The sequence below is a fragment of the Silene latifolia genome, unplaced genomic scaffold (genome assembly GCF_048544455.1).
Source record: "Silene latifolia isolate original U9 population unplaced genomic scaffold, ASM4854445v1 scaffold_79, whole genome shotgun sequence".
Taxonomy (NCBI): domain Eukaryota; kingdom Viridiplantae; phylum Streptophyta; class Magnoliopsida; order Caryophyllales; family Caryophyllaceae; genus Silene; species Silene latifolia.
In genome coordinates, this window is record NW_027413701.1 from 1,724,280 (window position 1) to 1,868,458 (window position 144,179).

General features: G+C 40.4%; 3 protein-coding genes and 2 non-coding genes across 5 annotated transcripts; 2 read left to right on the forward strand and 3 right to left on the reverse strand.

Annotated features, from left to right (window-relative positions):
- Positions 1-55,124: 55,124 nt before the first annotated feature.
- Positions 55,125-55,231, forward strand: LOC141640465 (small nucleolar RNA R71). The gene has a single exon (XR_012542997.1). It is a non-coding gene; the product is annotated as a small nucleolar RNA R71 (small nucleolar RNA).
- Positions 55,232-61,139: 5,908 nt separating this feature from the next.
- LOC141640455 (F-box/LRR-repeat protein At4g14103-like) lies at positions 61,140-63,917 on the reverse strand. The gene is made up of 4 exons (XM_074449260.1): positions 63,739-63,917; positions 62,145-63,168; positions 61,851-62,000; positions 61,140-61,761 (listed from the first exon to the last, which is right to left on the reverse strand). The coding sequence occupies exons 1-4, from the start codon at positions 63,807-63,809 to the stop codon at positions 61,486-61,488; spliced, it is 1,521 nt and encodes a 506-aa protein (XP_074305361.1). The 5' UTR covers positions 63,810-63,917; the 3' UTR covers positions 61,140-61,485.
- Positions 63,918-79,522: 15,605 nt separating this feature from the next.
- On the reverse strand, positions 79,523-79,629 carry LOC141640460 (small nucleolar RNA R71). The gene has a single exon (XR_012542992.1). It is a non-coding gene; the product is annotated as a small nucleolar RNA R71 (small nucleolar RNA).
- A 4,499-nt stretch (positions 79,630-84,128) lies between these two features.
- Positions 84,129-85,331, reverse strand: LOC141640419 (uncharacterized). Its single transcript, XM_074449223.1, has one exon. It carries the CDS (start codon positions 85,329-85,331, stop codon positions 84,129-84,131), a length of 1,203 nt encoding a protein of 400 aa, XP_074305324.1.
- Positions 85,332-85,342: 11 nt separating this feature from the next.
- LOC141640420 (uncharacterized) lies at positions 85,343-86,005 on the forward strand. The gene has a single exon (XM_074449224.1). It carries the CDS (start codon positions 85,343-85,345, stop codon positions 86,003-86,005), a length of 663 nt encoding a protein of 220 aa, XP_074305325.1.
- The last annotated feature ends 58,174 nt before the right edge of the window (positions 86,006-144,179 follow it).

Below are 144,179 nucleotides of genomic sequence, written 5' to 3' on the forward strand. Positions count from 1 at the left end.
CATTCGTTCTTGAGCTAGAAAATACATTAGGATGATCATCCATGACTTCAAAATAGAAGCCCTCCAATAAGTAGCACCCAAGACTATCCCAAAATAGCACAAAATAATATGTACTACATATTTGTGATGTGGTTTACCTTAAAATCGGTTACTAATACTCATATACTACTACTAGTATTATTAGTGATTGATTTGTACAAATTAGATTCATAAAAATGATTTTTATGAAGAACAAGAGAGAGAGAGAGAGAGAGAGAGAGAGAGAGAGAGAGAGAGAGAGAGAGAGAGAGAGAGAGAGAGAGAGAGAGAGAGAGATGTTTTTCATAAAACATAAGAGAATGAATAATTGAGGAAAAATATCTCAATGGTTCTCACCCAAAAACCGGTGGGTCTATGTGGTTTTAGGACCATTTTTATTTTTCATTTTTGTCTTCACAAGACAAACTAGTGTAAGGCTTTGTCATGGTTAAGTCACTATCAAGTGTTATAAACAAATGAATAAGACAAAACATCTAAAATTTGCCCACCAATTTCGGTCACCATGTGTAATATGGAGTCCATTTTATTTTTGTCAATTGTACAATTGTATGTCATGTGACATGTGACATGTCTTATGTCATGTTTTAATTTAAAATGCATATTTAACAAATTAAATATCATTTACAAATTAAATAAATCACATTTAACAAATTGACTAGTAATTCAAAATTACTTTCACATAAAATGGTCATTTAAATACTAGTTAGTATAATTCACAACATCTTGTAATTATAACTAACTTATCATTCTCATCTCGCGTGTTTCGCAAACACCGATTAATTTTAGTAATATAACTTCTTAAATTACTAAATAAAATCTTATTTAGTCACATTACAATAAGATGTCATTTTCTCTCTTATGATAATAATTTGTTCAATTTTAAGGAATTAATTAATCTATATCGACATACAATTGATTAACCTTTTTCAATTAAGAGAATCGTCCTTTAGGTGTGACCTCAAGGGATCAACTGATCGCCACCGTCGCACGACAGTAATGTCAAACTCTAGCCAGCCAATCATTACCGATATGTGTGGACCAGTTGACTATATATGTAATATATCATCCCTTTCGTATTCTTGATATGAGATTTAAATATGTGATCAATATGATCGACAATTGCGATCGCATTATTGTCGGGGACACTTACTCCAACAATCTCCCACTTGTCCTCGACAAGTGTGCGTCACCAATTCTCTTGTCTTATTACTATCTTCCACTCAATGCAAGGTGTCTTTCAGGTCATACTTGCAAGTGATCATATCGAGAGTGGTTTCCTCGATCTGGAGAATAACTGATTTGACCGGAATTATCTACCATAGATACCTTCCGAGCGTGGCCACGCATTTCCAGTTCATTACTCCTCGAGTGGCCCTGAGATATTGTTTTAATCCTGACAAGGGGGTGGACAATTCCTATCGCACTATTCCCTTCGACTAGCCACAACCATCATGCCCATTTGACCCCATTTACGAAGGTCGTAGTAACATAAATCAAAGCTAATCTGAAACTGTGCCATCTTAGGCGAACAGTCTTTAGTCAAAAGAATCGACTCATTAGAATACTATAGTAGCTCTTGTCATGACCAGGCTATATAAATTTGCCAGAACTCTATAAGCGGTCACTGCCCGACAAAATGTTCCTAACAGTCTGCCTATGTGATCGACTAGTCATCTCACATGACTGTATGGCACTGAACTTGCCATCAATCGCATCGCACTCTAGTCACTTCGAGACGTCACCTCATACAAGTGACTATGGGCGAATAATATGTTAATCCGGGTTCACTTTAACGGGGTTCAACATTGTCATACAACCCGTTTGGATGTAACAAAGTACAAGAAAAGAGTTTTTAAAGTAAAAACTCGAACGACAAATGCGATTATCACATATGAATAGTCAATGCCTGATTACTATTTCATATTCTATAATCTAATTTGATCTTGTATGTAGTTGTTCATTTCAATTCAATTGAAATGACATGACTCATCATGTTTAGCCTATGATTAGGCCTTGCTTAGTAGGTTTTAGCAACTCCCTGCTCAACCTTGCTACATACTTGTTTTCCTTTCGTAATGTATACATTTGCATTACAAAGCTTCCTGAGTACGTGTCTAGATCCAATCTAGACATAGGCTTTCTAGCCTTAGAATAGCTCCCACTGTTTTCACAGTGTGCGGGATCCATCCTCTTGCACATCTCATGATTGCAAGTGTACTCAATTTCCGTTGTAAATATTTCTCATTATTCTTTATTGCCTAGAACGATTCTAGAAAATCTATTTCTTAAATATCATAGCCACAATGGTATCTTAACCATCCTAATGTGTTTTGATTATGGTTTTGTCGGAAACCATGCGCAATCTCAATTGTCAATTGTCATTTGTGTAACACCCTTACACAAGATTGCATCAAAAACACTTTGCTTTACATCCTTAATGCTTCTGCAAGCACTTAAGGGTAATCTTTATGGCTTACTTGGTAACTATTACTTAAATTCGATTTGAAACAACTCATCATACTCAAAGTATATGAAGTATTATACATCATTTCCTATTTAATTGATTCGGCAGCAGAAGCAAATGGAATCAATTAAATATGTTCAATTCGATTGAACTAGTCATGAATCTTATCAACATAAGACTTCTTATTTGACGCTAATATCATGTGGATTTATCTCCATAAATCTGGATATTAAAGATGTATTATATATCTCCAAGTCTTAAATCATTCCCAATGATCAATATGTCATCCACATATTAGACTAATTAAAATTTCCGTAACTCCCACTAAACTCCATGTATGAACACAACTTCTCGTCTTATCGAGAAAAGTTTTATAACATGATCAAAAACATTGATTCCAACTCATTGATGTCCTATTTAAGACCCTCTCTTAAGTTTCACATTATCTTAGGATTGCAAGAATTTACAAAAATCAAGGCATGTATTGAATAAATTCCTTCTAATTGAAAAAGTGGGTTTTAGATTCACTTGCTATATGTATATCATCATAATGAAACACAATCCCTAAGAAGATCCAAATAGACTTAAGCATTTCAACTAGTACAAAACCCTTTGCCACCAATCAAGCTTTGATATGTCTCAATTCACTTGGAATTTATTCGGATTTTCATGGCTCTAAGCCTTGTATTGAGTTGTGACTTAAACACTTTCATGTAAGTCATATGTTCATTACTTTCCAGAAGTAATCAACTTGAATCAAACAATTTCTTTGTAAGTTGCAAGCTCTTTACTTTAAGCTCTTTACTTTCTTAAAAGTAACACTAATTCATCATCTTCAACAAGTGATGGCTTTAACCTCCTAGGTTTTGAAGAAACAACGTCTTACACAAAACGTCTCATGTAGCCAAGAAAGACCAGTTTCTTGCGACATAACATTCTTTGTGGCTCTTGAATAATTTCTCCCACTCTGTCTTCTAGAAATAAACTTGTATTCTAGAAAGACAGCTTCACGAGCCACAAACCCGTTGTACTCGTGATTATAGTAAGGAAAAATGAGCATTTGTTTCTTTTGAAAACTTACAAACATGGTACCCTACCATTTCATATCTCATATGATTCGTTTTAGATTTAGTGGAAAAATTATTTAGACAAAATGATAAAATTCCCAAAAGGATCAAGTAACTCAAACTAACTTGATTGAAGTCCAAACCATATCGAATAGCGTTCGATTTCTTTATCCAACCACACATTATTCCATAATGCGTGCTAAAAGAGATTAATTTGTGATACTATATCATATTTACTTTGGCTTATATCAAAGTCTTCACTTTGATAATCCCATCACGACTTGATCGTGATTCATGGAACTCTTTGAACTCCTTCAAAGATTTCTCTATTTACCTTATTAATTGAACACATTAGCGTCAACTTAAATCGTTGGTAAAATAAAATGATCAACCTATTTTGGATCAATGATTTACAACCTCGATCTCCTTTTCAACCAAAAGTACGAGACATCTTGCTTTGAATACAAGATACGCATATACCATAAGATCTAATGGTTTCAAGAGTACTCGATAACTCTTTCCGTTCATCATTCCTGAATCTAAGGTTCAATCGTGGGTTACCAATTTGAGTCTTGCATCATCTACATGATATATCATTCTAGTTTGGTTTAGAATATAATCACCTTGATAATGGGCTAGCCATACATCAAATCATGGTGTATAGGGTCACAAAAGTGAAACCTCTTTTGTATCTTAACAAAATTATATTCTTATCTAGAGTTTATTCACTTAATAGTCATAATTAAGGTAGAAAAATAAACCCAAAACTAGATTGAGTACACAATGACTCTATCTCTCAACATCATTGTTGCTAGTCGCTATATTCTAATCATCTTATGTATCGAATACAATGATGAAAACCTCCACTGGTTTCTAATATTGACGAAGTAGTACTAGCAAAATTTATGTTTAATCAAATAAACATTTAAAGAAGAAGGTCCCATTAGATGTCCCACAACTAACTTGTTGATTCTTCAATAATTTGGGGTAGTTTCCTTTATAGTGCCCAACACTTCTAAAAGGAAACTTTATCGATTGGAATTGATAGGTTTAGTCTTTACTTTTACCTTTGTCTTGTCAATTCCATTCTAATCTTTACTTCTTGAACCTCGTCCTTTTCTTAACGGTTTAAGAGAATGCTCCCACTCATTTCAAAGAATATTTACTTAGAGAAGCAAAGTTGAATCTTATGAAGACTACTCTTCAATTCAATCGTTTAGTCTTAAAACTTTCATTGAAGTGGTTGCGGTATTTTGGTTAATTTTGAATTCCAACAAATCTAGTTACCAAAATATTTAACGTTTCAAAGTACTTAACTCAATTAAGCATATGAGAAACAATTTATTGTAAGTAGATATGTTAGTTAAGAATCAAAAACTCTTTTGATCACGAATAACTCTTATCTATACTCTTCACAAGAGATCCTTACAATGGATAATACGAGGTTTTTAGAAGAAAATTTAAATTTGTCTTTAGTTACGATGTTTTAATGGAGATTTGAATCAAAAATCGAAATGATATCGTATATGAATTGTGGTAAAGAAATAGAACAATATAGGCGACCATTCCATTTCTCTTACTGTTTTATCCTTTTATTTAATTCCAATCATGCCTTAACGAGACGCTTTGGATACAAGGAACTCCTAGATTAGAACCTTTTTTTCTGGTGAACGGATGTAGTACTTGACTACAAGTACATATGTTCATAGATGGAATAAAGAGGGTTTAGCAAAAAAACTCGACCGAAAAAACAATTACTTTATTACGATCTTTTATTCTTATCATCCGCCGCGCTTATAGCCTTGCCAAGTTCCTTATTCTTGTCTTTTTCCCTTCGGAATATCAACCACCCTAGGCTGTAGTCACACTCCATCGCATCAGTAACCCTAAATTTGTGGTATTTCATTATATTTTATTGTTTCAATTATCCTTTATAAACAACCCAAACATACCATGTCGTACACATATTTTACCAATTTAATATCTCAAGTGAGACATTTTCTGACAGTTTATCACTATCTTTGTCAATCAAATGATTTTTCAACCTTAGACAACTACATATCTCATCAAGGACAGAATTGAAACGAATGGATTCACATATGATAACACAAAGGAAATAAAAAACTTCGCTAGTTGCTGATCCCAGAGTTGTCTAGTACAATGTGTGTAGAGCATTTCTAAAAAAAGAAAAGCCAAAATTTGCGGGCAAGGGGTTGTAGCCCAAGTGAAAAGGGAGTTTGTCAACATTATCTGGCAACAGAAATTTTGTGACATCTTTAAAATCACTAACAACACACCACTTGTTCTTACCTTTTGCATAATCCCTACACAATAGACGTTGGGCTTGGATATTAGTAAACTAACCTTAACTATGCGATCAAATTTTAAACAAACAACCATAAACAGATTTATACACTTGTTAGGTCCGGGACAAAAATACTTGGAGTTTGCCGGAGGAGTCGTCCAGCCAATTGGTCCGTGCTCGGCGTTATTTGGACAAAACTTTAATATTAAACCAGTATGATTTCTTATTCCATAATAAAACGCATAAAACTTAAGACAATATTCAGACAGTCCATCCTCAAGTCAAATGTAAACACATTATCGGATGAAATTTCATCAAGAAACCTATCTATTTTGTTTTTACCTCTATATCTCAACTTGGGCGCCGTATACAGAAGGGCTTGCAGACAAACCAATGAAAAACTATCGGAAACAAGAAAACGACAAAATAACAAAAAAACTTAAAGAACATAACAAATATTGTATGGCGCAAGACAATTTTTCCCGTGGAAAAAAGTCACTTGCGCCATGATTTAGGTTACAGCCATGTCCAATAATCATTCTTGTCATAAACTATGACATACTCGTGGCGAAATTATATTTAGCCACATATTATTCCGTGGTAATTATTTTTTTTAGCCACGACTTTACGTCTTGTCCATGGCAACATAGTTGTTTAACCACGAAGCTAGCAACAAACAGCCGTGGTGAAAATCTTTTTAGACTTAAAGAAAGACATGTTTATGTTAAGGCAAGCGTAAAAATTACTATTTTTTTTTGAAAAAATAAATACAAAATTTGAATGAAACTTAACTAAAATTAGATAATATGAAAATAATTTCAAATTAAAAATTAATAAAATATTTTGAACTATTTAAAAAATATTTGGTAATCTTTTATTTAGTTTAGTAAGAAATTTTAAACTTTTATAAAATAATACACAATCAAAGAAAATTATTATCATCTAAATTTTTGATTTTTTTTTTACAAATCATAATTTTGTTTGTGGTTTATTCCTAACAACGATAATTTAATAAATGAATCTGAATATATAATTCTATTTTTTAAAGTCGTGAATTTCTTTTAATTTGCTTTAATTTTTTTTGTTAAAAATTTATAATCTTGAATAACATTCTTAAAAGACCGAATCACATTTAAAGGCATAGTATATCAAATTAAATAAATAACTTATTTTTCACCAATCATTGAGAAGCTTAAAACTAATATATTGTTAAACTGTTTCATTAAAAAAATGATTTATAAATTGATTTACAAAATATATATATATATATATATATATATATATATATATATATATATATATATATATATATATATATATATATGTATATATATATATATATATATATATATCACGTTTTAAGTGAACTAAAGCGGTGAACTACGATAATTCTAATTGACACGATCGATAAACTCGATAAAATAAAGATGCATGTTTGATTATGGCGATTTAGCGATGCATGTGACATAAAATAAAATGCAAGCATAAAGATAAATAAATCCTAGTATGGCCTTTCCTAAAATAGAAAAACTATTTAACTATTACATATTCGGAAACCAACTCCATTGGTCCCTTGAACTTCGGTTGTGGCACGCATCTCGAGGTAACACCGTCTTTATGTATCGCCATTCTTGAAGAAATCCGTCTTTTGGAACTCCGGAATGAATAAAAATTACATAACAAATTACATAATTTCCTATAATACATTTGTAACTAAAATAAAATAAATCTATTAAATTACAAAACGGTGATACGAGATCACAATAAATTACAACCGAATCGATATTCCCATACATTTCGGGAAATACCAATTAAAATCTAAGGCCATACTAAGTAAAATTACATAATTCAAAATTACATAAATTAAAATTATGACAATCATAAAGGAAAAATGCAGCATTATAATATGTATGAACATGCCCAATTTTATGCTAAATCGCCTTTAATTAGCCAATATCGTATATTACTCGGTTTTTACGGATTTGCGTGATTTCAACATTTTATAATCACAAAAATACATAAACTCATATTTATGCGTAAGTTAATTACCCTAACCTCTTAGGACTCAAAATTTAGTCTTCACTAATAATTTGACCATAATTAACCCATATTTTATAAAATTGTTCATAAATGGACCAAAAATTACAAAAATAAGCTATTAAACTTCAAATAAATCACAAAATTTGAAATAAATTCAAAATTTGAAATTTAAACTCATGAACATTCTGGAAAAATTCCATGACACTCATAATATTCAAAATCATAGGTTAATAATTTCGAAAATTTTCCGGAAAAACAATGTTGCGGTTTATCGATTTTTAATAAAATAATCATAAAAACATGGAAAAATTATTTTCACTAACTTATCAATTTTAGATCTGAAAAAGATAATAAAATGCAACATTAGACGTTTTTCTTAAGTCATAGATTATGTTTTATTAATTTTCCACTAATAATGTCACTATTTATGCTATTTTTCTTCAAAAATCCATAAATCATGCAAAAAGACTTCTTTATAGCCAATTATTTTACACACATCTTGTAAAATTGCATGTGACAACATATTAATTTTCTATGACCAGATTCGGAATTTAACTCATATTAACCTATTTTTCACCTAAATCCGAATTTAATAATGAAAAATTCATTTTCGAGCATAACAAGTCCAAATATTATGAAAATTTACAGGTTATCTCAAAATAATATATGTGACAGCATATCCAAAAATCAACTTAAAATTCGAAGTATAGCTAATTTTAGACCAAAAATGACATTTTTACTCATAAAATCATATTTAAATGCCATTATTGTAAAATATGAACAATAAAAATCCGTAAAATTAACCAAAATATCCTAAAACATTTTAGGACCAGAAATATTATCATGCATGGATTAATTTCGTGATATATCATAATAACACAAATTTTACAAGTTTTATTTGTTATTCTTATAACTCGGAAAAACTTTTAACCGATTTGCATGCAAACAACCGTGGCTCTTGATACCGATTGAAGGAAAAGTAGATTCACATACATATTAACATACTCATATATGTTGAAATTAATTTGTCATAAAAATTAAAACTGGATTTTATGCATGCAAACAAGATAAAAATAGAGGAGAAATCATGTCCTTACATTGATGATTTCGGTTTAATGGGCACAAGAGAGATCACCTTTCTCTTTTGTTCTTGAGCTTTCCCTTATGGAAGAACAAAGATCCAAGTATAGGATCTCTCCTTAGGATTAATACCCAAAGCTTTCTCTTAATTTAATTAATATTACAAGAACTAGTATAATATTAATTAGTAGAAAAATGACCCAAAATTATTATAAACACTTAACAATTTCGGTTTGATGGAGAAGAATAAGGGAGCTTTTTATCTCTCTAGAAATCTTAAATTTTGGATAATAGTTTGAATGAATGATACACTAACTAAAACTAAGTAGTGTATATTAGAAAATATAAGACAAAACCCTTCCCTTTCTCTCTTGGAAAACCGGGTGGGTGGAGGTCTTTTAGGGGAGCCAATACATGCCCATATTTGTCTTCACAAGGTTAATAGGGTTGCATGGCTACTCTTGCTTTTTAATCATTATGTTTACCACTAAATAAAACAATTAATTAGCTTAAACCTCTCTTATTATTTCGGTCCATTTGATAATATGGAATCCATATTATTTTTGTCAATTGTCAATATGTCACATGTCACATGTCACATAAATTTGTTATGTATTTTTAACATATTAAAAATCAACGTATTATCAAAAATACGTCACATACAAAAATCGACTTAGTAATATCATAATTACTTGTACCAAAAATTTTACCAATTTATAAATCACAACAGTTTGTATTTATAACAATTCATTCAATTTCAATTGTTTCTTTAAACAATAATTTCATCCGAGTAATCATACAATTTGATTACTCAGACCGTATCTCATTTAATCACATTTCAATTTGATACGTAAATTTTACTTCCAAAATCGTCCGTCAATTTTCAAGTAATTTAATTAACTCGTAACATTATACGATTAATTAAATAATCAATTAAGAGTGTTGCCCTACAGGTATGACCTAGGGGTCAATCGATCACCACCGTCGCACGACAGTAATGTCAAACTCTAGTCAGCCAATCATTACCGATATATGTTGACCAGTTGACAGTAACAATATTACTTCCCAATTGTATTCTTTATAATGAGATTTAAACATGTGATCATCATGATCAACAGTCGTGATCGCATTATTGTCGGAGGACACATATTCCAACAGAAATGAGCGACTAGAAGTGAGTATTTTTTATGTAAAAAATAAAGTGGAGAATCTTTAATTTACTATAATATATATTTTCCTATACTATATTCAAGAGATGTTTCTAATTATTGTATAACAACTTTTACATTTCATTTGGCAGAAAAACATCCTTAAAAAAAATATGAAAATAATATAATTAGATTTGTGGTAAAAAAAAAATGCTACCATTAGAGTAAAAGACACTACTAATAAAGGGAAGAGGGAAATAAGAAATACAATAAAATAAATACAAGGAAATATAGTACCAGCTGTGTAACAAAAGCTCCCCCAAACCAGCTGGAAAGTGAGGGATGTAGTGACCAGCTGTCACTATTGCGTTTCTCCATCATCATTATCATTGCCACCATAGGTGACCTCATCATACCCATCAATCTCTGCAAATATGGCATCCAACTCAGGATCAGGAGCACGGCCACCACGACCTCTAGCACGGCCACCTCTAGGAACAGCTGCTGCAGCAGAAGAAGAAGCTGCAAACTGGCCAAATGACCCTCTCTGAGAAAGAGGGTCACCAACATCCTCAAGAAACACACTGGTAGGCTGGTGAGGCCGAATAGGAGTGTAGAATGGTCGACCCAAAGCACCATACTCCCTACTAAACTGCTTGTACTCCGCAGGAGTAACACCGTAGAGATGGAAAACACGACTATCATCACCAGGTGTAGTGTAAAAGCTCGGAGTAGTATCAATATACTGATCTCCCCCATAAATAGTAGTGGCCTCAATCTGCTCCCATAAACGCCTCTGTGTCAAGGCGGTGTTGATACCCTCGTGAACCTTCACTTCCCTCTCAATAGCTGGAGCGAAATGGTAACCATAGTGGGAAGAAGAGGCAACAGAAGAAGCAGAAGGTTGAGGCTGGTAAGAACCAGGCAAGTGGGGAGGAGGTCTACGGCGTTGTCTACGGCGCCCTCCAGTGGTAGCTGTAGTGCTAGAACCAAGTAGAGTGACCAAAAGCTCATCCGGAATCAAATAGGTAATGGGTCCAGGTCTCTGCTGAGACTCCTTCTCCTCTAGAGGTGAGATAGCTGGAAATTGAGGATGAGGCAATAACAAGTAAAAGTGATCTCTCACCTTCCAGTAGTGGTCTTTACCACCAATAATGTCAATATAGGAGATGCTATAACGTATAGATAGCCGTCATCTACCAAAGGCTCAGGATCCTCCATAGGCTCATAAGGAGCATCTCCCTCAAAATCACACAAACGGCGTACAATCCTAGTAATAATAGCTCCACAATCTAAATCTGCATACTTTCCAGTCATGCGGTCTAAGGCTTGGCAAACAAGGGCTGGTGGCCAAACTGGAAGGGCTCATCTAGATAGTGGTTCAAGTAACTAGCCAAAATCAACACTTCTAAGGACTGAGCCTTAGACCTATCATGCCTCCTAAATAATAAATAACTCAAGTACCTCAAAAAGAGCCTAAGGCAGACTTGCTGAACATCAAGCAAAGTCATAGAGCTAACATCTGCATCCGCAAAACCAGTAAACAAAGGAAAGTATCGAACAGCAGATAAACCAGCAGCATTATATAAATCCCCATCAAAATGCTTATCTATGCCTAGGATCTCAGAAAGCCGATCAAATGTCAAAGACCGTTCAACATTTAACAATATAAATTGAATCAAGTGTTCCATTGGGAGCTAGACATACGAGCTAAGAAACTCAAGAGTCAAAGCACGATAAGAGAGTTCATGCATAAGAAATAGACCTTCCAACCCAAGCTCAAAGAACATATCATACATGGCCGTGTCAATTTTGAAAGTACGCAAAATCTTTCGGTCCACACACCTAGTTGGAGGCATTGTTTTTGTAGTCATCAATTCCACAAATTTATCCCGTTGCTCCTTATTGCTAAATTCAACAAAAGGAAACTCGTCTATTGGTAGAAGCTCTTCCTCTTCCTCCTCGCAAGTCTCTACTAGCACCGGCTGACGAATGGGAGCGCGCCTCTCCCGTGGCCTCTTGCTACCTTGTCCACTAGATGACATATCTGTAAAAAGACAAGTATTTAATCACAAACCAATTTAATTGCTAAAACAGTCCATATTTTTAAGACCACATGAGTTGGAAAATTCAATTTTGAGGTCTAAAATCACACATAAACCATGTAAAAGGCAAGGGAATTGCAATTATATAACAAAAAGAAAAGATTCCAAGCAAATAAACACAATTTCTAACCAATTTAATGCAAAATATCAACATGAATTCATGAGCCCTAATTCCCAAATTTTTGAAATTAGGCTTTTAGTTAATCAATTATAGGGCTAAAAACAAGGAAATAGCAATTGTATATAAACAATGGAAGATTCAAGGCAATAAACACAAGATTTAAGCAAGAAAAGTGCAAATTTTCGGACCATAAGAGCAAGAAATCGGGTCTTATTTGTTGGAATATGAGCAATGAAATACACAAATAAGCAAAAAGGAATGATTTAATCCACTAGCAAACAATTTAGCACAAAGTAGAATGAAGATTTGATGATGATATGAAGATGTAGAGATGAAGAGTTGAATATGAATGAGAGAATGAATGAGTAATGGGGCGGAAATAACAATCAAAGCAAGTAATAAGATGAGAAAAGAAGGAAGAAATAGCCGGTCTAAAACGCGGAACCCGGTGCAGACTAAATCCTCGATCGAGCCTGACCATCCTTGATCGAGGCACCAAATTCCATACTACCCAACTTTCGACATTGGACAATTTAATTAATTTTCTAGGTTCCTCGATCGAGCCCTGCAATCAGTTGATTGAGCAACCAAAATCCTCGATCGAGCCTCGTCCCACTCGATCGAGGCACCAACTGCATCCGTTTTCTCGCAATTACGTTAACTTGCAAGTTTGAAATCCGTCCTAGATACAAAAATATTTTGCAATACGTTAAATTCTCTCCCTCACATCACTCAAAATAATAAAACAACTTAATGGAAATACGATTAATGAAATTTAAATTCCTAAATTACAAATTATTACAATGGAAACTCCGAGCTGCCTCGGTGGCGCTGGTTTAAGCTGTCCCGCACGACCGAAATACCTCATCAGTAAGAGGAATCAATGGCGAAGAGGTCAACGACCTCTATCACTCCAATATGGGCACCTTCATAGTAGATTTTCAATGGTTGCCCATTCACTTTAAAAGTCTCACCTTTGTCAGTTTGCAGTGTAACTGACCCAAATTTGTTCACCTCAACAACGTTGAATGGTCCAGACCATCTACTCCTTAGCTTACCTAGGAACAAACGCAAACAAAAATTAAATATCAATATCTTTTCACCAACATGGAATTCTCTTTTCATGATATGCTTGTCATGCCACTTCTTTGTTCGTTCCGTGTTTACTTGAGCACTATCATAGGCATGCAGTCGAAACTCAAAAAGCTCATTCAACTGCATTAATCTCTTCTCACCCTCTAGTGAGGGATCCATATTTAGCTATTTTATGGCCCACATAGCCTTGTACTCAAGCTCCACAGGTAAATGACAAGATTTGTCATAAACTAATCGGTAAGGTGATGCTTCAATCAGTGTCTTTTATGCAGTACGATAAGCCCATAAAGTATAATCAAGCTTCCGCCTCCAATCTTTTCTATTCTTGCTCACTACCTTCTCCAAGATTTGTTTCAATTCTCTGTTGGAAACCTCCACTTGTCCATTAGTTTAAGGATGATATGTCAATCCTCTACGGTGTGTCACGCCATATTTCTTCAATAAAGAATTAAGATGACGTTCATTGAAGTACTTGCCTCCATCACTAATCATTGCACGAGGCACTCCAAATCGTGGAAATATGATTTTCTGAAACAACTTAACAACAGATTTAGCATCACAAGTGGGGGTGGCAATTGCCTCTACCCATTTAGAAACATAATCTACAGCTACTAAAATATATTGATTCCCATGACAAGTAGGGAATGGCCCTTGGTAGTCAATACCCCAAACATCAAAAATCTCCACCTCTGAGATTCCAGTTTGAGGAATCTCGTGCCTTTGTGAAATATTACCTGTTCTTTGACACATATCACAAGAACGGGCAAAAGTAGTAGCATCTTTCAAGATAGTTGGTCAAAAGAAATCTGATTGCATTACCTTAGCAAAAGTCCTAGAAGGACCATGATGACCACCATAAGAAGAAGAGTGACAATGAGAGAGAATGTCATGTACCTCACCCTCTGGAATACACCGTCTATAAATACCGTCTTCGCACTCCCGGAACAAGTATGGATCATCCCACAAATACCGCTTCACATCATGTATAAATCTCTTCTTCTGTTGATAAGACAAGTCAGGAGGAAGAATACCTCCAACGAAGTAATTAGCATAATCCACAAACAGGGAGTGCTCACAACAATAACTAGAAATGATCATCTGGAAAAGAATCATCAATAGGCAAAATCTATCTTCCTGCAAATCTCAAATGAGACAAATGATCTGCAACAACATTCTTAACACAGACTTATCACGAATGTCTAAATCAAATTCTTGAAATAATAAAAACCATCTAATAAGTCATGGTTTAGCTTCTTGTTTAGTTAAAAGATACTTTAATGATGCATGGTTAGTATGAACAATAACTTTAGAACAACCAAGATAAGCTCTAAATTTGTCTAAAGCATAGATAACAGCAAGAAGCTCCTTTTCTATAGTAGAATAGTTGATCTACGCATCATCAAGAGTCTTACTTGCATAGTAAATAGTATGCAACACCTTATCTTTTCTCTGCCCCAAAACAGCTCCAACTGTATTGTCACTGGCATCACACATAATCTCAAAAGGTAGACTCCAATCCGGAGATCGGATTATAGGAGCTGAGATAAGACCTTGTTTAATCCTGTCAAAAGACTTAACACGCTCATGAAGAAACGCAAAAGGTGGATTTTTAAGAAGCGTATGGGTTAGAGGTCGAGCAATTTTTGAAAAATCCTTAATAAAGCGAAGATAGAACCCTGCATGACCAAGAAAACTACGTACACTCTTAACATTAACCGGGTACGGGAGTTGCTCAATTAACTCAACCTTAGCTTTATCCACTTGGATACCTTTACCTGACACCAAATGACCAAGTACCACCCCTTCAGTAACCATGAAGTGGCACTTCTCCCAATTAAGCAAAAGATTGCTCTCCTCACAGCGCTGCAAAACCTTAGTTAAGTTTCTCAAGCAAACATCAAAATAAGTACCATAAACACTGAAATCATCCATAAAAACTTTCATAATAGACTCTATGTAATCAGAAAATATGGCCACCATATAACGCTGAAAGGTAGCTGGGGCATTACATAAACCAAAAGGCGTCCTCCTATAAGCAAATACACCATATGGACATGTGAAAGTAGTCTTTTCCTGATCGTCGGGATGAATGGGTATCTAAAAGAAACCGGAGTAGCCATCTAGGTAACAAAAATAACTATGACATGCTAGTCTTTCTAACATTTGATCAATATAAGGAAGTGGGAACTTCCTATAATCAATACACATCCTCCAACCTGTAACAAGTCTAGTAGCAATTCATTCATTCTTATCATTCTTCACTACTATAGTATCGCCCTTCTTATGTACAACTTCGACAGGACTAACCCACTTAGAATCAGATATAGAGAAAATAATACCAGCATCAAGTAATTTCTATAACTCTTTCCTTACCATCTCATGCATTGAAGGATTTAGTCGTCTCTGACCCTGTGCACTAGGCTTGTGGCCTTCTTCCAAGTTAATATGATGCATACAAAAGTCAAGACTAATACCTTGTAAATCATCAATGCTATACCCAATGGCCTTTTTATGAGTTTTCAAAACAGTCAACAAAGAAAAAAGTTGGCCTTCAGTTAGGCTAGCATTGGCAATTACTCGGTTCATTTCACAGTCATCCAAAAAATCATACTTAAGATGAGAGGGAAGGGGTTTAAGTTCAGGTTTCTTTACCTCAGTAGCTTTAGATGGGCTACCTAAGCTGTATACCACTACGCCAAATAAGACATCCAATAACGGTCAAATAATGCAATTACCGTTATTAAATAAAAACATGGAACCGTTATTGCAATGACTGTTGTTAAATATATACAACAGTTGTATACAAACACGCGACCGTTATCTAAAATCAATAACGGATCTATAACACCGTTATCACAACTCAAGAACCGTTATAAAACTGTTTTTAAATATGTTTATGGCAACGGGTATACTTTTAAGAAACAGTTATTAAATATTAATAACAGTTTCATACCCGTTGTCATAGTTTACTCTTGACAACGGTTTAGTGGTTCCAAAACCATTGTTAAATATTATATATGATAATGGTTCATTTTGTTATCTTATTTAATTAAAAGTCAAAATTTAACAACGGTTTTATTGCGTGCTAAACCGTTGTTATATTTATCAGTTGATGAAACTTTGACAACGGTTCCTCTTAGATAAACCGTTTTGAACTCGACAACGGTTATCGTTCGTTATCTTATATTTTTGGCGGTTTGAATGGGAGGGAAAAGATGTCAACGGTTATTTATCTAAATAAAACCGTTGTCAAATAATTTTTTGCAACAGGTTGTTTATAACCGTTATCGTTTTTAATTTTTTTTTTTTAAAAAATGATTTTAGCTTGTTCTAGCAACTGCTGAAATGCTATTTTTTCAGCAGCGTTTGTAGTAGCATTCCAGCAGTTGTGCACTGCAAAAATTCAATCCTGCATCAAAATATTACACCTCGTAATCAATTAAACATAGTTTCAAAACAATACAAACAGGATGATCAAAAGCCATAAAACACAACTTCCTCAAAAAAACAAAAGAAGCCAATACACAAAAGCTCTATATATATACACACACATATATATATATATATATATATATATATATATATATATATATATATATATATATATATAAACACACACACACACACACACACACACACACACACACACACACACACACACACACACACGTACATAAAGCATGAGCAAACTATTGAGACTCCGCTAATGAAACAACATAACTGGCCCACATATTTCTCATCTGATTGATGTCCTCTGGCGAATATTCTGGGGCTTTGTTGAGTATTTGTGGAAACTACAATTCAAAATATATATAATCAAAATAGATATAATACATGGAAGTATACAGAATTGAACTCAATTTACGTCTGAAATAGTTTTAAATCACACTAACCCATATCGGAATGGTATAAAGTTTTCCGTCGATAACCTTCCACATGGACTGACAAACGTAAAAGGCACATTGTTTTTCGTCTGGTGCTTTAGGAGAGTATTATATAAATCACACACAAATCAGTTGAATTAGATAATCAACCGCTCGCATAAACATTAATTAAATGATACGAGTAATTATTAAGAATATACTTACTATTGGCATGATAAAATTGGGATCAATGTTGCTTTCATATTTCCCAAGTAGACATAATCGTTTTTTTGCTTCAAAAACACTAATTCATAAATATACACACATGCCATTGTTATTTGCATATATATGGCTCAAGTCATACAATAACAAATGACATTATTGAAGGTTGTAAACTTTCTCAGTTATCATCCTTATACAACTGTCAGAGGGTTTGCCTTCGCGAGAGTCAATCCAGTACACTATTTTTGTTTCTACTTGGATTTACCAGTAGCACCCAATGCTTCCTATTCATTTTGAGACATAGAACTGTTAGTTCATTTATACGCATTTAAGCATGTTAATAATAAATTTATAGAACCGTGATTCATTAAAATAATCACGTACTATACATACATATTCTCATTGTAAGGGGCAAGCCATAGTTTTTTGGATGACATCAACCGACGAACGATACTATTGATTTGTTCTTTGTATGAAATTCTGTGCACAGAGAACGCCTTAGAACTCAAGAATCCGTAGGCGTGAATTGGGACCTTCCACTCAGCGAACTTATTATTGAGGTACCTATTACGCCACATGGAACGAAGATTGTTATTGTAATTGATAATTTAAACAAACATCATTATTCGTAAATTGAAATGACTAAATAGTTTTATTAATAAAACTTACTGAATCCAAATCAAAATGTGAACAGCATTTAAATTGTCAAGGTCGACAAATTCCATCAGTTGCTCCGGGTCCAGTATGGCTATATTAGTTGTGCCCATGACTTCCTTTTTAGTGCTAATCATGACTACATCCCCTGTAGGTGCCCTCTTTACAGCCAGGTTGTGCAAAGCCTTCAGTGAAGCAGTTTTCATCTTTTTCTTATATTCACACGATTCATAATAAGAATCATAAGCAGGCTTGACTGCAATAACCTTCGTTAATGTAGTAGTAATTGCTTTAGCTGCCATCAAGGCTTTGCTTCAGTTATGCAAATGTAAAGATTAAAGTACTGATGATATGTTAATATTCGTACCCTAATCCATTTAAAGAACAAGTAATAATAAACGTCTACATATAGGTACCTCGGGGATGACAACATTGATGAGGTTGGCAGGCCATTGCACATAAGAACTTAAGGATTCTTTCAAATAAGTGACCTCCTCATTAGGAAATGGTACTTTTACTTCCCCATACTCGTCTTTATATAATTGGGACACTTCCACTTTCCTGCATTTGTCACGAAGGGGTATACCATGAACCTTAACTTGATGAAGCCGGTCGTAATTGAACACGTATCCCATGGCAACAACAGCTGTCTGTTTCCCTTGTAAATAGGACAGACGACAAGCCACCTTGCAATCGTCTTTCACGTCAGCTTTAATCAATTAGTACACATACATTCACTACCTTTAATAAATTTCATAAGTAAAAAACGTGTATGATATGAATAATTATAAACTAGCAGCTATTATATTTTTCGGTGTTGAGAAGAACATCTGATCATCAACTACCCTCACTTTATCCTGTGTCACGGCCTTCCTGGCATCCTCTTCCTCTTCAACTGCCTGATATCGATCCTCAGCTCCTACTTCAGTCTCCTTTCCCATTTCCTTCTCCCTTGTCATGTCATCATCGGCTTCTTTCTGTACATTAACACTTGTCCTCATAACACGTACTGATTTTCCAAATCATATAACACATTGTGTATATATAAGACATAAATATTATTACCTCTTTTTCCTCCTCCTCCTCCTCCTCCTCCTCCTCCTCCTCTTTCTTCTCCTCTTGCTGCTTCTCCTCCTGCTCCTGCTGCTCCTCCTCCTCCTCCTCCTCCTCCTCCTCCTTCTCCTCCTCCTCCTCCTTTATGACTACTTGAACCATATCCAACTCATTTTCTGATGGCTTTTCCCCAGTTTCCAACATTCTCACCATCAACCTGGCTATTTTCTGTAGCTATGTAGTAGAAATTAATGTCAGCATATATAGTAATAAATTAATTAGTTGGTTCAAATACAGTATTTATAGATTACCTTCTTGGAATCATCACCACGTCGAGTAGTTTTCCCAAAATAATTAGTGATACCAACATGCGTTCCTACCCCTCTCACACGACCTCGATGCTCTGCTTTTCCGATTGCCCTAGCAAGAATTTCATCACGTCCTTCAAGCTTCCATTTTCCTTCCTGTACTTCCTTCTCACAGATCCTATACATACACATAAAACCATTAAGCAACTCACAATTATATAACTCCGACTACCAGTGGTAGGAATGACATATTTATTCAAACTTAAAATATTCTCTTTGATGTCCTTATCATATTCAATTTCCATCTTTCCATTCTTAGGAGTGTGACCTTCCACCCAAGCGTCGTGGCGACTGAATTTTCCAAGCTTTGCCTACAATTCATTCATCACATTGATATCCTCTCAAAATATGTATGATTACTATGAACATATATAACATTCATCACCTAATAGTCTAATACTATAAGAATTATGTACTTATAAGTTTCTTCTTAATCAATCTATAACCACCTCAAGAGCCATAAAAGACGGTCTTTTTCTTTGAAATGTTCGCCTTGTTCCTCTCACTTATAGCCTTCGTCAAATAAAAATTGTATCAAGAAACGTAAGCATGACCAAACACTAAACTAAGTATACTTCTTTACTTATTATTATTATTATTAAGTTACCTTAAACTTGTCAGACTACCTATAAGCGATATAGTTATCCCAATGGTCCTGACTGACATACGAATACTTCTTTTTTAGTGGGTTCTTGTTCATCTCCCCGGTTTCCTTGTTGAACAAGTGGTTCTCAGCAATCTTTAACTTCAAAGATCTGAGGGCTTCCCCTGTCGTTTTTGAAAGAGTATGAGCTGCAGGTGACAAAAAAGTCCGATTTCCTTTTGTTTTAGCTGCTAGCTCGGGCCTAATACCCGTCTCAACCATATCATCTCTAGCTGCCTTGTTGTCTTTTGTCCTACCCGGAACATTCAGCAGAGTATTAATTATATATCACAAACGTTCTTTTCAATGTGCATAAAATCTAGGTAATGTCTAACCGGGAGGTCACACCAGTACGGAAGTTTGGTAAAAAATATGGTTTTTTTTATAACCACGAGTAGACAACTTAGGTCCCTTATTCCCATACGTTATCTCAATATCTTTCACTTTCCCATACACTTCATGACCATTCAAAATCTGAGGACTCCCATGTTGCTCAGGACACCCATTAAACGCCTTGTGAAGCTTACGATAATGATGATCAGGGCATAACCATCGACGATTTCCCATGTACACATGCTTGAGAGAATGCTTCAAATAATCTGATTCAACATCCCCCCCGACACAATGGGAAAGCCTCTTTCCCATGTACAGTATGTCCAGAAAGATTGTCGTACGTCGTAAAGTCAGTTATTGTACACAATTACATAGCTCTCAGATTGAAACTTTCCTTCTTATAACCATCAAACACTGGTATCCCTCTTTCCCACAGAATCTTCAGACCATCTAGAAGTGGTTCCAAATACACACCTATGTCATTTCCAGGTTGTCGAGGGCCAGATATCAATAAAGACAATATCAGATACTTCCGTTTCATGCAAACCCATGGGGGCAAATTATAGATGGCCAACACAACTGGCCAAATACTGTGTTGGGTACTCATGTTTTCATGAGGGTTCATTCCATCTGTGGACAGCGCTAGACGCAAGTTCCTTGCTTCTTTGGCGAAGTCAGGATATTTAGCGTCAAACTCTTTCCACTGTTGACCATCCGCTGGGTGTCTTAACTTTCCATCTTCAATCCTTCCATTATTATGCCAAGTCAACATTCTTGCATCTTTTTCATTCAAATAAATCCTTATGAACCTTGGTATTATTGGAAAATACCACAACACCTTATCTGGGATCCCTTCCTTAGTCTTATAACGCCATACAGAGCAGCGCATACAATATGATAATTTCTCATAATCTTTACGATACAATATGCAGTCATTGGGACAAGCATGTATTTTCTCATATTCCATGCCCAATTCTCTTAATCATTTTTTTAGCCTCATATGTCCGACTCGGAAGAACATTACTGTCAGGAAGCATGTCACATACCAAAGCTAAAAAAAACGTAAAACTCTTATCATTCCACCCATTTCCCCCCTTCAAGTTATATAACTTTACCACCGCGGACAATTTGGTATACTTCTTACAATCAGTAAATAAAGGCATTTCAGATTGACTCAACTTCTCAATTAAATCATCAGCATTTATTTCCCCATCACCGGTAGCTTCAAAATCATCGAATCCATCATTTTCAGCAAACTTCTCACCTAAAACAACTTCAGGTGTAGGTGAACGATTGTTTACACACACATCATATGCCCCATCCCCTATATCTAAACAAGCAGCTTCAGGTGTATGATTATTTACCTCTACATCAGATTCCCCATCCTCATCCTCTAATTCTCCATGAAAAATCCAACGCCTATAATCTCTACTGAAACTATTCTTTTCTAAGTGTATTTTGACATCTGGGATAGGCCAAACCCTAATATTACCACATCTATTACAAGGGCAGGGGATTGATGAGTGGAGATGAAAATTTTCACTAACGAAATTGTAAAATTCAGCAATTCCATCATTATAAATGGGATCACCAATTTCACCATCAATCATCCAAGTACGACCCATATATAAGCCAGTAGCTATGAAAATGAGATTACCTTTTTTAAGCTATAAAGATTAATGACGGCGACGACGGCAAAGATGACTTGTTCACCATCAGTCATTCTATTATTAATACCTTTGAAATTTTATTTATTTTTAGAGTTGCATAATCTAAGACGGTTCTTATAAGTACCATTGTAATTCTAAAAGCATGCATGAGGTGAATAATGGTCAAACAACCAATAATAATAGGGGGTGCCATTTGTAAACTAAAATCACAAACTTTTTAGTTTTCACAGTGGATCTGTTTTTACAACGGTTATAAGAAACACCGTTGTTAATTGTTGTAATATGACAGCGGCTTTAAAATAACCGTTGTTGATATATGTAATATGATAACGGCTTAACAAAGAACCGTTATCATTTTGTCTAATTATTATTATAACGGTTCCAATTCTTATTATCTTATTATGTCGTTTCCATTCTTTTTTATTATTATAAGTAGAATGCTAGTCATTATAATATTTTATTTGGTGGATTGCATTTGAGTCTAAGGACTTAATTAAAACGTAGTAACAAATAACATAAATAATTAAACTTTAATTCAAATAACCACCATAATCAAAAAACAACTGATAATGTCAGATAATAATTAAAGACTTAATTAGAATCTGATGAAGAATTAGGAGTCTTCATGCCAAATTTCGACATAGATCAAGTCGTAGATCGACTGTTCATCATCAGCGGGTAGCGCAGCTGGTGGAATGGCCTCTTTCTCCCATGACATAGGCACGTTGACAAGAATGTGATGCCTCCTGTAATGTGTCAGTAGACGATGATCAACATGGGTCGCAACCTATAGATAAGGGCCCTTTTGTTTAGCATCTGAATGAAAGTCCTATTTCCCCGCATCTTTCTCCGCAAATCTAGCCCCTAATGTTCTTGCCTGGCGAAAACTGTCATGGCAGTTGGCTTCGTCAAACTAGATAAAAGCGAAGCCTATAAAACCTTGCTTGTTTGTAGACACATGATACACTTTTTTAACCGCGGTGAAACCAGAGTCATGAAGCATTTGCCTCAACCACCAAAAATTAGGGTTTAAACCATTTCCATTTCCATCATATCGAACAGGGAGATTATAGAGAATGCAAGTAAAAGGCTGTGCGTAACGATTACGTGATTGTAGCTTTGATACACCAGCCATATTTTTTTTAGAGAGAAATTTAGAGAGAAATTAAAGAGTAAATGTTTGATAATTTAGATTTTGACCTAAAAGACATATTTATAGAATTATTTTGGTCAAATTGAATATTATTGGTCAAACTGAATATTTATTAAAGTTCTGATAAAGTTTTGCATGCAGTGGTCAAACTGAGAAATCTAATCAAATAATGACAACACTTGAATTGAAAAACCGTTCTTTCATAATTAAAAATGATAACGGTTACAAGAAACTCGTATCTATAACATAACAACTGGTACCACAAACCGTTGTTGGTGCTAATTTAGTAACGGTTTTCGAAACGCCATTTTCTTAAACTGGTAACGGTTGTCTAACAACCGTTGATAAGTGCGATTTTATAACGAGCTTTTGGAAACCGTAAAACGTTTTTGTTAACGGTTTGTTAAGTAGCCGTTGTCAAATTATAATAACAACCGTTTTCGTGGGAAATCGTTATTCGTATTATCGCGGTCTAGGTTTCCGCCAAAATTGGAAAACGGTAATCTAAGTGTCGTTATTAAATGCACTAAACCGTTATGATATGCTCCTTATTGATTGCCAGATTTGGCGTAGTGTACCTTTTGCTTTTGGTATTCCTCTCCAGTAAGCAACCTCTCAATCTCATATACTTCTTGACTTCATGAACCCGTCTCAGCAGCTGGCTCAGATACCAAGGCAATCTCCAGAGGATCCCTGCTTCAACACATAGGAAGACACTCATCAATAGTAAAATCAACAACATCAATACTATGACAAGTTTCTTCTATCATGGGATGTTTTAAAGCTTTTTCTAAGTTAAAAACAATTGTATCATCCCCCACAGCTAAAGTCAGTCTCCCTTGCCTAACATTTATACCGCCCCCGCTGTGTGAAGGAATGGTCTACCCAAGATGATAGGAATTTGGTTGTCCTAAGCTATATCTAAGACAACAAAATCAATGGAAATGAAGAATTTCCCAACTCGAATGGGAACATCCTCCAAAACACCCAATGGGTGTTTAATAGATCGGCCAGCCATCTGCAATGTCATATTAGTAACAGTCATTTGACCCCTGTTTAACTTCTTACAAATATAACAAGGCATGACACTAACGCTAGCTCCTAAATCACAAAGAGCTTTAATAATAACAAGATGACCGATATGACAAGGAATAGAAAAACTCCATGGATCCTTAAGCTTAGGTGGTGAATTAGCTTGCAATACGGCGCTGTACTTTTGAGTAAAAGCAACGGTCTCCACTTCATCAAAGGACCTCTTCCTTGTCAATATCTTCATCATAAACTTCATAAAACCAGGCACTTGAGTGATCAATTCAGTAAAACGAACACTTACCTGCAAGTTCTTCACTACCTCCATAAACCTTCCAAACTGCTTGTCCAGCTTAGACTTTTATTCACGATGCGGAAAAGGTAGTGTAATAGTAATCAACTCGGCTTCCTTTGCTTTAAAATTGATTTTTAAAACACTGTCATCAATCAGAGGGGTGAGTCGATCGAGCCTGGATGTCACTCGATCGAGCACCGAACTTCCTCGATCGAGCCCGGAGCTATTCGATCAAGGAACCAACATTGTTCCATCTTTTTTCTTTTTCTCGCTTTTATTCTCGTCTCGTGTTTCAGTTTCGCCGACTTCTTTTTCATTGTCACTTAGCTCCAAATTACCCAATCCTTTAGGATGCATGCAGGGTACCTCATCTTCATTAGTGGGCAATAATTCTTCATTACTTGGCAATTCTGTATTTTGATATATGGTACCACTCCTCAATTGAATGACATTAGCTTGCTCATGAGCTTTCTTACCTTGAGGAGCAAGATTTCCGGGCTCTTTTGAAGAATTATGAACTGCCATCTGAGCCACTTGGGTATCCAACATGTTATTATGGCAATCTTTGACACCCTCACATACCAAGGTGTCTTACCGAGACAACCCTAGCATGAGAGACATCACCATCTCGGTTGCTCGAGGTTAGTATATAAAAGTTACCAATCCAAAACAACATTTATTAAAGTCTAATAGTTAATGATTACATGTTCCAATACCAAAACCAAAGTAAAAGATTACTAATGTTCAACAACTACAACTGAAAGGTAAATCTCATGACAGCGGAAGCTATACTTGAGTGATGACTCCCCATCTCGTCCCCATAGCTAGTACTCATCATCACCTGTCACAATCTTCTCACAATCCCCGAATGGATCACCAAATATTAATAAAACAACAACGGGGTCAGTTTACTGTATAATCAACATAAGACAAGTACGATAAGATAAACAGCTGATCATCATCCACCTCCACACCCAATCACAACATGTAACTGGCTACACACTAACGTGTGTAGCCCTGCAAGTGGGGGACCGCAGCCGTACCCACCTAAGCCCCGCTCATAAACGAGCGATAACCCTGTCCATTAATGTGCACATCCCCTCCCGTGGCGGGTTCCACAGAGGGCAAAACTAGGGCGTGAAGCCATTCCCACAACTGACTCCACTCAACCGGGGACACACCTCACGAACATCACCATAAACCATCACAACTCCAACACCCAACTCCAATCCAATAACAGCAAATAATCACAATATCAATCGTACAACAATCACAATACAATCTTAAATCAATTAACAGTGAACCGAGTAGGGAAACCCTACCTTAGCACAAACTGCAATGAGATACACAAGCAAGCTAGGAAGGCTCCTCTACGAAGTCTTCACCTAACCACAATCACATAATACCAATTACCATATGCCAAAACCCCTTTTCCCCAAATCACAAATTAGGGCAAACTCTAAAAGATAAATCAATGGAACCTATGAAATAACTGGCTTGCCGACACAATCAACGCAACGAAAGATGAACTAGTCTCACGAACGATCCGCACACTTGAGAGAGAGATTTGGAGAGGATTATAGTTACGTTGTTTGCTTAGGTTTTGTTAAAATGATTACAAACTGTAAATCGCGTTTTAAATAACTCTAATCCTTTCTCAATCAAACCGCGAAAATAATACCCGTCAGACCGGATACTCGGTCGAGTATAGAGTATACTCGACCGATTATCCTCTACTTGGTCGAGTATTCCCATACTTGGCCGTGTATTACTGGGTAGTAAGCTGTCCAGAAACACACAACACACTTACTCGGCTGAGTAACAGACTTAGAAAACCGTGGTATTACCGTCTTCCCTCCTTAAAAAGAACTTTGTCCCTGAAGTTCACACTATAATACACACAAAACCAGACCAACAACTACAACACAATTTCCCAACAACTACTAACAGAACCAACAACTCCCACTACATACAAAAAAACACCCAACATAACTGACAAGATGACACAAACATAGCTAAACCAACTCAAACTAACTCAAAACAAGCATGCGACCATCTCCTACCCCTCTAAAAAGACAACGGTTACGTCCACGTAACCAAACATACCTGATCAAAAAGGTGGGGAAAACGCGCTCTCATAGCCTCCTCTGGTTCCCATGTAGCCTCTTCCACATTATGGTTAGACCAAAGCACCTTAAGTAAGACGGGCTCTACATTCCTTTTCTTGCGAACTGTGCGGTCTAAGATCTCTTTAGGAAACTCCGCATAATATAAAGACTCATCAAGCTCTATGTTCTCAACCTCAAGCACATGTGTGTGGACAGCGGGCCGCCCACGGGGGCGCTTGGGAGGAAAAGAGGAACAAGCGTTTGCATTTTTGTATGGAGTCGCCACCAATTTTTATGGGAAATTGGAACCGTTCGAATACCTCGTGTCATGTCAAGACACAAAGTAGAGACATGAACACTAAGCAATCGTTACCCTTAGCATTTTATGTCTAGAATGACTCTCGTGGATGCCAATGAACACGGGTGTTCACAGATATCTGGAGTAAGGGGTGAGGGTACGTATTAGGAAGCTCTTTTGATCGAACACCTAATCCCGCCCGCCTCGATAGCGGCCTCTACTAATGATTAGGGAAGTTATTCATACTTGATATATCGTCGGCTATATGCATGCAATGCAACATCCAAGTTTTAATCCTAACATGTGAGAATTAGACTAAGTCGATTGACACGTAATTAGCATACAATTGGGTCGAAGTAGGAATTTAATTCTCATTTACATATGAAAACATACAAACAATAAAAGAAATATAATAATTATGAATTACAATAATTACATTGGAATAGGCGATTTATGTTGAAAATACCTTTAAAACGGATAATTTAAGAAAAAGGAATAAAAGAACAAAATTAACGAACAGGAATTAGCGTGATATTACGGATAATAGTTAGTTAATATGTAGACTAATTAAAGTAGGTCAAGGCAGAAACGGAGTTCAGAGACAGAACTCAGCCAGGAACAGGCGCAGCAGAGCTGCGTCCCTTGGAATAGGCGCAGCAGACGCTGCGTCTGTTCCGTGGCTCAGTTCTGGCTGTGAAGCCGTAATTGCAAGCCGTTAATGTTAATTGGTGATTTAATGATTAATTAAATTATTTACTCGGATGAAAGTGATTAATAGGTTATTTAACATATGAATGGGTCATGAAAGCAGTAAAACATGTGTGAGACGGATGCAAACGAATTAATACAAGATGGAATAATGACAGAAGTGAAAAATATTAATGAGTCCAACAAATTAATTCAATTGATTAGGTTAGATACGATGGATTAGTGACGAATATGCGACGATCATGTGAATAAATAGATGAAAACTATATCAAAGACGAATTCCAGAAACTCAATATGAACAAATTGAATCTCCATAACCCGGAATTGAATTTAATGACGAAAACCCGCAAATATTGGATTATTAGGGATTTAAGTCGGATTTGTGATGAATTAAACATGTTAATGATGATGATAAATATACATGTGAATTATATACTATTATGACGAATAAAACGAAACAATCAAAAGGATTTTGACGAAGAACAGAGGACAAACGAAGAAAAAAGGAAGCAGGAACTGCGGCAGCCTCACGAAGAGGCGCAGCAAGAACTGCGCTCCTTCGAAGAGAGGCGCAGCGATTCTTTGCGTCCTTTCTCGACGGTTTATGGAAATCCGTAAAAAGAGGTTTTAAAACATGGTTTTAGAAATCGGTTTTAATGGTATTTTCGACGTAAACCTTACAATGATGATACAATAATTAAAATACAATAAATAAAAGAGATTATACACCCTCAGACTTACATGTTGACGAAACGAGAAGGACTAAGATATCGATTAGTGATGCTCGACGCGAATGCAAAGAAAGTGCCCTCGTAAGAGGAAAACGATTAATTAATTAAGTTGATTATTGTGTAGTTGGTCAAATTGGTCGGTCATGCAAACGGGGAGGCTGGTAATCAGAAAGATCCGAGCTTACGTGGTCGAAAGTTCAAGCATGTAGACGCCAAAAAGTAAGAACAAAGTCTAGAATGCAAAGGGAGAAGAGAAGGGCGGACACTCGCGTGAGAAATATGAGGAGCGAAGGCTCCTATTTATACTAATCACGTGAAGGAATTAGGGTTTCGGAGACTCTTTGGAAGTGAATCTCGGAAAGATATGAAAAAGATACGAGAAACATGCGAGAAAGGGCACGGGAAGAGGCGCGGCGCCATGCGTCTCTTGGAAGAGGCGCAGCACCTGCTGCGTCTATTCCCAAGTGGTTTCCTCCTGCAGAAGAAAGATCTCCGTGTTTGAGTTATGGTAGGACGGAAATAATTCGGTTTTCCTTAATATCTTATGTGAATATTACGGGAAATTGCTTACTAAAAGATAAAATTTATGAAATATGGAATAGAAATATCCGGAACATTCGAACATTCGACTCGGGATTTAACGGTTATCAGAAAATGGAGATGGTTTTAGGCCCGGACTCCGAATGTACTCTAATTACTGTCAAAACGACCGTATCGGGACGTAGATGACAACTAAGAGGTAGACATTAATATTTGAGCAATCACTTGACGATAATCTTACGAATTGTCACAAATCGTTCCGCGTATCAAACATGCGGCCCAATCATCACCGGGTGGTTTGCGGGAGGTGCAGAAATGAGGTATCTACAGAGCCCCCACTTTGACTGAGGCTTGGACAAGGCGAAAGTCAAAGTATAGCCATCAGGTCAATCGAAGATTATAACCTGACAACTATGGCGACGCAAGGCGGCTCAAGGGGTCTGAGCCAAGGACCTGTCGTCGGGAACATTTTAGAGTCTGTCGACTATCGGGGAGGGTCTTTTAAAGTCCATTAGACTATGTAAGGAGGCTCGCCAGCCATAAGAAGAGACCATACCTGAGACTTCTTCTCGAGATGCTTCCGGGGTTGCGTAGGAGCAAAGGTTAAGACCTAAGAGCTAAGGATGAGACCTAAAAGATAAGTAAGGATTGGTACTAGGGTGTGGGACCCTAAAGGAAAGCATTGACGGGAAGGAGGCCTAAAGTAAGTTCAACTTAAGGGCAACTAAAGCTTGGGTATAGGAACTCTATTGGTTTAGGAACTTCTGAAGAACGACACCTTTGTCGCACTCCGCGGGGAAACAAGAAATATTGTGAGTAGCAGGACACAGGCGGGAACTGCTGAGGAAAAAACTGTTTGGGTAGTCTTCGACAAATAATTGCGAATAGCAGGACACAGGCGGGAACTGCTGAGGGGAAATCTACTTAGGTAGATGTCAATCCTCGTGTCTTGAGAGAGATAGTACGTCCGCTTACTCTCGCTAGAGACACGATTGGGAATTATTTTTCTTGTCGTGAGAGGGAAAGTATATCCGCTTACTCTCGCTGGAGGCATAACGAAGGTGTGTCGAATTCTGTGAAGGAATGAAAAAGGTCTTGGACGGGATAAATAATACGCAACAGCCTACTGCGGGCTTGGAAACGCGGGCCGGAACGAAAGAAAATCGCCAAACGGACCAAAAGAATGAAGTAGCATCGGGGAAGAGGCGCACCAAAGATAGGCCCACAATTAACGAATTCATAACGAATTTTTGAAAATCCGTATGGAGGGAACAAAAGAAAGAGGCGCAGCAAGAGCTGCGTCTCTTGGAAGAGGCGCAGCGCCTGCTGCGTCTATTCCCCAAATTGATTTTCCTGCGTAAAAACGCGAAAATCAGGAGGCTTTGTATTCATTTGCTCGAAACATAAATCACTCATTTCTCTCTCAAATCTTCACCATTTCCACCAAGGTTCGATCCAAAAGCTTGCATTAATCATGACTAATCGAGGTATGTGTCTTAATCTTGCATTAATCGTCTACATTTGTCCAATTTTGAGCCGAAAAAATTAGGGTTTATGACCCATTTAATCGAAAATTTGGGGCTTTTCCCCCAAACGCATTTGCCTTGTCAAATTGACATTAGAAATGGATAGTAGGTAATATTAGGAACATAACCATGTATTTGTTTCGAATTTTCATCAAGTTTTGAGCCTTCGAGTGAATTTTGAGACGGTTTTACAGCTAAACCGTAAATTGCTTCAAAAATAGCCTTAGGATTGCCCATTTGCGATGAAACTTGATATTTGGGATCCTTGAATGATGGGTAAACTTTCTACCATTTCGGAACTTTGGTTTTTGACAGCTTTTTCAAGGCACTTTTCTAGGGCATAATCGCCATTATAGCGAAATGCTGCCGAAATTTCGACTCGAGCTCGGAACTAGACTTCAAACTAGACTTAACTTGACCCTAATTACCACATGAGTGATCGGGTCGGTGGGGATATGGCCATAGATGGCGAGAAAAGAGCGGTTTCAGGGCTTTGAAGGCTCGAAAATCTCTTAACCAAGGCTCGTCGTCACGTGACGCGGCCTAAATTTGCTTTAATATTACAGGTGATGAGGCTTCTACTTCTGGGAGAGCTCCCATGGAGATCGACGCTGCCACTGTCGAGGATCCTTTAGAGCAGGCCTTCACTGCTGCGGTGATGGCTGCTGGAGACGAGTTTCACGAGGAGGAGGCCGTTGAGGAGGAGGAGACCCCGAGATGGGCCAGTCGGACTAGGAGGTTGTCAGCTGAGAGGGGCTCCCGCGTGGGCTGAGACTTGGGAGAGCAGGCACCTGGTGTGGGCTGCAGAGGGTCACCTGTCCTACAGGACGGTGAAGAGTCTGGTAGATAGGAATTCACTACTCATTACCCATCCTCTTTCATTCTTTTATTCAAATTTCTTTCAAACTTCATTCAAAACTAAAGATAACTTTGTTTTAAATCATAATAGGAGGCCGGGAACATCAGGTCGTTCTCGGGTTACACGACAGCGATAGAGCACTACGAGCGGCTGTCGGCGGAGGAGAGGGCCATGATCGAGCGTGGAGCGTTTGGTCCTTTGGTTCAGGTTTGGAGGGATATCGCGAAGAGGAAGTTGCGGGCTAACCTTAGCCTGGTCCGCGCTTTCTTGGACCGATTCTAGGATACGACTTCCACGTTTCACATGCCTTTTGGTGAGGTGGGAGTCACTTTGGAGGACTACGGCATGATTTCTGGTCTGCCGTGTGGGACCGAGGAGGTGGTGTGGCCGGAGACTGCCATGAGGGCGGATTCGGGCGAGGCGAGGAGAGTGATCGGTTGGAACTTGTCGCCGAAGGCTGTTACAGTACCGGGTTTGATACCCAGTTCTTACGTTCGAGACTACTTTGCGGGGAAGACCCTGGCGCTGGTGACGATTGACGGGAGGGAGACGGCTCCTCCTCCCTGTACACCTGAGCAGAGGACTCGTCTGTGGCTTTGGTGGTTTCTGTCTTCGATTTACCTCGGAGACAAGGGCGAGAGGCTGTCGACGAAGCTTCTTCCCTTCCTTTCTGACCTGAGTTCCCTAGGACGTTGGGACTAGGTCACTGCTGGTTTTGCGGTCCTCATCCGCTTTATGAGGGCCATGGTTCGTCCGGAGTTGATGGAGAATGGGACTTCTCCTGGTGCTGTCGGACCTGGACTACTGCTGGGGGTATGAACCTACCTTTAGACCAAAGTAAATTCCTTTATTTATCAAATCACGAAAGATCATCATTGATTATTCTATTTTACAGGCGTGGGTGTACTCCTACTTCCCGAGCCTCACGCCCAAGAGGACAGACCCGCTGGAGAGGGCCTATCCCGTCATGAGGGATTGGGTGATGTGCCGAACGAAGAGCAAGCGTTCTTCTCACAACGTCTACTGGCGGGACGTGAACGCTCTTCAGCTGAGTAGCGTGAGTATCTCATTTATATTCACTTGCTTCTTATATTCGCTTTTAGTTGATCATAGGAATGATCCTTGTTTTATCTTGTCACAGTGAGTGCCCAGACCTTGGGCGGAGTACGCTGGAGCGCCTCCTTTCCTGGCTGAGGTCCTTCGACCTAGGAGCTCGAGCCGACTGCTGTTGAGGACGTCGATGGGTCCTGTATGGTACCTGGGCGAGCGTTTGGCTCGTCAGTGCTCACGGGACGTGTTGACGGTTCCCGTCGATCCTCCCGGGACGATGTTTAGGGAGCCTTATGAGGCTGAGAGGGAGGCGGACTTGGCTGGTGCCAGTGGTGACGACCTTCTTCTCCTTGGCGAGGACTACTCGACGTTCCTTTACGGGAGGTTGGCGTACTGGCCGGTAGTGGTGAGTATCTTTTATTTTGATTTGATTTTTGAGAATCATGATGAAAGATCATCGATTGTTGAGAACCATTTGTCTTTGTAGGAGGTCGAGGCGGCGGGCATCGAGCCCCCAGAGTACCCCGAGACCCTCGAGTACACTGACGCGACCGGGAGGACGACGATCTCCGAGCGCGTGACTTCGACGTAGAGCCGTGACGGATCTTGGCTGGATGATTGGCAGCATCTGATTCGGAGGGTGAGCCTCTAACTTGTGTAACCTTTGTGTAAGAACACATTTGATTGAGTTTGTTCAATTGTTGAGAACTTCTTTTTGAAAATGCAGGTTGCGCCGTCTCGGTTCGTGGCGTTGTGGAGGGTGGCCAACCGGCTGCGAGTTCTCGCCGTCGAGGCACTTTGTCGTGGTCGAGGTCGTCGGTATGAACCTTACGCCTATTTCGTTTTTGATTTTTGACTTTTCTAATTTTGCTCGAAACGATTGACATGAGCCAATTTATTGTTTACAGGGTGACCACGAGTCGGAGCGAGAGTTGGCCCAGTCCCGGGAGGAGACGTCTCGCTTGTTGAGGGAGCTCGAGGTTCGGGATGCCGAGATCGCCGTTCTTGTGGCGAGAGTTGCAGAGTTGGAGGGCGCCCAGCAGTAGTTTTGTGTAGCTTTTGTCGTATTTTGCACATTTGTACATTGATTTTGAACATTTTTGGACTTTGTTTGGGGCTCGAGCCCCCAGCTTGTTGTACATTTCCTTCATTTGGTATATATACGATGGCCTGAGCGCCTTTGCTATTGGATTGTGTTGCTTGTACCTGCAGGTTAGTTTCGAACTGGTTTGGTAGATGACGGTTTACGCCGTCATGCTGCCGAAAATTACATAGAAAACATGCAAAACATACATTTGTATATACATATGGCCTTGATTAGCGCAAAATGAGAGACTCGAGAGACTGCAAAAAATGCAAAAAATTTGCCGAAAATGACCGGACGGTAGGGAGGGTTACCCCCTAAAAAAAAGAAAAAAGGAAATTTATAAGTTAGAAATGTAGAAATGAAATTAAGGAATTAATATGTACATGTTTGAAATTTATAATGAAAGTTATTTCCTGAAAAAGAAAATGAAATTTATTTCCTAAAAATGAAAATGTGCACATGTGGTAAAATGGCGAAATGTCGATGTCGTCTCGAAATGCGTGCCCGCTGAATTAGGAAACTTGAAACATGGTAATCTTCCCGTATTTACCAAAATAATAACCCGTAGGAATAGGAAATTATTCGCCATGGAATTAGGAAAGATCCAACGCGGAAAATCACGAAGTGGCGAGGAAGAGGCGCAGCATGAGTGCGTCCCTTTGAAGAGGCGCGGCAGTCTGCGCTTTGTTCCCAAGCTGTCATGTTCTGACGGATTTTTGGAAACAGCAATTAGTATAAATAGAAACGTCGATAGAGCTTTTATTCACACAAATCTTCCGTCTCTTCTTCGTCTATTTACATAAAATTCTCAAAATAATTTCTTCATCATGAATACTTTGGAGATCCGCTTGAAGGAATGGACCAATGAATTTTCAAATATGGAGAAGCATGATATGGGCTCTTATAATTTTAGGTCGTTGTTGAGTTTGAAACTCATCAAGGTTGTGAAACCGTTCTTGGATGCTTGCCTTGACTACTGGGACCCAAACTATCATGTTTTTGCGTTCCCTGGGGGTGATATTTGTCCCTTTCCTGAAGAAATTGCTGCTATTAGTGGATGGGACCCCGAACATTTGCCTGCTATTCCTTCTACTTCTCAAGGGTACAAAAGCAAATTTAGAGATTTGCTCGGATTGACTAGGCTTGAAGTGGACCGTCTAGTTACCTCAAAAGGTGTGAGAATGTTGGACTTCATAGATCGATTCATCAACAGGGCTGACCCCACCGTTTCTCATGTTGCTAGGCGGAGGGCATTTGGCTTTTGCTTGTTGCATGTATATGTCTTTCAAGGGCATGTTGATGAAGACTTGAGAGGTGATCCCCGTCTTCTGGGCCTTGTTGAGCAGATGGAGCTGCGTAGGAGCCCAGCTTGCTTATGCTTAGGAGAGATTATTTTGGGCTTGGATAATAGGAAATCAAACCGTGATCTGCCATTCTTGGGGAGTCCCGTCATTCTGCAGGTAGAAGACATCTTTTTTCTTCTTCTTTATTTTTTTTCGTTTTTTTCTTCTTCTTTTTTTCGTTTTTTTTTTTTATTTTTCGTTTTTTTTTATTTTTTTTTTTTCGATGTCTAATACCTGCTTTTGGTAGGTTTCGCTTATGGAACGGCTCCGATTGATCGAGCCCCCAGTTCATGCGCATTCCTATCATGCTCGTTCGATTGCGATGAGGACGCGATTGTACATGGTGGACTTCACCCGGGTCTGTGATTATTGGAAGAACAAGCTGAAGAGTGATGATGGCCCGTTGATCAGGTGGGTCGTGCCGTGGTGGCACCTTAAGTCCGTCACTAGAGTGTCTTCTTTGGATCCCACTAGGTCCGTGCGCATTCCTGGATTGGAGTTTATGGTGTGCATCTTCCCGGAAAGGCTAATGAGGCAAGTTGGGTTGAAACAGACTATCCCGAGGCTTGATACCGTCCCGCAGACTGTTATGGCACTTACTACAGAAAGCCGAAGAGAATGGGCTATTAAATGGGCCCAAAGAAACATGTGGTTCTTGAATTTCTCCGCCAATGCTTTATGGGTGTCGGATTCTCATCTGAGATGGAGAAAGGCTACCACTCCGGAAGAGCGCGTGAAATTGAGGAAGCGCGAGCCCATCGACTACAAGGTGCGCGAGGGAGAGAAAGAGAAAGAGAAGCATCTGACAGAGGGAGAAGAAGAAACCGGGTTTCAAGTCATTCATCCTTCGAAGAAACCAAAGACTATTCCTGTCGCGGAAATGGTGATTGGCAAGAATAGAAAAGCTAGACCTCGAGAAAGACCGTTGGTGATTAGGTCTGAAGTGGCGCAAGAGCGTCCGGCTCGAGGTCGTGACAAGAAGTATGACAAGAATGACAAGGGCAAGGGGAAGATGGGGGAATAGCCCGAGTCTTTATTTATTATTTGATTATTATTATTATTGTTGTAATAAAAAAAAAGGTGGGGTTTTTAGAATCCTAGCCTATTCTATTTTTATTATGTAGCGTACTATTATTATTAGAAAATGAATGAAATAAAAAGGTTAAATGGTTATGAAACCGTTGTGATTTTCTTTTTTATTATTCTTGTCGAATTTCAAATGCAATGCAAATGTCCTTCTATTTACATTTTAGATATGATGGGTTGAATCCTGTGAAGGATTGCCTACGTATTCACTTTAAAAAGCGAAATCAAACCCTTGCGCGTAGTTCGAGTAAATGTAAAAGAATAATTGTTCTAAGCAAGAGCTTGTAATGAACTTAGAAAAGAAGCATGAGCTTTTGCTTACTCTGAAGGTGCGAATTTAGTTTATTTGATGATACGACGATGACGAATTTGTCAAAATGCAAGAGCATAGTGACATTAGCTTATTTCAGCTTGGCCAGGGGCCGTTTATTTAGTGCCACAGGAGCGACACGTGGGGTTACGCCAGACGCGTTGTTTTGTTCCTATTCTAGGCATAGTATCGTTTCAGTTGGTCAAGGTTTGTTGGGTTTGAAAACCCATTCCCGTCTAGGTCTGTGATTCTTACCGCACCCCCTGGGAGTATGGATTTGACTAGAAATGGTCCGGCCCAATTAGGTTTGAATTTTCCCCGTGGGTCAACTGGTAAAAGTGCTCTAACCGATTTGAGCACTAAGTCTCCTTCTTTGATGTTCCTTGGCCTAACCTTTTTGTTGAAAGCCCGTTTGATACGTTCTTGATATGTTTGGACATTATGCAAGGCGCGCAGCCTACGTTCATCCAGGAGGATGAGTTCTTCATATCTATCCCTTTTCCAATCGGCTTCCGGGATTTGACTTTCGTGTAAAATACGCAAGGATGGTATTTCTAGCTCGACTGGTTGTACAGCTTCCATGCCGTAGGTCAAATAGAAAGGAGTAGCCCCAGTAGGCGTCCTGAAAGATGTACGATACCCCCATAAAGCAAAGGGTATCTTGCTTGGCCAATCTCTATAGTTGTCGATCATTTTCTTGAGGATCGTGACAACATTCTTGTTTGCCGCCTCTACCGCGCCATTAGTCTGTGGTCTATAGGGCGAAGAGTGGTGATGCTTAATCTTGTATTTGGCTAGCAATTGCTCGGTCTCAGCTTGGAAATGTGATCCATTATCGCTAATGATCTCATGTGGGCATCCATACCGACAGATGATGTTGTTTTGTATGAACTTTGCCACATTTTTAGCTGTAAGACCAGTGTAGGAAGCCACTTCTACCCATTTGGTAAAATAGTCGATTGCTACTAGAATGAAACAGTGACCTCCTGTTGCGGCTGGGGTTATCTTCCCGATTATGTCAATTCCCCATGCAGAAAACCGCCAAGGAGATGTCATTGTATAGAGCAATGAAGGAGGGACATGTTGCACATTCCCGAAGATTTGGCAATTGTGGCAATGTCTTACGTATTTGATGCAATCGGATTCCATTGTGGTCCAATAATATCCCAAACGTGTGATTTTCTTTGCCATCATGGGCCCGCTCATATGAGGACCGCATTCTCCGTCGTGGACTTCTTCCATCACCTTTCGTGCCTGTGAATGATCGAGGCAACGTAGGACTACACCAAGAGGTGTTCTTTTGTATAATTCTCCTTGCATGAGAACGTATTGGGAAGCTAGTAGGCGTATAGCACGTTGTCCCCTCTTGTCCATATCTGGTGGATAGGTACCATTAAGCTTAAAATTCAGGATCGGTTGGAACCATGGTTCCTGTGCGATTTCCTCTTCATCGGTGATTTGGTGGACATAAGCCGGCTCTGACCGTCGTTCGATGCACAAAGGCATTTCCACCATGTGATCTGGCATATTAATCAAAGATGCAAGTTTCGCAAGAGCGTCTGCAAATTGATTTTCTTCCCGAGGTAGGTGTAGGTAGGTTACGTGATCAAAGAATTGGGCGAATTGGTCTATTATAGCCTGATAAGGTGCTAGGCTTTCGCTTCGGATTTTCCAAGATCCTGTAACTTGGTTGATGATCAGTGATGAATCCCCATGTACTCGGAGGTTTTTAATGCCTAAACTTACTGCCGCTTGTAGTCCAATGAGACAAGCTTCGTATTCTGCGGCATTGTTTGTCACCTCGAAGTCGAGTTTGACAGCAATTGGTGTATGCTCGCCTTCAGGAGAAATGAGCAACACTCCTATTCCAAATCCTCTTAAATTCGATGCTCCATCAAAGTACAGGTCCCAGGAGTCTACCTCAGTTTGGAGTATATCCTCGTCTAGAAATGACCAAGTATCTATTGTTTGTGCGTCATTGATAGGATTTTCTGCGAAGAATTCGGCGACGGCGCGACCTTTTATAACTTTCAGTGGCACGTATTTGAGGTCGAATTCTGAGAGCATCAGGGTCCATCTTGCTAGACGTCCATTGAGGACGGGTTTCTCGAAGAGGTATTTGACTGGATCCATTTTTAAAAATATATCTTGACGGAGTAGCTAAGCATGTAATGGCGTAGCTTCTTCGTTGTCCACACAAGAGCGAGGCATGTCTTTTCGAGTTGTGAGTATTTGCACTCGTACTCCAAGAACTTCTTACTAAGGTAGTAGATAGCTCTTTCTTCACTTCCTGATTTGAGCCGCATGGCACCCATGGCTGTTTCGGTTACTGTGAGATATAAACCAAGAGGTTGATCTCGTTGTGGTGGCATGAGCACTGGTGGTTTAGCCAATATCTCCTTGATTCGATCGAATGCCTTTTGACAATCGTCATCCCACATGGTGTGGTCTGTTTTCTTGAGTTTCTTGAAGATAGGCTCACAAATCATCGTAAGTTTCGATATGAATCGACTTATGTACTACACTTTTCCCAGGAATCCTCTGACTTCTTTTTCTGTTTGAGGTTGTGGCATTTCGATCAGAGCTTTGATTTTGGAAGGATCTATTTCTATACCTCGTTGGCTAACGACGTATCCCAGGAGTTTGCTAGATGTTACCCCGAATGTGCATTTCTGAGGATTGAGTCTCATGTTTTACTTTCGTAGCCTTGTGAAGAACTTGCGAAGGTTCGCAATATGCCCTTCTCTTTCCTTGGATTTGACAATCATGTCGTCTACATATACCTCAACTTCTTTGTGCATCATGTCATGTAAGAGTGTAGTTGCGGTGCGTTGATATGTAGCTCCGGCGTTGATCAATCCGAACGGCATTACCGTATAGCAGTAGGTTCCCCATTGGGTGACAAATGCGGTCTTATGCATATCTTCCAAGGCCATTTTGATCTGGTTATAACCCGCATACCCATCCATGAAGGATAGTAATGCGTGGTCTGCAGTATTGTCCACCAATATGTCGATGTGAGGTAGAGGGAAGTCGTCTTTTGGACTTGCTTTGTTTAAGTCCCTAAAGTCAACGCAAACGCGGATTCTCCCATCCTTTTTGGGTACGGGTACTATGTTAGCTACCCAGTCAGAATACTCGGAAACTTTGATGAACCCGGCTTTGAATTGCTTGTCAACTTCTTCCTTAATCTTTAGAGCCCACTCCGTTCTCATTCGTCGAAGCTTCTGTTTCACAGGTTTGAAACCCGGCTTAATCGGAATCCTATGTTCAGCGATATCCCTGTCGATTCCTGGCATATCCTTGTAGGACCAAGCGAAAACGTCTTTGAATTCATTTAGGAGATCTATGAAATCGGCCCTTTCGGTAGAGCTCAAGGTAGTCCCTATCCTAAGTTCCTGGGGTTCTAGTTCGGTTCCTACATTGATGGGTTCGGTGTCTTCTATTACTGGTCCCCCTTCCCCTTCCTGCATTATTTCTTTGGCTACGTAGGAAGGTATTTCGATCGAGTCTGGGTCTTGGTCATCCTCAGTATCATCGTAAACAGAATTGCACTCAAGATAACACAAAGAGTAAGCAGAACCTGATTTATTCATATTAAAATTTGAGTAAAGTTGGAACAAAGAATCCAACTGATCCATGGTCAGTGGCGGCAAAGGGACAGTGGTTGGGGCATTTCCCGAACTATTGTGACTACTCGAGGCTAAGCTAGGAGAAACGAAGGGAGAGGGGATGACGACAGGAGTAGACTCTCTAATGACTTCTCTAGACTCCGACTCTGACTCCGACTCCGACTCGAGCTCATCGTCTTCTGGTTCTACTTTGAACATCTCTCCTTCTCCAGTGGTGAGCTTGAAGAGTCTTCCTTGATTGTTGGTCCATTTGATAGATTTTATCCATCCTTTCTGCTGTTTTGTGTCGGTTTCTGTGATCAACGCGGTGGGGTTGAAGCGATCGTCTTGAAGTATCATGGTAATGATCTCATCCTGCGCGGCCCTAACGAATCGATCCTCTCCAACCAATAGGCTAACAGCTTGTTCGTCTAAGCAAGGTGCTTGACGGGTTTTGACGGTAGGAACCGTTTCTGGAGGGATGAAGTAGCAATCGTGAAAGATCTCGATTCCGGCTAACTTCCTCTCGAGATAATGCCAAGGTTCGGGAAATCCGTGAAAGAGTTCTAGACTTCCTTCTTGAACAAAGTACCCATTTAAAGTAGGGAGATAGGGCCTCATTTGGACTCCTACGTGCTTGCGGTTTTGGACTTGGGCGAGCATTTCGAGAACCTCCTCTTTTGTGGGTTTGTACCCTAGTCCAAGTGGTATCCTTGTTGAGTTGCCTTCCTTGTATGGTGCGAAGGTATTCTTCCGAATAGGGTTCAAGGGCATTTCAGGGAAGTATCCCTGGGATTTGAGTATGTGGTTGACCACCAAGTTAGAGTAGGGATTGTAGTATAAGGGTGCCAACTCACTTTCTATGACACTTACACTTTGGAAGCCCCCAATTTCGTATACGGGATCCGCAAGGACTTGATTGTTCGATTGTTTTTCGATTATTGCCTTGATGGGTGACGAAGTGATCGTCACTACTTTGCCATTTAGTGGGATCTTGATCTTTTGATGAAGGGTGGATGTTACCGCTTTGGAAGCGTGAATCCATGGCCTTCCCAGAAGTATGTTGAATGAAGCTTCAATGTCCACTATTTGGAAGTTAACCTTTCGTTCGATTGGCCCTGTGGCTATGGTTAGGTTAGCAAGTCCTACTACTTTTCGTCGTGTACCGTCATATGCACGTACACCTTGATTGGTAGGGGTCCAATCCGACTCTTTCATGCCTAGCTTGTATGCCGTTTTGAGGGGTATGACGTTGACCGCGGAGCCATCATCCACCAAGGTCATTGGCACATTCTTCTTTAGACAAACGACAGTGATGTATAGAGCAAGGTTGTGACTAGCGCCAAAAGGTGGCAAATCTTCGTCCGAGAAAGTAATAGGATTACTTAGCTTCGGTGATTCTTGGAAGACCAAGTTGACTACATCTTCAGGAGTGGAGTTATGTGCTACATTTAGCTTGGTCAGAGCTTGTAGTAAAGCTTGGCGATGTGGGAATGAGCTTGCTATTAATTGCCAGACTGAAAGATCAGCCTTTGTTTTCTGTAATTGCTTGAGCAAATGATCAGTGGAGTCATCTTCGTTGTCATTTGGTGTGATGACGTTGGTTGGACCATTTTGAGTAGTGCTTTGATATGGGCGACCCGAACGAGTTAGGTGATCCACATCTTGGTCTTCACCTTTTTGGATTATTTCTTTGACTAGGGAGTTTTCAATGAGATACTCGTCCTCATCATCATCGGCCCAAACCCCATTGATTGCAGCTAGTTCCCTCATTCTCATGATGTCATCTTCTAGTCGTATGATTTGATCGACTAGTTTATCAACCACGATAATTACTTCTTGCATAGTGGTATTTTGAGAGAAGATTAGTGGCACATGTTCTTCGGGTATTGCGTTGGGATCTCGTAGAGTTGTCACCACATTTTCTAATTCCCAAACTTGTCTATCTACACTCCTTGCCCATGTGATGAAGTCGGAAATGGTAGGGGAGATAGTAGAGTAGAGCCCTTCATTCTCAATTGCATGAATTTCATTTTCGATGGGAGAAATGAGGTGTGAGCAATCTAAGATAGATTAATCACTTATGATCACTAGAACTCCAAGAGGATTCTGAGTGTTGTTGGGCTTACCCCCCGGCGGTATTGGCAATCGACCATCTTCAATCATGTCTTGAAGCACGTTTTTCAACTTGTAACATTTTTCTGTGTCGTGCCCTTTGCCCCTATGGTATTCACAGTACGAATTCTCGTCCCAAAACTTGGACTTCCTCTCGGGTTCGGGAGTAGGTCCAATGGGTTGGAGTTTACCTTGCTTCATTAACCTTTTTAGAGCGTTAGAGTAAGTGTCCCCAAGGTTTGTAAATTTACTTGATGGGGTAGTTTTCTTGGATGGCTCGAGAAGGTTAACTTCATCGGTCTTGCTAGTAGAGCCGTATGAACGACTTGTGGACCCTTGATATCCTCGACCTACCGTTTTGGACAAGAGTCCTTTACGGATGTCATCTTCAATCCTTGTTCCTAGTACGGTCAAGTCCTTGAAAGTCTTGATGTTTTGGTATCTCAAATGATTGGCATAGATGGGCTTGAGATTATCCACAAACTTCTCCACAAGAGTAGCCTCATCCGGGCGTTCAACTAGTTGAGTGCTAGTCTTCCTCCACCTACTTAGGAAGTCGGTGAATCCTTCTTTGTCATTTTGGGTAAGAACCTCTAGAGTACGCATGTTGACTTGGATCTCAGCATTATCCGCATATTGCTTAGAGAACTCGATTGCGGCATCTTCCCAAGTAGCAACCTTCTTGTGATCTAAAGAGTAGAACCATTGTCTCGGGATGGTATCAAGAGATGAAGGAAAGATCCTTAAGAACATCTCGGGTTTGATGCCTTTGATAGACATGTAATCCTTGAAGGCACGGATGTGGTTCAAAGGGTTCTCGTGTCCCTTGAACTTAGGGATATCCGTCATACTAAAGTTAGTTGGCAATTTGGAATTGACGGCCTCATACTTGCAATTGTTTTCCCTATAAATGTCATCACCCTTAAGGTACATCAATTGCTCCTCTAGGTATTGGAGTCTTTTCTCAGCAACAGTCATCCCTATGGGAGGATTCTCATCCCTAGACTCATCATCGGAGTTACGTAGTACTTCATCTTCAAGAGGAGGCAACCTTCCCTCTACGGCATTGATACGGCCTTCGATGAGCTCAAGGCGGTCATAGGTTTGTTCTTGGGTAGCTTGCATTTGGGCTAGCGCGGCTAGGATTCGATCATTACCATTTTAAAGTTGGTTGAAGTTCGTTTCATCACTTGATCCGGGCATCTTGAAAACTGGATAAGAGACCGGCGACGAATCAAAACACGATCGACCATTCTAACACACTTGCTAAAAGAAGAAATGCTTTGACTCGTGAAGTGGGTGTGTGCCACTTGTGTTGAGTGAGTTTTGAAGAAAGACAGGGTCTTTGAAAATGTGTGTCCTAGTCAACTATAGTGTAGTTGTAGGAGTGGACTCGAAGTGAGGTTTTGAAATGGGCTTGTGACCCGAATTTTGACACGACAAACGGACAGAGTTTTGACCGGATTTTGCGCTAATTAAAAGCCTTGTTCGAAATTTTTGTTTAAAAAGAAGGGTTTTGATTTTTTGAAAAATCGTCATGGTTTCGTTTAGAAATGGTGATCACGTAAGGTATACATATTTATACAAGCATTATAACGGGATACTGAGTGCATTTAAAAGGGATTTGGTTTAAAAGGTGGGTTGCCATACCGAACCATCAAACCCGAAGTCTGTGGAGAGGCTCGTACCAAACAAGAGTAAGGTCGATTCCTAGTCCATTTCCTCAAGTAGTGAAGGCCCTTGATACAAACAAGAGTAAGCATCATGGTACGGATGACGTCAATCGCTATCCATCCTTAGGCCCAAATAAGAATTAGGACCGTTTAGACGGGACGATTGGTCGAAAGGGTTGGGTTGGGCCTAAGAAGGCCGAATAAAACGGTCTAGGACGACCGAGTTATGAAAACCGACAATTGTCTTGTACAAATTATTCCCTAACCTTGTTCAAGTTTCACCCTTGCTACACGTAAGTGTATTATCCCCAGCGGAGTCGCCAAACTGTGGACAGCGGGCCGCCCACGGGGGCGCTTGGGTAGGAAAAGCGGAACAAGCGTTTGCATTTTTGTATGGAGTCGCCACCAATTTTTATGGGAAATTGGAACCGTTCGAATACCTCGTGTCATGTCAAGACACAAAGTAGAGACATGAACACTAAGCAATCGTTACCCTTAGCATTCTATGTCTAGAATGACTCTCGTGGATGCCAATGAACACGGGTGTTCACAGATATCTGGAGTAAGGGGTGAGGGTACGTATTAGGAAGCTCTTTTGATCGAACACCTAATCCCGCCCGCCTCGATAGCGGCCTCTACTAATGATTAGGGAAGTTATTCATACTTGATATATCGTCGGCTATATGCATGCAATGCAACATCCAAGTTTTAATCCTAACATGTGAGAATTAGACTAAGTCGATTGACACGTAATTAGCATACAATTGGGTCGAAGTAGGAATTTAATGCTCATTTACATATGAAAACATACAAACAATAAAAGAAATACAATAATTATGAATTACAATAATTACATTGGAATAGGCGATTTATGTCGAAAATGCCTTTAAAACGGATAATTTAAGAAAAAGGAATAAAAGAACAAAATTAACGAACAGGAATTAGCGTGATATTACGGATAATAGTTAGTTAATATGTAGACTAATTAAACTAGGTCAAGGCAGAAACGGAGTTCAGAGACAGAACTCGGCCAGAACAAAGCAGCAGAGCCGTCCTGGGAATAGCGCAGCAGACGCTGCGTCATTCCGTGGCTCGATTCCGTCGTGAAGCCGTAATTGCAAGCCGTTAATGTTAATTGGTGATTTAATGATTAATTAAATTATTTACTCGGATGAAAGTGATTAATAGGTTATTTAACATATGAATGGGTCATGAAAGCAGTAAAACATGAGTGAGACGGATGCAAACGAATTAATACAAGATGGAATAATGACAGAAGTGAAAAATATTAATGAGTCCAACAAATTAATTCAATTGATTAGGTTAGATGCGATGGATTAGTGACGAATATGCGACGATCATGTGAATAAACAGATGAAAACTATATCAAAGACGAATTCCAGAAACTCAATATGAACAAATTGAATCTCCATAACCCGGAATTGAATTTAATGACAAAAACCCGCAAATATTGGATTATTAGGGATTTAAGTCGGATTTGTGATGAATTAAACATGTTAATGATGATGATAAATATACATGTGAATTATATACTATTATGACGAAGAAAACGAAACAATCAAAAGGATTTTGACGAAGAACAGAGGACAAACGAAGAATAAAGGAAGCAGGAACTGCGGCAGCCTCACGAAGAGGCGCAGCAGGAACTGCGCTCCTTCGAAGAGGCGCAGCAGTTGCTGCGTCCTTTCTCGACGGTTATCTACTGGAAATCCGTAAAAAGAGGTTCTAAAACATGGTTTTAGAAATCGGTTTTAATGGTACTTTCGACGTAAACCTTACAATGATGATACAATAATTAAAATACAATAAATAAAAGAGATTATACACCCTCAGACTTACATGTTGACGAAACGAGAAGGACTAAGATATCGATTAGTGATGCTCGACGCGAATGCAAAGAAAGTGCCCTCGTAAGAGGAAAACGATTAATTAATTAAGTTGATTATTGTGTAGTTGGTCAAATTGGTCGGTCATGCAAACGGGAGGTGGTACTCGGAAGATCCGAGCTTACGTGGTCGAAAGTTCAAGCACGTAGACGCCAAAAAGTAAGAACAAAGTCTAGAATGCAAAGGGAGAAGAGAAGGGCGGACACTCGCGTGAGAAATATGAGGAGCGAAGGCTCCTATTTTTACTAATCACGTGAAGGAATTAGGGTTTCGGAGACTCTTTGGAAGTGAACCTCGGAAAGATATGAAAAAGATACGAGAAACATGCAGAAAAGGGCCTGGGAAGAGGCGCAGCAGCCACTGCGTCTCTTGGAAGAGGCGCGGCACCTGCTGCGTCTATTCCCAAGTGGTTTCCTCCTGCAGAAGAAAGATCTCCGTGTTTGAGTTATGGTAGGACGGAAATAACTCGGTTTTCCTTAATATCTTATGTGAATATTACGGGAAATTGCTTACTAAAAGATAAAATTTATGAAATATGGAATAGAAATATCCGGAACATTCCAGAACATTCTGACTCGGGATTTAACGGTTATCAGAAAATGGAGACGGTTTTAGGCCCGGACTCCGAATGTACTCTAATTACTGTCAAAACGACCGTATCGGGACGTAGATGACAACTAAGAGGTAGACATTAATATTTGAGCAATCACTTGATTATAATCTTACGAATTGTCACAAATCGTTCCGCGTATCAAACATGCGGCCCAATCATCACCGGGTGGTTTGCGGGAGGTGCAGAAATGAGGTATCTACAATGTGATGGATCACTCACATTCTTACGAAGCTGTGAAACATGAAACACATTGTGGACTCGATCTAAAGCTGGTGGTACAGCTAACCTGTAGGCCACCTCACCTATACAATCCAAGATATCATACGGACCGATAAATTTCTCGCTTAACTTACCCTTCTTTCCAAACCTCATCACCCCTCGCATCGATGAAACTTTCAAAAGGACTTTGTCACCCACTGTGAACTCGATGTCCCTGCGGTGCAAATCTGCATAACTCTTTTGGCGATCCTGAGCTGCTTTCATCTTTTGACGAATCAATCGAACTTTCTCAATCATATCTTGCACCATCTGTGGTCCTAAAACCACTGCCTCTGCACTGTCATCCTAACAAACTGGACTTCGGCACTTCTTGTCATACAAATCCTTGAACGGTGCCATTCTTATACTGGTGTGATAGCTGTTGTTGTAAGAAAACTCAATCAAATCCAGCCTATCTTCCCAGCTTCCACCAAAGTCCATGGCACAAGCCCTCAACCTATCCTCGAAGGTCTTGATAGTCCTCTTAGTCTGACCATCTGTGGCAGAATGAAAAGACGTACTCATCTTTAAGGTCGTACCCATCAAATTTACAACTCCTGCCAAAACCGCGATATAAACCGCGCATCTTGATCCGACACTATATCCTTAGGCACACCATGTAACCGAACCACATGCTTTCTGGAACCCAAAGCTAGCTGTATCTTGGTCCAAGTATCCTTCATCGGAATGAAGTGAGCTGCCTTAGTTAAACGATCGATGGTCACCCAAATCATATTGTTACCTTGCTAGGTCCTTGGTAACCCCACAATAAAGTCCATAGAGATCGACTCACACTTCCACTCGGGTACCTCAAGTGACTGAATCTTACCTTGTGGTCTTTACTGCTCACCCTTTACCCTCTGGCATGTCAGACACTTAGTCACGAACTCGGCCACATCCCTCTTCATGTTAGGCAACCAAAACGTTTTCTTGAGGTCCTTATAAAGCTTGTCACCTCCTGGGTGAACTGAATAAGGAGTGCAATGAGCCTCTGTCATGATTACTCTACTTAACTCTGCATCATTAGGGACACACCATCTCTCATCAAAACGAACACTCCCATCTGTGTGGATAGAAAACCTGGAAACTGTGCCACTCTCCACTCTTGACTTCCATTCTTGGATCTTTGGATCAAGCTCTTGTCAAATCCCCTGACGGTATCCCCTTTCCGAACTATATAGACCCATCTTGGACATCTCATCCCTTAGCTTCAGCAAAGACATAGTTGTACACAACGAATGAACACTCTTCCTACTCAAAGCATCTGCAACAACATTAGCGTTACCCTCGTGATAGATGATCTACATGTCGTAGTCCCCAATCAGCTTCATCCATCGTCTTTGTCGCATGTTAAGCTCCTTCTGAGTGTATATATACTTCAGACTCTTATGATCTGAGAACACCTTAAAAGTTGCCCATAAAAAACAACGGCACCCAGCTCTAAATCATGAATAGGATAGTTCTCCTCATACGGCTTCAACTGCCTCGAAGCATAAGCTATAACTTTCCCATTTTGCATCAAAACACATCTCAAACCATTCTTTGAAGCATCGGTGTATACTTCAAAGTTCTCACAACCCTCAGGTAAAGCTAGGATAGGAGTTGTGGTCAAACGCTCCTTTAGGGTCTGGAACGCCGTCTCACAACTCACATACACCGAAAACTAGTCTCTTTCCTCATCAAAGCTGTCATAGGCCTCGCGATTGTAGAAACGTCTTTCACGAACCTCCTGTAGTAACCAGCTAAACCCAAGAAACTCCGAATCTCAGAAACATTCTTCGGTGATTCCCACTTGGTCACTGCCTTAATCTTGCTAGGATCCACCGACACACCCTCTTTAGATATCACATGACCCAGAAAAGCCATTTCCTCTAGCCAAAACTCCACTTGGATAGCTTGGCATATAGCTGATTGTCTCGCAAAGTCTGCAAAACTAATCTCAGATGCTCCTCATGCTCCTTATTAGTCTTAGAGTAGACTAAGATGTCATCAATGAAGACAACCACAAACTTGTCCAAGAACGGACTAAAAACCTGGTTCATAAGATCCATGAAAGTTGTTGGTGCATTCGTCAAACCAAAAGACATCACTATATACTCATAGTGACCATAACGCGACCAGAAGGCTGTCTTAGGAATATCCTCATCTGCTATCCTCAACTGGTGATAACCCGGCCTCAAATAAATCTTAGAGAACACCCATGCGCCACTCAGCTGGTCAAAAAGATCATCAATCATTGGCAAAGGATATGTTCTTCACCGTGCCATGATTCAGCTCTCTGTAGTCGATGCATAGCCTCATGCTCCCATCTTTGTTTTTCACAAACAGCACGGTGCTCCCTGATAAGTCCATTTTATATGCACTTTAACCCCATATTTTAGCTTTATTTTACATTCTAATGTGCACTAATATTAGTGTTATCGAGATAATATTGCATTCTAGTTGTATTTGCATGGTTTGTCATATTTTGTAGGTATTTGAGCTTTAGGAGCATAATTCTACATATTTTGCAAACACTAGAAGCATGGCTAAATAGAAGAGCATGATGGACCAACCAAGAGATGTTGAATGGATTTGCATGGTAAAAGTTGTGGATTAAAGTGAAGAAATGCAAGACAAAGCCAAGTAAAAGTTAAGCCCAAAATGTAAAGTCCACAAATGCTACTTAGGATTCTCAACTTAGGATGCTCTTTGGAAGGTCTTAAGGTGCCAATTAACACATTCAACCGGAGATTAAAGAGGCATTAAGGAGTTGCATTGAGATTCTTAGAGCATTTAATCAAGGAATTAAGAAGACAAACCCGGATAACCACGCCCCCGGTCGGGGCTGGCAACCCCGATCGGGGTTGACCCTCTTTTGGACTTTTACTTTATGCCCCTATTTTCTTATAAATAGGGGCCTTAATCCGTCATTTGGGATATCTTTTTCTCACGTCTTATATTCTCTATAATAGCCTTAAGCAATATTTTCTCTCATTAGTTTTCACATTTTGTTTTCAATATTGTTAAGCATTTAGTCATCAAACATTTGGTTATTTATATATTCAAGCATTTGGTTCTACTTTGTTCTTCCTTACAAGTTCATTTCCATTATGGTATTCCTATTTCTAGTTTACTATTTTACATTTCTATTTAGTTATCGCATAGTTTATCATTTGAACTTTTATTATATCATATTATTATTATTCTTATTATATGTTTCATCATTTAGTTTACATCATTTCTACAATTATGTCTAGCATTTTATTCAACAAATTTTGTAGTTTATATTTTAATATGAGTAGCTAAATTCCTTACTCTAGGGGCTAGGAAAGCCATGCAAAATCAAATATTTAAAATGGTAAATTAGGTTGATATAATATTGTCTAATTATTTTTATCACATGTTTCCATCGCCATGTTTAATCTTTGTTTAAAGGCCTTATTCATTGATTAAGTTTGTTCATTCGTTCTAAAAGTCGAGAGGCATGGAATTGAATTAGACTAAGCATGTGTAGTAGGACGACCTAGTTATAAACGAGAGTTTCTCTAGGACCCGGTCTATGGTTGACACTAATATCGTAAGGTGGGTGTCTCTAAGCCTGAACAATTGACAATGTTATTATTACCGAGTTTATCATGATCATATGTTTACCTTTGCATATGTGACCCGACTCCCCTAGACTCCCTTTTATCATATAGTTTACATCTTAATTTTTCTTAGTCATCAAACCAACAACAAACAAACAAAACTAAATCGACCTTGATAAAAATTTTTCCATAGCATTTCACATCCGTCTCCTGGTGTTCGACCCCTATTGCTACATTAATGTGTGTCTAGGGTAATTATCTTTGCATATGTACACGATAAGCCTAACACTCCCCACGGTGACACACTAGGCCGGATATACCCCTTGTCTAACATATCATGTAGCTGTTTCTTCAACTCTTCCAGTTTTTTGGGTGTCATACGGTACGGTGCTTTAGATATAGGACATGTCCTCGATTTATGCTCCACATTGAAGTCGATATCTCTCTTAGGTGGTAACCCCGGTATCTCATCTGGAAAGACATCACTAAACTCTCCAACCACATGTATATCAGATGCTGTCAGCTGCTCCGCTCGCCGATCTCTTACTTGGCAAGGAATCAAGGGACACCTCTTCCTCAAACATGACTTTAAGGTCATTACAGCGATGAACTTACACTTTGGCCTCACAACAAACCCCTTATATGACACTATAACACCCTTGGGACCCTTCAAGGACACTTTCTTTTGTCGGCAATCTATCTTATCATCATACTTACCCAATTAATCCATCCCGACAATGACCTCGAATCCATCCATAGGAAACTCTAACCAGTTGACTGCTAAATATATCTCCCCTACCAACATGGAAACATTTCTATACAACTTAACACAAGACACCGACTCTCCCAAAGGTATAAACACACTATCATTTACAAACTCATACTCCCTCAAACCCATAGATAAGGCATGACCCTTAGACACAAAGGAATGGGTTGCCCCAAAGTCAAACAAAACGAAAGATTGTATATTATGAACAAGAGAGGTACCAGTAAGCACATGAGCATCGTTCTCAACTTCCTGTTTTCCCATCATAAAGAGCTTCCCGCTTTTTTTATGCCCTCCTCCTTGGACCGAGGTGTTTGAAGTAGTCGCCTTAGCTGTCGAGTTCTGAGTCACACTGTTGTTTGGGCACTGATAGGATCCTCCACTGTTGCGGTTGAAACCGTCATTGTTGTTGTTCTGCCCTCCACGGTTACCCCAAGACCCAGACGGCCCGTTTCTAGCAAAATTTTGGCTCGGAGCCTGAGAGAAACTCCCCTGATAAGCTCCCAAAAATCCTCCAACTTTGGCATTGGTGCAGCCATGCCTCTTGGGACCCACTCCACCACAGTTGAAGCAAGTAAGGTTGTAGTTGTCACTAACACTCCGACCACCACCTCTCCCCCATTCTCGAGATCTCCCTGAAAACCCATATCATCCAGAAAAAGCCCTAGACTGCCCATAGTTGCTCTTCTTGTGACCTGACTGATTGCCACTTTCACTCTATGCTTTCCTCTTTTCTATAGTTATTTCATTAGCCTCCTTGGCCAAGTCTACTAACCTCTCGGCAAGTCCATCCCGTGCATAGACCTTCTTTAGATCGTTAAGAACTCCAGCTGGTAACCTGTTTATGATCTTAGGAGCCAACCCCTTTTCGAACCAAAGAGCAACACCTCGCTGACCCAGATGCAATGCATATTTCTGCATATCGGGACAACTCAAGGAACCAATGATAGTACTCTGTGACAGTCATATCGTTAGACATGGTGAAGGAATGAAACTCAGATCTCAACTTGTAATGGATGTGCTCCGGCACAAACTGTTCCCTCATAGCACTCTTCAGACCTGTCCATGGTTTAGCATCGAGCCCCTCGTCCTTGTAGTATGCCCTTTCATCTTCTTTCACATTCTGCCACCAAACTGCAACCTCACCTCTCAGGTAGTACACCACCTGCTCAACAGCCAACTCCGTCGGACACTTCACAACCTCAAGAAGACTCTTCATCTCTCGATGCCAGTTATCAAGCAGCTTAGGTTCTCCGGTGCCCTCATAAGTCGATGGGTTGAAGCGGGCAATGATGGTGCTCAGGTGGGTTGCGTCCACCGGTTTCTCAGCCCCCTTACCCCCATTCTTAAGAGCCTCAAACAGTGCATCATGTTGTTCAATCATACGGGCTACCTCATCTGTGGTCATCTCAAATGCTTGGATATATGTTGCTGACCTCTTTGGCGGCATGTTGAGATGATAGAAGCAAGGAAATGTAAGCACATAGCCTACAGCTCAAAATAAACATGACCCTCCGCCAAAGAAGTACTCAGCCGAGTATGGTGAGATACTCGGTCAAGTATGGACTACACGGTCAAGTACAACTATTACTCGGTCGAGTGTTCCACTCCAGTAGCCAACGACAAAAACACAGACAACATACTCGGTCGAGTATGCCTCACTCGGTCGATAATGCCTTATTACTCGACCGAGTGATCACAACCAGTAGCTACTACTACTTATATCCCAAACAACACTCGGTCGAGTACCCACCCTGCTCGACCGAGTCATGCCAAAAACGAGTTATAAACTATCGTAAACATGCATTTCTATAAGAATATACACATATAGACCACTACCCTTTTAAAAGCCATAAACATATAACATGCTCAACATACCTCATGCTCAAGATTTATCATATACAAATTCCCAATTCACCTTTCATATACTACCATGTTCTACATATTTCATCATTTCATCCAACAACTTCACAAGATTCAAGCTACAAGTACTACACACATGACTCGGAGTACAAACAGTTCCCACGGCGTCCCCATGTGACCGGCTCGAGATCGTAAGGGCCTTAATGCGACTTCGGGACGTCTCCCAAGTCTTTGCGGTAAATCCAAACAACTCTTCATGGGTTCATTTTATTTAGACTCCCTATGTTCATTGGGTTTATTAGTTTTGGGTTTCAGAATCGTCACTCTGATACCACTTTGTGACACCCACACATACCAAGGTGCCTTACCAGGACCACCCTAGTATGAGAGACCATCACCATCTCGGTTGCCCGAGGTTAGTATATCAAAGTTACCAATATAAAACAACATTTATTAAAGTATAATAGTTAATCATTACATGTTCCAATACCAAAACCAAAGTAACTAATGTTCAACAACTACAACTGAAAGGTAAATCTCATGACAACAGAAGCTAGACTCGAGTGATGACTCCTCGTCTCGTCCCCATAGCTAGTAATCATCATCACCTGTCACAATATATTCACCATCCCTGAATGGATCACCACAGATTTACAAAACAACAATGGGGTCAGTTTACTGCATAATCAACATAAGACAAGTACGATAAGATAAACAGCTGATCATCATCCACCTTCACTCCCAATCACAACATGTAACTGACTACACACTAAAGTGTGTAGCCCTGCTAGTGGGGAACCGCAGCCGAACCCACCTAAGCTTCGCTCATCAACGAGTGATACCCTTGTCCATTAATGTGCACATCCCCTCATGTGGCGGGTTCCACAGAGGGCGAAACAAGGGCGTGAAGCCACACCCGCAAGTGACTCCACTCAGCTGAGGACGCACCTCGCGAACATCACCATCAACCATCATAACTCCAACACCCAACGCCAATCCAACAACAGCAGATAATCACAATATCAATCGTACAACAATAACAATACAATCTTAAATCAACTAACAGTAAACCGAGTAGGGAAACCCTACCTTAACACAAACTACAATGAGATACACAAGCAAGCTATAAAGGCTCCTCTACAAAGTCTTCACCTAAACACAATCACATAATAACAATTACCATATGCCAAAACCCCTTTTCCCCAAATCACAAACTAGGGCAAACTCTAAAACATAAATCAATGGAACTTATGAAATCAAAGGCTTACCGACACAATCGACGTAACGAAAGATGAACTAGTCTCACGAACGATCCGCGCACTGGAGAGAGAGATTTGGAGAGGATTAGAGTTACGTTGTTTGCTTAGGTTTTGTTAAAATGATTAGAAATTGTAAATCGCGTCTTAAATAACTCTAATCCTTTCTAAATCAAACCGCGAAAATAATAATACCCTCGACAAAGGATACTCGATCGAGTATAGAGTATACTCGCCGAGTATCCTCTACTCTATCGAGTATTCCCATACTTGGCCGAGTATTCCTGGCGCATAAACGTACGTGAAACACACGACACACTTACTCGGCCGAGTAAGCCATATTCGGTCGAGTAACAGACTTAGAAAACCGTGGTATTACACAATCAGCTCAGAAATTTGAGCCGTCTGCTTTTGTTGCATTGACAAAGTTTGTTGCAAGAGATTTCTCAACTCTGCCATCTCATTATTTGGAGGTTGTTGAGGAGTTTGTTGAGGAGGTTGTTGATAATGATTATTAAACTGCTGACCTCCTTGATTTTGCCTTTGATATCCTCCTTGTGGTTGATTACCACGATTTTGAGGAATTGTATATGAGTTTTTCCGTGGTTGTTGCGGCTGTGGATTTTGCACATTCTGACTAGACCATTGAAGGAAAGGGTGCTCCTTCGTTCTTGCATTGTAAAGACTAGAGAAAGGTGTACCTTGCCAAAAAGATTGATAGGCATTAACCTTCTCCAATGTGCTCAAACACTCAGCTGCATTATGCATCCATGTCACATCTAGCACAAGACTCCTCCTGTTGACTCATAGCATGAACTACCTCTTTATTACCCAAAGATTGGGTAGTCTTCATCTCAGCAATTTGGGCAGAAATAGCCTCTAACTGTGTCGCAAGATTGTTATCTCCACCATTCCCACGTGTACTTCCTCTAGGAATTCCATACTTGGCAGTATGGGTATTAGCAATCTGATCAATTAACTTCCACGCGGTATCATCATTAGTGTTGTCCTAAAACCTCACATTAGCTAAAGAATCTAGCAAAGCACGATGATTATCATACAACCCATTGTAAAACTGGTTGCAAAGAAGCCACTTTTGAAAGCCATGATGGGGAACTGGACGGACCAAACATTTGAAGCGAACCCATGCTTCATTCAAATATTCAGTAGTTGTTTGTTTGAAGCTGGTAATCGGATTTCTCAATGTGTTAGTCTTCTGTGGTGGAAAGTACCGCTTGTAGAAAGTAAGAGCTAGAGTATTCCAGTCAGTAACTCATTGATCCTCCATATCCAAATCTCGCAATCACTCCGCAACACCATCTTTTAGAGAAAAAGGAAAGAGCACCTGCTTTACCTGATCTTGTGTTACCCGAGTAGTTAAAGGGATGGAACAACAATAGGTAACGAATTTCTCCATATGTTTTGCAAGGTCTTCAGTAGCTCCACCTCCAAATAAATTTCGTTCTACCAAATTGATGTAAGTCGGACGAATCTCAAAAGTTCCATTGTCTGAGGTAGAAAGCTTGAATCCTTTAGTGATGGAGGCCAAAGTAGGCTTGGAATAACTTGCTAAAGTAGGCATGATGGTAATCTCAGGAACTGGAATTTCAAGATTAGAAGTAGTGTCCTCTTCAAAGGACTGATTTTCTGAAGTAGTAGAATGCTTCGTCTCAATGTCAACTATACTCAAGTCTTCTACTTGACCCACTTCTTTCTAAAACTTTCATCTGTAGCGAAAAGTCTTCTCTGGCTCGGGATCTATTAGAAGAATCCCAGACCTAGTTGACCTGGGCATACACAAAACTAACAATAAAAGTGTGAGAACGATCTCAAGGAACTAGGTTCCCCGAAACAAAAAGATAAAATAAAAACAAACAAACAAGAAAATTGTTGCCTCCCCAACAACGACGCCAAATTTGATAAGGATAAAGTCGTATCACCTCAATCAAAATAAATCTATCTCAGTACTAACAAAATAGCTAGAGGTAAGACAGGTATTGAATCCACAGGGAGGCGGTAAAATTCAGTTTGCTAATATTAAAAGTGTCTTAAAGGTAACAATTTTATGGGGGTTTTGTTTGTTTGTTTTCTAACAACTAATAACAAGTAAATTAAAAGATGTGTAACAATAATATTAAAGAGTCTAGGATTCCGGTTCACTAGGTCAATTATATGGGGTGTATCTTAATCAATTGTTAGGTCAATCAAACTATCTAAGGTCACAAGATTGATTAATTCTATTATGCCCTTTAGATTAAGTCTAACATGCAATCGCTAATATTAAACAGAATCTATCTGATTATCGCAGCCTATATTAATTCTAAACATGTCGGTGAAAGAATTAATTCCCTACACTAATTATAGACTCATGCCTTAAATCATATAATTAGAAGAAGAACAATAATCAAACGATAGTTTTAACGATATTACTAACAATCAATTAGTAATCCCCTTTCTAATCAACCTAGATCCCCTTCATCTTAGCTGAATGATTTAGCTACTCATAGTAAATTGATCAACAACAATAAAGATGGATGAAAACATAATTGAAGACATGAAACAATAATAATGAATTAAAAGCATAAAACTTGAACAATAAATTATGAAGAACGATTAGTACCTAATGATTAATGAGGAAAGATTAAAGATCTAAAGTATGAAAGCTTAGAGTATTTCAGCCGTACGAAAAGTAATAAAAGCGTAAAAACATAAACCCTACGAGTTTAGAATATATATTACAAACAAGACGTGTTTTAGGAAAATACGGAAATAAGTCCATCAAAGAAGATCCTCGATCGAGCCTCGACATACTCGGTCGAGGAGGGTTACTCGATCGATCCCTCATGTACTCGATCGAGGAACCAAGTGCAACAGCTTTATTTCGTCTTATCTGCTCTTCTTATCTTCAAGTCTCCTCGTTTCTCGTGCCATGCCCCGTGTACTCCGCAATGCTTATCTTTACTTGATTCATCTCGTAATGCGTCATTTCTCCATTAAAACATAAAGTAGCGACAATATCGACATTTCACTATAAAAAGCATATAAATAATATAATAGGCACAGAAACAGTATCAAAAAAACATGAAAGGAGTTATAAAAGTGTATATAAAAGTGATACATCAACTATTATATTTTCTGGACACTTATAAGGATGGTCTTCCATCTTTATTCTACCGATGTGGGACATGAATTTGCACCCTAACAATCATCCCCTCAAACTAAGGACCATCATCTTGACTCAGACCTTGACCTGGCCTCTATGGAGAACTCCCACACTTCTACAACCCCAACTTCTAGACACCCGAAATATCACAAGTCTTGATAACCTCCCCTTAGCCAACACCCCATTCTACCACGAGCCATGTCCTGCACCACATGTCACCGCCTGGTCAAGTGAGTGTCCCCAAATGCTCCTGAGCCTGCATGTCCATGTGCCCCAACAGTTTCTGGGATCGGTGTTTGCCTCTACAAGACCTATGACGTATCCATTTAACCTTGGGCCGGGTTTGCTCAAGGACTCACCCCGAGCTAGGAGTTTCATGCCTTACACTGTACAACTTCAAGTCTTGGGCCTGCTGATGCATCCCCGTGTCTAGTCCAAGTCGAACCTTGGGCTTTGATACCACTTGTTGTGCGGAAGTGTGAATATCCCGTGTTGGGCCTCTCCTGCACCGATGTCCATTGTCCATAATAGTAAGACATTGTCCATTTTGGGCCAAGCCCTCACGTATTTACTCTTGAGCTCATTATCAAAAGGCCTTGTACTATTATATTTTCTGCACACTATCTTCAATCTTTATTCTGTCGATGTGAAACATGAGTATCCTCACAGTTACAAATGACCGTGCATAGCGTTTCCTTGATGATTTCGTTCTTTTTACTTCCATTTCCTGCAAGTGCTTGATGTGCAATGACACCAAATCAGTCACTTTTCTAAGGGTACCTTTTGGGTACTGATTTCTAATCGGCTGTGAATCGAGTAGCTTTCTATAAACTCAGACCATGCTGTCTAACCAAATACGAAGGACACCAAGTTTGGTGGAAAAATCTGGTTGTGACGATACTTGAAGAATTATAAAGTTCAAAAAAATACTCTTGAAGCCCCGAGACGATCGATTTAACCGCATTTACGAACGATCATGTTTACATTTTTCAAAAATATGTGACGATGCTTGGAGAATTATAAATCACCTCTTGAGATGAAATTGGATCACAGTAGTAGAAGCCGCCAAGGTTTTGGAAATAGGAATGCATTAAGATACCGTTTAATGCGAAAAAAAATCGCTATATAATTAGTAAATTAGGTAACTCAGGTATTTTTCTCCATTACAAATCATCACAATATTAGATTTTTGGGGGTTTGAGGAGAGTATGGTGACGGAGAGGGTATAATGGAGGGAAAGAATACATGTGCATTTTTAGTATTTGATATTATTTAACATGTGTAGTCTTTTTATTTAATTTTAAAAAAAAATCATTTGTTCTTTTTTCCTTTATTATACCATTTCTACCGACCACTTCAACACTATATACTAAATCCAGAAACCAAGGGACTTCAATATAATTAAAGAAAGTTATACAAATTAATTATACTACTAGTATTGGTGTCCGGCTTCGCCCGGGCTACCTCTACCTACCGTTCAATTTTTTTTTTCATTAAATAAAATTACTTAAAGTTGCTTAACCCATAAATTTATCATTAATATATTTTTCTATGACATATTCTAAAATTACGATGAAATAAATTTTGAGACAAATTCACTACTTCCGCTATTAATATTTTACTGTTATTAATGAAACAATAGTATTAACATTTCACTACTTGCCCGTAATCATTGTTACTTTCACTACTCCTACCATAACTATTGTTACTGTCACTACTGCCGCATTAATATGATAATTTCACTACTCACGCTGTAATTATTGTTACTTTCACTATTGTCGCATTAATATTGGTTATTTTACTACTCCCGTTGTTTCTACCACTTTCACTAATCTCGCCGATAATATTGTTACTTATACTATTCAAATGAGTGATTACTATCATATTAGTGACGAAGTTACTTTTACTGCTTAGCCATGCAATTTTAAGAGGATTATATATTTATATAAATATATTACATATATGCGTTAAATTAAATTCGAAAGAGTTATGCAATATTATATATTATGGAATCTAACTCTTGAATTATTTATAACCTACTTATATTATATTTTTTTATGTTAAATAATTAATACATCCAATAAACTATGAAGTTTAATAAAATTGCATAAATTTTAAATTTAATATATAATTTTATGATTATAATAATTAATACCATAAGTGTGCATGTTTATACTAATTAATTATTTTATTTTAAGGAAATTGACCATGTTCTAGTATTCTATAAATATTTAGGAAAATTACCAAGCATCTTCTTTCTTTTAGTTTCCTTGAAATTGACCATCTTAATTAATTATTTTAGTTTAAGGAAATTGACCATCTTAATTAATTATTTTATTTTAAAGAAATTGACCATGTGTTAGTCTCTTACTAATGTTTAGGAAAATTACCAAGCTTTTATATAATTTAATTTTTACCTAAATTATATAATATTTGCATTGAGATCCTTTAATCGGGTCCATCACACGGTGCTAGTGATTTAAAACTATATAGTATAATTAATTTGTATAACTTTCTTTAATTACATTGAACTCCCTTGGTTTCTGGATTTAATATATAGTATTGATATAGTTTTAAATCAATAGCACCGTGTGATGGACTCGATCATGGGATCTCAATGCAAATATTATATAGTTTGGGTTAAAATTAAATTATATAGAAGTTTGGTAATTTTCCTAAACATGTTCAATTTCCTTAAAATAAAATAATTAATTAAGATGGTCAATTTTCTTAAAATAAAATAATTAATTAAGGTGGTCAATTTCAAGGAGACTAAAAGAAAGAAGATGCCTAATTTTTCTAAATATTTATAGAAGACTAGAAGATTGTCAATTTTCTTAAAATAAAATAATTAATTAGTATAAAAATGCACACTTATGATATTAATTATTATCACAATAAAATTATATATTAATTTAAAATCTATGCAATTTATTAAACTTTATAGTTTATTAGATGTATAGAGATGTTAATTATTTAACATACAAAACTATAATAAGTAGGTTATAAATAATTCAAGTTAGATTCCATAATATATAATATTGCATAATTCTTTCGATTTGATTTAATGCATATATGTAATATATTTATATAAATATATAATCCTCTTAAAATTGCATGCATAAGTAGTAAAGGTAATTTCGTCAGTAAAAAAAAGAATTGTAGTAATATTGGATATAGTTATACGATAATAATCACTCATTTGAATAGTAAAAGTGAGATGTAGAAACAACGGGAGTAGTGAAATAATTTATTAATGCGGCAATAGTTAAAGTAAGAATAATTACGGCGGGAGTAGTCAAATTATCAATATTAATGCGGCAATAGTGACAGTAACAATAATTACGGCGGGAGTAGTGAAAGTAACAATGATTACAGCAAGTAGTGAAATGTTATTACTATTATTTCATTAATAAGAGTAAAATATTAATAGCGGGAGTAGTGAATTTGTCTCAAAATTTATTTCATCGTAATTTTAGAATCTGGTATAAAATTAATGATAAATTTATGGGTTATGCAACTTTAAATAAGTAGAGGTAGCCCGGGCGAAGCGATCACCAATACTAGTTCTTATATATTTTATGTGGTTTACTTCTAAGGTATTCCGGAGCCTTAAATTTTACTTTGATTTTCAAAATCGTTTTAATCTTTATTCTCGATTTAAATTTCAAGTTTTTATAAAAAAAATACTGGACTTCGATTTTAAAACCTATAAGTTTATCTTGACTTTGTATTATGTTTCGCTCTCCCTTTTGTTTTTCTTTGTTCCCTTTTCTTTTCTTTTTTTTCACATTTTGAGGTGTGCATTCACCCGTAGGCGATTCTAAAGGATGATTCATGTCAGCCGACCCCAAATCATTTTGAGATTATGGCTCTGATGTTGTTGTTGTACAAATCATCACAATCAAGATTATTGGCAAAGCACAACATTACCTCTCTCAATCACTTTTATATGCAGAAATGCTGATGCATTCACCTTGAATAATTAATTTTCCAGAGAGTACAAGCACAACATCCTCAACGCCTTAAAAGGGCCCACGTCATTTTCCAGGGTCTAATAGTTAATACAGACGACGAAACTGTACAGTGCAAATCAAACAACAAAAGAGCATGGTCAGAAACTACCTCCCCCATCAGACTGCTGAGTTGCTGACTATTGGGTTTGTTTACTTCAATGCTCAGAACCACGTACACTTTCAAAAATAGCATAATTCTCCCTTGAAGATTATCTGTTAGCTTCCGCTTTTATCAGGGGAAAATTGAAGACCATGCAAAATAAACTCATTCAACTTGTTAGTCTATTTTATTTCAATACGACAGTCACTTGATGCCCTTGGAAGCTTCGACAAATTCTTCCTTATCTGCAGTTCTTCTCCCATAACATCAGAGTGAAAACATTCACGAACGATCAACTTCTTCAAGACTTTCGCATTTCTAAGAAGATGCCCTAAAAGTAATAACGAACCCTCATGACCACAAAACTCATGCACTTCGATCACTTGAGCATGGCATGAAAAACCGATGAGCGAGTCACTTGGAGGTGACACTGGATCATAGGAGCAGCAATGAAGACCCTAAAAAGACCATACGAATTGAAACAGTGAGAAAACTCTGTAACCAATTCCTTAGGACTTAACAAAAAGTATACTTAGTTAATGCTAACCTGTTCAAAGATGACAGTTGTTAGTTGAGGAGATTTGTCAAGCAAGCTTGTCACATATTTCCATGAATCATAAGGAATGTAGCAAAGGTGTAATCTTGACAGGCTACGAAAATCAGGCATTTGCTCGTGATAAGCAAGCCGAAGAAGTAACTGTATCACGAATAAAATTTTAAAATATGAAACTGATAAAAATTTGTAATTTCAACATTCATTAGAATTTGGAGCAAGCGACTCAGGAGAGTGTCATTGTTGAACGACAAAAAAAGGCGGGAAACACAAATAACATATATATACCTCTACTGAGTCGGACAAAAGATGTAATTCTGTTGTTTTATAGGCAGCAGCTCTGAAAATATCACTGTCATTCTCGAGTAAATGGTCCTCTGCATGGCAGTTAAAGTGTAGCTCTACCTCGACAAAAGAGCACGAGTATTTCCACGAGGGAACTATTTTTACACCATCATTGCAATTGTAGGCTAAATATGCCAAATTAGGGGCATCAATCTCAAACAACCCATCATGAAAAGAGCAATATTTTAGTGTGAGCACTTTGAGTAGCCCAGTACAAATACTAACATGGCCACTAGCATACGATTCACAAGACTCGAGAGTCAATTCTTCAAGCAATTCACAGCTAGAGAACAGTCTTTGAATTGAATCATAATCAACAAACCCAACGAAATCCAGATAAAGAATTCTGAGGCTCGGCAACCAGGTTGACAGAGGAATTTCGATCACGTAATACTCATAACCTATCACACTCAATCTCACAAGTGTGTCGCACATAACAAGGCCATCTGGTAGCCCGCCATCAGCAACCTGATAATGAAGCTCTTGAACACCCTTTTGTACCACATTACTAACCCAAGCATTCAAATCTGATTTACCATAGGTGCCTCCACAGAACAACTTAAATTTCTTGATGTGTGCGATTTGATGCAATTCCAGGACTTTATAAACAAACTTCCTAAACCTTCTTTTTTGTCCTGTTTCAATTTTATTTCTTTCTCTTGAATCACCAAAATACGGTGCATCATCAAAAGAAAGACAATCAGTCAAAGTGAAAAGGTACCGCCATCTCTTTGATAGAATACTGGTGCTAACAGCACACTTTGTTGGCAGACACGAAAGAATCTGACACAGGAGTTCATCAGGTAAACTACTAATCCTATCGAAAAAACTTTTACCAAGTTTCTTAGTCGACTCCATGGCCTTTAGAGGGCTCTTGCTTGAAATGAATGCAGGTGAATTACGCGGATACAAATGCTTGTAAATTTGTAATGCAGTACACTGATTTCTTCGAATCGCGGAATTTTGCCTAATTAGAGTACAAATCAACAAACACCTAATCAATGAAACTTGCTCATGCTTCAAGTAGAATACCCACAAACTCAAATGAAATCAAATTATCAATAATAATCACATGCGAGACAAAAGCACAGTAATTTCTTCTCCGTTTGCTTCAACCTTAATGTTCCGCCTTTCTCAAGGCGGAACAAGAGGAATAGTTGGGCAGTCGCCCCACCAAACAACGAAAAATTCGAAACTTTACTCTATTGTATTATTACTAATTCCCCCTATTTTTCACCTCGTCTAATTTAAAATGCTGGTTCCGCTACTGATCCTTTCCGAACAATAACCAAGCAATTAAATAATCAATTTCAAACTAACAGCTAACGTCATACAATTTCAAATTAAGCATACAATTGGGGTAAGAGAAACGTTGAATAAGTAAGATTTCTAGCAAATTTTTATAACTGCGCTCTTGATTACAGTTTAGAGTACTGAAATGAAACAAATTCAAGGGTAATTAAAAAAATGATCAAAAACAGTATAATCAGCAAAAAGAGGATAAACAATGTGAAAAAAATGAAAGAAATTAGTGTACCTTTTTGTGTACTGATTTAGGGTTACAGATTGAATCTTCGGATATAAGATTCTAGTTCTCCTTGAATACATTTCAGAACTCCATTAATGGAGTTTTAGCTTCTTCAGCAAGGGTTAAGGTCACTCGAAATGTACTCACGGAGTCACGGTTACTTGGTAAACGTTCATGTATGTCGGGGTAGTGTAGGGCCTTGGGGTGAAAGTAGACCTTGTAATGGCTCATTTGGATTGGGTTAATTCGGATCGGATAATTTTCCGTTATTAATTATCTGAGTTATTTTTGGGTGGGGTACTCTAGAGCGTTCATTTCCAATTGGAATTTTGCCTTGAATGAGTCACTTGGAGTTAATTTCGGGTTATTTTGGGTCAATTCGGGCCGAGTCATTTTAAGTTTACCGGTCAAATACGGATCACACTTTCGGATCTCGAGTAACCTTATTGGGTCAGGTCAGCTTATCCAGGTCTACATAAGTATCATATTTGTGTGATTTGGATCGTGAAAGACCTTAATTATGCTGAGGGTTGAGCTTGACCCTCACAATATATATTTAAGCAGGGAAGTGGCAAATTACCCCTTAAGTTTGATTGTAGTAAATTAGCCCCTTAACTTTACTTCTAATACATTACACAATTACATTGCAGGGTGAATAATGAGAAAAAGGATTGACATCAGATGTATTATATCATATTTAATGACTTTTTGAGTTTTTGTGTATTTTTTCGAGTAGTATAGAGTTTATAAATTACATTTTAGTTTTATGATGTCAAAAATCAAATTTTTTTGAGTTCATATGTTATTTTATTTGAGTTATAATGTAACTTTTTGAGATTAAAGTTTAAGTAAATAAACTCAAAAACTTTATAATAAAACTCAAAAACTTTATCTTAATGATCAAAACTATACCATCTGATTTACTACATCAGATGTATAATCCACTTACTGGTGAATAATTAGTTATCATTAGAGAGCATATAAAAGTGTTGAAAATAAAAATCGAAAGAAGTTAAGTTCGTTACCTTTTGTATCCTGGTTTGGACTAATACAATGTTGTTGATTGATTTTGTAATACTACGGTTTTATGTGTCTTAGGGTACTCTATCTAGTGGGGCTTACTCTGTCGAGTAAATATGTTTTTACGCAAAACAGTAGTCTGTCGGATGGGTACTCGATCGAGTAAGCTTGGCACTCGATCGAGTAAGGGCCACTCGATGGAGTAAGTGACTTACTCGATCGAGTAAGTCGGTTAATGGGTGATTTTCGACGGGTTTGTTAATAATGCGGATTGATATATAAGATTTCCGTCACCTTTTCCTTAAACACTTTTTGCAACTTAAAACACACAAGAGAAGATTAAAGTTACGTTCTTTCATCCTCGCCGCATTATTAGCAAATCCCGGAGGTAGGAGTGTCGGTTTTCGTCGTTCTTTACATCTTTGTGATCCTTGTGTCGAGGGTAAGCTTTACATATAATTTTTATACTGTTTTGTTAAAGTTGGTTAAACCCTAATTGGGTGATTTGGGGGTTTTGGGGGTTTGTGTAAATATGGTTGTGATTGTATGTATATATAGAAGGGGGATTCGTTGAGGAGAGATTCTGAGTTAGCTGCTTGATCGTCTATTATCGGCGTTATGCATTCCAGGCAGGGTTTCCCTACTCGGTATTAATTACATGGCATGGTTGATATTGATGTTATTTGTATTGTTGTTGTTGAGTGATTATCGTATTGGATTCTGATTTGGTGGTTGTTGATAGAGGTATTGTGATTACTGTATAACTGTCTATGATCTTCGGGATGCATCCCTAGCTGAGTGGAGTCACTTGCGGGAGTGGCTTCACGCCCTTGATTCGCCTTCTGTGAAACCCGCCACAGAAGGGATGTGCACATTAATGAACATGGGTTTATCGCTCGATGGAGATGAGCGGGGCTTAGGTTGGAATGACTGCGGTCCCCCACTAGCGGCGAGGAGTACCTGTTGCGATGGGTACTTTGGCAGGGCTACACACTTTAGTGTGTAGTAAGTTATGTGGAGATTGGAGATGGAGACTGGGATTGTGTGAGCTGTTTGTATAATTGTTTCATTGTGGCTTTGTTTGTGTAATTAGTACCGACCCCGTGAATTGTTTTAAAAACTGTGATGATTGTAATACCCAGTATATTTAAGGACTCTGTTGACCGACCCTGTTGACCAAGAAAGACATTAGGGAAGAATATGTGAGAGACTATGATTGGAATATGTATCATATAGGAGTGGTTACTCGACCTAACAGAGGCTACTCGGTTGAGTATTATCTATACTCGACCGAGTAGAGCCTACTCGGCCGAGTATGCCAGTACTCGACCGAGTATGGCTGCTGTTGACGCGTTAATATAAAAATGCAAGTCGCGAGACTCATTTCATTTCTCATTTTCTCGACAGTTCCTCTTTCTCAAACCCTAACCTACCACTCTATCCTATCACCCCTACCTCCATACACTCTCATGTTTATAGCCTACACCTCAACCATGGGAAGGTCGGGATTTGCTTAGGAAGGATGCGCGTGGTGGTCATCGCCCATGTCACCGTCGGTTCGCGTTATTAGGATGCATGTCGGAGTCTTGCTTGGCTATATGTGGATGCTTTTCATGATTGGAAATGAGGTAGGGTTTCCCTACTCAGTTACTGTTAAATGATTTAAGATTGTGATTGTATTGTAATTGTTGTTATCTGCTGATCATCGGAGTATGGGTGTTGTGGTGATGTAGTTGTGTTGTGACGGTTGTGGTGTTGTGACAGCTGTGATGTTGTGGTGTTGTGATGATTGTGTTGATTGTGGTGGAGTCACTTGCGGTAGTGGCTTCACACCCTAGTTCGCTCTCTGTGGAACCCGTCACGGGAGGGGATGTGCACATTAAGGGACAAGGATATCGCTCGTTGATAAGCGGGGTTAGGTGGGGATTGACTGCAGTCCCCCACTGGCGGCGAGGATTATCTGTTGCGATGGGTAATCTCGCCGGGCTACACACCTCGGTGTGTAGTCGGTTACGATGTGTGATTCCGGAGATCGGAGATGGTGGATGATCAGCTAGTTGTTTGTCTTGTTGTCTTATTAATTATACAGTACTGACCCCGTGTTATGTTTTCAAAACTATGGTGATCGATTCGGGGATGGTGAGTAGTTGGTTTAGTAGGTACATAGGGTCTTTTTCTGCTGGGCATAGAGGGAGTCGAGTTATCACGCTTCTGGTCTAGATATGCAGAGATATGAGTAATAGTGTAGTCTTTATCATCCTTGTGATGGGTTATGTATATGGTTGTAAAGAGTACTTATATATAAATTATAATGTTCTTTTATTGTCTATTTGATCTAATACCTCGGGTAACCGAGATGGTAACACCTTCATATTCTGGAATGGTCCTTGGTAAGACATTCCGGTATACGGGGGTGTTACAAAGTGGTATCGGAGCCGACGATTTTGGAACCTGAACCAATGAATCCAATGAATATAGGGTGTCAAACTAAAATGAACCTGGTGTATGTGCGTTGGGAGCCCCAGCCGATGCTTGATTTTGAGTGAATAGGCGCCCTCATTTGAAAATCATGGCCCCATCGTACTTAAGCCAGTCACGGGAAAAAGGGTAGCTAGAAGGAGTCGTTGCTTAACGATTGTTGTTGCGTGTATATGTGGATAGAATAATGTGCATCAATGTGAGGCTAGCATGTAGAGTCTATGGTAGTGGAGAAGTCTTCGATTGATAAATGGATTTGCTGAAATGTTATGAATGTTTAGCTTAATGGGAGCAGAAAATAAATTGTGGAATGCGTAGAGTTGTGGTGGTATAGATTAATCTTTGCAGGTGAAGCAACTAATAGATATATGTGTATGCTTATGTTGTAATTGTCGTAATAATGAAGTAAGGAATAAAGGTGGAAATGTTGATTGAATGGTAATGGATATGCATAATTCGTGTTGATACATGTTTATGTGGTAGAAGTAAGCTCTAACAGTGACGAGCCGATTGCACGGAACTCCAAACTATGCTACTTGTTTTGAAGGTGCATTAAAATTCAAAATTTCATTTCTGTTTTTTTTTTACACTCGACCGAGTAGAGACGCATACTCGACCGAGTAGGCCACACTCGACCGAGTGCTCATTTTTGTCAGATTTAAAATCGCTACTGTTCTTGAAAACTCGACCGAGTATTCAGAATACTCGACCGATTAGTAGACACTCGGCCGAGTAAACCATTACTCGACCGAGTACTGCTTTATCGGGACTCATCCAGGTTATACAAAAAACCCTATTTCGCTCATTCCTTTCTTATTTCCGCCTCCCACTTCTTCTTCTCCTTCTCTCTAAAACTCCATACTTTTTATCTCTCAAGCTCTTGGGTGATTTCTTGGTGGATAATTGTTCTTGCTTGCCAAAAATCTATTCAAGGTAAGGTTTTAACTCAATTTCCTCCTTTATTATCAAAGATATGGTATGATTTTGCCAATATTTCGAATTGCCATCATGAGTAACTGAAATCAAGCCTTTTTTTTGGGATTCTTTGAATTTAATTGCATATAAACATCATTTATACCGTTACTAGAGCAATTTCATGGTTTAAATTGAATTTTTAATTTTAGGGTTAGCTAAAATCGAAAAATTTCATCTTTTGTTTGATTATCATACCGTTGCAAGCTTCTTGATGTTGGTAATGATGTTTTGAATAAAATACTTGGTGTTTTGATGAGAAAATTTGTCTTAAAAGTTCGTCTCAAAATTGTATACAATCGAAAAACAGTCCATCTTTGGCAAAATTTTTGGTGTGTCAAGTACCCTTGTTAAAACTTGTCTTTGCAGTATGGCGAAAACCAGAGGTTTAACATACAAGAGGACCCGTCCTAATGCCCAATTCGAGACGGGTCAGTCTAGCAATGAGCCCGTGGTTCCACCGGTGGAGGCATATCCATCGGTAATTTTCTCTGATTTTAAGCAGCGCAAGGCTTTCTTAGCTCTTTTGAGTCGCCCTTTTCGACCCACCTGTTGTATAAACCTCGATATTCTAGAGACCTTGGGGATTAAGGGAGATATATCTCATATCTTTGAGATTTTGGGAATGGAGGGGTTATACCATTTGAGGAAGAAGTCCTACCCCCACCTGACTTTGGAGTTCTTGAGCTCTTACAAGTACGATGCAAAGGGGAAGACTGTCTCCTTCCGCCTCATGAATGAGGATCACGAGCTGACTTTGGATGAGTTTACGGGCCATTTGGGTTTAGAGGCTGAGGGGACAGGATAACTTAGTCATGTAGCTAAGAACAGTGGTGCACCTATCTACCTTCCTTACTTGACTGGTCGACCTGCCCCTAGTGCCAATGCCATGTTGATCAATGATATACAGCACGTGACTCTTCGCATGTTCTTGAGGATGATGACTTGTTTGCTGTAAGCGAGGGATGACGTGATCAAGCTTAATTCTCATGAGGTCATGTTACTTATGTCGTACCTTAACCTGCACCATAGGGAACCGTTCTATTATAGTGCTCCGGGGGTAGTTTGCTCTAGTATTGAGCGCATGGCACAGTCCCCGAACCGACACGTGGCTTGCGGGGCCATATTGACCCGCCTAGCTCAGCGTCTGACAGATTTTGAGGCCCCATCTCCATCGGGGGATGAGTATGTTGAGACTGTTCCTACCATGAACGCTCAGTATTGGTGTCAGAACAGATGGTTGAGGAAGATGGCTGATGGGTCATATGCCTGGAGAGTGAGATGATCTATGTGGATGGTACTTCCCGACCCTGCCCGTCTCCCTGTTGTCGATCACTTAACTGAGTGAGAGCCTTGCAGTGTACCCAGACCTGAGCCTCAGACCTATCTGATTGATCCCACCATTCTCCTGGACTTACCTGAGCCTACCACAGCGCCAGAGGGACAACAGGCACCTCCCCCACCTCGTGAGCGCCGTGGCGTCAGGCAGTCTAGGGCAGACTTGGTCGTGACTGAGCCCTCCTACTCCGCCCCTAACTTCTACCCTCACCAGTACTCGCCCTATCCCACCGTGCATGACCCTAGGATGCAGGTGAGTGATTTGACTGAGCGGATCTCCACCACATTGGTGCTTCGCAACATGCACGAGATGGTCCTTAATCATGGCATAGGGGCACAGTTAGCACAGCCTGTTTGGTGGAGAGGACCTGGAGTGGACACGGGAGTCTTCCACAGCTACGGAGTTGATCCCAGTTTTTGGAGGCCACCGGAGGAGACCGAGTTTGGCTGCCTAACAGGACCGCGGGGAGCCAACTATGACAGCCAGCTAGGAGGGGACTACTCAGCAGCAGCAGGTTTTCAGGGAGCAGCTAGCTCGAGAGCAGGTACTTATGGCGCAGGTGGTGATGAGAACATGGAGGAGGGCCCTGGCTTTTGCTCCTTTTGTTGTATTTCCTGGATTTGTTTCATTTGTGTTGGATACTTATCTTTCAGATTTATCTTTTACTTTTGGATGACTGTACTCGGCCGTAAGGCCGTTACTTATGTAGCATACTATGAGGTGGCTTGCTTGACTTGGATATGATTTGTAGTGTAGTAGTTGTGTTGTTGCAGGTGAATTCGTGGAGGAAGTGTGTTTTAGGGCTGGAAAAGCTCTCTGCGTGTAAAAATTCGACCGAGTATAGGTACTACTCGACCGAGTAGAGCTTACTCGGCCGAGTATGCTATTATACTCGACCGAGTAGAGCTTACTCGGCCGATCAGCCACTCACATTCGGCCGATTATTACTGTTACAGAAACTTCTTGTGTTTCATATTGTTAGATCATCAGATTTCCTTTGGGATATTTATATGTCAAAGCTTGTGGGTGCCTAATAGTGTCGCTTAGCGTAACCAATTGTCCCCGTACGAAGTGCGATCATGTTATAAGTATGTATGTGCTTGGATAACACGTCAAAATAAGAATGTTTTGTCACCTTGCCATGGCTAACATGAATGATTTCACATTGTTCAAAGTACTGAAATTGGGTGTACATATATAAGTTGTGTGGGTCATGATTATATAATGACAAGAGAGTATTGTAGCTGTCACGAGTCCTATACATATATATGTTGGGTCATCTAACGCAATCTTCTGTGGTGTCTGTGATTGATTATAGTTATAACAGGTCAAATTAGATAAGTGGAACTCAATGGCTATAACGTTGTAACATGAATTACGTGACTAAATAACAGATAATTGATAAAGTTACTATTATTCAGTAATAACATCTCGAGAAATATACTACCTAATTTCCGTCAGATTCCGTTGCTATGAGTTGTAGTTGTGTAATGTCATAGCTTAGGTTCCGTCAGCATGAATCAATGTTGGTTGCAGTTTGCGAGTAATGTCAGTAGTAGGATATATATGTCAATTTGAATCGAGGAAGCGGTTTAGTGGTGAACTTCGGGGACGAAGTTCCTTTGAGAGGGGAAGAGTAATGTCGCAAAAACAAATGATGAAATTATGTCTATATTATTGAAATCATATTTATGTTATAGTGTTTTGGTACTTTAGTGGCATTTTAAGTTATATGATCGTTAGTGGCTATTGTGCAGTTTCGTAAGATGGTGTAGTACGGGCAATGGGATTATGTATAATGAAACATATGTGGTATGGGATAGGAACATATTTTGCTGTGAATCTATGATAGAATTATTTGTTGTATGTTTTGTAACTGATAGTTGTTGGCCGGTAATACATGGTAGTATAGTTTTGTGGTCGTATGGACGTTTGTCTGAATAATGTGATGTAGTGGTGGTATAAATGATGGCCAAAGTCCGTATTTCTTCATGTATGTGGATCGTGTTCATAATGCGTAACCTCGATGTTGGAGTCGTGTGGGCTGAACTTCGGGGACGAAGTTCTTTTTAAGGGGGGAAGACTGTAATACCCAGGATATTTAAGGACTCTGTTGACCGACCCTATTGACCAAGAAAGACCTTAGGGAAGAATAGGTGAGATACTATAATTGGAATAGGTACCATATAAGAGTGGTTACTCGACCTAGCAGAGGCTACTCGATCGAGGATTATCTATACTCGACCGAGTAGAGCCTACTCGGCCGAGTATGCCAGTACTCAACCGATTATGGCTGCTGTTGATGCGTTAATATAAAAATGCAAGTCGCGAGACTCATTTCATTTATCATTTTGTCGACAGTTCCTGTTTCTCAAACCCTAACCTACCACTCTCTCCTATCACCCCTACCTCCATACACTCTCATGTTTATAGCCTACACCTCAACCAATGGAAGATCGGGATTTGCTTAGGAAGGATGCGCGTTGATACCGCCGTTTCAGTACCAAAAATAAATACCTAAGTACAACTAACAGAAGTCAGCGGTAAGTAGGGTCGATCTCCACAGGGAGGCGGTCACTATCTACTTGTCAACTCGGTCTGTCTAAGGTCACAATCGGGGGTTTTGAGTTGTTTGACTAAACTAAACAAGATTAAAGGTAAGAAAAATAAGGATAAGAGGAATTAGCAATAAAGGAAGAAAACTAGGATTGTCGGGTCACCAACGAACATCAGTTAATTGCAGTTAAGGTCACATATCAGTCGATGTGTCGGTCTAAGGGGCAACGAATATCTCCTTCCAGTCTCAATTCGCCCTAAAATACTATTAGCTGAGCTTTCGCCCTCACTAAGGCATCCTATTGTTCACTGCAGGTCTCACCCCTTCAACCTTCTGGTCTAGGTCAAGGTTTACCAAGGTTAAAAGGCTAAATGCATCGATTCAAATAGCTAGATACAGTTAAATGCGGTGATTAACAACATAGACTTAACAACAACGAACGATCTATAAACCTAATTAGCAATTAACAACGATTCATCGACTCCTCTAAATCCTAGCAGGGGAATTAGCTAGACATGAATAAGAAAAGAGCAAAAGATAAGAAAGAAACAAACATTGCAAATTAAATAAAGTGAGTAAAGGGGAGAGAGAGAGGGAGAGAGAGAGAGAGAGAGAGAGAGAGAGAGAGAGAGAGAGAGAGAGAGAGAGAGAGAGAGAGAGAGAGAGTTACAGATTAAGATCCGGCAACAATAGAGAAAAGAGGTATTTAACAGTGAAAGGAGAGAAGGAAATGTATCATAAGTGGTAGAAGCGTCGTCCCAGTAGTCTCTAGGATGATTATGACCTAATCCCGACTTCTTTTATTTAGGGAAGCGGGATTTTACAAACTTAAACCTAATCACGGGATAAAAATCCAGAGTATAATAGCCAAATACTCGATCGAGGACTTATATATCACTGGATCGAGCAAACCCAAGCTAAAACCTCTCGATCGAGTACTTTAGGTACTCGATCGATCACTTATCAAAAAGGCACCATTCGATCGAGTAGAAAAAGGAGTCGATCGAACACAATTGTACTCGATCGAGTACTTTCCAGCGCACAATTCCTACTTCGCGCACTGAACTTCAAACGACTACCATTTCTTCGTTACTTGGGCAAACAGGGCTTTCCGGTGGCGTTAGCTAAGAGGACAGGCTTTCACCTGCAATTGGAATCACCTGGAAATCAGTTGTAGAACTCGAGATATGACTCTTCAAATTAGGATCTAGCAATTTGAAGTTCTTCCTTTGCTCGCCTAGCTATCTTACTTCTTTGCGCATCACAATTAGTAGTTTCCAAGCTCCGACTCTACTCATCTACTAAATGCATGCATATGGACATGTTTTAGGCTTGATTATGCTCCTTTCCGGTTCATACCTGTAAATAATACAAAAGAAACCAAATTAGACAATTCGGGGGACATTTGTAGCTAAACACTACACAAAATGCGTGCAAATAAAGTACAAAATACCTATATAAAATGCACGCATCACGCGTGGTGCTCATCGCCCGTGTCACCGCCGGTTCGCGTTATTAGGATGTATGTCGGAGTCTTGCTTGGCTATATGTGGACGCTTTTCATGACTGGCAATGAGGTAGGGTTTCCCTACTCAATTACTGTTAATTGATTTAAGATTGTGATTGTATTGTAATTGTTGTTATCTGCTGATCATCGGAGTATGGGTGCTGTGGTGATAGTGGTGATGTGGTTGTGTTGTGACGGTTGTGGTGTTGTGACAGCTGCGATGCTGTGGTGTTGTGACAGCTGCGATGTTGTGGTGTTGTGATGGTTGTGTTGATTGTGGTGGAGTCACTTGCGGGAGTGGATTCACACCCTAGTTCGCCCTCCGTGGAACCCGTCACGGGAGGGGATGTTCACATTAAGGGACAGGGATATCGCTCGTTGATGAGCGGGGTTAGGTGGGGATTGGCTGCGGTCCCCCACTAGCGGCGAGGATTATCTGTTGCGATGGGTAATCTCGCAGGGCTACACACCTCGGTGTGTAGTCGGTTACGATGTGTGATTTCGGAGATCGGAGATGGTGGATGATCAACTAGTTGTTTGTCTTGTTGTCTTACTAATTATACAGTACTGACCCCGTGTTATGTTTTCAAAACTGTGGTGATCCATTCGGGTATGGTGAGCAGTTGGTTTAGCAGGTACAGAGGGTCTGTTGCTGCTGGCCATGGAGGGAGTCGAGTTATCACGCTTCTGGTCTAGATATGTAGAGATATGAGTAATAGTGTAGTCTTTATCAGCCTTGTGATGGGTTATGTATATGGTTGTAAAGAGTACTTATATATAAATTATAATGTTCTTTTATTGTCTATTTGATCTACTACCTCGGGTAACTGAGATGGTATCACCTTCATATTCTGGAATGGTCCTTGGTAAGGCATTCCGGTATATGGGGGTGTTACAGTGATCCATTCGGAGATGGTGAGCAGTTTTTGAACAGGTATGAGAAGATACGCTTGGTTTAGCTGGGATGAGTCACCACGATGCAGTCTTAGAGTCTTCCACTGTTTTGAGTTAGTCGTTTAATACTTTTTGGATTTGAGAACTTGTATTGTACTTTTACCAGTTATGGCCTTTGGACATGTATTCACTTTAAACTATATTTCTAGTTAAATATGTTTCTTCATTGTCATTTGATTATCATTGTCTTGGGGAACCGAGATGGTGACGTTCTCATACCTTAAGTGGTCCTGGTAAGGCACTTGGAGTATGGGGGTGTCATAAAGTGGTATCAGAGCGACGATCCTGAAACCTGTAACCAATGAACCTAATGAACATAGGGAGTCAAACTAAAATAAACCCGGGGTAGAAGTTGTAGGTGCTAATGCAAAGACTTGGGAGACGTCCTAAAGTCGTGAACTCGCCCTACAATTTTAAACCGGTCACATGGGGTATGTGTCGGGCTCGTTATGTGTTATTCTTGTGCTTTGCATATCTATATAGTAGTATGTGGTGTGAATCGGTGGATGTATGCATGTGGAGGATGGGAGATATAAATTGAAGGCTGATAATGACATGAATCGTATGTGGATTGATTGAAAACATGATGTTTAGTTTATAATGTGGCATGTTAGATTTATGAAAAGTGTTTTGTTGATATATATAAATTGATGCGTAATTACATATGTTGTTGTTGTCGTTTTCCTAAGAGTATAGAAAGTTGGGAGTGTGAGTTTAACATGCGGGTAGTGTATACGAGTCTGCATGACTCAATCGAGTGGGGGGGACTCGATCGAGTAGGTGAGAGGCTCAATCGAGTGGGTTTGACTCGATTGAGTAGGTAGTTTTACGTTTTCTGGGCAGAAGCAAGTTTTTGGGCGCTATATCGAGTAGGTGGTGGCACTCGATCGAGTAGGGTCGGCTCGATCGAGTGGGTAGTCAGCTCGATCGAGTATGTTTTTGGGAGCTTTCTGGTCAGGTTCTAGAGTCGAGGCACTCGATCGAGTAGAGGGGGTAACTCGATCGAGTAACCTCAACTCGATTGAGTGGGTTAAGGGGCTCGATCGAGTAGGTTCTATACAGGTCGTATGCGTGTTTGAGGTGTGGGATGTGTGTGTTTATGTTTACCTTTCTCTTTTATAGTTACAAGATGCCGCCAAATAAGAACGCTTGGTATGCTAGAGCAGAGAGTATGACCATTAATGATATAGTAAAGATGTTAGAGCACCAGGATGCTCTCACCGAGGCCTTGAAAAGAGTGGGAAAGGACAGAGATGTTGATCCCTCCAAGATCAGCATTCATATAGCGAGGTTCACTCCTAAGGAGTACAAGGGGACGGGGGCGCCAATATTGTTGGATAATTGGCACAAACAAATGGAGAATATGCTCAACCTGGTTCATTGCCCATATGAGCTTCGAGTGGAACAGGCTGCGTTCTACTTGAGGGAGGCAGCTGGTGAGTGGTGAGACAAGATAAAAGTGAGTGCTTTGGATATATATCTGAAACATGGGTTACAGGCGATACCTTGGGATGAGTTCAAGAAAGCTATGAGGTGTGAGTTTGTGCCTGAACATGTGCGTAGTAAGTTGAGGGAGGAGTTTGATGATTTTAAGATGACCTCTGAGATGACCGTTGCTGAGTACTACCATAAGTTTAACGAGAAGTCTAGGTATGCTGAGGACATGTGGCTGAGCTAAGAGAACTTGGCATTGAGGTTTGAGAAGGGGTTGACCCCCAAGATTATGGAGAAGTTACCGGTGGGAGCTCTTACTGATGTGAAGGAGGTTTATGAGCGTGTTGGGAGGGCTGAGAGGTTAGTTGAGATGACCAAGGAGAGAGGCTCTAAGAAGAGGAAAGCTGAGAGTGAGGGAGGTGGTCAGTCCAGTTACAAGAAGGGTGGCCATAACCAAGCAAGGGCATATTCATCGGGATCGAGGTTTCGTGTTGGGCCTTCCTATGGGCGTGGTCATGAGAGTGGTAGTAGCAGTTGGGGTATGACCTGTTTTAACTGTGGCGGTGTGGGCTACAAGAGGCATGAGTGCACCAGTGCTGTGAGTGGGGGTTTCCAGAGACCGTCACAGGGGAGTTTCTCTTAGGGTCCTTCGCAGAGCTATGCTAGTAACAGGCCGGCTGGGTCGTGGAACAACAGGGGTGGTCAGAGTAACAACAACGGTGGGGCTAACCGCAATGGCGGTAATTCATACTAGAGACCGGCGACGAACAACAATGATATAGGACCATTTTGCACTCTTTTTCCCTCTATTTTCATGCATATTCGACCCCATTTAAGGCGGTTTTGTACCCCCTTTACTCTCGATTGTAGTCCCGATTCCCTTCACTATGACACTTTGGCCCCCTTGCAGAAATTGAGGCGGGAACGGGCGAAATGAAGCTAGAAAGACGGGATTTCCAAGCTATGCATGAAAGATGAAGGAAATTGTGCTGAGGAGTACCCTCAGCCGGTAGGCCGGCAGCCGGCCAGCCGGCTGGGAGTACATTTACAAGGAAAATGAAGGAAGAAGTGTGGAGAAGCATCCCCAGCCGGTGGCCCGGCGGCGGTCGGCATTTACTGGGAAGTCACATTCTTGAAGAAACAAAGGAATTGGAAGAAAGTTACAGAATCTCCCATCAAAGGTCAAACGGCCGCCAAGCCTACCGGGAGTTCCTCCAAGGCAAAAAGTCAATCTTCAAAGTCAAAGTGCCCCGGCCCGGTCGGTGGCCGGCGGCCGGTTGACCGGCCGTGCACACTGATGACTTCAAAACTTGTTCAAAACTTCCAGAGATCTCCCAAGTTAAAGCACCGCGGCCGGTTGGCTGACCTACGGGGAGCGCACACACGTGTTTCAAAGCCCATTTCAATTTCTGTCCTAATCCTTGTAGAACCTATAAATACACCCTCTTAAACCCTTTTGTACACACAACCCTAGATCCAGAATTTTTACCCTTTCAAGCTTTAAACTTTCTTAATCTCTTGGTTAATCTTTCCTTAATTAAAGTAGTTCTTCAGTCAATTAGTGATTGAATTTGGGTTTGTAAGAAGATTGAAGGATTTCCTTCTTTATTATTTCTATCCAAATTCCTCTTTCACTATTTTGTTGGTATTAATTCTCTCCCTATTTTCATTTGTTTACATTTTGTTCTTCTTTTATGTTTGTTTGATTGCTTATGTTAAGATTGTTGGTGTTGTTTGTTTGTTGTGTTTAATTTCATCATTGTTCATCTTTTCATTGTTGATCTTTCCTTTGTTTCTCTTTCTTTTGTTCATCCTTGGGTAGTTGTCCTCAAAGACTTAATCTTTGAGTTGATTTGGTTAAAGATTGTGTCTTTAGGCTTAATCACTCTCATTATTAGATTAAATCATCTTACCTTACACCCATTGTTAGATTGTTGCATGTTTAGTAGTGAATTTCATCTTCCCACCATGTTTATCACCAAAGTTTCCATCTTTATTGTTTATTTTGCAATTAGGACCATGACTAGTGAGTAGTCTTCCACTAGGGCTCGGTTTGACCCAACATGAGTAATTTCATTAGTTGAATTTCATAAAGGCTAATTATTTGGGGAAATTGGTGAGGGTAGTTTAGAGGATTGACTTGGTTTATGGGCCGATTTTTGGGTAGTGTCGATTTATGACCCTTGTTCACCAACGAGAGTTGGTTAGGTTGTGATTTGGATACCCATGATTTGACCCTATTGTTGACCTTGGTTGAGACCGAAAGGGAGAACCGGGGTAGAACACCTCTAATCTAGCGTTTGAAATCGACCCTCGAGAGAGGGAGTGGGATGACCCGGGAATTGACGGGGCTTAATGACCTTAGCAAATATTGGACTACCTTGGGAATAATGCATGTTTTTGGGGTAGTCGGGTATTGAGTTAGGGATTCCGACCTACGAACCCGAGAGGGGGGTTGGTGGGTAGCACTAGTGTCCTATTTCGAACCCGAGAGGGGGGTCTTAGGCGAATTAGAGTCGTCACCTCCTCACCTAACTACCCTTGTGATTAGCCTAGAGATTTGATTGTGTGGAATTACGAATTGTTTGGGGAGAACCGAGTCTTAGGCTTTTAAATTATTTGATTTCCATCTATTTATTTTGTCTAGCTCTTTCTCTTATTTCTTTAATTGATTTGATTTACCTTGTTGTTAGTAGTCCTAGTACCTTCATCCCTTATTGTTGACTTAGCTAAACGATAGGATTAGAACAATTAGTAATCTTTTCAACTCCTTGTGGGATCGACCCTTAATAGTGTACAACGATAAAATCGTGCACTTGCGAGGTATAGCTTGATACCATCAAGTTTTTGGCGCCGTTGCCGGGGAGTTCGGCTAGATATTAATTGTTTTCATTCTTGTTTAGACTAAGTCTTTTGTTACTAATCCCTCTCTTGAGTGTGTAGGACTTTTTGCATGAGAAGGAGAACTCGAAGAGGTCATCCAATACGTCCGATTGACCACGAGATCGAAGCAACCGCAAGAAGACTAAATTCACTTCGTAGAAGAGGGCTTATAGAAACACCGATTCCTCAAGAAAATCCAGTAATTGAGGACCTTCAAGAAGAACAACGGGTCTTTGAAGCTTTCGAAAATCCTTTTGCAACACCGGAAACGGAAGTAACAATGGCCGCGGTTCCTATGAGAGATAACTTGGCTCCGAAAAAGGTGGTGAATCCGAGTATTGTGAAGCCACCTATTCAAGCCAACAATTTTGATGTGAAAGCCACCTTGCTACAACTTGTCCAAGGGAATCAATTCGGAGGAGGAGCCACCGAAAACCCCAACGAGCATCTCAACGAGTTCTTGGATAGTTGTGACATGTTCAAGGCCAATGGAGTCACGGAAGACGCCGTACGCCTTAGGCTTTTCCCTTACTCTTTGAGGGGAAGTGCCAAGGAGTGGCTTAAAAGTTGTGAACCCGACTCTCTTCGGACTTGGGATGATGTCTCTAAGGCTTTTCTCAACAAGTACTTCCCACCCCAACGAACCGCAAGAATCAAGAGTGAGCTCCAAGGGTTCACCCAACAAGAAGATGAGACCCTTTATGAAGCATGGGAGAGGTACAAGGGCCTCCAAAGGCTATGTCCTCACCACGGCATTGGAGATGATGAGCTCATCAACAATTTCTATGAAGGGTTAAACAATGATATGAAGATGAACCTTGATTCCGGCTCGGGGAAGGGAGCTTTGGATAAGATAGACCACAAGACGGCGAAAGAGCTTATTGAAGAAATGGCTTCTCGTACCTTTCATTGGAACAATGATAGGCACAAGAGGAAAGGGAAGTCAACGGTCGAATCGGCCAACAATGTGGAAGTGAAAGAGATGATAGAAGAGCTTAAGCAACAAGTTGCCTTGATGAGCTCAAGCAAAACATCTAGCAATTCTTCTATGAGGAACCAAGTCTATAGTTGTGAGCTTTGTGGAGACCAAGGACACCCACCCAATGAGTGTCCTTTGGTGGTTGGAGATGGAAGTGGTATGGAGCAAGTGAACGGGATATGGGAGTCTAGTCCGGCCAAGCAAGCATTCAACAACAACCAATATCACCCCGGATTGAGAGCCCACCCAAACTTCTCCTATGGCTCTCAAAATGTACAAAACCCAACCTTCCAACAAAAGTCACAACAACCAAACTTCCAAACTCAAAAACAAAACACTACATTCAACCAAGGTCCACCGGGGTTCCAAGGGAGAACCTTCCAACCAAGACAACAACAATTTCAACCACTCAACCCACCAACCAACCCACCTTTCCAACAAACCACCCAACCTTTCCAACAAACCACCCAACCTTTCCAACAAAACACCCAACCAAAGTCAAGCTTGGAACTCATGATGGAACAATTGATGACTTCCCAAAACCAACTTGTCAATACTCAAACACAATTCATCAACCATTCCACTCAAAAACATGACGAGACAACCTCATCCATCAACCAACTTAGGACCCAAATGCAAGCTTCTCAACGGATGACGGACAACCAAATCTCCCAATTGGCTACCCAAATGAGCCAACTACAAGCCTCCCAAGGTAAATTCCCGGGTAAAACCGAGGAAAATCCGAAAACCATGAATGCTATTCACTTGAGGAGTGGTAGAGATTTGGAAGACCGGGAATTTGTCAAGAAAAGGAAGAGTAGTAGACCGGGCAATGTCATTGAACCTCAAATGGTGGTTGAACCTCCTAAGGTAATTGAAGAAAAGGAGGGAAAAGATGAGCTTGTGGAAATTGTTGTGGAAACTCCAAAAGTGATTGATGAACCGACAAGGGTGGTTGAAGAGCCTCAACAACAAGTGGTAAGAACTTATGTACCACCGGTTCCCTTTCCACAAAGGTTGGCAAGAGCCAAACTTGAACAAAAGTATGGGAAGTTCATGGACATGATGAAGGGTATCAACATTACCATGCCTTTCATTGATGCCGTAAAGGAGATTCCAAGCTATGGCAAGTTCTTGAAGGAGCTTATCTCAAACAAAAACTCTTTGAGCCCAACAACCACGGTGAGCTTATCCAAAGAGTGTAGTGCAATTCTCATGAATGAAGCTCCTCAAAAGCTTGAAGACCCGGGGAGTTTTTCCATACCTTGCAGGATTGGGACCGTGCACATTGAAAGGGCTTTGTGTGATTTGGGGGCAAGCATTAGTCTTATGCCCCTCAAAATTTTCAAGAAGTTGAAGGGTTATGAGCTTTCACCAACAAGGGTTTCTCTCCAACTTGCGGATAGGTCGGTAAGATACCCTATTGGTCTTGTGGAGGATGTCCCACTCAAGGTGGGGAAACTTGCATTTCCATGTGATTTCTATGTTATGGACATCCCCGAAGACTCAAATATTCCCATCATATTGGGGCGCCCATGCCTTGCTACGGGGGGTGCCATGATTGATGTGAAGAATGGGAAGCTTTCTTTGCAAGTGGGTGAAGATAAGGTTGAATTCTCCTTGAACAAGGCTATGAAAGAGCCTTCGGAAGAAAAGTCTTGTTATATGATTGATGTGGTAGAAGAATGGGTTGATATGAAGAAATTTGATGAAGACAAGGGTTTGCAAGGGTTCCTTGAGGGCAAGGTAAAGGATTGCAAGGAGCACCGGGAGTACGCTTTAGCTATGGAAGCAACAATTGAAGAAGACCCGGAAAAAGAATTTGAAAGTTTGAGAAGAGATGATAAGAAAGAGGAGAGATCCACGCCTCCTCAAGTGGAGTTGAAACCTCTTCCTTCTACTCTTAAACATGCTTTCCTTGGCCCTAATGATAATTACCCTATTATTGTCAATAGTGCACTCAATGACACCGAACTTCAAAAATTACTTGATGTTGTGAAAAAATACAAGGATGTCATTGGGTACTCAATTGATGATATCAAGGGGATTAGCCCTTCTTTTTGCACCCATCGCATTCATTTGGAGGATGAGAGTGCATCTTCCATTGAGCCTCAACGCCGCCTTAACCCCGCTATGAAAGAAGTGGTTAGGAAGGAGGTGTTGAAGCTCTATGATGCAAGCATAATATACCCTATCTCCGATAGTGCGTGGGTGAGCCCGGTGCATGTTGTGCCGAAGAAGGGCGGGGTCACGGTAGTCACCAATGATAAGAATGAACTAATTCCAACAAGAGTCACAACCGGGTGGAGAATGTGCATAGACTATAGGCGCCTAAACAAGGCAACTAGGAAAGACCATTTCCCCCTCCCTTTCCTTAACCAAATGTTGGAAAGACTTGCCCAACATTCTCATTTTTGCTACCTTGACGGGTTTTCGGGATTTTTCCAAATCCCGATTCACCCTAATGACCAAGAAAAGACCACATTCACGTGCCCATTCGGCACCTTTGCTTATAGGCGCATGCCCTTTGAGCTTTGCAATGCGCCGGCCACATTTCAAAGATGCATGCTAGCTATATTTTCCGAATATGTTGAGAATATCATGGAGGTGTTTATGGACGACTTCTCGGTCGTAGGCACCTCATTTGATGGATGTCTAGCTAATTTGGGTAAGGTCTTGAAAAGATGTCAAGAGAGTGGTCTAGTCTTGAATTGGGAGAAATGTCACTTCATGGTGACATCCGGAGTTGTTTTGGGTCATGTAGTGTCAAGTAAGGGCTTGGAAGTCGATCAAGCCAAGATTGAAGTGATCAAAACACTACCCCCTCCCACTAATGTAAAAGGAATTCGGAGTTTTCTTGGGCATGCCGGTTTTTACCGGAGATTCATTAAGGATTTTTCTTTGATTGCCCGACCTTTAACTTTGTTGCTTGGAAAAGATGTGCCGTTTGAATTTACTAATGAGTGTTTGGATGCATTCAATAGGTTGAAGGAAGCTCTCATCACCGCTCCAATCATGCAACCTCCCACTTGGGGAGAACCTTTCGAATTGATGTGCGATGCTAGTGATGTGGCGGTGGGAGCGGTGCTAGGACAAAAGAAGAATGGTAAACTCCATGCCATATATTATGCAAGCAAGACTTTGGATGATGCTCAATCACATTACACTACCACCGAAAAGGAGCTTTTGGCGGTCATATATGCCATGAACAAGTTTCGTTCTTATTTGGTGGGCTCTAAGGTAATTGTGCACACCGATCACACGGCGTTGAGACACTTGCTAATCAAGAAGGAGTCAAAGCCCCGCTTGATTCGGTGGATACTATTATTGCAAGAGTTCGATATCGAGATTAGAGACAAGAAAGGTGTAGAAAATGTGGTAGCCGATCATCTTTCTCGGCTACTACATGTCAAGGATAAGGATGGATTGCCGATTGATGACACATTACCGGATGATCAACTATTCGCACTAGCTTTGATGGATACCCCGTGGTACGCGGACTATGTAAATTATTTGGTATCCGGGGTCATCCTACACGGTTATGATTCCCATAAGAGAAAGAAATTCTTCCATGACCTTAAGCAATATTTTTGGGAAGAACCGTGTCTCTACAAAGCTTGTGCCGACGGGATAATTAGAAGATGCATCCCCAATGAAGAAGTTCAACCCATAATCTCTCATTGCCACGACATGCCAAGTGGAGGGCATGGTAGTTCACGAAAAACCGCCGCGAGGGTGCTCCAATGTGGATTCTTTTGGCCTTCCCTATTTCACGATGTGGCCACCTACGTCAAGAAGTGTGACAAGTGTCAAAGAAGTGGTAACATTTCAAAGAGGCATGAAATGCCAATGAACTACATACTTGAAGTGGAGGTATTCGACGTATGGGGCATTGACTATCAAGGCCCTTTTCCCTCATCAAATGGGAATGAGTATATCCTTGTTGCGGTGGACTACGTGAGCAAATGGGTTGAAGCAATTCCAACAAAGACTTGTGACGCAAAATCCGTGACCAAGCTCATGGAGACAATCATATTCCCCCGGTTTGGAGTCCCACGGATTGTGATTAGTGACCGTGGAACTCATTTCCGGGAGAGGACTCTTGATGCTTTACTCAAGAAGCATGGGGTGCAACATATTTTTTTTTTTTTTTTTTTGGTGAAATGTTAATTTCATTAATGAATCATATAGCAATTACAGCCGTTTGTTCACCAACTTACAGAAGACTCCAACCGAATACTTGCTCACATCACTTCTCAGTTAGCTAACTCATACATCATTTAAATCTAATACACCACTCATTATCTAATCTATGAGGGACAGTACAAATCTTCAGATTAGCTCGTGCCTTAACCTGTTGCTGCACCATTCTGAAAAGCATTCTTGGGTGCCAGACCAGCTGCTCCACGCGACATTTATTCCTCATATTCCAAATCTGATACACCAGAGCTACTACCACCATCTGAATCAGTTTTGTTTTCATCAGCGACCTATGCTTCAGTCTGCAGCACCACTTTATGCAATCCCTGACTGGTATGTCACTTTCCAACCAGTCATTTATCAAAGTCAAGCACATCTGACTATACCTGCATTCAAAAAATAAGTGCTCTACAGTCTCCACCTCCTCACCACACAGCTCACAACCACCATCATTGATTACTCCAAACCTCACCAATCTATCCTTTGTAAGTAACCTGCCCAGAACTAACAACCAGGCAATGAAAGAATGTTTAGGCCAATTCATCCTATTCCAAATGACAGGGTACCATTCCACCTTCGCATGCTCTCCTACCAACCATCTATAACCTGCATCAGGCCTATAAGCATTTCCATCAGGAGCCCAGATGCCTGCCTCATATCCTGGCTTCAACTTTTCCTTCACTTTACATATTTGCCTCCAAGTCCAGCTGGTATTCATATTAGGAATATACTCAAACCAGTCCTGTTGCTTCATATATACATGATGCACCCAACGAATCCATAAATGATCCTCTTTGCATGCTAACCACCATGTATATTTGCCTATCAAAGCAGTATTCCAAGCCATACAATTAATAACCCCTAACCCACCTTGCTTTTGGTCCTGACAAACTTTATCCCAAGCCACAGCAGGTGCTTTATGGTACTGATCAACACCCTCCCATAAATAATTCCTACAAATGCTCTCTATCCTCCTTATAATACCCTTAGGTATAACAAAAATCCTTGCCCAGTAAGAATGTAACTGTGACAGGACTGACTGTACTAAGACAAGTCTTCCAGCATAGCTAAGCTTCCTAGCCCCCCATCCTCTGATTCTGTCCACCATCTTTTCCACCAGCTTTGAGCAATCCCCAATAGAAATTCGCTTGTATGAGATAGGTATCCCAAGATACCTAAACGGGAAATTGCCCACCCTAAATCCAGACATCTGCACAATAACCTGTAACTCTTCCCCTTTGATTCCATTACAATATATTTCTGACTTATCCTTATTCATCTCAAGCCCTGATGCAACTGAATGGGGTGCAACATAGGCGGAGCCTTGTCTATCACCCACAAGCTAACGGCCAAGCCGAAATCTCTAATCGTGAAATCAAGATGATCCTCGAAAAGACCGTGAGCCGGTCAAGGAAAGATTGGTCTACCAAGCTCAACGATGCATTGTGGGCTTACCGGACCGCCTTTAAAACACCAATAGGAACTTCACCGTTCCGGTTGGTGTACGGTAAGCCTTGTCATTTACCGGTTGAGTTGGAGCACAAGGCACATTGGGCCATCCGTCTACTTAACTTTGACTTAAAGAGCGCCGGGGAGAAGCGGCTACTTGACCTCAATGAGCTTGAAGAATTCCGACTAGAGGCTTATGAAAGCTCTAGGTTGTACAAGGAAAAGACCAAGCGGTTCCATGACAAAGCTATTATAAGGAGGGAATTCAAGGAGGGGGACTTCGTTCTCCTCTTTAACTCAAGGTACAAGCTCTTTTCGGGAAAATTAAAGTCAAAATGGTCGGGGCCTTTCACCGTGGTCCGAGCTTTTCCCTATGGGTCGGTTGAAGTTTCCGATGGAGACCAAACATTCAAGGTAAATGGACAACGGCTAAAGCACTACATTGCCGGAACCCCTATTATCAAGAATGTGAGCTCAATTGCCACTTTTATTCCAAGTTATTGATTGTCATTCATAACTTCGTCGAGCCTACGACATAAAACAAGGGCGCTTCATGGGAGGCAACCCATGCATCTTTGTATATATCTTGCATTTAGGAAGAATTTGAGGAATTTTGGATGAATACTACTTGTCAATTTGATTGTTGTCGGTCATGATTGTTGAAGATTTGGGGTTTTTGTTTGATGAACAAGCGTTTGACCATTTATTGGCCTTTATCCGACGTCCCGAGTCGGGTTTGAAAGTCGAAAACGCGGAAATCTAGGCCAATAAATGATGGGAACTGGAATAAGGGTAAATTGGAGAAAGTATGAAGGAGTGTATTCCCAGCCGGGTGACCGGCGGCCGGTCTCCTGACCGGCTGGGAAGTTTCTGTAAATTCATACAAATTTTGGAGAATCTTTAAGGAAGAGTACTCCCAGCCGGCAGGCCGGCAGCCGGTCCACCGGCTGGGAGTGCGTATATGTGAGGAAATGTATCGAATTGGTTTGAAGGGGAGTCCCAGCCGGCAGGCCGGCAGCCGGCCCACCGGCTGGGGATGCTTATGTGCGTAAATTGGGCAATGGGTGACCTCCCAGCCGGGTGACCGGCGGCCGGTCTTCTGACCGGCTGGGAGTCTTCTGATTCCTTTTCGAAATTTTTGAAAATTACACGAACTCCCAGCCGGGTGACCGGCGGCCGGTCTCCTGACCGGCTGGGAGCACACTGATCGTGTTTTTAGAACAAAAGTCACCCAAATTCCCTCATTTTTTCGACTCCTTCTTCTCTCATCCCTCACTCTTAACCCTAACCTCCCTCCCTCATACCCACCATCAACCATTTCCATCACCCCCTACCACAACCTCAACCCCCAACAACCCCAACAACCACCTCACCCTCCTTCCTAACCTTTCACCCACCATCAAAATCTCACAAAATGGCCCCAAAGAAAAGAGTGAGGAGAGGGGACTTGGCACTAGAGCAGGCGGAGGCGGTAGCGGCGGCGGCGACCGACATGAGCTCCGATCCCGACTTCCCGGATCTCCAATTCACCTCCATAACAATGAAAGGTAAATTCGTTCTATTCAAACGGCGCCCCATTACCCCTACCCGATTTATTGATAGGCAATCTATGCGGGAACTAGGATTAGATCAAGTTACTCTTGACTTATTTGATGGGGTGGGAATGAAAATGATGTATGGAATTCATGAGCGGACCTATGTCCGTCTTACTTGGGAGTTTTTGAGCTTCCTCCGTCTTGACAAACATCGCCAAACCCAAAAGGTAGCCTTTTTGCACTTTAGATTGATGAACAAGGACTACTCCTTGACCCTTCCGACCTTCGCATCCCATTTTGGGCTTGACACTAGCCCTCCTCACAAGGCACCCGAGACATTTGACCATGGGGCCTTATGGAAGGCTGTTACGGGTTTAGATGATGTTAAGGGGGTCAAGAGAGCCGCCAACACTGTCCACAATGCGGCTATCCGGGTTTGGCATAGGTACATGGGTTGGACCATCTTTGGCCGAGAGGAAAATCATAATTTCAGAACGGAGGAATTGGAAATTCTCGGCTCTTACCTTCGTTCCAACCCAACTACTTTCAAAATTGACATTGCCCACCATTTGGCCCTTACTTTACAACGGCTTAGCAATTCTCCGGCCTCTAATACGGCCGTTGTCGTGGGTGGACTCATCACCCATTTGTTGAAGAGGCTCAATCGGAGGGTCAACTTGGGTGGCTTGCGTTCTATGATTGGTGATACAATGTTGTTCAAAAATTATATCCACCACAACCTCGGTTGGTTGAAGACCAACCCGAATGATGGCCTAGACTATTGGCAAATTCGGGTTGATGGAGTTGATCGAAATTCTATCCCTCTTCCCAACCCCGACAAAATGAAAGTAGTGCCTAACCAAGAATATTACTTGCTTGAGATTGAAAATCTTGAAGATCCCTCCATCCCCCAGCAAATTAACCCTAACCTTCGGTATGCTCGTGGCCGACCCATCATTCCCGCAAGGTCCACCTTGCGGTATGCCACACCGACTACTCCTTTTGTCCCCGGCCCCTTGTAACAAGGAGAGGGGTCCTCCAGTCAACAACAACAACAATCGCCCCCTCTCCATGCCGACCTCATTTCCTTCATGGCGGAGATGAAGATTAATATGACAAACGCCGCACATGAGCGGCATGGGCTTCAACAAAGACTTGACCGGATTTACTATGACCATTCTCTTGGTCAATTCCCGGTCTATGATGATTGTATGAGGAACCAATACAAACACCCCTCCGGCCTTCACCCCTCCTACTATTTATTCCCGGATGGTGGACATCCGGAAGATGGGACCTTCAAGTACGGGGATATTAACCTGCGGCCCGACTATTTTAGTGCCCCGGTCTTTCCCACCCCGCCTACCACCCAAGGGGAGGGACATGACGCGAGATGGTTCGGGGGTGCCCCTTCAATCTTCCAAGAGGGCGGGTCTAGTGGTGCCGGAGGGCACCCGGAGATGTTTGTTGGTATGAGCCAAGCCATGGAGGATTTTAGCTCGGATGTCCACTTGAACACGGACGATTTCATCCGTGACTCCGAGTTCGGGGCAGTTCAAGGTGATGGTGATGGTGATGGTAATGATGATGATGGAGAAGGTGAGGGTGATGATGACTTTGAGTAGAGCCTAGTAATGAGGGCTCCACTTCTTCTCCCCTTTTCAATCCAAATGACAAGTACGATCCCTCCCTTTTATCCAAATTTCTCATTCATGTTTAAATTTTTCGCATGCATTTAGTTGATAAAGCATTTAGTTGCATCATATAGGATTGCATTAGATTTCAATTTTGTAATATATCGTCACATTTAGAAATTGCATTCACTTAGCATAATTTGTATTGTCACTTCAATTTAGCATATAGAATAGAGCATGCATTGCATTTTCAAAATAAAAACCAACTAAAAATTGAAAAATGACAAAAACACCAAAAACATGTTATTTTCTTTCACTAATTATGCCCTCCCATGTCTATAAATAAGTGTGGGGAGGGCCTAAAAAAAAAACAACAAAAACATGTCTTTTAATTTGTACTCCCTCCACACATTTATTTCCATTTGGAAGTAATGTAAATAAATAAGTGTGGGGAGGGAGTTTTCATATCAAAAAACCAAAAATATGTCCTTTTAATTTTTTCAAAACCAAAAATCACAAAAATATGTTATTTTCCCTTTGAAAAATCAAAAATCAAAAAATATGTTCATTTATTTCCCTTCTCTCCCTATGCTTTTGTCCATTGAGGACAATGTACATCTCAAGTGTGGGGAGGGAAATATCCACTCTTGTGCATATTTGTTTATATTTGTAAATGTTTATAAATTAGAGAAAATGCCTAAAAATCGAAAAATTTCGGAAAAATTCAAAAAATTGCATTGTATATATATGTTTTGTCTAACCTTTTGGCTTGGCACATTGACCACTTGAGGCAAAAAGGAGCTAGAAGACCGCTTGGTATAATCCTTCCTATCTATTGCTCCTTTTACTATTCTTTCTTTTTGGTATCTTTGATATTTTGAAGGAGGATGGGAATTTTGTTGCTTTGGGTGTCTCCTTGGGAGACCGTTTGGAATTTTGGTGTTGATGTGCTGCTAGGTTTAGCCAATTTGTTGCACGTTTCATTTCATGTTTGTTTGAATTTCCGCATGCATTTGTTCACATGTAAATACTTGTTGCATTTCTTTCTTTTGCATTGAGTTTGTAAATAAGCTTTTAAGGAAGAACATGGTCAAAGGAAGGGAACCAAGTACCCCCATGATGAACTAATGTGCCCAATCGTGCCTTTCCCCTCCTCGTGACTCGCACCCGTGGCCTCTTAGTTAGCCGAGGAAGGAGGGCTTGACCAAAGAGTTTAGACCAACCTTGTGAGACCTAGGGCCGTAGACTAGACCTTTGGCTCGACTTAGCTACTCAAGGGTAAGGATAGAGCCTCCTAGGGTGGGTACATTCATACCCCGCCCTCATCTAGGTTTGAGAGTAGGCCTCCTCGCGAGGCGTGTCACATCACTACGCATAAGTGTGTCGCATCGTCCTTAGACCATGAAATTGCATTACATTTTTGTGCACATAATATGAAGCAAAAAAATCAGTTTGTATGAACCTCACAATAGCCAAATAGCCATGTTTTCTCCCTTGCATTGATTTCCTTTTTGATTCACCCCTCTGAGCCTTAGCCTATTCCTTTTGGCATACCCACTAAAAGAGCTACATCCCAAAAACACCCCTCCTTAATCAAGAATGGGTCATGATTTGTAGAAGTGTCTAGGTGGTGGAGTCGGAATTTGGTGATGGACGAAGTACATGTCCATTGGGTCGAAAATTTTGTCTACATTTGGTGTTGTATATAAAATAAGAGGTAAATTGTAATGAAAAAGCAAAATAGAAAAGAGAAAATGTCGTGAAAAAATGAAAAATAGTAAGTCATGTTGTATATATGTTATAAAGAAAAGAAAAAAGGCAAAGCAACACCCCAACTCATCATTTAATGGGGTAGAAAAAGCCGTTGCTAAATAAAAAGGGGCAAATTGATGTTTTTCCAAAGATGAGTCGGGTTTACACATTTTTTGCATGGCTTGGGAAACCGAGTCGTTGTTACGGTGTAGACGTTACCATTTGTTGAAATAAAAGGAGTTTTATCAAATTTTTCCTACTTGAGTTGGGTTCATGCAATTTTTGCATAGTTTTGGTCATCATTGCTATGTTAGGGCATAGACGTGTCTCATGTGTTGCAATAAGAAATGGGATGTGATGTGTCGACGATTCTTGATTTGAGCCCCACATGTCCAAATGGTGCTTGCACCAATCCCGTTTCGGCCTTCTCCTTAGCCCCGTTGAAACCCTTGCTTCATGTTTTGTGCATTTTTCCCATTGTTTGCATTTCATTGGACATAGGACGGTTTTACACATTAGATTGCGGGCACGTTTTCGCTAGTCGAGTTAGTTGAGTGATTTTGGATTGCTTTTTGTCACAAAAATCACCTTGTTCTTTAATTGAGTGACGAGCGAAAACCGTGAGGATGTCGTTGCCTTGGTCCCCTTAGTCATGGGTCCTTTGGTCGAATCTTGTGTCGGCCTTGTAATTCTCGGCGGACTTGCCCTTTCTTCCCTTTCCCCGCTCTTGAATTTGTTTCTTGAGCATTGATCACACAAGGGTTGCTTTTGTCACATTTAGGGGGTTGGCACCTCAATTGGCACTTCTGAGACGGTACTCCCGACCGAGAACATGTTTTGTTATTTGAAAAATCCGACCACTTAGATGAGGAAAGTGGATCATTTTGTTAGATGCATTCTATTTGTTGATTACGTGCTTTCATGATGAATGTGTCAAAAGTTTTGTAGCAAGACCCAACTTGCCTTGCAATAGGGCACCCTCCCCTCATGGGTGTCAAATTGTGAGTTGAAGGGGCGTTGAGTGCGCTAATACTCGATCGGCTTAAGTAATAGTTTAGTTGAGTGATGCTTATATTGTGCATCCACTCTCCATATCTATCATAATAATGCTTTGTGCAATTGGTTGAGGACTTACTCGGGGACGAGTAAGGTTCAAGTGTGGGGAGGTTTGATATAGGACCATTTTGCACTCTTTTTCCCTCTATTTTCATGCATATTCGACCCCATTTAAGGCGGTTTTGTACCCCCTTTACTCTCGATTGTAGTCCCGATTCCCTTCACTATGACACTTTGGCCCCCTTGCAGAAATTGAGGCGGGCAGGCGAAATGAAGCTAGAAAGACGGGATTTCCAAGCTATGCATGAAAGATGAAGGAAATTGTGCTGAGGAGTACTCTCAGCCGGTAGGCCGGCAGCCGGCCAGCCGGCTGGGAGTACATTTACAAGGAAAATGAAGGAAGAAGTGTGGAGAAGCATCCCCGGTAGGTGGCTTGGCGGTCAGTCGGCCATTACTGGGAAGTCACATTTTGAAGAAACAAAGGAATTGGAAGAAAGTTACAGAATCTCCGGTAGGTCAACGGCAGCGGCCGTGAATGGCTAGCCGGCTGGGAGTTCCTCCAAGGCAAAAAGTCAATCTTCAAAGTCAAAGCTGCCCCAGCCGGTCAGTGGCCGGCGGCCGGTTGACCGGCCGTGCACACCTGATGACTTCAAAACTTGTTCAAAACTTCCAGAGATCTCCCACCGGCCCATTAACCGGCGGTTGCCGACCGGGAGCGCACACACGTGTTTCAAAGCCCATTTCAATTTCTGTCCTAATCCTTGTAGAACCTATAAATACACCCTCTTAAACCCTTTTGTACACACAACCCTAGATCCAGAATTTTTACCCTTTCAAGCTTTAAACTTTCTTAATCTCTTGGTTAATCTTTCCTTAATTAAAGTAGTTCTTCAATCAATTAGTGATTGAATTTGGGTTTGTAAGAAGATTGAAGGATTTCCTTCTTTATTATTTCTATCCAAATTCCTCTTTCACTATTTTGTTGGTATTAATTCTCTCCCTATTTTCATTTGTTTACATTTTGTTCTTCTTTTATGTTTGTTTGATTGCTTATGTTAAGATTGTTGGTGTTGTTTGTTTGTTGTTGTTAATTTCATCATTGTTCATCTTTTCATTGTTGATCTTTCCTTTGTTTCTCTTTCTTTTGTTCATCCTTGGGTAGTTGTCCTCAAAGACTTAATCTTTGAGTTGATTTGGTTAAAGATTGTGTCTTTAGGCTTAATCACTCTCATTATTAGATTAAATCATCTTACCTTACACCCATTGTTAGATTGTTGCATGTTTAGTAGTGAATTTCATCTTCCCACCATGTTTATCACCAAAGTTTCCATCTTTATTGTTTATTTTGCAATTAGGACCATGACTAGTGAGTAGTCTTCCACTAGGGCTCGGTTTGACCCAACATGAGTAATTTCATTAGTTGAATTTCATAAAGGCTAATTATTTGGGGAAATTGGTGAGGGTAGTTTAGAGGATTGACTTGGTTTATGGGCCGATTTTTGGGTAGTGTCGATTTATGACCCTTGTCCACCAACGAGAGTTGGTTAGGTTGTGATTTGGATACCCATGATTTGACCCTATTGTTGACCTTGGTTGAGACCGAAAGGGAGAACCGGGGTAGAACACCTCTAATCTAGCGTTTGAAATCGACCCTCGAGAGAGGGAGTGGGATGACCCGGGAATTGACGGGGCTTAATGACCTTAGCAAATATTGGACTACCTTGGGAATAATGCATGTTTTTGGGGTAGTCGGGTATTGAGTTAGGGATTCCGACCTTCGAACCCGAGAGGGGGGTTGGTGGGTAGCACTAGTGTCCTATTTCGAACCCGAGAGGGGGGTCTTAGGCGAATTAGAGTCGTCACCTCCTCACCTAACTACCCTTGTGATTAGCCTAGAGATTTGATTGTGTGGAATTACGAATTGTTTGGGGAGAACCGAGTCTTAGGCTTTTAAATTATTTGATTTCCATCTATTTATTTTGTCTAGCTCTTTCTCTTATTTCTTTAATTGATTTGATTTACCTTGTTGTTAGTAGTCCTAGTACCTTCATCCCTTATTGTTGACTTAGCTAAACGATAGGATTAGAACAATTAGTAATCTTTTCAACTCCTTGTGGGATCGACCCTTAATAGTGTACAACGATAAAATCGTGCACTTGCGAGGTATAGCTTGATACTATCAAACAACAACAACCAGGGGTCGGCTGCTAAGCCGTCTATCTCAGCTAGTACTGTCCAGGGAGGTGGGCAGAAGACCAGTGGCAAGCTGTTTATGATGGAGAAGAAAGCAGCTGAGGATGATGCTCATGTTATCACCGGTACATTTCTTGTTAATGGAGTTTTTACTTTTGTTTTATTTGATTTGGGAGCGTCACAGTCGTTTGTATCATCGAGTCATGCTAAACGGTTGGGTTTGAGTGAGTATGAGTCTATGAGAGAGGAAGTTTTTATACCTTCGGGTGAGTCTATATCTTGTGGGAGGTTGTATAGAGATGTGTCTATGATAGTTGGGCAGGTTGATCTACCAATAGACTTGTTAGAGTTTCCTTTGGAGGATTTTGAGATGATTGTGGGTATGGATTGGTTGGAAAAGTACAAGGCTAAGATAGACTGTCATCAAAAGAGGATTTCATTGAGAGGTCCTAAGGGGATTAGTGTGTCTTATCGAGGGTTTGTTGTCAAACCCAAAGTCAAGTTGATTGCAGCAGTGACCTTGAAGTCCTATCTGAGGAAGGGATGCCCATTGATCTTATGCCATGTGAGAGATCATAGAGTGGAGAGTCCGTCAGTTGAGCAGATACCAGTGGTGGGAGAGTTTTCAGATGTGTTTCCAGAGGACATTCCGGGGTTGCCACCGAAGAGAGAGATAGATTTCAGTGTTGAACTGAAATCGAGAATGGGGCCAATCTCTAAGGCCCCGTACCAAAGGGGTCCTAAGGAGTTGGAGGAGCTAAGGAAGCAGCTGGATGATCTTATTGAGAAGGGATACATTAGACCTAGTGTATCACCGTGGGGAGCACCAGTTCTGTTTTTGAAGAAGAGAGATGGGAACTTGAGGTTGTGCACCGACTATATAGAGCTGAACAGAGTGACAGTAAAGAACAAGTATCCTTTGCCAAGGATAGATGATTTATTTGATCAGTTGAGCGGTGCAGCAGTCTTTTCTAAGATTAATTTGAGGTCGGGTTACCATCAGGTGAAGATTAGGGAAGAGAACATACCAAAGACATCTTTTACATCGAGGTACGGTCATTATACGTATGTGGTGATGCCGTTTGGGTTATCTAATGCACTTGCAGTGTTTATGAATTTGATGAACCGGGTCTTCAGTCAGTTCTTGGATCGGTTTGTGGTGGTCTTTATAGACGATATCTTAGTATTTTCTAAGACTAAAGAGGAGCATGAGGAGCATTTGAGGATAGTGTTGCAGACTTTGCGAGAACATCAGCTGTATACAAAGTTGTATAAGTGTGAGTTCTGATTAGAGGAGTTTGTCGTTCTGGGGCATGTAATTTCAAAGAAAGAGGTAGTTGTGGATCCTGCAAAGATTGCGGTAGTTACCAAGTGGGAAGCACCAAAGAATGTGGAAGAGATCAGGAGTTTCTTGGGTTTGACAGGGTATTATCGGCGGTTCATGAAAGATTTTTCTAAGATAGCTAGACCTAAGACAGCTTTGATGAGAAAAGAGAACAGGTTTCGTTGGGATGAAAGTTGTGAGACGGCGTTCCAAACATTAAAGGAGCGTTTAACCACAGTTCCAATCTTAGCATTATCTGAAGGGAGTGAGAACTTTGAGGTGTATACAGATGCTTCAAAGAATGGGTTGGGTTGGATTGTGTGTTGATGTAGAATGGGAAAGTAATTGCCTATGCTTCATGGCAATTGAAGCCTTGTGAGGAGAACTACCCTACTCATGATCTGGAGTTGGGTGCAGTTGTGTTTGCTCTCAAGATTTAGAGGAACTATCTTTATGGGGTGACCTTTAAGGTGTTTTTAGATCACAAGAGTCTTAAGTACATCTTCACTCAAAAGGAGTTGAACATGAGACAGAGGAGGTGGATGAAGCTGATTGGTGATTATGACATGAATATCATTTACCATGAAGGGAAAGCTAATGTGGTTGAAGACGCCTTAAGCAGGTGGAGTGTGCATTCTTTATGCACAGCTATGTCTTTGATGAGGTTGAGAGATGAGGTGGGGAAGATGGGGATACATATGATCCTGAGAGGGGATGCTAGAGGGGATTTGACGGTGGAGCCGGGCCTTTATGATGAGATTCACAAAAAATAGGCTTTGGATCCCAAGATTGAGGAATGGAGAGATGGAGTAGAGAAAGGGACAGTGTGTAGATTCTCTATTCATACAGATGGTAGTGTGATATTTGATGGGAGATGGTGTGTTCCTAGTGATGAGGAGTTGAAAAAGATAATCATGACAGAGGCTAATTGCACACCATACTCGGTACATCCAGGCGGTGACAAGCTATACAAAGATTTGAACAAGACTTTCTGGTGGCCGGGGATGAAGAAGGAAACAGCTGAGTTCGTGGCTCGTTGTTTGACTTGTCAGAGAGTGAAAGGGGAGCAGCGACGACCACAAGGTAAGATTCAGTCTCTTGAGGTACCTGAGTGGAAGTGGGAGTCCATTTCTATGGGTTTTATAGTGGGTTTGCCGAAAAGTCAGCATGGTAATAACATTATATGGGTTATAGTAGACCGACTGATGAAATCAGCTCACTTTGTGCCGATGAAAGACAATTGGACCAAGATGCAGTTGGCTTTGGCTTATAGTAAGCATGTGGTTCGTTTGAATGGGGTGCCTAAGGATATAGTGTCAGATAGAGATTCGAGGTTCATATCACGGTTTTGGAAAGAGTTGCAGGAGATGATGGGGACTACCTTAAAGATGAGTACTGCATTTCATCCTGCGACAGATGGCTAGACGGAGAGAACCATCAAGAATTTAGAGGACATGTTGCGAGCTTGTGTTATGGATTTTGGTGGTAGTTGGGAGCAGAGGTTGGATTTGATTGATTTTTCTTACAACAACAGCTATCACACCAGTATTGGCATGACACCATTTTAGGCATTATATGGGAGGAGATGTAGGAGTCCGATCTGTTGGGATGATAGTGCTGAGGCAGTTGTTTTGGGACCACAGATGGTAAAAGAGATGGTTGAACAAGTTAAGCTGATTAGGCAAAGGATGAAAGCGGCCCAGGATCGACAAAAGAGTTATCCATGTTAGAACACATTAAGTTGATGATACCAAGTCCTCTTTGTTATTTGATTGTTTGCTTTTAGTTGAATGATTAGTGATTGAAGCAATCAAATGGAATTTCAACAATGATTCAAGATGATCAAGATAATAAAGAAAGTCAAGACAATGATATTTTCTAAGCCTTAGTCGAAAAATGTAAGAGTAAGTGTAACATTCTCATTTAAGTCAAGTTATGGCAAAACCATGCAACAGTACGATGTACTGTGGTTTCTGGTACTACCGTATGGAGGATGTCTTTCGACAAAATGTTTTAAGTGTTAAAACTTTGCAAATTTCAAACCTTAAACATTTGAATTTTCAAAAGATTGAAAACAATCTGAAATTTTTGAGTCACAAATCCACTTGACTAAGCCTCTAGATTTGTGCAAATACCTTTTACTTTAATGGTAAGGAAGACTTGTCAAACTTCTAAAGTAAGAAAAGTTTTTTGCCATTTTAGTAAAAGGTCACATGTTGAGTGTAGTAGCTTAAGTTTTCTGATTTCTTAAGCCCCAAGCCTATAGTCTAACACTTACCATCACTCAAGGCTACTATTTTTATATTTGATTTAGTTTTCCTAAGTTGTACTTACCTAAGACTAAATCCACTATAAATAGAGTGTCTTAGTCTCATTTATTTCTTAAGACTTTCCAAAGAATTTATTGTAAAACATTGCAAATCATTTGTGCATTTAAAGCTTTGTTCTTCAAGTGTTTGCAAAACGTTTTTCAGATTTTTAAAGTCTTCATTTGTTTTCGAAAAAGCTGTAAAACCTCCAAGTATCAGTTCGATGTACTGTGACATAGTGAGTTTGTTCCATGATTCTCGTGTTAGATCTTAATTATGATCTCCATGTTCATTTAGTGAACTCTTGAGATTCAAGATTCTGTAACACCTTGAGATAGAACCCATAAACTTTTGAAACGGAGTAGCTTTAAGTTTTAGTACAACCGGAGTAGGTTGGCGAGTTATTTTCATTGTAAGGGGTTTAGTAAGTTTGAGTAAATTTCTAAACAAGCAATAAAATAACGGTTGGACGTAGGCCTCGGAGTAGAGGCTGAACCAATTTTTAAAATGTCGTTTGTTTGTTCATTTACTTTTACGTTCTTTCACTTTGCTATTTCTCGCATGTACCTAATCAAGTTTTGTGTTACAGTCACCTATACTGTGACATAGAACTGTTGTACCTTCTTGTGAACTTACATTCAATTAAGTCTCTCAAGTTTTGTACTTCGATATTCTTCACTTAAGTTAATCAATTAACCAAGTTAAGGATCAATTTTTTAAAAGGTACACCTAATTCACCCCCTCCCCCTCTTAGGTGTTTATCATTCTTAACTCTTCAATTGGTATCAGAGCCTCGTGCTCTTGATATTGGTTAAATCCAAAGAGTTGATCCTATAGTTATGGACGATTCAAAACACACTAAGTATCCCATTTTCAAGGGAGAAAACTATGCCTGGTGGAAAGATCGCATGGAACACTATGTCAAAAGTGCGGACTATAAATGTTGGTTAATCATTCAAAAGGGTCCCTTCAAAATCGAAGTGACTAATGCTGATGGCACTAGTACCTTGAAACGTGAGGATAAGTATGTTGAGGCCGACTATAAGAAAATCGAGAAAAACTCTAAGGCCATGTCCATTCTTCAATATCGGATTGGTGACCAAGAGATTAATCGTATATCTGGACGTGCTTCGGCCAAAGAGATTTGGGACACCCTAAGCCTTGTTTATGAGGGAACATCACAAGTTAAAAAAATACCGTATTGATCGTCTCATGCAATAGTATGAGATGTTCAATATGGAAAGAGACGAGTCAATCAATAGTTTGTCTTCACGTTTTTCATGTATTGTCAATGACCTTAAGAGTTTAGGTAGAAGTTTTCAATCCGAGGATTTAGTCCGTAAAATTCTTCGTAGCTTAACTGAAAAGTGGCAACCGAAGGTTACGGCTATTGAGGAAGCTAAGGACCTTTCATTGCTCACCCTTGATGAACTTATGGGCTCACTTATGGCTCATAAGTTAACTCTCATAAAACGTTCTAGTGAAAGCTCTAAAGGGAAAGGACTCGCTCTTAATGCTCTCTCAAGTGATGAGGAGAATGAAGATGACGAGTTTGCAATGTTCACTAAAAACATTGTTGGCATGATAAATGGCCGAAACTCTAAAAGGTATAGCAATAATTCTAGCAAACGTCGTTTTCCTAGGAGAAGGTCTAATTCCACTGTTGGTTGCTTTAAATGTGGTGACAAAGGTCACCAAATTAAAGAATGCCCAAAGTGGAACGATATCAAATCTAAAGAAAAACGTGATTCTGTTAAACGTGAGTATAAGAAGCAAAACACCGTTGCATTGTCCACGGCCGAAAGTGAATACGTGAGTGCCGCTCTATGTTGTGCACAAATTCTTTGGGTACGTCAACAATTGCATGATTATGGCCTTATTTTCGAGACTTATCCCTGTATTTTGTGACAATACTAGTGCAATCAATATATCAAAGAATCCTATACAACACTCACGAACTAAACACATCTACATACGACATCATTTTTTACGTGATCAAGTTGAAAATGGTAATATACGTCTAAGATTTTGTAAAACGAAAAATCAAATTGCGGACATTTTTACAAAACCGTTGGAAAGAGAACAATTCGTAAGACTTCGATCGGAAATTGGTTTACTAGGTGACATTTAGCTAAAATAGATTATTTTATTCAATGATTGACTAGAGGTTGGATTTATGTGTTAACAAATTTGGCTAATCCGTTTAATGCATGCAAATTTGTGACACCCTCAGAAATCGCGGAAAAGTAAACACGTAATTTCTAAATAAAAACTGCATGGATATGTTTGTAATAGGTTCATTATAGTAAAAACCGGTAATTTTTAAAACCTGAACCTGTTATAAAGATATCCAATTGGAAGGTGTCAAACATGCAAGGTCCAAATTAAATCTCATGAATGAAACATCGCTAAAGTCGCGAAACAAAATTATACAACCCAAATATGAGAAAGGGAGACATATGTCCCTAAAATGTATATGACATAAAAAGTGTATAAGGGTCACAATAAAATAAAACCAATCTAGGTCCCAAGGTTAGTTTGCTCGCTAGCTCGTCCATGTACCCCATATATGCATCACCTACCTGTCAATCGCATTTTATACAAATACGAAACCACAGTCAGTGGGGAGTAACTCCGAGTTCTCCCAGCCACGAAATGTCATAATTAATATAACATGTAAACATAAGAATATGAATACGAATCACACAATGCCTTAGAATATATATGCTAGACAGTCGTGCTTATCATGTGAACAACAATATAACAACACATAGTCCTAGCATGTGAATACTAGACCGACTCATACTACACTATCATGTGAATCACATAACATCCAGGAATCCAAACTCTATCAACCATAGCCGGCTTGCATCTCACCTTCTATGATTCATAGAATCATCAAACAAGAAAGGACAATATATCAAAGACAGGCATAAGTTCTTAGCACGGTCAATAGTCACTTTGTAACTCGAGTCTATACCACGAGGTAGGGAAGGTAATCGAACCGGTATCCTGGCTCAGAGGTTCTATAAAAACATGGCCAAGACACAACACAACCCTAGTCCTAAATCAAGGAGACCTAGACATGCGGATACACACCACCGCACCCAAGACCCACAATTTTATAAAACCATGTGAGTACCCTAAGGAGTCCACCAAAGGGTTGGCTAGTACTTAAGTGGCCACTTACTCTCAAAATAAGTAACGAGGTCATGCCCCAACTTGGATATAAACCCACCAAGTCAGAACACAAAGGCTATTGAGCAGTTAACATACACTCGTCAAAGACTATAAAGACCTATCTATGATGAAGGCCGAAATACTCACCTAGGACCTAAATAAAACCAATCTAGGTCCCAGCTTGAATACTTTAGCCCACACCACAGAAGACAAGTAGGACACCCAATTAACCATAAGAGAGGCAAAGAGTCCAAACTTGCACACTCAAATGATCATACACACCCTAGCATATGAAAGGTTACGCAAGAGCATATTCAGCTGACAATCCAACAATATCTCCAATATCAATAATAATCCAAATTCATTAATCGTTAATCTCATAATTCATGAGAACAAGCTAAAATGGCAACAAGGCAAGAACACTCAAGTATAAGGCAACCAATTCATCCAACAACCAACATGTGAAATGATAATCACAAATATTAAGGCATCAACATAAAACATCCAAAAACAACCAATCTCACCTCAAAGACAAACCCTCGACCCGAGTCCCGCGACGGGTCATCGGTCAAATCGAGGCTGACCGGTTTAAACCTAGTTTGACCAAACTCGTTCGGTCAATCTGGCCCAGCTCAGAGTCTTGGCCTACTTTGGCCCAAATCACAAAATTTATCGCAATATTATTCTCATGCTATTTCCAATTTCTATCATGTGAAAAACGAAAGTAACACATTATCAATCACCTAAACACTTAACAAACAACAAGCACAACATCAACTACTAATGTGACATTAATTCGTCGAGTAACTCGGAATAGTTACCTTACGCTAGCAAAGAGACAAGTAATAACTTGAGAAAGCTTCTAAAACCCAAAATTACTCTTCATCTTCAACCACATATGAGGCACCTAAAATAATTATGTGAAAGGACGATATTAACGAATTATCTTTATATAAAAATATGAGACGGAAATTAATTTAATTATATTTTAAATAAACCAAACTAGCGTCAAAACAAATTATAGACACGGCTCTAAAATTATTATGACAACCTCAAACTCGGCCTAACCACCAACTACACATGGCCTCAAACTCGTGACTTAGCTAGGCCCGCCTAGGCCATTTGCTAAGCTACGACCAAAGGCCACAACTAGGCCACCGCAGCTACGACCAAAACAACCAGCTACTACTCCACCTAATGGACCACCCAACCATAAACAAAGGAAAGGAAGAAAGGGGAAAAACAGGGGTATGAGTACCCCGTGTCCAACCCAACACCACCCCTTCAACTCTCCCTCCCCCACGTGCTGCTAAGCGACAAAGAACCATCCCTACCAACACCTATTATGGCTGACCAGACAGGCCATTTCTACCGCCTTCCACCATCCCAAAACAGTCCTAGCAATGTATACAACCATCTCCAAGTTTCAACCAATATTCATCCCAAAACAATCCCTGCATGTCAGTATACACCGTCTTAAATATACCACTTACTAACTAGCATCCCAAATGATCCCTAGAGGCCAGTATACACCGTCTTAATTATAAAACAGACTAACCAGCATTCGAAATAAACATATTTTACAAGTAATATCGAGTAACCTATCATAGTTACCTTTTTCCGATTGAACTAATCATTTATGACTAACAAATCTTATACAAGACCGTCTATCTTAGCATCTACAACCGTCTTATAATAAATAAAGTTGAAAGTATAAATTGCGTTTGTAAAAATACATGACGAAAATGAATTTTACTTACAACGGATTGACGAGAACGACGAGAGGAGCGCTATGGAACAAAAATAGTTGAAAACGGATGACAAGCGGAGCACCAGGACGGATTATAGACAAAAGTTGAAGAAGGAACAACAGAAGGAAAAAGAAGGACGAAGAAGAAGAAAAGAAGAAAAGAGACGTGGGAAAAATGAGACAGCAGCCTGCTAGCCTGCTATTTATTATACGTATCTTTCTTCATCGTTAAGTAATTTCGCTCGTTTTTTTTTTTAAAACCGTCTCGAGTTAATAAAATCGGTTTTAGTAAAAGTTTCAGTAATAAAACGGAATCAATAATAAATAAATTTAATGAGTGAAAATAAAATAAACTCAGCCAGCTAACGGAAATAATAGGAATTCGATTCGAATCGGAGTTATTAACGATTTTTACTAAATTAGCGGAGTTTAACGAAATTTGTTCATTTATCAAAATAAATTCAAAATGGTTAACTCGATGACTTTTTTTTTTCTAAACCCAATTCGTGTTGTCAAAATAGGGTAGGTCGAGAAAGGTTAGTCTCACCAGTAGAAATGTGACGGTCTATAGCTAGACGGAAATTGAGATGGAAGTTATTATTATTACCGTCACTATTATTATCCGACCAAAATACGTATACATTTATTCTCATATAAATTATGTCCCGAAATATAATTTAATAATACGTACTTTAAAAATATTCTTTTCATTAAAATCGTGCTTGAAAGGAATTAATAAAATTAAATAATTTAAAAATATAAAATAAGGTGATTAAACGGCTAAATTAATTTTAAATGTCAAAATTGGAAATTCGCGGGTGTTACAAATTGGTCGAGAAAAACAAACATCAAAAATTTTCTTGTACATTTGAGTTAATAGCATTGAGCCACTAAACCACTTTATGTCAAATCACCTAAAAGCCTACAACCTAGACTTAACCTCTCAACACTCAACCACCCACTTCCCTTGTTAACCACACCAACCCACATTTATTCTTCATGTTTCCATGCTAAAACTCCTTATTATCCACTAAACAAATAACCTCCCCTTTTTTCGAATTCCCAAACCGTCAAAACCCTTCCCTTGATAATAATTCAAAATGTCCTCAAAACAAAGGTTTTCTAAAGAAGTCCTTCAACTTAGAAATTCATTCAATCCAAAATACATTGCCAAAAAGAAAATGTCTTTCAAACCCGCTGCCAAGACTGATGAGACCACCTCTGCCACTGCCAAACCCACCGTTGCACGAAAGAAAACAACCGCCAAAAGAGGTGGTGGTCGGGGCAGAGGAGGTCGTGGCAGGAGACCTCCAATCTCGCTCCACTTGACTGAAGAGGTGGATTTTGACACTGATGAGGAAGAATCCGATTCTAAGGGAACCGAAAAAGATGAAGAAATTTACAAAGTGAGTGATGTTGTAAAGTCAAGTGAAAAGGAAGGTCAATAAAGTGAGATGAGAGAGGGGGAACTTGAAGGTGAAAAATCAAAAGAGAGTAAAGAAAGTAAGGGAAAATCAGAGGGAGATGAAGAAAAATCAAAAGAAAGTGAGGGAAAATTAGATGGAGATGAAGAAAAATCAAAAGAAAATGAGGGAAAATTATATAGAGAAGAATAAAACTCAAAAGAAAATGAGGGAGATTCAAAGGAAAGTTCGAAAAAATCAAAAAGAGGAAAGAAAGTTTCGAAAGAAAAGAAGGAGAAGAGTGTTGATGTTCATGCAGAAAATAATGATAATGATGGTGATGTGCTCTTAAAAGACTTGGTGAATGAACATTTGGAATATGATGTGCCGGATAAGGCAGATGCAACAAGCACTCCTATTGTTGAAGAGGAAATCAATCCTAATATTAAGAAAATTGATGAAAACCCAAAAATTGATCCAAAGAAGACCGTGCATGTTAAAGAAGTTGTTGATGTTGAGGATCATGGTGATGCCGAGCAAGTGTTTGATGATGGGCTTAACCCATTATTCTCAAAACCCGCATCACGAACCCGGTCTAAGCGAAAGATGATTGAGATCTTCGGTGATGATGATGATGTGACACTGGAGGCATCCCCACAAAAAACCAAAGCCACTCAAAGAAAAAGGGGATCCGGTTCAAAGACCAAGGCAATCAAGAAACCTCGGTATCATCAAGAGTTGCCAAGTGTGAATGAAGATGAGATGATTGAGGAGAAGGTTCCTCTGAACACATGCATGGACCTTGTTATTGCTCCTTTTGGCGAATCATTCAAGAATGACGTCCTCAACCATCTCAATTCTCTTGATCTCCCGGATGAGACTCTCAAGCTATGCCACGGTATGCTGATCTGTTGCTTTCACAGTGGAAGGAGATACAAAACATCTTGGTATGATACTTCTCTTACCTTCAAATACTTCAAGGAAGCTATGTATGCACAGGGTAGGGTGAATCTGTTGGACAAGTATAGTCCCATGTACTTGTCCGAGATCATTCAATTCTATGTAACAGTCAAGGTAGATGTTGCATCTGGAACTCTTTCCGCCTACATAAATCAGAAACCCTTTGTCCTTACAATTGACCAACTTGCTGCCCACCTTGATGTATGTAATGTCGGGCTTACCTCCTTTCCCAAACGTGACTGGGGAGAAATTGATGAGGTCACATCCACCTAAGTCATGAAGGTTCTTCGACCTTAGGATAACAATGGCCCAACCAACATCTATGCCTTTGAACTAACCGCACCCATTAGGTTCATCTTTAACCTTGTTTTCTGCAATCTTGTCCCAAGCAACAATAGCCGTGGGAGATGCTCACTCATTGATATGCTCCTTATCTGATGCGTGTCTTTTATATAAGGTTTTCACCTCATTTTTACACGCATTTCTGTGCTTTTTATGTAGCATCTGGCTACAAATGCCCCCGAATATTCTACTTTGGTCCGTTTATTGTAATTTGCAGGAATTAACCAAAGAGGAGCTAAATCGAGCCTTAATCGTCCCAATTGCACGCATTCATGGAAAGAAGGAGTGGAGCTTGGAAATCTAACAATTGGAAGACGCGTGAGCTGAGTTTGGAAAGCATTTCAAAGTCCTAACATGCTTATATAGCTCGATCGAGTGGTTTTTCGCTTCGATCGAATGCTTTACACACTCAAGATTGGTCGATCGACCAGTTTAAGGAGTCGATCGAGGAAGTTCGCAGCGCGTGCTCGATCGAGAGGTTGTTCTAGCTCGATCGAGTGATTTGGCGTTCGATCGAGTAATCTTTCTACTCGATCGAGGGGTTTTCGTGTACTTTTGGTTTATTTCCGCCTAATCTTTTATGGGCTTTTGTAATCAGTCCATAGATTAGGTTTAAGACGATTTTGCAAAGATAAGACTGAGGAGAACATCACGTTACTCCTATCTCTTGACTACGCATACATTTCGATCGCTACTTCATCACTTGTTCTTTGGATTTCTATTCTCTACTTGCTACTCGGATTCGGTATTATCAATCTAGTTTATTTCTTGATCGCATTTACTGCTTTTAAATCCTTTTTCTCTTTGCTTTATAATTGTTCAATCAGTCTCTTAATAGATTATTCATCATGCTTAGTTTTAATTATTTGGTTATTGTGATTGTTAATCCGACGATGCTAAGACTATAGGGGACCCATGATTTGAAGGGAGAGTAATCGACTTACTAGGTTAATGCCAGTACCGTCTTTGTTGTTTAAGTGCTACAAATAATTGTAATTGCCTAATTGAGTCGACACAATTAGACCCTTATTCTTAGTGGACCTTAACTTGGACCGAAAGGTTGGAAGAGGCAGACTAGTAGCGAACAATAGAGTATTGCAGCGAGGGCGAAAGTTAAACTGTTTACACTTTAGGGTGAATTAAGGACCGAAAGGTGACGTTCGCTACCCCTTAGACCATATTTGCATTGATCTGAGACCTAGATTACTCGACCAGATGATTATGGTGAACCGTTTGTCTTAGCTATTCTCTTTTATCTGTTAAACTCCTTCCTTTTATTTCTCTTTTCCTTATTCTCTTAGTTTAGAAACCACATTTTATAACCCCCAAATTGGTTACTTAGACGAACTTAAATTCAGCCGACAAATTCCTACCTCTCTGTGGATTCGACCCGACTTCCCTAGCTATATTAGTTAGAACCAGTTGGTTATTTTTGACAGGTACGCGACAGACGTGTCAAATTTTGGCGCCGTTGCCGGGGAGGTGGCGCAATTTTGTTGCTTTAATTAAGTTTGTCTTTTGTCTCAAGGAATTTATTCCTTGAGGCTGATCTCATTCTCTGCAAAGTTTTGATCAGTTTTGCAGATTAGCTGTTGCTTCGAAAGTTGATTGACAATATGCCTACGATTACAGAGCATACGGAGCCATGTGGTAGATGTGGCGAGGAAGGGCACGATCTTTATGAATGCACGACAGGTGTAGAGCGCGCCCTTGCATATAAGAAGTACAAGCAGGGAGTTCCTTTCTCCCAGCTATATGAAGAGATAAAGAGCGTTTCTACCCTTTCTACGCCAGTACCACAACCGGTCTCTCCCTCTGCAAGAGAAGAAATTGCTGAGTTGAAATCCATTATGATGAGTATGTCAAAGATGTCACAAAATCGAAACGGTTATATCGGAATTGAAAGAACAACTCGCGCAGTTGACACACGCGACAGATCAAGCCAAGTTTCTTCCAATTTGCGATCCAGTCAGTGCAATGAACTTTCAAAATGACCCTCCTCATGAAGAAGACGAGGTTTTGGCAGCTAATGATGACTCAGATGATGATCTAGACGAGCTTTTGCATGAAATACTTGCTGCGTGTGCAGTAACCACTCGATCGAGCAACTCATCTACTCGATCGAGCGGTTCTAATCATCCAGTCACTCGATCGAGTGACAATGGCGGTCGATCGAGAAGTACAGAACTCCAAGTTGGTCGATCGAGTAACTATCTTGAAGAAAACACTCGATCGAGTGTCAAGACAAAGCCGATCGAATGAAATTGAAGAAGAAACGGTCGATCGACCAAAGAAAAAGTACTCGACCCGATCTTTGTAAGTGGCGGGAATCCTAATTTATTATCCAATACCGCCGCCGTGTCATCTTCCCCTGCTGTGGAGACGTCACGCATTGATAAGGGTAAAGAAAAGGTTGCAGGACCGCTCATCGCTACCAGAGTGCCCTTCCCAAGTCGTCTGAAGGACGCAAGGATCGAGCAACAGTACGGTAAGTTTGTGGACATCGTGAAGAACCTTCAGGTAACTGTCCCTTTTTCGAAACGTGTTACTCAGGTACCCACTTACGCTAAGTTTATGAAAGATATCGTGACGCGTAAGAGGAATTTGAGCGAATTTGAGACAATTTCATTTATGGAAGAGTGTAGTAATCTACTGTTAAATAAGGCCCCTCCAAAAATGAAATACCCGGGCAGCTTTTCTATTACTTGTGTCATAGGTAATATGGTTATTGATAAGGCCCTTTGCGATTTAGGTGCCGTGTCGGTGTCATGCCCCTTCCGTCTGCAAGAAATTGAAGATGAGTCACTTCAAGGTGACTAACATTACCCCTAGATGGTGATAGATCTCGTTAGGAGACCTTTAGGTGTCTTGGAGGATGTGCTGTGAAAATAGGCAAGCTTTACATCCCAAGAGATTTCATTGTTTTGGATATAGCGAGGACACCCGGACCCAAATTATTTTAGGAAGACCGTTTCCTTTGTACAGTGGGGCCGTTATTGATGTCGAACAAGGGCGTCGACTCTTGCAGAGGGGATGACGCTATCACATTTAGTTTGCCAAGATTTTTAGCCCACCCAATGATAGAGGACACATGTTATTCGGTCGATATCATTGATGAGTCTATTTATGACTTCCGGTCGGGTTCTTTTATGAAGGACCCACTGGAAGCTCTCATGCTTTTTGATGAGCGTGCGAGATAGCCCGAGAGGACGATGAAGTCTGCGTTGGATTTGCTTGTTGATGATTTATACGAGCATGACGGGGAGCAGGTGGAACAAATGACCAAAGACTCTTTGCTCCATTGAGGTAAAGGTACCGGAACGTAAGCCTCTCCCATCTCATCTTAAATATGTCTTTCTAGACGATACGGAGCAAGATTCAGTCATTGTTAGTGCCAAGCTTAGTGATGATCGGTGACTTCTTTGTTAGTCAGACTTAAGAAAAACGGGAAAGCAATGGGCTATTCACTGGATGATATCACGGGGATTAGTCCCGATATTTGTATGCATGGGGATAGAGTGGAGGAGGATCACAAACCTTGCGACAGGGTCGGCGTCGGTGAACCGGAAGATGCAGGATGTTGTGATGGCCGAGGTAATGAAGGTCACTGGATGCGGTATTATTTATTCTGTAGGTAATTCTAGATGGGTAAGCCCAGTACAGGTAGTCCCGAAGAAAGGAGGGACAACTGTAGTTAAGAATGAGAAGAATGAATTAATACCTACCCGAGTAGTGACAGGTTGGCGGATGTGCATAGACTACAGACAGCTGAATGCCGCCACTAAGAAAGATCACTTTCCCCTTCCTTTTATTGATCAAATGGTAGAAAGGTTAGCTTCTCATAAATTTTTCTGCTATTTAGATGGGTATTCAGGGTTCTTTCAGATCCCTATCCACCTGCACGATCGGCCAAGACTACATTTACCCGTCCTAAGGGCGTTTTTGCATATCGAGAATGCCTTTTGGTTTTTGTGCAATGCCCCGCCACCTTCCAAAGGTGTATGATGGGGATATTTTGGAGTATATTGAGTCTATCATGGAAGTTTTTATGGATGACTTTAGTGTATATGGAAGTGATTTTTCCGATTTGTCTGTCTAACCTTGAAAAAGTGTTCAGTATTTGTATTGAGGTTAATCTTGTCTTTGAATCGGGAGAAGTGCCACTTTATGGTCAACGAGGAGTTGTCTTAGGGCACTTGGTTTCGATAGGGGAATAGAAGTTGACAAAGCAAAGGTGGAAGTGATTCAGCAATTACCACCTCCTGTTAATGTTAAGGGGGTGAGGAGCTTCCTTGGGCACGCCGGCTTTTATCGCCGGTTTATCAAGGATTTCTCCAAAATTGCTAAACCACTCACACACAGCTTTGCTTAAGGATGCCCTTTTTGTGTTTACGATGCTTGTCTCTCGCTTTTAACAGGTTAAAGCGAGGCCTTAGTCTCCGCGCCGATCATACAGCCTCCCAACTGGGACTTGCCGTTCGAGATCATGTGTGACGCGAGTGACTATGCACTAGGAGTGGTGCTAGGCCAGAGGAAAGACAAAGCCTTGAATGCTATTTACTATGCGAGCCGAACTCTGGATGAGGCTCAAGTGAAGTACACTACTACTGAGAAGGAGCTGTTAGCTGTAGTTTATGCCTTAGAGAAGTTTCGCACTTATTTAGTTGGGTCAGAAGTCACTGTTTTTACTGACCATGCAGCTTTGAGGCACCTCCTTGCTAAGAAGGAGGCAAAACCACGGTTACTGAGATGGATACTCCTCCTTCAGGAGTTTGATTTGCAGATTAAGGACAAGAAAGGAGCTGAGAACGTTGTAGCTGATCACTTGTCGCGACTGATGCGACAAGACGGGGAAGATTCTCTACCTATTGATGATTCTTTTCCTGACGATACTTTAATTGCTGTTATATCGTCTATTGTTGACCGAGAACCTTGGTATGCAGATATAGCTAACTTCGTTGTCAGTGGCGAGCTGCCGCCTGATCTTTCTCATCAGCAAAAGAAGCGTTTTCTATATAACGCTAAGCAGTACTTCTGGGACGATCCTTACTTGTTTAAGGAATGTGCAGATGGTCTCTACAGACGGTGTATTCCGCAGTGGGAGACCAAAATAGTCCTGGAAGGCTGTCACTCCTCTTCATATGGTGGTCACCACGGTCCATCGCGCACCGTGGCTAAGGTACTTCGATCTGGTTTTCTTGGCCTTCTTTGTTTCGACGCCAAGTCTTTTGTTTCACTTGTGATGCATACCAACGATCGGGAATATTTCGAAGAGACATGAGATGCCACAAAACGGCATCCTAGAGGTTGAGGTTTTCGATGTCCGGGGCATTGATTTCCAAGGACTGTTCCCGTCCAGTAAAGGTAACAGGTACATCTTAGTAGCTGTAGACTATGTGTCAAAATGGGTTGAGGCAATTGCTTCACCTCACTGTGATGGTAAGACCGTGATAAAGATGTTCAAAAAGATCATATTCCCCCGTTTTGGTGTCCCTAGGGTCGTCATTAGTGATGGGGGGATGCATTTTAAGGAAAAGAAACTCACTTCCATACTGTCTAGAGTTGGTGTCCAACACCGGCGTGGTTTGGGGTATCATCCCCAAACTAGTGGTCGCAGAGGTCTCTAATCGTGAGTGAAAGAGATCTTGTCTAAGGTAGTTTCTAAATCACGGAAGGACTGGAGTCTTAAGCTAGATGACACATTATGGGCTTATAGAACTGCCTTTAAGACACCAATTGGTGCATCACCTTATAGGTTAGTTTATGGGAAATCGTGTCACTTACCTGTTGAGCTGGAATGTAAGGCCTGGTGGGCAATCCGTGAGCTTAATTATGATCCTAAATTGTGTGGTCAGAATCGTCTTTTGCAGCTAGATGAATTAGAGGAGTTTAGGCTTAATGCCTATGACAGCTCGCGCATTTACAAGGAAAAGACGAAGAGATGGCATGACAAGAGAATCCTACCTCGGGAGTTTCATGTGGGGCAGAAGGTGTTCTTTGTTTAATGCCCGTTTGAGACTATTTCTGGCAAGTCAAGTCCGGTGGAGTGGTCCATACACGGTGACAGCTGTTACCAAATTTGGATCCGTGGAGCTTGAAGATTCCGAGGGTCATAGATTCAAGGTGAATGGCCAATATGTGAAGCATTACCACGAGGCGAATAAAGCAGACAACCGCGTTGAAGTCTTGCGCTTCGACGAGCTCGACGCGCCAGTTAATTGATACCAGAAAGGTCGTGCGGGACCTCTTAAACCAGCGCTCTCCGGGAGGCAGCCCGGACAGTTTTAATTGTACTTTTGTTGAACTATTTGTTTTTTTTTAGCTTTACGTTGAACTTTAGACGCTGTTTATGAACCCCCCTCTGTATTTTCCTTGCTTTTAATGCGTCTTTTGCAGGTTAAAGTACTCGATCGAATGACTTTGTGTTCGATCGAGCACTTTCTGATGCAGCTGTTACTCGATCGAGGGATAATGTCCTCGATCGACCAGATCCAAACCCGTGTTACCTCGATCGAGTGATCCGTCATTCGATCGAGCTCTTCCAATACACCGGTTCACTCGATCGAGCTGTCCCAGGCGCTCGATCGAGTAGTTATGACCTCCATTTCTTTTTTTACGTCTATGGAGCATTTGCTCGACTTTCTTTGACCTCCCATGTTCATGGTCGGTTTGGGGAGGTCCCTCCTTATGACGTTTTGTAAGTTTTCGACTCGTCTCCTTTTTCCTTTCAACGCATTTCTTTCCCTATTTTTAGTACAATGAGGACATTGTACGGTTTGGTTTGGGGAGGTATGCATCCATATCTGTGTCTGCATGTTTCTTGCATTTTTGCTTGCACGTTTATTTATTCTCGCATGCATTGTTGTTTGAATTAAAAAAAAAATCATATAAAAATCATAAAATTCAAAAAAAAAAATTTCAAAAAATTCATGTTTAAATTGAGTCGGAACGTTTGAACATTGACGCTACTTTGAATCCTTACTTGAGCCCTGCGTATTCTTGACATTTAGTTGGCATGATTATGTGCATAATCTACGAGTTTTTGTTCCTTCTTTATCTGAACGAATAGACCTGATTCATTACGTCGGCAAGCTACATTACATTCTGAGGTTAGAGCTTTATAAACTGGTGACATTCATGACCGGTTTCATTTAGGATGTGAGTAGTACTCTCTCTAAGACATGTAACATCAATTTGCATAAGCATGAGTCTAGTCTTCTTAATACCTGTATGCATTCGGTCTGTGGATGGTGACACGTGTTAGGAGAGGCAGTCCCCCTTATTTCAGTCTACCCATGAGCCTCACATAGCCAAATTGCCTTTTTTGTCCTATCAACTACTTTCTATAATACTTCCTACCCTAGCTGAGCTAGTAACGAGTAGTTCTTGGAATGTTTTATTGCAATATGGTTATTTTATCTGATTTCAGAAGATGGTGGAAAGATTGAAGGGAAAGAAAAAAAAAATGTTGAATTGAAGAAAAAAGAGAACGAAAAGTGCGAAGAAAGAAGAAAAAAAATATAGAAAATGAAAAATTCGAAATGAAAAAAAAAAAAAAGAATGAGAATTGCACAATGTTTCACACTCCACGCTTTATTTATATTTTATGGGGAGTTGACAATTTTTGGTGTTTTGTGAGTTTAGTGCATAATTTTGCACCGTTTCATCTTGCTGTTATGAGTACGAAGTTGGGATGCAGTCTATATTTGGATCCGTTGTTGCTAGCCTGGCTATTAACCTCACATATCCAAACTCATTTTAGCCCCTTCTTACCCATTACCTCACTAACCCAAATGTAAGTCCTCGGCACGTGTCTTGGTCATTAGTATGGTTGGAATGCATATGTACGGTTGTAGAGACTTTATTCATGTTAACTGCATGCATGTTCTTATAGGTCGAGTTAGGTGAGTGTCTTGCTTCTTCCTATCTTTCACATATATACTCACCTTGTGCCTGATTTTGAGTGACGAGCGACCCGTGAGAGTCCGACATCTTTGAATCTTGCAAGGTCGACGGTTCAGTAAGCTTGAAACATTAATTTAACTCGTTTGCACTTTTCAGTCGCCATTTTGTCATTTTGTTGCATTAAATTGGTTCTAGTGGATGATTTGTAGCTGATGCGTTGGTCCCGTTCCATTGTTCACCCTTAGTTGCATTCATATTTGCTTGGGGACAAGCAAAGGTTTGGTTTGGGGAGATTTGATGCGTGTCTTTTATATAAGGTTTTCACCTCATTTTTACACGCATTTCTGTGCTTTTTATGTAGCATCTGGCTACAAATGCCCCCGAATATTCTACTTTGGTCCGTTTATTGTAATTTGCAGGAATTAACCAAAGAGGAGCTAAATCGAGCCTTAACTGTCCCAATTGCACGCATTCATGGAAAGAAGGAGCTGGAGCTTGGAAATCTAACAATTGGAAGACGCGTGAGCTGAGTTTGGAAAGCATTTCAAAGTCCTAACATGCTTATATAGCTCGATCGAGTGGTTTGCTGCTCGATCGAATGCTTTACACACTCAAGATTGGTCGATCGACCAGTTTAAGGAGTCGATCGAGGAAGTTCTGCAAGCAGTGCTCGATCGAGAGGTTGTTCTAGCTCGATCGAGTGATTTGGCGTTCGATCGAGTAATCTTTCTACTCGATCGAGGGGTTTTCGTGTACTTTTGGTTTATTTCCGCCTAATCTTTTATGGGCTTTTGTAATCAGTCCATAGATTAGGTTTAAGACGATTTTGCAGTATAAGACTGAGGAGAACATCACGTTACTCCTATCTCTTGACTACGTACATTTCGACTGCTACTTCTGTCACTGTTCTTTGGATTTCTATTCTCTACTTGCTACTCGGATTCGGTATTATCAATCTAGTTTATTTCTTGATCGCATTTACTGCTTTTAAATCCTTTTTCTCTTTGCTTTATAATTGTTCAATCAGTCTCTTAATAGATTATTCATCATGCTTAGTTTTAATTATTTGGTTATTGTGATTGTTAATCCGACGATTATGAGTAGCTAATTTCCTATGCTAAGACTATAGGGGACCCATGATTTGAAGGGAGAGTAATCGACTTACTAGATTAATGCCAGTACCGTCTTTGTTGTTTAAGTGCTACAAATAATTGTAATTGCCTAATTGAGTCGACACAATTAGACCCTTATTCTTAGTGGACCTTAACCTGGACCGAAAGGTTGGAAGAGGCAGACTAGTAGCGAACAATAGAGTATTGCAGCGAGGGCGAAAGTTAAACTGTTTACACTTTAGGGTGAATTAAGGACCGAAAGGTGACGTTCGCTACCCCTTAGACCGTCATCGCATTGATCTGGGACCTAGATTACTCGACCAGATGATTATGGTGAACCGTTTGTCTTAGCTATTCTCTTTTATCTGTTAAACTCCTTCCTTTTATTTCTCTTTTCCTTATTCTCTTAGTTTAGAAACCACATTTTATAACCCCCAAATTGGTTACTTAGACGAACTTAAATTCAGCCGACAAATTCCTACCTCTCTGTGGATTCGACCCGACTTCCCTAGCTATATTAGTTAGAACCAGTTGGTTATTTTTGACAGGTACGCGACAGACGTGTCATTATCCATCACATTGTCAAACACAAACCCATAAACCTCCCTTGCCTTATGTTTCACCGAATTCATGAGATGTCCACTGAATTTCAAAGCGGCAATTTCGACAAAAATGCCGTAGTGCCTTACGGTATGTGGCTCTCTATTACCTTTATGAAGGAGGGGTTAGTGTTGAAGGGAAGTCCCGCAATTGAGAAATTGAGTGATGAAATGACACCGGGTTTTCTATCTAGAATGAATTTGGAGATTAAGGATGAGAAATTGGAGCGGAAAAATCAGTCGGGTAGTGGTGCTACAATGGGGTCTACTATTGAATTGGATGTGGTGCTAGCAAAGTTAGATGAACTTCTTGGAGTTGTCAATCGTTTGGTCAAGGAACATGGCAAGTTAGGGGATGAGGTAGGTGATCTTCGTACCATGAATGAAGATCTACTTGAACGTCTTGATGCTAAGAAGCCGAATTCCTCCACTTAATCTCATGCCTTCCTAACCCGTCTATCTCTTATTGAACGTTGGCTCTTTGTTGTTTTAAGACTCTTTTGCACTCTTTGGATGCTTGTGTGTTTAGTTTGCTTGAACAATTTGTGTGTGTTTTTAAATCGTGTTGCTAAACCTTAAACATGTTTTTCCTCCCTTGATGATGTCAAGAGGGGGAAGTAGTTCAAACTATGCTTATGTGTGATCTTTTAACTCTTAGGCTAACGTTCACCGTGATTATGTCTTAGCTTCCATGATTAGATGTTTTACTTTGGCCAAGCATGTTGCACCCTTCGATTACCTTGATCATGTTTATGAATTATGTGTATGTTGAAATGACCAAAGACCGACTAATCATGGGCTAGGGGGAATATCACACATGTTTGGACTTGTCATCATCAAAGGGGGAATTTGTTAGAACACATTAAGTTAATGATGCCAAGTCCCCTTTTTTATTTGATTGTTTGCTTTTAGTTGAATAATTAGTGATAGAAGCAATCAAATGTAATTTCAACAATGATTCAAGATGATCAAGATAATCAAGAAAGTCAAGACAATGATATTTTCAAAGCCTTAGTCGAAAAATGTAAAATTAAGTGTAAAATTCTCATTTAAGTCAAGTTATGGCAAAACCATGCAATAATACGTTGTACTGTGGTTTCTGGTACTACCGTATGGAGGATGTCTTTCGACAAAATGTTTTCAGTGTTAAAACTTTGAAAATTTCAAACCTTAAACATTTGAATTTTCAAAAGATTGAAAACAATCTGAAATTTTTGAGTCACAAATCCACTTGACTAAGCCTCTAGATTTGTGCAAACACCTTTTACTTTAATGGTAAGGAAGACTTGTCAAACTTCTAAAGTAAGAAAAGTTTTTTGCCATTTTGGTAAAAGGTCACATGTTGAGTATAGTAGCTTAAGTTTTCTGATTTCTTAAGCCCCAAGCCTATAGTCTAACACTTACCATCACTCAAGGCTACTATTTTTATATTGGATTTAGTTTTCCAAAGTTGTACTTACCTAAAACTAAATCCACTATAAATAGAGTGTCTTAGTCTCATTTATTTCTTAAGACTTTCCAAAGCATTTATTGTAAAATATTGCAAATCATTTGTGCATTTAAAGCTTTGTTCTTTAAGTGTTTGCAAAACGTTTTTCAGATTTTTAAAGTCTTCATTTGTTTTCGAAAAAGCTGTAAAACCTCCAAGTATCAGTTCGCTGTACTGTGACATAGTGAGTTTGTTCTATGATTCTCGTGTTAGATCTTAATTGTGATCTCCATGTTCATTTAGTGAACTCTTGAGATTTAAGATTCTGTAACACCTTCAGATAGAACCCATAAACTCTTGAAGCGGAGTAGCTTTAAGTTTTAGTGCAACCGGAGTAGGTAGGCGAGTTATTTTCATTGTAAGGGGTTTAGTAAGTTTGAGTAAATTTCTAAACAAGCAATAAAATAACGGTTGGACGTAGGCCTCGGAGTAGAGGCTGAACCAATTTTTAAAATGTCGTTTGTTTGTTCATTTACTTTTACGTTCTTTCACTTTGCTATTTCTCGCATGTACCTAATCAAGTTCTGTGTTACAGTCACATATACTGTGACATAGAACTGTTGTTCTAACACCCCGGCCCAAACCGGGTCGGGAGCGGTTACTTATGATAGCTCACCAGGCTGTGTACATGGCCCACAGATCAACACGGGTCCTTTATAGCGCATTTTATCCTCACTCGTGCGCATCCCGGAAACCTTCCCAGGAGGTCACCCATCCTAAGACTACTCTCAGCCAAACACGCTTAACTTTGGAGTTCTTTCATATGGATGACCATAAAAGAAAGTGCACTTTGTTGATATGAGTAGTACTTCCAATCCCTTTAAGCACTAGTCATTTAAGCCTATCACTGGACCTCTTCAATTACCGTGGGGTGTTACAGTTGTACCTTCTTGTGAACTTACATTCAATTAAGTCTCTCAAGTTTTGTACTTCGATATTCTTCACTTAAGTTAATCAATTAACCAAGTTAAGGATAAAATTTTTAAAAGGTACACCTAATTCATCCCCCCCTATTAGGTGTTTATCGTTCTTAACTCTTCAATGCAGATCTACATCGCCGGGACATAGAGTTTCAGGTTGGGGACAAGGTTCTTTTGAAAGTGTCTCCTATGCGTGGGGTCATGAGATTCGGTAAGATAGGTAAGCTGAGCCAGAAGTATATAGGACCATATGAGATCTTGGATCGTGTGGGTGAGGTTGCTTATCGGTTATCGTTACCGTCTTCCTTAGATAAAGTGCATAATGTGTTTCATGTGTCTCAGCTGCGAAAGTATGTTAGTGATCCATCACATGTGTTAGAGGTAGAGAACATCGAGCTGGATGAGTCTTTGTCTTATCTTGAGGTGCCTAAACAGATTCTTGATCGGAAGGTTAGGAAAACTAGACATGGTGAGACAGTGTTGCTTAAGGTTCTTTGGTCTAACCATGAGGTTGAGGAGGCTACATGGGAGGCATAAAAGGCTATGAGGGAGCGGCACCTGTCTCTTTTTGATCAGGTATGTGCGATTAAGGGGACGTAACCTTGTTTCTTTTAGGGGAGGTAGGAGATGGTCGCATAAAGTTTTTGGCATGTTTTATGTTGGTTTTGGTATAGTTAGTAGTTGTCTTAAGTCGGGTTGAGTTTTGTTGGGAGGTGTGTTTTGGAGTTGTGTGCGTTGAGTTTTGTTTATGTTGTTGTGTCGGGTTGGTGTTAGTGTATTTTTGTTTTGTTGTGGTTTTAACTTTGGGGACGAAGTTCTTTTTAAGGAGGGAAGACTGTAATACTACGGTTTTATGTGTCTTAGGGTACTCTTGTAGATACCTCATTTTTGCACCTCTCGCAAACCACCCGGTGATGATTGGGCCGCATGTTTGTTACACGGAACGATTTGTGACAGTTCGTAAGTTTATCGTCAAGTGATTGCTCAAATACTAATGTCTACCTCTTAGTTGTCATCTACGTGCCGATACGGTCGTTTTGACAATAATTAGAGTACATTTGGAGTCCGGGCCTAAAACCGTCTTCATTTTCTGATAACCATTAAATCCCGAGTCAGAATGTTCTGGAATGTTCCGGATATTTCTATTCCATATTTTATAAATAATTCACAATCTTTATCCTTTGGTAAACAATTTCCCGTAATATTCACATAAAATATTAAGGAAAACCGAATTATTCCGTCCTTCTATAACTCAAACACGGAAATCTTTCTTCCGCAGGAGGAAACCCCTTGGGAATAGACGCAGCAGGTGCTGCGCCTCTTCCAAGAGACGCAGTGACTGCTGCGCCTCTTCCCAGGTCCTTTTTTGCGTAATTTTCGTATCTTTTTCACATCTTTCCGAGATTCACTTCCAAAGACTCACCGAAACCCTAATCCCTTCACGTGATTAGTATAAATAGGAGCTTTCGCTCCTCATATTTCTCACGCGAGTGTCCACCCTTCTCTTCTCCCTTTGCATTCTAGACCTTTGTTCTTACTTTTTGGCGTCTACGTGCTTGAACATTCGACCACGTAAGCTCGGATCTTTCTGAGTACCAGCCTCGTTTGCATGACCGACCAATTTGACCAACTCCACATCAATCAACTTAATTAACTTAATCGTTTTCCTCTTACGAGGGCACTTTCGTATTTGCATTATAGTTCGAGTCGAGCATCGCTAATCGATAACTTAGTCCTTCTCGTTTCGTCAAACATGTAAGTCTGAGGGTGTAAATCTCTCTTTTATTTATTGTTATTTATCTTTTTGTAACTACTATTGTAAGGTTTATGTCGAAAATACCTCCTTAAAACCGATTTCTAAAACCGTGCTTTAAAACCTCTTTTTACGGATTTCCAGAAGACAAACCGTCGAGAAAGGACGTAGCAACTGCTGCGCCTCTTCGAAGGGACGCAGCACCTGCTGCGCCTTTTCATGAGGCTGCCGCAGTTCCTGCTTCCTTTCTTCTTCCTTCGTCCTCTGTAATTCGTTCTTTCGTTTCTTTTTTGTTTGTTTCGTTAATTTTTTGATACCATCATAATTTCACATGTATATATTATTCATCATTAACACGTGCAATTCATCATTAAATCCGACTTAAATCCCTTATAATCTCATATTTGCGGGTTTTTGTCATTAAACTCAATCCGGGTTGTAGTAATTCGATTTGTTCATATCGGGTTTCTGGAATTCGACCTTTGATATATTTTCATCTGTCTTTTATCATGTTCGCCATTAATTTGTCATTAATTCATCATGTTTAGTTTATTTCATTCACCTATGTCACTAATCAATCATTCGTTCATGTAAATAATCCGTCTTTAATCCGTCTCATCCATGTTTATCGCTTTTATGACCATTAATCACATGTAAATAACCTGATGATCACTTCCATCCGAGTAAATATATTAATCAATCCTTAAAATCACCAATTTATATTAACGATTTACAGTTCCGGCTTCACAGCCAGAACTCACCCTTGGAACAGACGCAGCATCTGCTGCGCCTCTTCCAGAGGGCGCAGTCCTGCTGCGCCTGTTCCAGGATGATTTCTGTCTCTGAACTCCGTTGTTGCTTGACCTAGTTTAATTAGCTTACGTATGATCAACTATTATTCGTATTATCACCTTCTGACTCCTTCGTTAACTCTCTTAATCCTTTCTTTTATTCGTTTTTTCCAAATAATCCGTTTTAAAGGTATTTTCGACATAAATCGCCTAATCCATTGAAATTATTGTAATTTTTATTATCGTAATTTTCCTATTGTATTTATCTTATTTTTTGTATCATTTGTATGTTTTCACATGTAATTGAACATTAAATCCTACCTCGACATTAATTGTTTGCTAATTACGTGTCAACCGACTTAGCCTAATTCTCACATGTTAGGATTAAAACTTGGATGTTGCATTGCATGCATATAATCGACGATATATCAAGTATAGACAATTTCCCTAATCATTAGTAGAGGCCGCTATCGAGGCGGGCAGGATTAGGTGTTCGATCAAAAGAGCTTCCTAATACGTACCCTCACCCCTTACTCCAGATCTCTGTGAACATCCGTGTTCATTGGCATCCACGAGAGTCATTCTAGACATAGAATGCTAAGGGTAACGATTGCTTAGTGTTCATGTCACTACTTTGTGTCTTGACATGACACGAGGTATTCGAACGGTTCCAATTTCCCATAAAAATTGGTGGCGACTCCAACAAAAATGCAAACGCTTGTTCTCTTCCTCCCAAGCGCCCCCGTGGGCCCCCCCGCTGTCCACAGTTTGGCGACTCATTGGGATAATACACTTACGTGTAGCCAAGGGTGAAACTTGAACAAGGTTAGGGAATAGTTTATACAAGACAATTGTCGGTTTTCATAACTCGGTCTTCCTAGACCGTTTCATTCGGCCTTCCTAGGCCCAACCCAACCCATTCGACCAATCGTCCTGTCTAAACGGTCCTAATTCTTATTTGGGCCTAAGGATGGATAACGATTGACGTCATCCATACCATGATGCTTACTCTTGTTTGTATCAAGGGTCTTCACTACTTGAGGAAATGGACTAGGAATCGGCCTTACTCTTGTTTGGTACGAGCCTCTCCACAGATTCGGGTTTGATGGTTCGGTATGGCAACCCACCCTTTAAACCAAAACCCTTTTAAATGCACTCAACATCCCGTTATAATGCTTGTATAAATGTTTGTACCTTACGTGATCACCATTTCTAAACGAAACCATGACGATTTTTGCAAAAATCAAAACCCTTTTTTTAATCAAAAATTCGAAAAGGCCATTGGATTAGTACAAAACCCAGTCAAAACACTGTCCGTTTGTCGAGTCAAAATTCGGGCCACAAGCCCATTTCAAAACCTCACTTCGAGTCCACTCCTACAACTACACTATAGTTGACTAGGATACACATTTTTAAAATTTTGTCCTTTCTTCAAAGCTCACTCAACACAAGTGGCACACACCCACTTCACGAGTCAAAAACATTTCTTCTTTTAGTAAGTGTGTTAGAATGGTCGATCGTGTTTTGATTCGTCATCGGTCTCTTATCCAGTTTTCAAGATGCCTGGAATCAGCGAAACAAACCTCCACCAACTTCAAGATGGTAATGATCGAATCCTAGCCGCACTAGCTCAAATCCAAGTTACTCAAGACCAAGTGTATGATCGCCTTAACACCATCGAGGGCCGGATCTATGCCGTAGAGGGGAGATTGCCTCCTCATGAAAGTGAAGTAGTAGGTGACTACGCGGATGAATCCAAGGACGAAAATCCTCCCATGGGGCTGACTGTAGCTGAGAAAAGACTCCAATACTTAGAGGAGCAATTAATGTACCTTAAAGGGGATGACATTTATCGGGAGAATAATCGCAAGTATGAGGCCGTCAACTCCAAATTGCCAACCAACTTCAATATGACGGATATCCCTAAATTCAAGGGGCGCGAAAACCCTTTGAACCACATCCGCGCCTTCAAGGATTACATGTCTATCAAAGGCATCAAACCCGAGATGTTCTTAAGGATCTTTCCTTCATCTCTTGACACCATCCCGAAGCAATGGTTCTACTCTTTAGATCACAAGAAGATCGCTACTTGGGAAGATGCCGCGATCGAGTTTGCCAAGCAATATGCTGATAATGCCGAGATCCAAGTTAACATGCGCACTCTAGAGGTTCTTACCCAAAATGACAAAGAAGGATTCACCGACTTCCTAAGTAGATGGAGGAAGACTAGGACCCAACTAGTTAAACGCCCGGATGAGGCTACCCTTGTGGAGAAGTTCGTTGACAATCTCAAACCCATTTATGCCAACCATTTGAGATACCAAAACATCAAAACTTTCAAGGACTTAACCGTACTAGGGACAAGGATTCAAGATGACATCCGTAAAGGGCTCTTGTCCAAAACGGTAGGTCGAGGATATCAAGGCTCAACAAGTCGTTCTTACGGCTCCACTAGCAAGACTGATGAAGTTAACCTTCTCGAGCCATCCAAGAAAAGTACCCCACCAAGGAAATTCACAAACCTTGGGGATACTTACTCCAACGCTCTTAAAAGGTTAATGAAACAAGGCAAACTCCAACCCATAGGACCTACTCCCGAACCTGAAAAGAAATCCAATTCTGGGACGAGAACTCATACTGTGAATACCATAGGGGTAAGGGGCATGACACAGAGAAATGCTACAAATTCAAAAATGTGCTTCAAGACATGATTGAAGATGGTCGACTACCAATACCGTCGGGAGGTAAACCCAACAACACTCAGAATTCTCTTGGAGTTCTAGTGATTACAAGTGACGAATCTACCTTAGATTGTTCACACCTCATTTCTCCAGTTGAAGATGAAATCTATGCAATCGAGAATGAAGGGTTCTACTCTACTATCTCCCCTACCATTTCCGACTTTATCACATGGGCAAGGAGTGTGGATAGACAAGTTTGGGAATTAGAAAATGTGGTGACAACTTTACGTGATCCCAATGCAACACTCAGGAGCATGTGTCACTAATCTTCTCTCAAAACGCTACTATGCAAGAAATAGTCGCCGTGGTTAATAGACTAGTCGACCAAATCATACGACTAGAAGATGAAATCATGAGAATGAGGGAACTAGCTACAATCAATGGAGTTTGGGACGATGATGATGAGGACGAGTACCTCATCGAAAACTCCCTAGTCAAGGAAATAGTCCAAAATAGTGAAGACCAAGATGTGGACCACCTAACTCGTTCGGGGCGTCCATATCAAAGCACTACTCAAAATGGTCCAACCAACGTTGTCACACCAAATGATAACGAAGATGACTCCACTGACCATTTGCTCAAGCAATTACAGAAGACGAAGGCTGATCTTTCAGTCTGGCAATTACTAGCGAGCTCATTCCCACATCGCCAAGCTTTACTGCAAGCTTTGGCCAAACTAAATGTAGCACATAACTCGACACCAGAAGATGTAGTCAACTTGGTCTTCCAAGAATCACCAAAGCTAAGTAATCCTATTACTTTCTCAGACGAAGATTTGCCACCTTTTGGCGCTAGTCACAACTTAGCTCTTTACATCACTGTCATTTGTCTAAAGAAGATCGTGCCAATGACCTTGGTAGATGATGGCTCTGCGGTCAACGTCATACCCCTCAAAACGGCATACAAATTAGGCATGAAAGAGTCGGATTGGACCCCTACCAATCAAGGTGTTCGCGCATATGATGGTACACGACGAAAGGTGGTAGGACTTGCTAACGTAACCATAGCCACATGGCCGATTGAGCGAAAGGTTAACTTCCAAATAGTGGACATCGAAGCTTCCTTCAACATACTCCTAGGAAGACCTTGGATTCACGCTTCCAAAGCAGTGACATCCACCCTTCATCAAAAGATCAAGATTCCACTAAATGGCAAAGTGGTGATGATCACTTCGTCACCCATCATGGCAATAATCGAAAAGAAGTCGAACAATCAAGTCCTTGCAGATCCAGTATATGAACTTGGGGGCTTCCAAAGCATAAGTGTCATAGAAAGTGAATTGGCACCCTTATACTATGATCCCTACTCCAACTTGATGGTCAACCACATACTCAAAACCCAGGGATACTTCCCTGGAATGCCTTTGAACCCTACTCGAAGAAACACCTTCGCACCATAGAAGGAAGGCAACTCAAAGAGGATACCACTTGGATTAGGGTACAAACCCGCTAAAGAGGAGGTTCTCGAGATGCTCGCTCAAGTTCAAAACCGTAAGTATGTAGGAGTCCAAATGCGACCCTATCTTCCTACCCTAAATGGGTACTTTATTAAAGAAGGAAGTTTAGAACTCTTTCACGGTTTTCCCGACCCTTGGCATTATCTCGAGAGGAAGCTAGCCGGAATCGAGATCTTTCACGATTCCTACTTCATCCCTCCAGAAATGGTTCCTACCGTCAAAACCCGTCAAGCACCTTGCTTAGACGAACAAGCTGTTAGTACGTCTATTGTTCGAAGAAGATCGATTTGTTAGAGCCGCGCAGGATGAGATCATTACCATGATACTTCAAGACGATCGCTTCAACCCCACCGCGTTAATCACAGAAACTAACGCGAGTCAGCAGAAAGGATGGAGAAAGTCAATCTAGTGGACCAACAATCAAGGAAGACTCTTCAAGCTCACCACTGGAGAAGGAGAGATGTTCAAAGGAGAACCAGAAGACGATGAATTCGAGTCAGAGTCGGAGTCAGAGTCGGAGTCTAGAGAAGTCATTAGGGAGTCTCCTCCTGTCGTCATCCCCATTCCCTTTGTTTCTCCTAGCTTAGCCTCGAGTAGTCACGTGGTTCGGGAAATGTCCCAACCATGTCCCTTTGCCGCCACCGACCATGGATCGGATGGCTTCCTTGTTTCAACTTTTCTCAAACTTTAATATGAATAAATCGGGTTTCGCTTACTCTTTGTGTTATCTTGAGTGCAATTCTGTTTTACGATGATCGAGGATGACCAAGACCCAGACTCGATCGAAATACCTCCTTACGTAGCCAAAGAAATACTACAGGAAAGGGAAGGGGGACCAGTAATAGAGGACACCGAACCCATCAATGTAGGAACCGAACTAGAACCCCAAGAACTTAGGATAGGGACTACCTTGAGCTCTACCGAAAGGGCCGATTTCATAGACCTCCTAAACGAGTTCAAAGACGTTTTCGCTTGGTCCTACAAGGACATGCCAGGGATCGACAGGGACATCACCGAACATAGAATCCCGATTAAGCCAGATTTCAAACCTGTAAAACAGAAGCTTCGACGAATGAGAACGGAATGGGCTCTCAAAATTAAGGAAGAAGTTGATAAGCAATTCAAAGCCGGGTTCATCAAAGTTTCCGATTATTCGATTTGGGTAGCCAACATAGTACCTGTACCCAAAAAGGATGGGAGAATCCGCGTTTGTGTTGACTTTAGGGACTTAAACAAAGCAAGTCCTAAAGATGACTTCCCTCTACCACACATCGACATATTGGTGGACAATACTGCAGACCACGCATTACTATCCTTCATGGATGGGTACGCGGGTTATAACCAAATCAAGATGGCCATAGAAGACATGCATAAGACCGCCTTTGTCACTCAATGGGGAACCTATTGCTATACGGTCATGCCGTTTGGATTGATCAACGCCGGAGCTACATATCAACGCACCGCAACTACACTCTTACATGACATGATGCACAAAGAAGTTGAGGTATACGTAGTCGACATGATTGTCAAATCCAAGGATAGAGAAGGGCATATTGCGAACCTTCGCAAATTTTTCGCAAGGCTACGAAAGTACAACATGAGGCTCAATCCACAGAAATGCACATTCGGAGTAACGTCTGGCAAACTCCTGGGATACGTCGTTAGCCAACGAGGTATAGAAATAGACCCTTCCAAAATCAAGGCTCTGATCGAAATGCCACAACCTCAAACAGAAAAAGAAGTCAGAGGATTCCTGGGAAAAGTGCAATATATAAGTCGATTCATATCGAAACTCACCATGATTTGTGAGCCTATCTTCAAGAAGCTCAAGAAAACAGACCACACCATGTGGGATGATGATTGTCAAAATGCATTTGACCGAATCAAAGAGATATTGGCTAAACCACCAGTGCTCATGCCACCTCAACGAGATCAACCTCTTGGTTTATATCTTACGGAATCAAAAAGCTTGACCATGGGTGCCATGCTAGCTCAAACTGTAGGAAGTGAAGAAAGGGCTATCTACTACCTTAGTAAGAAGTTCTTGGAGTACGAGTGCAAATACTCACAACTCGAAAAGACATGCCTCGCTCTTGTGTGGGCAACGAAGAAGCTACGCCATTATATGCTTAGCTACTCCGTCAAAATATACTCGAAAATGGATCCAGTCAAATACCTCTTCGAGAAACCCGTCCTCAACTGACGCCTAGCAAGATGGACTTTGATGCTCTCAGAATTCGATCTCAAATACGTGCCTCTGAAAGTAATAAAAGGTCGTGCCGTTGCCGAATTCTTTGCAGAAAATCCCATCAATGATGCACAAACAATAGATACCTGGTCATTTCCAGACGAGGATATACTCCAAACTGATGTAGACTCCTGGGACCTTTCCTTTGATAGAGCGTCAAACTTAAGAGGATTTGGAATAGGAGTGTTGCTCATTTCTCCTGAAGGCGAGCATACACCAATCTCTGTCAAACTCGACTTCGAGGTGACAAATAATCTTTGCGAGAATACGAAGCTTGTCTAATTGGACTACAAGCGGCAGTGAGTTTAGGCATTAAGAACCTCCGAGTACATGGGGATTCATCCCTGATCATCAACCAAGTTACGGGATCTTGGAAAATTCGAAGCGAAAGCTTAGCACCATACCAAGCTAGAATAGACCAAGTTGCCCAATTATTTGATCACGTGACATATCTACACGTACCTCGGGAAGAAAATCAATTTGCAGATGCTCTTGCAAAACTCGCATCTTTGATTAATATGCCAGATGACATGGTAGAGATGCCTTTATGCATCGCACGACGGTCAGAGCCAGCTTATGTACACCAAATCACCGATGAAGAGGAAATCGCGCAGGAACCCTGGTTCCAAGCAATCCTAAATTTCAAGCTCAACGGTACCTATCCACCGGATATGGACAAGAGGGGACAACGTGCTATACACCTACTAGCTTCCCAATACGTTCTCATGCAAGGAGAGTTATACAAAAGAACACCTCTTGGTGTAATCCTACGTTGCCTTGATCATTCACAGGCACGAAAGGTGATGGAAGAAGTCCACGATAGAGAATGCGGTCCTCACATGAGTGGGCCCATGATGGCAAAGAAAATCACACGTTTGGGGTATTATTGGACCACAATGGAATCCGATTGCATCAAATACGTAAGACATTGCCACAATTGCCAAATCTTCGGGAATGTACAACACGTCCCTCCTTCATTACTCTATACGATGACATCTCCTTGGCCATTTTCTGCCTGGGGAATTGACATAATCGGGAAGATAACCCCGGCCGGAACAGGAGGTCACTGTTTCATCCTAGTGGCAATCGACTATTTCACCAAATGGGTAGAAGCGGCTTCCTACACTAGTCTCATGGCTAAAAATGTGGCAAAGTTCATACAAAACAATATCATCTGTCGATATGGTTGCCCACATGAGATCATCGGTGATAATGGATCACATTTCCAAGCTGAGACTGAGCAATTGCTAGCCAAGTATAAAATTAGGCATTACCACTTTTCGCCCTATAGACCACAGACTAACGGCGCGGTAGAGGCAGCAAACAAGAACGTTGTCACAATTCTCAAGAAAATGATTGACAACTATCGAGATTGGCCAAGCAAGATACCCTTTGCTTTGTGGGGATATCGTACATCTGTTAGGACGCCCACTGGGGCTACCCCTTTCTATTTGACTTACGGCATGGAAGTTGTACAACCAGTCGAGCTATAGATACCATCCTTGCGTATTTTACTCGAAAGTCAAATCCCAGAAGCCGATTGGAAGAGGGATAGATACGAAGAACTCGTCCTCCTGGATGAACATAGGCTACGCGCCTTGCATAATGTCCAAACATATCAAGCACGTATCAAACGAGCTTTCAACAAAAGGGTTAAGCCAAGAAACATCAAGGAAGGAGACTTAGTACTCAAATCGGTTAGAGCTCTTCAACCTGTTGACCCACGGGGAAAATTCAAACCTAATCGGGCCGGACCATTTCTAGTCAAGTCCACACTTCCAGGGGGTGCGGTTAGAATCACAGACCTAGACGGGAATGAATTTGCCAACCCAACAAACCTTGACCAACTAAAACGGTACTATGCCTAGAATAGGAACAAAAACGCGCCTCGCGTAACCCCACGTGTCGCTCTTGTGGCACTGAATAAACGGCCCCTGGCCAAGCTGAAATAAGCTAATGTCACTTTGCTCTTGCACTTTGACAATTTTAGCGTCCTCATATCATCAAATAAACTAAACTGCACCTTTAGAGTAAGCAAAAGCTCATGCTTATTTTCTAAGTTCATTACAAGCTCTTGCTTAGAACAATTATTCTTTTACATTTACTCGAACTACGCGCAAGGGTTTGATTTCATTTTTAATGAATACGTAGGCAATCCTTCACAGGATACAACCCATTATTTTTAAAATGTAAATAGAAGGACATTTGCATTGCACTTAGAATTCGACAAGAATAATAAATAGAAAATCACAACGGTTTCATAACCATTTAACCTTTTTTATTTCATTCATTTTCTAATAATAGTACGCTACATAATAAAAATAAAAATAGGCTAGGATTCTAAAAACCCCACCTTTTTATTACAACAATAATAATAATAATAAATAATAAATAAAAACTCGGGCTACTCTTCCATCTTCCCTTTGCCCTTGTCATTTTTGTCATATTTCTTGTCACGACCTCGAGCCGGACGCTCTTGCGCCACTTCGGACCTAATCACCAACGGTCTTTCTCGAGGCCTAGACTTCCCATTTTTGCCAATCACCATCTCTACGACAGGAGAGGTCTTCGGTTTCTTCGAAGGATGAACGACTCGAAACCCGGCTTCCTCCTCTCCCTCGGTCAGATGCTTCTCCTTCTCTTTTTCCACCTCGCTCACCTTGTAGTCAACGGGCTCACGCTTCCTCGATCTCTCGCGCTCTTCCGGAGAAATAGCTTTCCTCCGTCGCAGATAAGAATCCGACACCCATAAGGCATTAGTAGAAGAGTTCAAGAACCATACGTTTCTTTGAGCCCATTTAACGGCCCACTCCCTTCGGCTCTCTGTAGTAAGCGCCACGGCAGTCTGCGGGACGGTATCAAGCTTCGGGATCGTCTGTTTTAGCCCAATTTGTCTCATCAGCCTTTCCGGGAAGATGCACACCATGAATTCCAAGCCAGGAATGCGCACAGATCGGGTAGGATCCAGAGAAGACAATCCAGTGACAGATTTGAGGTGCCACTATGGTACAATCCACCTAACTAAAGGGCCATCATCATTCTTCAGTTTGTTCTCCCAATAATTGCAGACTCGGGTGAAGTCCACCATGTAAAGCCTGGTCCTCATTGCAATTGAACGAGCATGATAAGAAGGAACGTGAACTGGGGGCTCGGTCAATCGAAGTCGTTCCATAAGCCAAATCTACCCAAAAGCAGGCATTAGACAAAAAAAAACGAAAAAAAAGAAAAAAGAAAAAAGAAAAATATGCGTTCTTTTACCTGCAGAATGACGGGACTTCCCAAATATGGTAGGTCACGGTTGGCTCTCCTATTATCCAAGCCCAAAAGGATCTCTCCTAAACATAAACAAGCTGGGCTCCTGCGCAGCTCTATTTGCTCAACAAGGCCCAGAAGACGGGGATCACCTCTCAAGTGTTCATCAACATGCCCTTGGAAGACATACACATGAAACAAGCAAAACCCAAATGCCCTTCGCCTAGCAACATAAGAAACAGTGGGGTCGGCCTTGTTAATGAATCGGTCAATAAAGTCCAACATTCGCACTCCCTTCGAGGTCACTAGACGGTCCACCTCAAGTCTAGTCAACCCAAGCAAGTCTCTAAATTTGCTTTTATACCCTTGCGAGGTAGAAGGAATGGCAGGCAAGTGTTCAGGGTCCCACCCACCAATCGCAGCAATTTCTTCAGAAAATGGGCAAATATCACCTCCAGGGAACGCAAAAACATGGTAATTCGGGTCCCAATAGTCAAGACAAGCATCCAAGAATGGTTTGACAACCTTGATAAGCTTCAAACTCAGCAATGACCCAAGATTATAGGCGCCCATATCACATTTCTCCATGTTGGAAAATTCGTTGGTCCATTCTTTTAAGTGAATATCCAAAGTATTCATGATGAAGAGATTATTTTGAGAATTTTATGTAATAAGACGTAGAAGAGACGAAAGAATTGTGTGAATAAAAGCTCCATCGACGTCTCTATTTATACTAATTTCTGTTTACAAAAATCCGCCAGAACGGAACCACCTGGGAACAGGCGCAGCACCTGCTGCGCCTCTTCAAAGGGACGCAGCTCGTGCTGCGCCTCTTCCTCAGCTTGATTTCTGTGATTTTCCGCGTTGGGTCTTTCCTAATTCCGTGACGAGTAATCTCCTATTCCTACGGGTTATTATTTTGGTAAATACGTGGAAATTACCATATTTCGTGTTTCCTAATTCCGCGGGCATGCATTTCGAGACGATATCAACATTATTTTAGGAAATAATTTTCATTTTAATTCATTGTTTTAGGAAATAATTTTCATTACAATTCATTTCAAAATTTATATGTTTATTTCATTCATATTTCTTTCATTTCTTTTTTCATTTCATTTCTAACCTATAGGTTTCTATTTTTTTTTTTTAGGGGGCAACCCTCCCTACCGTCCGGTCATTTCCGGCAAAATTTTTGCATTTTTGCGTGCTTTTGAGTCATTCGTTATGCGCTAATTCAAGCCATTTATATATACAAATGTATGTTTTGCGTGATTTCTATGTAAATTTCGGCAGCATGACGGCGTAAACCGTCATCTACCAAACCTATTCAAAACTAACCTGCAGATACAAGCAACACAACCCAGCAGCAAAGGCACTCAGGCCATCTTATATACAACCAAAAAGGGAAATGTACAACAAACTGGGGGCTCGAGCCCCAAACAAAGTCCCGAATGTTCAAAATGAAGGTCCAAAATGTACAAATGTGCAAAATACAGCCAACACACAAACAAAAAAACTGCACAAAACTACAGCTGGTCGCCCTCCAGCTCTGCAACTCTTGCCGCAAGAGCAGGAATCTCGGCGTCTCGAACCTCGAGCTCCCTCAACAAGTGAGCAGTCTCATCCCGAGACTGAGCCAACTCTCGCTCCAGCTCGCGGTCCCCCTGTAAACAACAAAATTGGCTCATGTCAATAATGTCAATCGTTTCAAGAAAAGTTGGAAAATCAAAATTCAAAAATGAAACAGGCACAAGGTTCATACCTGACGGCCTCGACCACCGACAAGTGCCTCGACGGCAGTAGCTCGCAGCCGGTTGCCCACCCTCCATAACGCCACGAACCGAGACGGCGCAACTTGCATTTTCATAAAAAGAACTTCTCAATAATTGAACAAACTCAATCAAATGTGTTCTTACACGAAAATTACACAAAATTAGAGGCTCACCCTCCAAATCAGATGCTGCCAGTCGTCCAGGCCAGCATCTGTCACAGCCACGTCAAAGTCACACAGCTCGGAGATCGTCGTCCTCCCAGTCGTGTTAGTGTACTCGAGGGTCTCGGGGTACTCTGGGGGCTCGATGCCCGCCGCCTCAACCTCCTGCAAAACCAAATATTTCTCATTAATCGGTGATCTTTCATCGTAGTTTCAAAATCAAGTAAAGAAGAAGAATAGAGATACTCAGCACTACCGGCCAGTACGCCAACCTCCCGTAGAGAAATGCCGAGTAGTCCTCGCCAGGAAGAAGGAGGGCGTCACCACCGACGCCAGCCAAGTCAGCCTCCCCCTCCGCCTCGAAGGCTCCCGAACATCGTCTGGGAGGATCGACGGAACCGTCAACACGTCCCGACAGCACTGACGAGCCAAGCGCTCGCCCAAGTACCACACAGGACCCATCGACGTCCTCAAGAGCAGCCGGCTCGAGCTCCTAGGTCGAAGGACCTCAACCACAAAAGGAGGCGCTCCAGCGTACTCCGCCCAAGGCCTGGGCACCCACTGGGACAAGAAAAACAAGGAATCATTCTTATGATCAATTAGGAGTAATATAGAAGCAAAATGAATATAAGTAAGATGCTCACGCTATCTAGCTGAAGAGCGTTCACGTCCCGCCGGTAGACACCGTGAGAAGAACACTTGCTCTTCGTCCTGCACATCACCCAATCCCTCACCACGGGATAGGCCTTCTCCAGCGGCTCCGTCCTCTTGGGCGCGAGGCCCGGAAAGTAGGAGTACACCCACGCCTGTGAAGCAAGATAGTTAACAACGATCGTTCGTGATTTGATAAAGAAAGAAATTGATTTTAAGTCTCAATGAAGGTTCATACCTCCAACAGTAGTCCAGGTCCGACATCGCCAGGAGAAGTCCCCTTCTCCATCAACTCCGGACGAACCATGGCCCTCATGAAGCGGATGAGGACCGCAAAACCAGCAGTGACCCAGTCCCAACGCCCTAGGGAGCTCAGGTCAGAAAGGAAGGGAAGAAGCTTTGTCGACAGCCTCTCTCCCTTGTCTCCGAGGTAATCAAAGACAGAAACAACCAGTGCCACAAACGAGCCATCTGCTCAGCTGTACAGGGAGGAGGAGCTGTCTCCCTCCCGTCAATCGTCACCAGCGCCGGGATCTTTCCCGCGAAGTAGTCTCGAACGTAGGAGCGGGTACCAAACCCTAAGATTGTGACAGCCTTCGGCGACAAGTTCCGGCCGATCAACCTCCTAGCCTCGGCCGAGTCCACCCTCATGGCGGTCTCCGGCCACTCCCGGCCCTCGGACCCACACGGCGGACCAGAAATCATGTCGTAGTCCTCCAGGGTGACTCCCACCTCACCAAAAGGCATGTGAAAAGTGGAAGTCGTATCCCAGAATCGGTCCAAGAAAGCGCGGACCAGGCTAAGGTTAGCCCGCAGCTTCCTCTTCGCGATATCCCTCCAGGCCTGCACCAAGGCACCGAACGCTCCACGCTCGATCATGGCGTGCTCCTCCGCCGACAGCTGCTCGTAGCACTCCATCGCTGTCGTGTAGCCCGAGAACGACCTGATGTTCCCGGCCTCCTATTGTGATTTGAAAAAAAAGCTATCTTTAGTTTTTTTCGAATGAAAATTGGCAGAGATATGAACAAATAAACGAAAGAAGATGAGTGATGAGTAGTGAATTCCTATTTACCAAGCTCTTCACCGTCCTGTAGGACAGGTGACCTCTGCGACCCACGGCCAAGTGCCTACTCTCCCAGGTCTCAGCCCACGCGGGAGCTCCTCTCAGCTGACGACCTCCTCGTCCGACGTTGGCCCGTCTCGGGGCCTCCTCCTCCTCAACAGCCTCCTCCTCATAGACCTCGTCCCCAGCAGCCATCACCGCAGCGGTGAAGGCCTGCTCCAAAGCCTCCTCGACGACATTAGCGTCTATCTCCATGGGAGTCCTCCCAGAAGTAGAAGCCTCATCACCTGCAACATTAAAGCAAATTTAGGCCGCGTCACGTGACGACAAGCCTTAATTAAGGGATTTTTCGAGCCTTCGGAAGCCCTGAAATCGCTTTTTCTCGCCGTCTTTGGCCATATTCTCACAAACCCGATCGCTCATGTGGTAATTTGGGTCAAGTTAAGCCTAATTTGAAGCCTATTCTTGGGTTCAAGTCGAAATTTCGGCAGCATTTCGTTATAACGGCGATTATGCCCTAGAAAAGTGTCCTGAAAAAGCTGTCACGAACCAAAATTCCGAGATGGTAGGAATTTTACCCATCATCCAAGGGTCCCAAATATCAAGTTTCATCGCAAATCGGCAATCCTAAAGCTATTTTCGAAGCAATTTACGGTTTAGCTGTGAAACCGTCCTAAATTCGCTGAAAGGCTCAAAACTCAATGAAAATTCGAAGCAAATACATGGTTGTGTTCCTTATACTACCTATTATCCGTTTCTAATGTCAATTTGACAAGGCAAATGCATTTGGGGGAAAAGCCCCAAATTTTCGATTAATTGGGTCATAAACCCTAATTTTTTCGATCCAAAATTGAACAAATACAGAAGAATAATGCAAGAATGAGACGCATACCTCGATTAGTCATGATTAATGCAAGCTTTTGGATCAAACCTTGGCGGAAATGGTTAAGATTTGAGAGAGAAAATGTGTGATTTGTGTTTCGAACAAATGAAGTAATCCCTCTGTTTATCGCGTTTTTACGCAGAAAATACACTTTGGGGAATAGACGCAGCAGGTGCTGCGCCTCTTCCTTGTGTTCCCTCCATACGAGTTTTCAAAAATTCGTTATGAGTTCGTTATTTGTGGGCCCATCTTTGGTGCGCCTCTTCCCCGATGCTATTTTATCCTTTTGGTCCGTTTGACGATTATCTTTCGTTCCGGCCCGCATTTCTAAGCCAGTAGCAGACTATTACACGTTATTTATTGCTTCCAAGACCTTGCTTGTCACAACGAGCATTTATTCTTTCACAGGTGTTTTGACACGCCTTCATTATATTTCCCCAACGAGAGTAAGCTGATAGACTTTTCCTCTCGAGACATGAAGATTAATTCCCGATTATGTTCCCCAACGAGAGTAAGCGGATAGACTTTCCCTCTCGAGACATGGAGATCAACATCAACCCCTATCTTTTCCGAAGTTTGTTCGAAGCTGAACACGAACAGATTTCTCCCTGCCAGTTCCCGTGTCCTGCTACTCACAGTATTTCTTGTTTCCCCTCGGAGTGCGATAAAGATGTCGTTCTCCATAAAGTTCCCAAACCAATAGAGTTCCTACACTCAAGCCTTATTTACCCTTTAGTTTAAACATATATTCGGGCCTCCTTCCCGCCAATGCTTTCCTTTTAGGGTCCCATACCCTAGCACCAATCCTTATATATCTTTTAGGTCTCACCCTTAACTCCTATGTATCTCCGGAAGCATCTTGAGAAAGAAGTCTCAGGTATGATCTCTTCTTATGGCTGGCGAGCCTTCTTACGTAGTCTAATGGACTTTAAACGACCCTCCCCGATAGTCGACAGACTCTAAAATGTTCCAGACGACAGGTCCTTGGTTCAGACCCCTCGAACCGCCTCGCGTCGCCATAGTCGTCAGGTTGTAATTTTCGATTGACCTGATGGCTATACTTTGACTTTCGCCTTGTCCAAGCCTCAGTCAAAGTGGGGGCTCTGTAGATACCTCATTTCTGCACCTCTCGCAAACCACCCGGTGATGATTGGGCCGCATGTTTGTTACGCGGAACGATTTTTGACAGTTCGTAAGTTTATCGTCAAGTGATTGCTCAAATACTAATGTCTACCTCTTAGTTGTCATCTACGTGCCGATACGGTCGTTTTGACAGTAATTAGAGTGCATTTGGAGTCCGGGCCTAAAACCGTCTTCATTTTCTGATAACCATTAAATCCCGAGTCAGAATGTTCTGGAATGTTCCGGATATTTCTATTCCATATGTTATAAATATTTCACAATTTATATCCTTTGGTAAACAATTTCCCGTAATATTCACATAAAATATTAAGGAAAACCGAATTATTCCGTCCTTCTATAACTCAAACACGGAAATCTTTCTTCCGCGGGAGGAAACCCCTTGGGAATAGACGCAGCAGGTGTTGCGCCTCTTCCAAGAGACGCAGTGACTGCTGCGCCTCTTCCCAGGTCCTTTTCTGCGTAATTTTCGTATCTTTTTCACATCTTTCCGAGATTCACTTCCAAAGACTCTCCGAAACCCTAATCCCTTCACGTGATTAGTATAAATAGGAGCCTTCGCTCCTCATATTTCTCACGCGAGTGTCCGCCCTTCTCTTCTCCCTTTGAATTCTAGACCTTTGTTCTTACTTTTTGGCGTCTACGTGCTTGAACATTCGACCACATAAGCTCGGATCTTTCTGAGTACCAGCCTCGTTTGCATGACCGACCAATTTGACCAACTCCACATCAATTAACTTAAACGTTTTTCTCTTACGAGGGCACTTTCGTATTTGCATTATAGTTCGAGTCGAGCATCGCTAATCGATAACTTAGTCCTTCTCGTTTCGTCAAACATGTAAGTCTGAGGGTGTAAATCTCTCTTTTATTTATTGTTATTTATCTTTTTGTAACTACTATTGTAAGGTTTATGTCGAAAATACCTCCTTAAAACCGATTTCTAAAACCGTGCTTTAAAACCTCTTTTTACGGATTTCCAGAAGACAAACCGTCGAGAAAGGACGCAGCAACTGCTGCGCCTCTTCGAAGGGACGCAGCACCTGCTGCGCCTTTTCGTGAGGCTGCCGCAGTTCCTGCTTCCTTTCTTCTTCCTTCGTCCTTTGTAATTCGTTCTTTCGTTTCTTTTTTGTTTGTTTCGTTAATTCTTTGATACCATCATAATTTCACATGTATATATTATTCATCATTAACACGTGCAATTCATCATTAAATCCGACTTAAATCCCTTATAATCTCATATTTGCGGGTTTTTGTCATTAAACTCAATCCGGGTTGTAGGAATTTGATTTGTTCATATCGGGTTTCTGGAATTCGACCTTTGATATATTTTCATCTGTCTTTTATCATGTTCGCCATTAATTTGTCATTAATTCATCATGTTTAGTTTATTTCATTCACCTATGTCACTAATCAATCATTCGTTCATGTAAATAATCCGTCTTTAATCCGTCTCATCCATGTTTATCGCTTTTATGACCATTAATCACATGTAAATAACCTGATGATCACTTCCATCGGAGTAAATATATTAATCAATCCTTAAAATCACCAATTTATATTAACGATTTGCAGTTCCGGCTTCACAGCCAGAACTCACCCTTGGAACAGACGCAGCATCTGCTGCGCCTCTTCCAGAGGGCGCAGTCCTGCTGCGCCTGTTCCAGGATGATTTCTGTCTCTGAACTCCGTTGTTGCTTGACCTAGTTTAATTAGCTTACGTATGATCAACTATTATTCGTATTATCACCTTCTGACTCCTTCGTTAATTCTCTTAATCCTTTCTTTTATTCGTTTTTTCCAAATAATCCGTTTTAAAGGTATTTTCGACATAAATCGCCTAATCCATTGTAATTATTGTAATTTTTATTATCGTAATTTTCCTATTGTATTTATCTTATTTTTTGTATCATTTGTATGTTTTCACATGTAATTGAACATTAAATCCTACCTCGACATTAATTGTTTGCTAATTACGTGTCAACCGACTTAGCCTAATTATCACATGTTAGGATTAAAACTTGGATGTTGCATTGCATGCATATAATCGACGATATATCAAGTATAGACAATTTCCCTAATCATTAGTAGAGGCCGCTATCGAGGCGGGCGGGATTAGGTGTTCGATCAAAAGAGCTTCCTAATACGTACCCTCACCCCTTACTCCAGATATCTGTGAACATCCGTGTTCATTGGCATCCACGAGAGTCATTCTAGACATAGAATGCTAAGGGTAACGATTGCTTAGTGTTCATGTCACTACTTTGTGTCTTGACATGACACGAGGTATTCGAACGGTTCCAATTTCCCATAAAAATTGGTGGCGACTCCAACAAAAATGCAAACGCTTGTTCTCTTCCTCCCAAGCTCCCCCGTGGGCCCCCCGCTGTCCACAACTCTATCGAGTGGGGCTTACTCTATCGAGTGGGGCTTACTCTGTCGAGTAAGTATGTTTTTACGCAAAACAGTAGTCTGTCTGATGGGTACTCAATCGAGTAAGCTTGGCACTCGATCGAGTAAGGGCCACTCGATTGAGTAAATGACTTACTCGATCGAGTAACTCGGTTAACGGATGATTTTCGACGGGTTTGTTAATAATGCGAATTGATATCTAAGATTTCCGTCACCTTTTCCTTAAACACTTTTTGCAACCTAAAACACACAAGAGAAGATTAAAGTTACGTTCTTTCATCCTCGCCGCATTATTAGCAAATCCCGGAGCTAGGTGTGTCGGTTTTCGTCGTTCTTTACATCTTTGTGATCCTTGTGTCGAGGGTAAGCTTTACATATAATTTTAATACTGTTTTGTTAAAGTTGGTTAAACCCTAATTGGGTGTTTGGGGGTTTTGGGGGTTTGTGTAAACATGGTTGTGATTGTATGTATGTATGTATAGGAGGAGGATTCGTTGAGGAGAGATTCTGAGTTAGCTACTTGATCGTCTATTATCGGTGTTTGCATTCTAGGTAGGGTTTCCCTATTCGGTCTTAATTACATGGCATGGTTGATATTGATGTTGTTAGTATTATTGTTGTTGAGTAATTATCGTATTGGATTCTTATTTGGTGGTTATTGATAGAGGTATTGTGATTACTGTATAACTGTCTGTGATCTTCTGGGTGCGTCCCTGGCTGAGTGGATTCACTTGCGGGAGTGGCTTCACGCCCTTGATTCGCCTTCTGTGGAACCCGCCACAGAAGGGATGTGCACATTAATGAACATGGGTTTACCGCTCGATGGAGATGAGCGGGGCTTAGGTGGGAACGGCTGCGGTCCTCCACTGGCGGCGAGGAGTACCTATTCCTATGGGTACTCTGGCAGGGCTACACACTTTAGTGTATAGTCAGTTATGTGGAGATAATTGGAGATGGAGACTGAGATTGTGTGGGCTGTTTGTATAATTGTTTCATTGTGGCTTTGTTTGTGTAATTAGTACTCACCACGTGAATTGTTTTAAAAACTGTGGTGATCCATTCGGGGATGGTGAGCAGTTTTTGAACAGGTATGAGAAGATACGCTTGGGTTAGCTGGGATGAGTCACCACGATGCAGTCTTAGAGTCTTCCGCTGTTTTGATTTAGTCGTTTGATACTTTTGGGATTTGAGAATTTGTATTGTACTTTTACCAGTTTTGGCCTTTGGACATGTATTCACTTTAAATTATATTGCTATTTAAATATGTTTCTTCATTGTCATTTGATTATCATTGCCTCGGGGAACCGAGATAGTGATGTTCTCATAGCTTAAGTGGTCCTGGTACGGCACTTGGAGTACGGGGTGTCACAGATTTAGGGCTAGACTCAACTATTGGAAACATATTCCTACGGAGTATTATATAACTATTTGTTAAACATACTAGTTTAGCTCTCGTGCAATATATGTACGGTATTTAAAAACTTTAACTTTTTAGTATACTCCGTATTATTTATGGATTTTAAATTGACAATTCACTTCTTTGTTTATGTTTCTTATCACTTCTTATCATTAAAAATCAATGAATTTTCATCGTACAGTTAGTTTAAAAAAAGTATACAGTTTTTTTTATCATATAATAATGGAGATAAATTTATGTAGATTGTGAAATAATATAAAATGTTTTAAATATAAATTTATTAAAAGATAGTGCCATTAATCACCTATCATACCGACAATATATGCTAAAAATATTACGGTTTATTTTAGAAAAATGGGTTTAGGCGGGAAAAATGAGAGTTTCACCTATTCATTTATAAATTTATTAAAAGATAGCGCCATTAATCACCTATCATACCTACAATATATGCTAAAAATATTACGATTTATTTTAGGAAAAATAATGGTTTAGACGAAAAAATGAGAGTTTCACCTAGTAAATAGGGGATTCCCGTCACACGAAGTGAACTAGGGACGTCTAAGGCCATCTTCAGCCATGAGTGAGGAATCGACCTTCTGGTTTTATTTGGTGATCAATATTACAAGTTTTATTGATGCATGGAAATATGGAATCCAATTTAAATCTTGGAAGTATAGTATACTTGTGACTTGTGAAGTTGTGCATTCGTGTTTAAGGCCTCATTTTTTTTTTCTGTGAAATACAGTGCCTCTGTTTATTTTAAAATACCCGCGAATGAACTCATATGTCAAATGTTCACGCCAATGCATACATATGTGACTAGTTATTGTAAATTTGTTTGTCTCTATGCTCGAAGCCTCATTTTAACAGACATTTTTTTTAGAGAAGTAAAGAGATATATTACACCAAATAGGTTTATCGATGATGTGAGCTATCCTAACCTATTAACACTCTTAGGACAATAGCTATGAGAAAAACAATGACATTTTTTTTACATTTTATGAGACGGTGAATATCCCCTATGATAACTGTAATGTTCTACACTAATTCCTGCAAGCCTGTGGTTTGAGTAACCAAATTGATGCATTGATGCATCGCATGTTAGAAAAACAAAAGTGTAAAAACTGTAAACTGCGTGCGGTTATTGAACCCGCGACCTCCGAAATAATAGATTTAAAATGAACATATTCCAAATCACCATAATTAAAACGAACGAAACCAAATCCTCCGTCATATGCAGCTTCTAAAATAGCAGAGCATTCTTCTTCTTAAGAATCAACAAACCGACTAATAAAATCAAAGGCCTGAAATATGGTAACGGATATTCGTAGAGTTGTTAGTTGTTACCTGATAAAGTTTAATAAACAGTCTCTTGAACCTCTCGGAAGCAGCGACAGAGCAGTCTTATGCACAATCGATTTCTTTAAGACTCGTGCAGTTCCTTAGGCTGTTTACGTTTTCAAAATAGAAGGAATTTTGCGAAATGCCTCAAAAGGGAAAGTCTATTAGTTCAATACAACAATCACTTGAAGCCTTTGGAAGGATCAACAAATCCTTGCTTATCTGCAGTGCATTCTCCATGTCATCAAAACCATAACATTTACGAACAATGAATTTCTTCAAGACTCTCGCATTGATAAGAAGATGCCCTAGAAGTAATAACAAACCCTCAGGACCGCTAAAGTAACGCACTTCGATCACTTTGACATGGCATGAAAACGGTACTAAAGTTTCATTTGGAGGTGGTGCTGAAAAACAACAGCAGCGATGGAGACCCTGAAAAAGAAAGTAACATATGAATGAAGAAGTGAGAAAAAAAATCACTAATCGATTAGTTAAGTTTTAATAACAAGGGTATATATATTTAGTTGAGGCTACCTCTTCAAAGACGACAGTTTCAAGTTGAGGAGATTTGTCAAGCACGCTTGTCACATATTTCCATGAATCATAAGAGAAGTAGGAAAAGTGTAATCTTGAGAGGCTATGAAAATTAGGCACTTGCCCTATATCGCCTGTCATAAGCAGACACTGTACAATGAAAGAGACAATATGAAAAACATGTTAATTCATTTCAATGAATTCATATACTAGAGCACACTAATATCGTTATAAATAGACAAAAATGTGGGGAACACAAATCATATACTTCATAGATACCTGTACTGAGTCAGATAGAAGATGTAATTCTGTGATTTTATCGGCAGCGGTTCTTAAAATATCACAGTTATTCTTTAGTGAACGATCACCATAGATTGAACGGTCATTTGCCTTTGAGTTAAAGTGTAGGTCTGCCTTGACAAGAGAGCGTGAATACTTCCACAAAGGAACAATTTTCACACCACAAATGCTATAATATGTTAAATATGCTAACTTAGGGGCTTCCATCTCAAATAATCCATTGCTAACATAACAATGTATTATTTTTAACACTTTGAGTTGTCCTAAAGAAATATTTACATGACCCCTAGCCCAAAATGCACAACACTTGAGAGTTAATTCTTCGAGAAATTCACAGCTAGATAACAATCTTTCCATTGAATGATAATCAACAAATCTAATACGATGTAGGTGAAGAATCTTAAGGCTCGGCAACCACGATGATAGAGGAATTTTCATAGCATGGTTTGGATTCCCTCTTACCTTGAGGTTCACCAGTGTTTTGCACATTACAAGGTCATCTGACAACCCACACAACCCATTTTCATTATTAACCTGATAACGAACCTTTTGAACTCCCCTTTGTATAGCATGTTTAACCCATGTGTTCAAATGTGATTTATCATAGATGGCTAGACAGACTAGACTAAATTTCCGGATGGGTGACATTTTATGCACTTTTAAGACTTCATAAACAAATTCCTTAAACCTTTTTTTTCTAGCCGGTTCTATTTCCTTAATTCCACCACCCTGGTATTTGATAAATGGTGCATCATCAAAAGAGAGACAATTAGTCAATGTAAAGAGGTAACGCCATCTCCTCGATAGAATACTTGTTCTCACAGCATTCCATGTTGGTAGAAACGAAAGTATGAGAGCGAGCAATTCATCTGGTAAATTACTGATTTTATCCAAATGATGCTTACTTCTTCGGTCTTCTACATCTTCACCAAGTTTCATAGATGACTTCATCATAGCCTTTACCAGAATCAACCTGATATGATGACTTCATAATATCAATATAAAAGATTATTTGACAAAGAATCAGCAAAACACCTAAGCAATAACTTTGTTGATGTTTGAAGTTAAGTCCCCACATACCCAAATAACGATAATAATACCATACAAGATGATGAAAGCACACTAATTTCGCGTCCTCGTACTTCAAGCTTACCAGCATTAGTTTTTTTGCAAGATCGTTTTAAAACAAGACGTGAAAATCGTTAAAAGCCACTGTTTTAAACTACAGAAATTCTGGTGTAAGACGTCTTACACAAGAAATTGTATCAAGAAGACGTCTTACACTAGAAATTGTATCAAGCTTAATGTTCCTTGAAATTTTATATCAAAAGTTTCGATTTTTTCGTTTCTTGTGTACACTATCGTATTACTCCGTACTTCATTGGCAAACACGTAGTACCCTATTGACTAGTTAGTAAACTACAAGTAACTTTTAACCTCAAGAACAATTCACTATTACAGTACAGAGTGAATTAAATTCTAGTGATCGATGCATATCAAATACGAGTAATAACCATGCACCATAATAGTATAATACGATCGATGTAATACGAATTCGTACCATGCACGAATCGATTTTCTATTCATTAGGCAATTAAGCGAATCCGGCACCCAACAATTGAGAGCATAAACAAAGTTTAGGAAAAAATTCGATAGAGATTTACTGTACGCACCTCTTTCTATTGTGGATTCCTGGTTTGGACTAATGCGATCTTAATTTAGGGCTAAAGACTTAAATATCGTCGGAAACAAACTGCTATCATAGTGTATTTTCCAACTTATTGATAATTTTATATGTCATTCCTATAATTTTTGCCCGATTTGTAAACATCGTCAACCTTTTATTAACTATTGTCGACGTTTTCATTCCTAAAGACGATAATGCCCTTTGCACATTTACAATCATTTCTCTCTCTAAATTATTTTCTCTCAAATTCTACTAAAAACCAACTACATTTCGATCTCTCATCTACATTAAACCAATTAAAAAATGTTAGAAATTAACGCACATCGACTAGAAAACTTAAATAATTTTAAAAAATCGGCAAATAAACGTATTACACGGTTTTTTTTTAAAAAAAAAAAAAAGAACTAGCTAGCCAGGGACTAAATGTTGAGATTCAATAATCGACCATGGACCAAAATGTGGAGACTCATCGTCCGACCATGGACGGACGTTGAATCCGCAACGTGTAACCATGGGCTAACGTCGGAATTCAACGTGTAACCATGGTCCAAACGTGGGAATCCAACGTTTGGCCATGAACAACGTATTTTTTATTTTATTTTTTAGTTCACCATGGCCAAATGTTGGATTCCCGCGTTTGGACCATGGCCAACGTTGGGTTCCCACTATTGGTCCATGACTTTTTTTTATTAAGAATGGGTAAAATCCGGCGACCTACAGCAAGTAAAGTCCCAAAAAAAAAAAAAAAAACAGAAGCCTTGCATATTGGGTTCAAGCACCAACCCTCGGAGCCCTTCTTTCCAAAATCCTTTGTTCCTTCCATGATCACAACGATTTCCAGTTGTTCAACCATTCCTCCAACGTACAAGGTATATTTTCCTTCCATGATTTGCACCACACACCGACCCTTAAAAACAATTTATCCATTATGTAGGGCCAGCAAGGCATCTTGTTCTCAAAAATAGCTTCATTTCTCACCTCCCATATAATCGTCACTATAGCAATGAAAAATGCTTCCCAGAGTCGTTTCTCAAATCCAACAAAATGAGAGTTATTCCATACAAGAAAAACATCATCAATCTCCAAGGGACAAATCCAAGTCACCCCCCACACGTCACAAGTATCAGTCCATAGTTGCCACGAGAATTTACAATGCAATTGAATAGGTGATAGACGGTCTCCAAGCACTCACCACAAAAAATACATTTACTTTCATCCCAATTCATTACTTTCCACTTCAGTATCCTATCTGAATGTTTGGTCCATGGTTGAACTTTTGGTGCACAAATTTCAGATTTACGCAGAAAAATCGCAATATTTTCTATTACTAAGTCAATACCCGACGTAAATCATCGAATAGATTTAACAGTGCGCAAAAAAAAAAAAAATTAACCAAATAATGAAGCAATTAAGTTGTTTAAGTACTGGTGATTCGGGATCCGTCATGTTAATTCATCTTGTTAATTGCTGTTGGTTTTTTTCAATCTTATCTATATTAATACAAAAAACAATACTCAATCCTTAGCGTGCCACGTCATTAATGCTGCTTTTTTTTGAAATTCATGTTATGGTGGGACCCGTGAGTGTGCAATGTATTTATTTCTTCAGATTCAAAC

Coding starts and splice junctions, on each gene's coding strand:
- LOC141640419 (XM_074449223.1), bottom strand. CDS start 85,331: ATGAATAAGGATAAGTCAGAAATATATTGTAATGGAATCAAAGGGGAA.
- LOC141640420 (XM_074449224.1), top strand. CDS start 85,343: ATGCAACTGAATGGGGTGCAACATAGGCGGAGCCTTGTCTATCACCCA.
- LOC141640455 (XM_074449260.1), bottom strand. CDS start 63,809: ATGTATTCAAGGAGAACTAGAATCTTATATCCGAAGATTCAATCTGTA. Junction 63,169..63,738: donor CTAAATCAGTACACAAAAAG/GTACACTAATTT, acceptor TACTCTAATTAG/GCAAAATTCCGCGATTCGAA. Junction 61,762..61,850: donor CAACTGTCATCTTTGAACAG/GTTAGCATTAAC, acceptor TGGTCTTTTTAG/GGTCTTCATTGCTGCTCCTA.